A 144,179-nucleotide genomic window follows, 5' to 3' on the forward strand; every position below is an offset into this window, starting at 1 on the left:
GCACATTAGAAAAAAAAAAAAAAAAAAAAGATGCGTAATGATTGTATGCTGCTCTATCTGCTAAATGACAAAGCTATTTAGAAGGTATTTTTTCTGATTTCGGGAAAAAATATTTTGCTATATGTAAAAACAGCTGTCGTCAATACGTAAACATTCTGGAAATAGAGAAGTATATGTATTTTTAAATGTTCCTGTTTTTTTTGTGATTTGTTAAAATGTGTAGCACAAATTAAAATTCCTCATTGACCTAAGTATTAACATCGTCTTCTCTTATGTGACCAGGTGTCAGCCATGTTCGGTCTCCAGTCTCTGTCACCCTGTTGTTACATTTGGTGACATTGGGTTTCTAAGCAGACAGATGCAAGTATCCAACAATCTTTATTCTTAAGTACCATCATTTTTACAACAGTATAAATAATGAGCAGAGAAGAATAGACATGCATGAGGTCAATGTCATACAAACTTTAAAATGCACAAAAATAAAAATGTGTTACTGCAAAGAAATGAACAGAATCAAAAGTGGAGAGTAAAACAAAGCTGATGGAAAAAAAAAAAGAAACAACGTTCAGACTTAAATTTTAACCATTGTGTAAATCATAATAAAAAACCAGTAAACCAAACAGTGTAACAATTCAACGATCAACATTGACACATAACGTCATCTTTAAGATACGTCTTTATTTTGAAATTCTTAAGGAAGAGCCCAGTAAAACAAATTGTAATTGTCAAATCCTAATTTAGTTGCTTTTTGTGAGTTGATATGAATGTAACTGATTGTTACATATATATGAAATTGTCTCATATTGATCGCAGGCCCCTGAATTGAATCAAATTGAAATCATATCGTGGCAGACTTTGGGATATCAGCAAATATCGAATGGTTGTCCAAAGAATCGATATATCGTATTGTGATGAAACTTATGATTTACACCTCTAGTAACAATAACGTCAACATTAGTGCTGAAACGATTAGTCAATTAGTTTTGATCATTTATCAGGTAAAAATATTGGCTATTTTAACTTAATCAAATATAGTATATGGGTGTGATACCTTTTCTTTTTGGCTTTTTTCTGTAGAGACCCAATCTTTGAATTAAGGACTTTATAAAAAGGTGACCTGTTGTTCTAGCTGGGCCTTTTTTAAACGGTCAGTCCAGCCAAATTACATGAAAACATGTCCTGTCTGGTATCTCGCCGTGCTGATGGTTTGGATTTTGCTTGCCTCTGAGATTTCTGCCTCCACCCCAATACAACGGAGGTGAAATGAATCCTGTTTTGTGCGCACCGCATTGAAAAGCAACTTTAAAAGAAGAATAATCAGCAACTTCTTCTAGACGAAATGTTGCGGTTACTCTGGATAATCCACAGACCTCACAGTGAACAGTCTTCATTGGGACTACTTTACAACAAAGAAATATTTATTTTAAAAACCATAGTGAGGTCAATAGATTATCCAGAGCAACTGGGACACTAAGTCAGGAAAGACGACCGCTGTTGAATGTTTTAAATGTAATGATTAAACGACTTTGTTGAATACTCCAATTGGTCAATCACGCCGTTCTACGGTCTGTTATTTCTTTTTAACAGACTGTTGCTATGGGTGCAGTTCTGATGTCGGACTCTGGAGGACCGTTTTTGTGTCAAATGATTGAATTCTGGTAACTAGCCGTGTAATAAGGGGGATAATGTACAGCTAGCAGGACATTGTTGTGAAATAAACCCAGGGGTGTCGCATCGCCCTCTCGGGGTTTATTTCACAACAATGACCGGCTTGCTGTACATTATCCCTTACTTTGACAATACTGTGAACAACCAGGGGGGAGTTGGAGGCAGAAATTTCAGAGACAAGAATCTCAAAACGTAGCCTGAAACCTTAAATCTGCACGGCTAGATACCACTAGTGGTAAAATAAGCGTTGTCCGTAATTTAGGTGTATTTACCCTTTTAAGCAAAACTGCAGCGAACAACCTGTGTGAGCAGTAACATGCAGTTCTGCAGAGCACAAGTTGTATTCCTGTTCATAATACTTAAATTGATAACATTTTGAGTCCTTCCATAAATTACCGTTTCTTTTTTTCCATCAGAAGGTTTCAGGTTTTAGTGACCAATATATTTCAGAAAAAAAATGATTGAGTAGTTCCCAAAATGCAGTTTCTCTTTTGAATGTCCAAACAATATGTGACCAAGTGTTAAATATTTACAAACGACTATTTACACCTCATAACCAGATACATAGAGCATATATTCACAATAAAAGTGTGGTTTATACACGCCAGGATTGTGCATCAGAAACTCTGAAGGGAAGCATGTTGTCTTGATGATCCAGTATTTAATAAATCAATGTCACACAACAGCTGCACATCTCTTTTCCCAGTGGAGGTATAGAGTCCAGCAATGAGGTTAAATGTGAAATGGGAGAGCTGGGCTTGTATGTCTTGAGTTTGCTTCCTCTTCCACCCCACTCTCCAGTATAAAGTCAACATTCATACACAATCGTTTAGTCTGTTGAGCAGACAGTGATGGTGCTTTGGGAGTTGCTAACAAACAGGATTATAAAACATCAGGCGTTCACCTTGTTGTCTGCAAATGCTTTTAGAATCGTAAAGAACATTTTCAGTTTGTGTCCGACAGTTTCAGAGTCCCTTTGTCTGAGAGCTGGGTAGCTATTTTACCATGCTACTTAATGTCTGAATTACTAATACAAATTATTTTTAAAATACAGGTGGAAAAAAGTCCAATGTGCGCACATGCTTCGAGCACTGACTAAAGAGAAAGTAAAAGCCTACAATCTACTGTGCTTTAAACCACAACAGACTGCATACTGGCTGATTTAGACCTCACCCAGCCTCAAACGCTGATTAATTAGGCAACTTTTCATCACAGCATATTCCTTTGATGTCGCAGTGGGTTAGGGATTCGGTCCGTCACACAAACCCAGTAGGAGTCGCCGTGAGGGAAGCAGGTCTGGCAGCTGTGGAGTGGAGTCATGGAGCGTTATCTCCAGTTTGATTGCTTGGCTTTGTGTTGTGCTGACGCTAGGTTTCACATTCATATTTCATGCTGCGTATGTACGCATGGGGTGTGTGTTTCACGCCGGTCATCAGTGCACACATTTAACCCTCGTCGTCTCGCTGTCCTACCTCTAGTCCCGTGTTGTGCGCGTCTTAGTGGAGCAGCGGTTGCTCAGAGGTGGTCAGCAGGAGGAGGCACTGATCTTCTCTGAGACATCGGGGTCAGATTTGGCCACTAGGAAACGTAGGCGACCTCCTCCCAGACGAATCAGATCCACCGCGCTGCAAAGAGCGTACAGGAGGAAGTAGAGAGAGAAAGAGAGTCCAGTTACGTGAAGCTCAGCAGAGACAGAGAAACGATGACTGTCTGGGCTCGCACCAATCAATCGGCTTAAGAGGCTGACAGCCATGGGTATAGTTAACATTGTAGGATGACTGTTCACTAGGGATGTTAATAATTAACTGTTTAACTGGTTAAAAAAATGTAATAAAAAGCTGAGCAAAACTTAGAGGAGCGGCTTGTCACTTGTCACAGCCGGTGATGGATTTAACCCGTTTGTGCATCGACATCGTTGCAGCTGGGCGGCTTGTTAGGCACTAAAACCACGGCACCGCTGCATGAAACGCACTAATCTTGTCGGTTATTGGTTAGAAAAAAAATTGGCATTCCTACTGTTCACTCTGTCATCAAAGTCAATATCACCTAGTAGTATCATTAATCTACAGCAGCCCATTGTTAAGGTCACAAACAGCACCACTGGAACATCCCCTGTACCTCTGGTAGTCTGCTCCTATTAGACTGGTCCCGTTCACAGCCAGGATGCGATCTCCGATCCTCAGTCTGCCATCGGAGGCAGCAGGTCCGTCAGGGATCAGAGTCCGGATGTAAATGCCTGGAGCGTTGAGAGGAGTGTGCTGCAGGAGGGAGAGGTGTTGTACTGTATGAGTGGGTCCATTATTGAGGTGAGCATCTGGTAGAGCTGATTGATTAATCTATACTGCAACCAATGAAAATACTTGGCCACTAATTTTGCTCCTTAATATCTGGCAGGTGTGCTTTAAAACGTATACAGGACACTTGAAAAATTATTGAACTTTCACATGTGGGGATTTCTCCACAATTTATTGAGTCATTCATTTGTAATTAGTTATGTGTTAAACACTGAATCAAAATGACAACAGTTATTCTACTATAAAATACAGTAATTCCTTGTGCTTGCAAAATAAGTTAAAAAATAGAGATAAAACCTCTACTAATCCTAATTCTTTTAATTTTTTCGATATACTATACTATGACTTTTTAAAAGAAATTGACATACTATACTATGAATTTTTTTTAAACATACTATGCTGTGACTTTTTTTCCATTTTTCGACATACTATGACTTTTAAAAAGAAATTTCCGACATACTATGAAGTTTTTTCGACATAATAAACTGACTTTTTTAATTTTTTCAAGATATTATACTATGACTTTTTTTGACATGCTAAACTGACTTTTAATTTTTTCAACATAATATATTATGACTTTTTTCATGAAATTTTTCGACACACTATACTAGGACTTTTATTCACTTTTTTCAACATACTATGACCTTTTTTTCACTTCCTTATGTGACACAGACTGTTTTCAGGTCTAACTTCTAATTACAAAGTCAAATATACGAAGAGCACAGCCACAAGTGCGTGTGGCATTGGTTGCTAAGTTCCCGGTTCTGGCTGCGGCAGAGCGGGGTTTGATCCCCACCCTCACATCGATGCCCGGTGCCCGACAGTGGAGTGAGAGAGATACGACTGGGGGGGTTATGCAACAGAAAACCAGAAATTGTAACAAATATTACTGAAAATAAACCCTAACCCAGTTTTTGTTTTTCTGAAAATAAACCTGTATAATACATAACCCTAACCCTGAAATGTATAATATATAACCCTAACCCTAACCTGTATAATACATAACCCTAACCCTAACCTGTATAATATATAACCCTAACCCTGAAATGTATAATATATAACCCTAACCCTAACCTGTGTAATACATAACCCTAACCCTAACCTGTATAATATATAACCCTAACCCTGAAATGTATAATATATAACCCTAACCCTGAAATGTATAATATATAACCCTAACCCTGAAATGTATAATATATAACCCTAACCTGTATAATATATAACTCTTACCCTGAAATGTATAATATATAACCCTAACCTGTATAATACATAACCCTAACTTGTATATTATATAACCCTAACCCTTTATAATATATAAACCTAACCCTAATATATAACCCTAACCCTGTATAATATATAACCTGTATGATACATAACCCTAACCTGTATAATATATAAAACCTAACCCTAAGCTGTATAATACATAACCCTATCCTGTATAATATATAACCCTAACCCTAACCTGTATAGTGCATAACCCTAACCCTTTATTTATTTTCCCTTCATTATCTCTTTCAACATCTCAGCAGCCATAAAGCCTTGGACGTTACCGCTGGCGCCACGACCAGGTGTTCAAGGCAGTTGCGGAAGGAGTCACCACAGCCATTCAGTCAAGCAATCACCACCCCAGGAAGAAAACCATCCCGTTTCCCTCAGGGTTATATATTATATTTATTTTGTAACAATACAGTATAATTTGTATTGTTACAAAATACAATACAGTATAATTTGTATTATTACAAAATACAATACAGTATAATTTGCATAAATCGTATCTCTCCGAAACCCTGGGAGGAGATGCTCGTCTCACTCCACTGTCGGGCACCGGGCATCGATGTGAGGGTGGGGATCGAACACTGCTCTGCCGCAGCCAGGACCGGGAACTTAGCAACCAAGCCACCAATGCCACACGCACTTGGTTCTGTTCTCTTCGTATATTTGACTTTGTCATTAGAAGGTAGACCTGAAAACAGTCTGTCACATAAGGATCAAACCCACAACCTCCAGCATTCCAACCAGATATTCCATCCAGTTATCTACCACACTGAGCTATCTGACCAAATACACTGATGTAATGTTTCCTTTTCTATTTGATTTCTCCATTTGAAGTTAGCCCTCAAAACTCAGTGTGTGTCACATAAGGATCGAACTCACAACCTCCAGTATTCCAACCAGATATCTACCACCGTGATCTATTTCACAAGTCATAATATGGCATGTCAACAAAAGAGTACCAAAAAGGTCATAGTATGTCGAAAGAAGTGATAAAAAAGTCATAGTCAAGTCATAGTATGTTGAAAAAAAGTCATAGTACACTTGAAAACTGAATGAAACGTTTCAACACGCTATACTATGACTTTTTTCCATAACATTTTTTCATGAAAATTTCTTGTGAAAAATGTAATTTTGTTTTACATATTATGCTATGACGTTTTTTCATGAAATTATTCCATACTATGAAATTTGTCACCATACTATACTTTGACTTTTTTTCATAAAATTTTCGACATACTGTACTATGACTTTTTCAATTAAATTTTTCGATATACCATACAATGACTTTTTTTCATGACATTTTTCAAAATCTATACTATGACGTTTTTTCATGAAATTTTCAACATACTATACTCTGACTTTTTTTCGACATACTACACTGACTTTTTTTTCGATACAATAAACTATGACTTAATTTTTTCGATATTCTATACTATGACTTTTAAAAACTAAATTTCGACACTATACTATGAATTTTTAATACAAATTTCGAGATAATAAAGTATGACTTTTTTTTGACATACTATACTATTAGTTTTTTTCTTTTTCGACACACTATGACTTTTTCATTTCTTCCGAAATATACTATGAATTCTTTTATTTTTCGACATATACTATGACTTTTTTTGGACATACTTTCCTACGACTTTTTTTTTTTTTTAACATACTATCCAGTGACTTTTTTCATGAAATATTTCGACATACTATACTATGATTTTATTTAATTTTTTTGACATACTATATTATGAATTTTTTATTTTTTCGACATACTATACTATGAGTTTTAAAAAGAGATTTCAACATACTGTACTATGACTATTTAATTAAATGTTTCGACATACTATCCTATAACTTTTTTTGTGATTTTTTGACATACTATACTATGACATTATTTCATGAAATCTTTTGACATACTATACTATGACTGTTTTTCATTATACTATGCTATGACCTATTTCTAGAAATTTTTCGACATACTGTACTATGACTTTTTTCATAACATTTTCTAAAATACTATGACTTTTTTATGACATTTTCTCCATAAAATCTTTGGACATACTATTTTATGACCTTTTTCAAAAAAAAATTGACATACTTTAGATGACTTGTTTCATATAACTTTCTGACAAACTGACTTTTTCCATTTTTTTTTACTTACTATACTATGACTTTTTTCAACCTACTAAACTGACCTTTTTCAATAATTTTTTCGACATACTATACTATGACTTTTTTTCCATTCAATTTTTCGACATACTATACTATGAATTTTTCAAGAAAAGTTTTGACATACTATGACTTTTTTTCCATTCTTTTTTTTTGGCATACTATACTATGACTTTTTTTAATGACATTTTTCAACATCCTATACTATGACATTTTAGGATGAAATTTTTCGACATACTATACAATGACCTTTTAAAAAAAAATATCGACATACTATACTATGATTTTTTTCAAGAAATCTTTCGACATACTGCACTATGACATTTTTTCATGAAATGTTTCAACATGTTTTTCGACATACTATACAATTACTTTTTTTGACATACTATGATTTTTTCATGACATTTTGTGACACTACTATGACTTTTTCTACAAAACATTTTAGACATGCTATACAATTTTCATCTTTCATGACATTTTTTGACATGACTGTTTTTTTACATTTTAATTTCATAGTATATTGTTTTCATAGGAGAAATACATAATTCATTGCAGATAATGTTAATAACTTTTTCAAGATTTTTTTTGACATACTATACTATGACTTTTGACTTTCATGACATTTGTTGGCATACTTTACTATGACCTTTTTCAAGAAGTATTTCGTCATATGACTTTTTACATTTTAATGGCATATTATATTGTTTTCATAGGAGAAATACATGAGATCTTCATTTGAGATAATGTTAATAATTGTTGTAATTATTGATAATACTGTACATTTCTAAACACTTCAAATGTTCTTATGGCTACTTCTTTCTTATAGTGTATTATAAACAATTTCATTACATGTTTATTTATTGCTTACAAAATAATAAATAGTGGGTGTTAAAGTTAAGAGTTACAGAATATACTGCTTTGGAAGTATATTCCGCAAATTTCCAGTGGCTTCAACAAACTACTCTATACGCATTTTTACAGTTTATCAATACGTATTAATATGTTGTATTTAAGTACAGTCTTGTGCATCTACCCGAGATGCACATTCATTAAAAATTTAATGAAGATATAATTGCAAAAATAAATAAATCTTAAATGTTTGGTCCTCACATCCACATTACTAAGTATTTTTATTCCCAAAATATTGTTGCATTGTATCAGTATATATTAATATTAAAAGTATCTGGTATAATATTATCAGTACGCAGCTTTAGAATCTGGCCTCAATGATTAAAGACGTTTGTGTTTTTAATATATTCTACAAAGGTAGTAATAGCAAAAGTAGTAAACCGGCTACCGACAGGTAAGATAAAATGTCAAATCTGTTTTTAAATATCCGTCTACTCACCAGTCCGTCTATGAGTCCCATGCCCAGTCCGTAGGGTCCCTTGTCCAGTTCCACTACAAACACCACACACAAGTCATCAGGAAGGGGAGGGGCGCCAGGGGAGGATACAGGGAAAGGAAACTCACACCCACTAATACACCCTGCAGAGGACACCCAAATACACACAAAACACACACGCACACACACACATACACACACAGGGTCTCGCTATGGGGTTGGACAAACACAAGAGGTCTTGCTGTGCAGAAGACACACAAACAGAAACTGAGACGCATGCAAAATGCTACAGAGCTAATTTGACACACAAACATGTGCTTCTCACAAGAGCCTGCAGATGTCACACTCACTGCACTGTAGAAACTGCACAGGAGAGCGGTCATGTGAGGCACAGAGCTGACCAACAAGCTCAAGCATTTCAACTACAGAACTCCACAAAGGAGAAAAAGTGCGAATTTAAAGCTGCATCCACCATTTTTTGGCCACTGGGGGACAGAAGAACTCCAAAACAACCAGAAGGAGACAAAACTCTGCTACAGTATGATCACCTTATAAATTTTTTTGTGGTTAACATGTTAGAAAATAATTGCCTACTTACACATCCAGCGGACGGGACGCAACATTATCACCAATTGGAATTGTGTTCCAGTACAGGTTATGAATGTAAGTCTAATATTAGCTCTCATTTTGGCTCTGACTTCCAACTGTTACACATTCTTCAACAGCTAGTTGCTAAATTCGTTTTCCTGCCGTTTGGTGCTCGGCAGGTAACATACAGTGAGTTTATCAGAACGTTTATGCAGCCAAATGTATGAGCTAAAAGAGGCTAAAGATCTTTGTTGGTGCAGAGTTGGTGATACTTGTTTGTGGGATCATTGCTACACATTTAACATTTCTTGTAGACATTTAAACTTTTAATATAAACAAAATTGATGAATGCAGCTTTAAGTGAATTTGGAATGGCACTAATTTTGTGCAGGTGTTATCAATATATGTCCTGTTGTCTTTGAAAATTACTGAATGAAGAAGCACAAGCAAGAGAGGGAGACTGAGCCACATAACAGAAAATGTCTTCTAGTAGAGTGTAAACACTTCACATTGGTCAGCTCCAGCAGGATGTTTGTGATACTAGCAACTTCATCTTCACGATCATGTGCATGCAACACAGTTTTTTATGCAGTGTGTATATTGTGAACTGATAATGTATGGTATAGGGATGCACCGATCTGAAACACTAACGAAATTAATTAGTAAGTAAGTAGTAGCAAGGATCAGGTGTTGGCCATGACGTCACCGATCAACATTAAATACAGTTTTATTAATGTTTTCATCAAATACAGTGTTTCTGCTATGACTTACATTAATTCAGTCACGTCTGGCTCAGCTTTTAGTGCCACAGCAAACTCTGACCTTGTTTTACCTTAAATAAAAATGAGTTCCCTGCAGCGAGATATACAGTTTTAAATTTGGGAACACGATAGCACAGGTACCATAGTGGCACTGAGTAGCAACAGAAACCCTGAGGTTTCCAAATTGGAAAAATTTGGATCGGTGAATCCCTAATATTGTGTATAATGAACTGCAAGGTTTAAAATTTAAAGTGAACATTTGAGGTGGACAAAATAACAAAAAACACCATATGTGATTTAGTACAATAGGCCTATGAAAAATACTACTTGTGCAAAGCTTATAATGTTAAGTCTTTTTTTTAAGACTTTGGCAGAGGTGTTGATTACACAGTGGTCATTTTTAAGGCCATTAACTCTCTGAGACCCGCGATCCCGACTGTCTTTACTGTTTTTCAGAGGCTCTAGCAGGTTCAGTTTTAGAGCTAGAGTGAAGGTACATCATATGAAACTATAAAACCTAAGGAATCCATTGGTACCAGCCATGTCATTCTAGCTCCAAAGTTGGGCTAAATTTTGGCCACGAAAAACTGGCATGGCCATTTTCAAAGGGATTCCTTGACCACTGACCTCAAGATATGTGAATGAAAATGGGTTCTATGGGTACCCACGAGTCTCCCCTTTACAGCAGTTTTTGCATGCAGTATTAAAGAGTTATTTTCGCCAATTCTTAAATAGTGTATTTGAATATTTCTGCATACTGGGGTCCCTAAACTGTCTTGAATTACATGAAATGGGTATCACTGTAAAGCTGAGACTCTTGTGGATCCAATGAGCCCAATAGTAGCCATTTCATTGTAGTGAGACCATGGTTTAAAACTTGACCTCACTATAAAATGACCTGTGGTGACCTCTAGTATAATCACAGCCTCATGAAACTTTACAGACACAAACTAGAGACCTAGCGCATTCAGAGGATCGATGGCTCTCCTAGGTAGATGGACAATAAGGGGGTTTCTGAGCATTTTCCAGAATAGAAGTGCTCGCCATCTAATCACCGGAAAATGCAATTCTTGCAGAAAACTCAAAATGTCAAAAGTTTTTGAAACCAAATGTCACAGCATGGCTTTTTCTATGGTGTTCCTCAAGGTCTTGGTGTCTTTATGTGGTATTTTGAAGGGATTATTGATCATTTTTATCAATTCTCGAGTGGTAAAAAATGGTTAAATTTTGCACCAAACAATATATTTTAAATAATAAATTAATTAATAAAATCATGTTTATTTCTGATTTATGACTAGAACAACTTGCCACACAGTGCTGAGCTGTATCTCAAATTAATCTTCAGGTTCTCATCTTTCAGATGATGTACACCACTTCTATGTGACATCTACTGTTGACCTGCTATCCCCCCCTAAATCCCCCCTGTACCCCCCTAAAAACGACAAAAAACAGATCTATTGTGGGTCTCAGAGGGTTAATTGTGGTGTTTCTGGATTCCAATATACTGCTTATGGGTTCCTGTTATTTTTGTCCAGCTCCTGTATTTTATACAGCTTACCGTCCAGTCCGTTGGTGATGAGTCCGTTGGTCTTTTTACACTCTGCCACAGTTCTGCTGGTGCAGCCGTTAGTCTGGGTGTTGGGCCCTACGATATGACCTCCTCCTCCTCCTCCTCCTCCTCCTTCCGGGTACAGCGGGGTGTTGGGAGGCGTCAGGAGGCAGGACGGGTCTGGATTTGCTGTCCGAGTGTGGTGGATGGTGCCGTTCCTTCTGAGGCTGTGTGTGTGTGACTGGCCTGGGGGTCTGTCCCGTCCTCTCTCCTCTCCTGTCTCTGACTTCACCTCGTCCCCAGGACCCCCAGAGCGGGGACTGCTGTGGGCCGGAGGCAACAACTCCCTCTGTGTCGGGATTGGACAGACAGACTTTAGAGGACTGTATGAGGTCTAAAACGAGGGTGCAATGATTAGAAAATGGAAGGGAAATAAATATTCCTGTTATCTTTCTCTTATGAAAAAGTTTTCTTGTTGCGCTGCGCAAAAAGCTTTGTTCCTAGATAACAGTCTGATTAAAGCTGATTAAAGAGATGCACAATTATTTTACAGACAAATTCACATATTTGTGAATGTATATGTGTTTCTGTGTGTGTGTATATGTGTACATATGAGGGTGCAGTAACACTAGGGATTATGGTCTAGTCAGCCGTTCCCACTAATTAGACAGCCTAAAGACTAATCAGATTAACCATGATTTAACCATGTCTAGGTTTCTGTGAGTGAGTATGTGTATGTGTGTGCGGGTTGGCTGGAGTAGAGGGTTTTTGTCTTTCATCTATGGGATTATGAGGAACTCCTCGACAACCACAGCTGCCGAGGCACATGGCCTGGATTACTGCTAGGTGTGTGTATTTGACAGTATGCAGTGTGTGTTTTCTGACCTGAACGTCGGGCCAGTCGGCTGTGTTGGTGCCGTTGGAGTGTGTGTGCACACTGGGAGTGTTGGTGTGTGTTTGTGTCTTGGTGCGTAGCCCCCACAGGTAGTGGCGGATGTAGAGCAGCTGCCTGTAGATGCTGTCTTCCACACACTCGCTGTCCAGGTCCACTCTGAAGCCGGCGCTGGGCAGCACTATGGGAGGGTGGTTCTCAAAGCTCTCCAGGAGGTCCACTAAAGACACACAAACTGATGTTAACTCATCTATACACACATACATCATTAAAGGCCTGATCCATACAGCTCTCCCATCAGCCTGTTACTGTTTCTCTCTCTCATTTCTACTACTTCGTCGTCTACTTCACTGAAAAGTCCATTCTCACGCTCACAAATTCACACATGATGTACCTGTTCTGTATATATATGCTTCGTCCTCGCTGCTGGGTTGCCATGTTGGGACGGGGCCTATCTCTGCTGTGAGCTGGTACTGGGTGAGAATCCTGTGCAGCTGGACAGGTTTCAGAGCCGGGTGCTCACTGGACAAAGCTCGCCAACTCAACTGCACACAGAGAAGAAAAAAAAAAGAAAAAAAGGAAGGAGAGGAGAAATTAATCAGAGGTCCTGGGAGGTCTTTTTTTTAACACAGCCAAGCAATCACAGCAGGAGAGACGATGAGCCAGCAGTCACAAGTTGATCCTGGTTAAACCTTTTCAAAGACATCATCAATCAATAGCCGATCAGAGTGACTTGCTTCATGAACAACAGCTCGGGCTGATGTATTAAAGCAGTCGAGAAAATTGAGTACAGTCAATCAAAGCCTTCCTGTTCTCTGTTACCGTTTTTTGGAATACTTTGTTTCTGATGGCCTCCATTGAAATACATTTTAATATGGTTAGCCCTGTTTACCTTCCAGTATTTCAACCTAGTTAGTGCTAGTTAGCAATCTTGTATAAGATTGTGGTTGAATGTGTGTGTGTGTTTGTGTGTGGTACCTGGGTGAGCTGTTGTGGGGGTGTGGCCAGTATGGACACAGTGCTGTTGAGTTTGGTGAAGAATTTGTCGGCCAGATGTCCCAGACCGGACCTGCTTGCCCACTCCATGACCATCCGCAAACATGCCTGAATCTGCAACACCTTCGAGCGCTGGAACCAACCGCGAGATGGACCTGAACACACACACATGCAGTATTATGACTTTTTTTTACTGACATACTATACGATGATGTTTCTGGACATTTTATTGACATACTATACTATGATTTTTATTGAATTCAATTCTGTTCATATACTATAGACATGATATACAAGAATTGTAATTCCCGTTTAAGTTTTGACCAATGTGTTGCTGCATTAAAAAGGTTTACACTTTGATTGTAATTCCTGTACATTTTGAAGATTTATTACCTAGTAGCCGGTGTACAATTTATTATTTTAATAATAAATAACAATTCAGTAAATTTATATCTATGTATTTATTTGTTGCATTTTGTTCAGGGAAGCAATATTGAGTCAAGTCTGATGTTACCTTACACATAAAAGAATAATCCCAGTCACTTACATACAATAAGACAATTAATGAAACACTGGTATCGGATCAGTGCTCTGTATCGGCTGATACCCAAAGCCCAGGTATTATCGGGACTGAAAAAATTGGTGCATCCCTACTTTTTTTCATGACATTTTAATGGCATACTATACTATGACATTTTTATAACATACTATCATGCATTCACACACACACACCAAAGTGTGTGGACATACTTATAATTAATGTTTGTATTGTCGTACAACAAAAACACATGCAGAGAAACACACACAGTCTCTCTCTCTTTTCACACTGCAGTAGATTTCTATTCTTGGGTGTGGGCATGTCTGAGAGAAAGGCAGATTACAAGACAGACTGTGTGTGTTTCTCTGCATGTGTTAATGTTGTACGACAATACAGACATTAATTTTTAAGTAAGTTGATATTGAAGTCAATGAAACAATAGCAACAGCCACCAGCCACCTGCTCCTCGCAGAATACAAATCGACTGCTGCAGAGGAGCTCAGCTCACAACGAGCCAGCACACAGTCGGCATTCTTCACTCTGTGTAATCCTTTCTTTCTTTGTATCAAAGAACGGAAAGGAAGTTTTGTGTCAAGTTAAGCAGGCGACAAGTTGAAATCTGGTATTTTGTCAAGATGGCATCCCATAGTTTGTCAATCTGTCGTTCCATTACTTCACTACAGCTATAATTCCTATTTAAGCTTTCTGAACCCCCAATGTGAGCTCAGGCCTCTGCTGGGGTTTGGTACAAACAATAACAAACAACTGGACTAATGCCAATGACACCTGAGTGTGTACAGATGCCAAAGCTATATGCTTTTTTTTTTTTTTTATAATTGAGGACTATGTACAAAAGAATTAATCTCATACAAAGAGAAGAGATGTACCAGATTTAGCTACTAGCTACCTTCCATATGCACTCAGCAAGTAGACACAAGCACAATACAATTAACAAAAGTACACACTCCAAATACAAACTGCAATGTACAATGAGCCTCTATACCCACACAATAACTGTCATCTACTTCATATAGGGCTGCAACTAACAATTATTTCATTATCAATTAATCTGCCAATTATTTTCTCAATTAATTGATGAATCATTTGGTCCTTAAAATGGCAGAAAATAGTGAAACATATGCGTGCAATTTTGTAGAGCCCACGGTGACATCTTCAAATGGCTTGCTTTGTTTGACCAACAGTGGAAAAAAGCAGATATTCAAGTTTACTATCACATAAAACAAAGCAGCAAATCTTCTCTTTTTAGAAGCTAGAACAAGTGAATATTTAGTATTTCTGCTAAGAAAATGTCTTAAACTTACTTTACTCAAAAAACAGAAAAAAAGTCTTGACGATTTGAGAGCAACAGTCATATGTTCACTACCTCCCAAACACATGCATGTTTGCTAAAACCTTACTACTTTAAACCCTCACACAGACAAGTAGTTCACCTGCGCAAGTGTGAGACTGTTTATGCGGAAGTGTTTTAAATAGTAAGGTTTTAGCCAACATCCATATCTTTGGGAAGTAGTGAGTATACGACTGGATAAATGAGACTTGGATTATACTGCACCAGTTGTGTGAGTTTGTAAAATGATGTTTTGATTGACTTTTCTCAGTTTTTTCATTCTCCGTTCACCGTGGAGGTGTGCGAGACAAGGTTTTCTTCATGAATTCAAGATAACACAGGGTGAGTAATTGATAAACAAATGGTCATTTTGTGGGTGAAGTATTCCTTTAAATTCCATTACTTTGAGGAATCTAATTTTTATGATATAATCAACACCCTTTTTTCATTCAACAGAAGAAGCCACAGTTTTCAAATGTTAAATGTTGTCAAAATTAGGGCTGCCCCCTTGTTTTAGTCTTAGTGGATTAAGATTTCTTTAGTCGATTAATCGTTTTTTGTGATTATTTGTGGAGAAACTCGGTTTCACAGATCTGCCGATTACATCATCTAATTGATTAGTCGACAAATTCGTACGAGTGTTAATCGACTAAGAATTTTTTTGGTCGAGGACAGCCCTTGTCGAAATATAATCAGCGGTACAAGAATTTGCCTGAATAAAATAGTCTAAAACTGGCAAGATATTTAGAAGTCAAACAACTATGAGAGAGTTTGCACTGTTCAATTCAGGATTCTCAAAAGATAGTGTCAGGTGCATGTAGCCAAAATCAACAGTCCTATTATCAGGAGCTGTATGGTCACATGAATCTGATCAGACAATCAATGCCAGTTTATGTCACTTGACAATTTACAATACCACAGAGTTTCTCTCTCTTCAAGTTAGACACGACAGGTAACTTCAGGCAGACAATAAACTGGCAGCATTATGTGAGGCAACACACACACACACACACACACACACACACACACACACACACACACACACACACATTTGCACACACTCTCCTCTGTAATAGGCTTATGTCTAGGCATACAGTAATCTATGTGTGAGGCATCGCAAATGGACAAGACATCACTTAACCTCTTAGCAATTGTGTCATAATGCTAAATAGCAGCTAGTTTACAAACACACACTCAACACAGAAACAGTGTCACAACACAGGTACAAACATACAATCATACAAATACGGGACAAATCTGCACCAACTATCACATCCCTTCCTGAGTTGCCATGATACCGGTCTGATTGAGTGAGTGTTGCAGAGCTCCCAGTACAAACGTCAGCGTTACCTGCCACAAACTCACTTCACTGTTACCATGGACACCACCAGTGGAGAAATATCAATGAGCCACTAAAAGGAGAGCGAGGGAGGGAAAGAGAAAGCCAGACAGACGGAGAGAGGGAGGTGGAGATGAGGAGGGAGAGGGTAGCCTCTGCATGAATATAAAGGTATTTCTCCTCCTCCCTTTGCCAGACATGTGATCTCTGCTGTCTCCACCGGCTAATGAAGACATATGGCGTGTGTGTGAGTGTGTATACGTGTGGCTAAAGATACAGAGGGAGGTTGCGTGGAGAGGTTCGAAGTGATAGGTGGTCGGACATATGGATATAGCCTGCGGTAAATTACTATTTTCTGTATTTAGACAAGGTAATAGACTATTAGCAAGGTCATCACAACAAATGAGCGGCCCTTCCAGCCTTTTAACCTTCACTCTGACCTTTTCCCCTCTTCCCCCCTCCCCTCCTCTATCTCATCTCTCTCTCCTCCATCCAACCCCACCTCTACTCTTCTTTGTCTCACCCCCTGATGGCCAGATGGATGGAAGGAAGGCAAGGAGGAGGAGGAGGAGGAGGAGGAGGAAGAGGAGGAGGAGGAGGGAGAAACAGAGTGCAGATAGGAGAAGGTCATTGAGGACAAATCTGGGTTAGTCTCTGTCAAAATGCTGACAAGGACACAAGGACACACACGCTCTCTCTCTCTCTCTCTCTCTCTCTCTCTCTCTTTCTCTCTCTCTCACACACACAACTGTACAAATCCTGAGGGAGGTCTAATGGCGTGCAAGTGTGCATGCTTTTTACCCTACCTTTGTCCATTAGCTGGTTAAACAGCGACACATTGGAGAAGAAGAAGAGGTAAGCGAACATCTGAGCCTGAATCTCCGGGTGGACCTGGTACCCCTGCAAAAGCTCCTGGCCATTCTGAAACACCTGCACACAAACACATATGCAAACACACAGGTGAGCATAGAAATACTGTTGCTATGAAGAGACATGCAAATGTGTCTATTGTTGCTTGTGTCTGTCAAATATGAACAAAAAACGATATACATCATCATATATATTCTGTATCAGCAGTGTCCATCTCTTGATTGAAGCTGTAGGATGTTTACACAGAGTACAAAGACTTATGGCTGCACTTTTCCATCAAATGGAAATATTCTAGTGTCTTGTGCATCAAGGTCTTGCCTGATATATTCAGTATCTAGACTTAAAAAGAAATGCCCCCCTGGCAGGCCATGTAGGTTTAAAGTGTTAAGCAAATTTCAGAAAGGTCTCAACAAATACTTTTAGAACGAAAATATAAATAAATGTGGAAAAAGAAGCTTGAGAGTTTGGCTGTCTCGACCTTGACAATATTTTCCGTTGCATGAAGCAAATTAAAGGAAGGTGTCAACAGTCCACTCTGACCTGTGGACCAGTGTGTCTCATTCTTAGCAGAACATCTCCCCTTCAGATGCATCAGTGTGTTTGACAGTTAGGACATTTTATACACATGCTGCTGATAATTTGCTGATTAACTTCAGTATGTTATAACCCAATTTATTACACGGCTGTGTTGAATACTCGATTTTGATTGGTCATTCACTGCGTTCTGTAATTTCTCTATAATAGACCGTTGCTATGTATAACAGACCGTTGCTATGGGCGCAGTTCAGATGTCGGACTCTGACGGACCGTTTTTTTTCTCAAAATATTGGTTTCTTCAGTAAGTAGCCGTGTAATAAGCAGGACAATGTACAGCTAGCGGGTCATTGTTTTGAAATAGACCCCTGTTTGAGGGTTACGGAAGAAAAGGCAGGAATTCAAGCAAGGTGTTTCAGGCAGTTCAGGATCAGTGTTTCTGTGGGGGAGAATAACTCCCTTTGGAGTGGACTGTGGGCTTTGTAACTTTGCAGAACTTTTAAACGCACAAAAAAATATATAAGCCACTAAAGGAAAGGGAAAAAGCACAAAAGCATAATAGGTCCCCTTTAAAATTAAATGACTTTGTAATACCTCTTTCACATAAAGTCTTTGTCATTTTGCCATTTCTATGCATCTTTTCTGCAGAGAAAAGTTCACCAAAGCAAGGTCATGTCGAGTGTGCATATTCAACAAAACATTTATCTCTTCAACAGGGCCATGATAAAATATTAATTTCTGAGAATGATAAAAAAAAAAGTAATTTTCTTGTAGGAATTCATGGACAAAAATTCAGAGACCGTTAGAAAACTGAACGTTGTTTTTTTTCTCGCCTTTTTTCTTAATATTTCCAATTTATTTTAAAATAAATCCCCAATATTTTCAGGTCCCTAATCTTATTCTTTTATTTATTTGGTTTCTCCATTAAATAGTCATCTACTATATTGACAATTCTTTCATTACAGTAAATTCCCCCTCCACTCGTATGTGTTTTGATTATTGTTACTTCACTTAAATGTTTGACCTTCACTGAAGGTGCCGTAGGACAGGACGGCGTTATCAGCTGTAAGAAGTTCTGATAACACACAGAGGGAGAGTGACTTCATTCTCTGCTCAGGTAGACATACTCCTCTATATCTTTACATAGACCATAGTTGTTTGCTGCTATATTAATGCTCTGGATATCGCATAGAGAACCTTTAAACCTAATTTATTTAAGCTACAAAACAAGATATAATTGATCAAAAATGAATAATCAATACAATTTCCATGATCCCGAAATGCTTAACTGTACTACAACACAGTACAATACATGTGCTTACCTGCAGGACCCTGCGTACAGGTTCAGGAAACCCGACACCTCCTTTCCAGCAGGGCTCAGAGCTGTCGACTGGGAATGGATTACAGTCCAACAAACCTGGTAACACTACATAAAGAGCCTGGACACACACAAATAGATGGGGGTTATGATGGAGGTGATCTGAAATTACAAAATAACCTCTAACATTCATAATCTGACCTCATCTAGTAATTTATTGTGCGTGTGTGTATAACAACTCAATAAGGTCCAATGTGTGAATGAGGGTCTGTTATTATTCATTCAGCCCAGTTTTTAAAAAACAAGATAAAAAATGTATCTCGTAGCTCATTAAGAAGATGGCACCGTTGCCGCGGTGACAGATTACCTTGGTGATATAGTAGACACATTGCTGGAAAGTGTACATGATCACTTCTTCCAAGATGGTCATTGCCTCCTCGTTGGCTGATATGGTCGCCGACAGCAACGACTCCTTTGACCCTAGACACAGATCAGAGAGAGATAGAGGCATACTGAAGAGAGATATGCTGAGAGGGAGGGAGGGACGTAGCTGTATCAGAGTGTACTGTATGCCAGTGTGAGTAATGACTATTCAGCCAAGTTGTTTCCACACTCATCATTCAGACTCTCCGTGTGTGTGTGTGTGTGTGTGTGTGTGCGTGCGTGCGTACGTGTGTGTGTGTGTGCGTGCGTGTGTGTGCATGTGCATGTGTACCTTGCAGTGTCTCTATGCTGTGTGTGTACGCTGGTGCTCTTTGCTGTATAAAGTAGAGGATCTCGATGGAGTTGGACATCCAGAAGAAGATGGTCTGCAGGTCAGGGATCAGGTCTGAGATACTGAGCAGAGACAGGGAGGATGGGTCCTGGCTACTTGGACACAAACACACATACAAAGAGTGAAGGGTTAAACACAGTTAGGTAGGCATACTGACACACTGAACACACAGACATACATACTCAAGAACGGTACATGAGCACACATGCTCTCTTTCTGTTGGAAAGCGATACTCACTGCTGAGCTTGCTTCTGAGCCAGATCCTTTGTCCTCTCCTGCAAGACACACACACACACATAGCAATTAAGTGCTCATTAAACTTTTAGGATGTGCGTAGGAGAACCACACTTCATGACCATATCACTAACCTGCAGAAAGGAATGCCACTATCATATTTACAAAATGTAACACACAGGCGCATGTTGATAATTACGTTGTGCTTCACTGGACTGAATAGAAGCTTACTCTATTGATAAGATGACCTCAATTGTTTTTTACAACATCCATTTTACTATATACCATATTCGTTACCATATTCTGGGTTCTCACACTGTTTTATCACAGGAGGCATCACCTCATCTGAAACCACCTCTGCTAATATCAAAAATCTATACACTTTTATAAAAATACAACACAAAAAAGAGAAAAGATGCACACAGCAAATAAAGAAAAACATGACAAGCTACAGCCCAGTGACCTTTCTAATTCCACATTAACAACCAGTAGATTGAGCATTTTGGTTTCCAACGTTGAAGACATTTGTCAAAAGTTTGTAGGGCTCAGACATTAATACTGACCCAAATGTGTCGGCAGAACTGAACATCACAAACTGTGCTCTAAGTTGGCAGCGAACGATTTGTGAGACTTGATTATATATTAATTTTTTTTTTTTTTTTTTTAGATGAATCATTGCCATTAGCTATAAGCCAATGAAATGTTAAACAAAAACTTAAAAATGTCAAACACAACTTTTCAGACCTAAGGTGAAGTCTTCATATGTAATGTTTTGTCTGAGATATTCAATTAAAAAAATCATATACAACATGGAAAGGCAGCAAATCCTCACATTTGAGAATTTGGAGCCAACAAATATTTAGCATCTAAATTACTTGATTAATTGAGTATTATAATTGTTGCCACGTAACACTCTATAAGTTAACTAATGAGTCGGCTGTACATTTGATTTTCATTTAAATCCCTAAACTACGGTGGCAGAGGTTGCTATGGAGACAGACAGTTCATAGTATAGACAGAGCAGAATATTGTGTGTGCGTGTTTGTAATACAGTACAACACATGTGATCTGCCACCCTGTTTAACTATTCAGCTGACCTGACATGGCTGACCAGTTTCTCTCCACATGAGGTCATCTTAAGCAGAGACCAAAGTACCACAGAGACAGACAGACAGACAGACACAGAGAGACAGACATGTAGACACTGACCCATGCGACGGTCTGGATTCGTCGGACAATCTTGAGCAGCAGTTTTCCAAAACTCCCAGGTGGGAACGTTGAGGCAGAGTGTTGTATGCACAGACACAGCAGGTAGGCAGGAGTCAGCTTATGGTCATCTCCTGAGAAAGAGTTTAAAGGGTCAGTTCTCCAAAAGTTAGGAAGCACAATGTTTTCTCATTTACCTCTAGTGGTATCTATATTATCATGCAGCTCACAGAAGAAGAAAAAAAAGTCACTTGAACTACTTTCAGCCTCTGAATCAGTTCCTATAAAAACAGCTGACAGCGAGGTCTGTGGATTATTTGGAGTAACAAGGTCTCCGATTCTGGGAAGAGGTGTTGCTTTTCACGGACACTTCTTACTATAAATAAACTTCGACTACAGAAATACAAGAGTGAAGAAAACTGGATGAAATGGGAGTGTTTCTCTCAGGAAACAGTTTGACCCTGTGTCCTTATTTCCTTTTTTTCCCCCAATACTAAGGGCTGACTGCGCCCAAATCCCTGTGTACTGTACCTGTACATTTGTCTCGTGTTTAACAACCTCATTCTAGTCTTCCTGTTGTTGTTCTGCATCTAAATTTCCTTGATACAGGGTTCCTACACATTTTCCCTTTCAAATTTCCAGACTTTTCACTCGATTATTCAAACCATATTTGGCTTTGTGACTTGTTGCAGAGGATGCTGTGACATGACTACAGGCCTTTTGCTTTTGCATCTGGCTTACAATTGCTGCCTCCCCCATGATTTTACACAAAGTTTGCATCTATCTTTCTTTTCCCATTTTAAATCCTTTAGCCAACCAGGCTTTATAGGATTGTCCAGCCAGCCCCTTGGAAAACTTGCATTTACCCATTGTGGCCGTTCAGTCCACAGCCCTATGCAGATAGTTGGACACCTTCCACTTGAGGGGATATTTTGCAGGCTGGGACGTACAGGCAGCTCTGCGCAGGGGCGGACTATGACTGAAATTCAGACCGGGACTTGGAGTTGGAGAGGCCTTTCAATGTGAGTGCCCAGAGGGCGCAAGCCAAAGAGTTTTTGGCGGTAGTTTTAACATTAATTACAGTTTATGTAGTAGAAAAGCTTACGTTTGCATATAGACGGTAGGGACATGTCCCTACTAATATTTTGTTAGGACAGAATTCAATTCTGTTCTCCCAAAATATCTGTAGGGACAATTCTGAAAATTGAGAATTCAATTAAGATCTTTATAAAAAAAAATAATAGGCAATAGACACAAATATTTTCCATATTCGCTTATCTTCCTTCCATACTTATCCAGACCTGGAAATTACTAAAATCAAATTCCATTCCGCGTAGGAACCCTGTTAATAAATAAAAAATTTTACCAAATATAAAACTATAAAAATATAATTTTTCAATGCTTTGAGCAACACAAATTAATAACCCATTCTCCTCCACTGTATTGGAGTCATGGCAGAATATCGTCAGAGAAATATAAACCAAAACTATCTGCATGGTTAGATACCACTAGAGGTGATTTTTTTTAGTAATTCTGGTGAAATAACATATAATTGCATCACAATACATCCATTGAGATACAAACATTGCTTTGTCTAAGTAAAACTGACATTCTCTATAAATCAGAGCACAGACCTCCAGGTTCTATGAGCGACACAATCCTGTTCAACAGCTGGTCTTCATGAGTCTGGTCAAAATCCAGCTGTAGCCGTCTTTTCTGACCTCCTCTTCCTCCTCCTTCCCCTCCTGATACACTAAGGGGCCCTCCTGCTGCCGTCCCCCCGCTGCGGGGTTTTACCAGGTGAGGCTTGAAGCTGCGTCTGACTGCAGGAACACTTGACACCTGTGCTGCTCTGTCCTTCAGCACAGAACCGCACATCTTACAAGTCTGAGCGCCGCCCTCTCCCTCCTCTGCCCCGGCATCGTAAACCTGCCCCAGGGAGCGAAGGCGTGCCAAGGTCTGAGCAGGCAAAGGCTTAGCGCCCGTGGGGTCCTTGTACAGGAAGATGTAATGCGCTCCGAAGGAGAGGAGGTCACCGTGTCGCAGCGTGGTGGAGCGCTCGCAGCGGGAAAAGTTCACCAGAACTGTGGCGTGGAGCACCGGCTCGACGGCAACACAGGAGCGCTGACTCTCCCCCAGCTCCTCTCCCTTGTTGTTGTTGTTGGCATGGCGACGGGGTGCGGGGACTCGGCGCAGGCGGCAGTGGAGGGGCAGGATGTCGGGAGAGAAGAGGCAGATGTTGGGGCGAGCTGATGGAGTCTCCTGGCCGACTGTGTGCTGCTCTCTGTTCAGCAGGTACACCAAACAGTCCTGCACAACAACCATCACATAATCAGATATACTGGACGTCTCTAAACACAACACATGAACTTCCTCCCTATCCTCACCTGCCGGTTGTATCCCTGTAGCAGCAGGAGGTGCGGGGACTGGTAAAGAGAGTGCCTCACTCCTCCTCCTCCTCCCTGACTCGCCTCCTCTTTCCTCCGGCCGCTGGAGGCCGCCTCACGTTCTCGATTCCTTAAAGGCCCTGGCAGCGTGGAGTAATAACGCTTGGGCTCATCTCCCACTCCCAGCTGCAGACACACACACAGAAACACACATGCATTCAGGATTTCAGGCAGATTGGCAACAGTTTCATGAATAACTAGTGCTGTCAAAGTTAACTCAAATTCGTTTTAATGCCACTAATTTCTTTATTGCATTGACGCAACTTACGATTTTTTATTAACCTCCGCTATTCAATCTTTCGGAGGTTGTAGGGGGCTCAGTTTTAAAGCTAGAGTGAAGATACTGGTATCACATGAAACTAGAAAACCTAAGGAATCCATTGGTACGTAACGTGAAGGAGGCTAAATAACGATCCAAACAAACTGACATGGCCATTTTCAAAGGGGTCCCTTGACCTCTGACCTCAAGATATGTGAATGAAAATGGGTTCTACCCAACGAGTCTCCCCTTTACAGACATGCCCACTTTATCATAATAACATGCAGTTTGGGGCAAGTCATAGTCAAGTCAGCACACTGACACACTCACAGCTGTTGTTGCCTGTTGGGCTGCAGTTTGCCATGTTATCATTTGAGCATATTCTTTATGCTAAAGGCAGTTACTGCATTACTGCTTGATTTCTCTGTGTCAGTTTAGCTGACCTATCAGCCAGATGTCCTTGGACAGAAAGGGTGGAACAAGTAAAGTTTGTAAAGCTCTGGGAAGCCCTGCACTAAAATGATTAACTTCTCCTCCATATATTTGCCGTAAAAAACATAAAAAGAAGATATCAGCCGGCTGTGATTGGTTGTTCCTCATCACATGACATGCATTTTTATCTCTGGGCGCAGCATTGCTCTCGCTTTTGAGCGCGCCTTCCGTGCACCAACATTAACAACAATGGATTTGATTTAAGGTACATTTAGAACAGATAAAAAAAAAAATGTGCGATTAATCGCAATTAAATATTTGGTTCAACTGACAGCACTAATAATAATAATCAATTCTCCTGACTGGACTTCAGTGTGAGGTCCCACCTGGTTGAGGCTGGTCTCGCTGAGGCTGCGGCAGAAGGATGAGTTGCTGGACCGGGGCAGGGTCAGCGTCCCCTTCGCCCTGTTCCTTTGGAGCTTACGTGCCTGAGCGTTAATATCTACAGGGAGGCAGAGAGGAGGAGTAAGAGAGAGAGAGACACAAGAGGAGGGAGAACAGGTGGCGAATAATAAAAAGAAGCAAAAGGAAGAGGTAGAGAGAGAGTGAGGTTGAGGACACAGAAGGAAATAAGAAGAACGTGTTCTGAAACGTGCCATGTGCATTGTTAGCATGTATGTTTGACTTATGAGTGACGTCTGGGTCAAGTACAGTACATGACAGTCATGTGTGAGCTGAGTGGAATCTAGTAAAACAAACCAGTCAGATGAAGTACATGGTGCTGGATGGAGCAGCACATGTGGCTGACAACACTGAACCTGATGAAAGGTGAACCCCCTATGACTTTCATTTGAGGCCATGCGATGGCTCTGCACACACACACTCACACTGGTTGAATCACTGGCAATGAGGGTGGCGCTGGTGACAACGCAGGTAGAGGTGGTCTCCATGGCAATGACTGACAGCCACCCTACCTGAAGCCAGTCCCCACCTTTAGAGCCGGACTGTACCGCTCGACCAGACCGCAGGGGGGAGCTCCTGTGTCTGCCCAGCCCAGACCGACCCATTAGAGCCGCCAGGAATTGGGAGGTTTTGGGCCCTACAGCAGGGTGGGAGGGGTTAGGGAGGGAGGGGGGAGTCTGAAGAAAACACCCCCTCACCAAAACACCAAGCACAGAATAACCCCCATATACACAAACGCCATTCGCACACCACAAGACGCGCATGCACTGTGGAGCAAGAAAGAGTCTGTGGTGCTTCTAGTGAGTTAGTAAGGAGAGATACAGTTAAAGGTATGAGGTACAGGATTTTCCCCTCTAACATATCACTGTCAAATTAGTAAGACATATTCAAAGTCAGGCAATAATAGCATACAAACTATAGCACCTATAGTCTGCTAGTGCTTTCATTTAGTCCAATTTGGGTGTTTTTATCTTTGATTTTATGATAACTGAAACAAGCAGAATTGGGAATGTAGATTGTATCATTGGAGGTTGATAATACAATTAATTTGGCTGTGATGTGTTCACGTAATTAATGAAAATCCTACCGTACCTTTAAAGTGCTATCTCATATTAAAAAAGTGTGTGTAACAATACACACAATTCACACATGTGCATGCACGCTCACACTATACACCAGAGGAGAAAAAAATACAACAAGTGACAGACAGAAGTAAAGAGAAAGAGACTCCCGGGTGTGTGAGTTTTCCAAATACTTTAACACAAAAGAGAAAAGGTTAGTGTGAACAGTTTCATCCCAGAAGGTATTCTTTGCTGTGATTAAATTTTTTGTTGTGTAACTGTGACTGAAATGTCTCTGAGCACAGTGAGGAGTGCTTTTAAAGGAGAAGGCTAGTGATAATCTTTGTTTTTGTTATTATAAACAAATCCAATGAAAAGACCAAAACCAACAACAAATTGATCCTATAAACAAGTATGTGTTTTTAAAACCTGATATAGCTTATTCCTCTGTGCCATAGAGCTCCATTGATGTCCACATCGTATTTAAAGGGATAGTTTGGGTGTTTTGAAGTGGGGTTAACATGTAACATGTTCCTTTATGACAATGACCACTGCAGTTTATTTGAGTCAATCCACCATGCATAGTCCTGCCGTAAATACTTATCAGCGGTGTTGTAGTCAAGACCACCTAAACTGAGACCAAATCATGAAAGCGTGTAAGGAGACCGAGACCAAGACAAGACCTAGACTTTGAGGGGTTGAGACCCGGTCAAGACAAAGACCAGACCAATGAGAGTTCCACACTGCATGACACACTTATGATGAAATGTCTCACATGCAAACCATAGGTACTCCTCAAATTGATCTGAAAGATCCATATTCCCATAAAAACACCCACAGAAAAACAAATGAAGATTCCTCTTCATTCACCTCATTTATTGCCATCTTTTACTGCCAACCGATTAGTAAAATCCAAGCAGTTGTGGCCTTGACCGGTCTTGAAATAAAATCCCTTTCAAGACTAAGTAAAAATGCGTTTGATGCCGAGACAAGACCGAAACCTTCAAAAAGTGGTCTTGAGATCAAGACTGTTTTTTAGTACTACAACACTACTCACTAGCACACAAAATGTGTATTAATCCGGGGTCAAAAAACAGTCCTCACTAAATGTACTATTTACAAGTTTTAACTAGTTTTACTTGAGTAATGTTTGCTAAAAACTAAAGTGACCAGCTGTTGTAAGAAATTACCAAAACTTTTTTTTAAATCCATGGGAAACAGTGGAAAGAGGCTTCATAGTGATAATGCACACATGAAAAAAAAGGATGGACCTGTCGCATACAGAAAAGAACATTTAATGTGCTAAATATGTGCATAAATACATGCACTCAATGGCCTTTTAAAAACAAAACTATATTTTTTTATGATACAGACAGTTTAGGGAAGTCAGACAGCCTTGAGAGATGGTCTAAAGCCGTCTACACATGATCAGCGGTATAATTGCTCTGCGCTGGCTGCGCCTTTGTTTTCCTATGGGGAGAGTGGTGCTGCCCGACTAGGCGGAAGCTCTACCCTTGGCATGGCGCACCGCTCGAAATCGCCACCAAGCGATGCACTCAAAGTTCAAATTACTTTAACTTTGACCTCAGTTGTCGCTGACCTTTCAAAGCACAACCAATGAGATAACAGCAACAACTGCTGTTGTTGCCTAGAAACAGTGAATGGCATTCCTTGCGCTCTTTTTGGTGACATATCATACCTGTTGCCTCTGCAAGGCTTTGCGCTCTACATCACGATGAGTGAAGAGCAAATGTCTGATCCTGTGAAGGCAGCTTAACGCATCATGGGTTTTGGTCTTTTCATGGGAATTGTTAAAAAAAATATATAACACAAACCTTATGCTTTTTCATGGCTTTTACACGGTTGGTTAATATTGTCTTGTGTCCTGTCCAAAACGTGTACAACTGTACAACAGTAAAAAAAAAAAAAAGATTGTTGACTGACTCTCTGGCTGCCACACAAGTTGACATAGCAACCAGTAAACCCTGGCATGCTTCATGAGAAATGTTAGTGTGGCTGCAAAGTGCAATGTGTGACTGTGAGGCTGAAAATACTCTCTGAAGACTGTTGTCCAATAACTGGGTGTTTATAAATGTCTTCAACAGGATGCACAGGGGCAAGTGAGTGTGCATAGCAAACTTTTCATCCATCATCTGTAAACCAATCAACGTAAAGGTCACTTCACGGTTTCAATAGACTCACACATTCATATTACTGCATTGCAGATGTGAAGTCGTATCAGTAGTTTTAATGAGTTTGTTTTTGTTTACACATTGAAATCTATCTACAGAATAGAGGGAGCTGTAATATCACTTTCAGGTGTTGTGCAGTACAGCTGTGAGCAGGTATTTGATATTGTGTCTGTAGTAGGAAATGTGTCATTCATAAAAACACTGGAGTGCCCACACCCATCTACACCTCCGGTCGCAAAGGATTCAGCTTTCACTCAATCAATCGACCAGCTGTCCATGCATTTCCACTGCACTGTTTTGTGTGTGTGTGTTTTTCTTTAAGCGCTCATTTGCACATTCAAGTGTGTGTGTTTCTAATAAAAACCCAAATGAAACACTGCCTTCGTCACACTGGTTATCACCCAGGAACAATATCTTCTCTACAGGATAATAACTGTGACGAAAGCTCTTATTCTGCGTAGCACGCACGCACACACAGCAGAGGAGGTAACGAGCTGTGCTTTTCTGCTGAGTTTGACATGTCAAGAAAGGAAGGGAATTAGACCAGCTGCTGTGTGTGTGTGTGTGTATGTGTGTACTTGTCTGTCTATATGTGTGTGTTTGTGTGTGTGTGTGCGTCCTCACCAGCAGTGATGGTGTCCTTCTCCTTGGCATTGAATTCTTCCACCTCTGCTCTCCTGCGCAGCTCAAATCTGCGAGCATGTCCTTCTCTGGGTTTCCAAAGCTCTTGGAGCAACAACGGCTTTTCGTTGTCCCCCATCGCACGCAGGCATTCAGTTCGCCATCCCCCTCCTCCTATCCCGCCTCCCCCCTCCAACCGCCCGATCACGTCGCACAGTACGTAGGAGTGGGCAGCGTTCTTGTTGAGGGAGTAGCGCTCGAGCGCTTCTTTGACCAGCTCCTGCGCGCTGGAGCGCGGCGTGGCCAGGACGCTCTTGTAGTTGGCACCGGCACAAATTTCGTCTCCAAAAATCTTCAGCACCCCGGGGGCCGAGCTCTGCGTGGAGAGTTCAGCCGGGTCATCCGTCGGTCGCTCTGGGGGTTCAGTCGTCGAGCGTCGGTCCCCACGAGTGTTAGTTCCAGTTTCTACTGGGACACGGTCTCTGTAACTCAGCGTACGGTACAGGACCTGGTGAACAGACAAACAATACTGAATGCACTGCAGGACCACTTTATCACAGACAGTATACGGTATGTTCCCTGCATTGTATATGAAAGGTGCAGTGTGTAGAATTTTGCGGCATCTATTCGTGAGGTTGTACATTGCGACCAACTGAAACTCCTCCCGTGTGCCAAGCGTGTAGGAGAACTATAGTGGCCGACGCAAAAACGTGAAAAACGTGAATGACCCTATGAAGAGCCAGTGTTTGGTTTGTCCGTTCTGGGCTACTGTAGGAACATGGTGGCCGGCTCCGTGAAGAGGATTATATTCCATTTCTGCCAATAGATCTCCCTAAATGCTACACACTGTTCTTTCAAAGGGTTGGTTCACTAAAATCACAAACATATTTGCCACTAGTTATATCAAGCCATGCAGATTGTTTTGGTTTTATTTGCCAAGGTTTAGAGATATCCATCTTTGAGATTTCTGCCATAACTCCAGTATACTGGAGGTGAACTGAATTTTGTTTGTGGTGCTCAAAGCATTGGGAAATTACAATGAATCAAGACAAACAGTCTACAGCCACATTAGCAGCTACGTGAGGCTGTACTCAGTCACAGAGGAGCTTTGAGCTGAATGTGCTTCATTCTAACATCAGCATGCTCACAGTGACAATGTTAACTGACGTTTTGCAGGAATATTGGCTGCGATCGAATAGTCTTTTTTGCTTAGGAAGGTTCCTAACTGAGTGAGATGACCCAGAAGCATTTAAGTAGAAGCCATGATAAGAGCTGGCCGAATTCTGTAAATGCTAAGCAAAGGTGCTTCAATGCTTCCTTTATTATCTTCTTTAGCATAGGATACACTGTGTGTGTGTGTGTGTGCGCGTGTGTGTACCTGTGTGAAGGTCCTGCTCTGGCGTTTCAGGCGGCTCTTGGACGGTAGGGACATACTGGCCCCAGAGGAAGATCCGTAGAACATGATGCTGCTGTTGGGTTCACAAACTCCACAACTGGTGAGCGAGGAAATACATTTGTAATGTTTTATTTTGTCTCCATCGTAAAGGATTCACACACACACACACTCAAAATGCTCACACGCAAAAAGTCCATGCATAAAAGGTGATGATGGACTCACGGCTACATCTTACACTTACTTGTGAAACATTTGTAGATCTGGAAGGTAAAGAAAATCCCCCCCCCTAAATCTATTATGTAAAATGTATTCACCATAAACAGACCATGATAGATAACAAAAACTGTGTGTCTGTGTGTGTGTGCCTGTGTGTGTGTGTGTGTGTGTGTGTGTGTGTGTGTGTGTGTGTGTGTATCTGGCGAGTACCTTGATGCTGTTACGTATAGTCAATCCGATGTGCGGCAGCACCCGGTAAAGGTTTACAGTTGAGGGTCAGATGCTTTTCATTTAACTGTCACCTTTCACACTGAAGAAGCAAACAAAACACAATGTTAATGTCAGTTTACAGCAGAACTGAAGAGTTCGAGTTGAGTTCTGGATCATTGAGGTCAGCTTGTTTTCCAGATCCTCTGGGATTCAGATAATATCGCTTTGGCTTTTAGATCTTTAATGATTTCTTAACAGAACTGTTTTCACACACAAAACATCATATTATTGCCAAAGATATTTTTTGACTGCGTTCTGGGCGTAGACAGCTGAGATCACAACAAAACCTGCAGATAAAAAGTGGATTTTTGTATAAAAACAACTATTGAAAAATCCAGTTGTGTCTGTAGTAGATTACCGATACATTATAAGGCTGAACAATTTTGAAAAAAATATCTAATTGCAATTATTTTGACTGATATTGCAATTGCGATATGATTTGCGATATTAGAGGGAATGATCATTTTTCTCATTTTCATTGAAAAACACATTACAATGGTTATGGTGTGATTTTAGTGGGGATCTGTACCAAAAAAAAGATGTTTTCTTTAGTCTGTATAATATAATGTGTAGGCCAGGACATCGCTGGAGCACTACAATATTTAATTTAAAATTACATTTTGCCTTTAACAAATATTGCTATTTCCTCCTCATCCATATGCGATTTTGATCAAATTTGGATTATTTGTGTAGCCCTAATACATTAAATGACCTTTGACTTCAGACTTTAAGTTCACTGGAAGCATTTAATCACAGTGTCTCATTTAGTCTTTTAGGACTCACCTCTACATCTTTAAATCAAAACATTGGTTGATCATCAGCTATGGGAAATATTACATTCAAATCCAGTGTTTAATATACCACATTAACAGTATAGGTTCATTTTAAATTCTTTAAAAAAATGGAGAGCTACTTTGCACTTTTTAAAAGCATAACTTTTCTTTCTCCGACACACTAACAACTATTTTTCTTTACCGATTTGGTCTATCAAATGTCTGAAAATGTAAAAATGTCGATCAGTGTTTCCCAAAGCACAAGATGAAGTTCTCAAATGTACAATCAAATTTAAATTAAAAATAACAAAACCGAGAAAAGCAGCAAAATATCACATTTGAAAAGTTGGAACCAACAATATGCGGACCCTGGGCCCCATGTCACACGTTGAGTGACACCCCCTCATTTGCATAATGAGGGAGAAATACATAAAAACAATGTATAAAGAAAAGAATACAGAAATAAATAAGTTTGGGGAAATAAATAGGGTGTGCAATGCAAAATAAATTAATAAATGCAAAAATACATAAATAAATACATGCATTTAAAAATAAATATAAATAAATGTAAAAAAAAAAAAAAAAAGAAAATACATAAATAAGTAAAATGGAAAATAAAATAGAAGAGTAAATAAATAAGTGAATTAATAGAAAGATAAATAAATAAATAAGCAAAGTCATATTTTATCAATTCATTAATGGCTACATTTATTTTTAATATTATTTTTGCTATACATTTAATGATATTTATTTATCGATTTATTTTTTTATTTTGGCAGGTTCTGTCCTCCATACAACAAATGTTTGTCATTTTTGCCAATTTATCTTCTGTCTATCCACTCGTTTAAAATCTAATATATATATATATATTTTTCATTTTCCAGTTTCTGACTGTGTTGCATTGTTTCCCTTACATTTAATTGCACTGTCTTGTGAAAAAATATAATCTTGAACTTGATTCAACTGATTCAATACAGTGCATCCAGGTCAAGCATATATCTCAACAAACAGGTGTTGTTTCCAGTTCATGTCCCCACAGAAGGTGAGTCACGCTTCACTCTTGGCTTTTGCTTGAACTCTTTTGAACCGATGAACTCCTTAATTCATGTAGGTTAACATGCAGGAAGCAACTGGACATTTTTTTTACAGCCAGCAGATCTGTGAAAGCAGCAACGTCTGTTTTTGATTGTGCAGTTATCCACTTATATACTGTATATATTATCATTTCCTTTCAGCAAATATTTGGCAGGCAGCCTAAAAGGTGTTGTTGTAGCTGACTCTGCAGGCACTGGTGGGATAACGTGACTATTTTAAATGCCTGCTAATCCACAGTAATCTGGCTACTTGGCTGCAGTTAACTCAATCCTGGGACCAACAGACCCCTCCTGCAGTCCACACAAGACACCGAGAGAGACGGAGGCCTTAAAGGTCCCATATTATAAAAAAAGTGAGATTTTCATGTTTTTTAATTATAAAGCAGGTTTAAGTCCGATATAAATACTGTGAACGTATCGAAACACTCAATCCACAGGGAAATACACGCAGCCCGTATTCAGAAACAAGCTGCAGGATTTCTGCCCATTCATGATGTCACAAATATACAATATTTAGACCCTTGACACAATTTTAAACGTAAACGTTACTAAATGTGTCCCAGTTTATTCCTGGTTGCTCAGCTGACAGGAAATAAACATGGACACAAGCTGTTGTCTAGCAACGCAATTCTGTTGCAATTCCGTCAAAATGCACTAAAACGGAGCGTTTCAGACAGAGGGTAAATACAGGTATATTCAGGCTGACAGTATGAGGAAAATAAAGTTGTTTTTTTAACATTACAGCATGTAAACATGTTCTAGTAGTGACACAAAATACAAGTAAGAACCTGAAATGAGCATAATATGGGACCTTTAAGTGGTAGTTTTGTGACCCCAGGAGGTATAGTGTTACAATTAATCATCATGTCACAACAACTTCTCCACCTCGCTTGTCTGTCCTTGTCTAGACTGCCATGAAGGTCAGAAATAAAGACTGCGTTGAGGAAACCTATGATAAACACGCTATAAACATGATATTGTGCATAACTTGTGGCTGTTGTGCCCTTTAATGTGGTCTCCATCTGTCTGTTTGGGCTCAGTGGTCGTCAGTAGCAACCGCCATAGCAACAAAAGGCAGGAGAAAATCCTCAGAAATTAATCCGCTGATGGGTCGTCAGGTAGCGGCACTAAAAGCTCCAACACACCGCCCAGCAGGTCGGCCTCTCGCAGGTGTGTCTTAATCATCAAGCACACAATGAATTATCAATTAGCGTTGTTGTTTCGACACGTGAACAAACTATAATGACACTAAAATGTACCAACTAACGAGGGTGGTGGTATAAAACGCTGTAGTTTGTCTATAAATAAAATATATGCTGTAAAAGTTGTGTTTCTTCCAGCTCCAGGAGAGACTAGCCCAGTCCCCTGAGGGCTCTCCTCTCCTGGCTGTCTGTTGCGTTAGTACTCACGCTGCCTGCAATGCGTGGCTCCATGGTGCTGCTGGGGAATCCTCCTCTCTCATTCCTCTACAACATAGACCTGGAAAATGAGGAGGGAGAAACAAACACCCAGCCGGTCCCGGTGCTGTACCACCCGCATCCATCCAAAAAACACAGCCCGTTAACTTAGTGGACAGCCAACCGCGGCTGAGAGCTCCGGTTTCTGTACGCACATCTCCTCCGCTCCGTCTGAGTGTCCAGTAATGCCCGCTGCTGCCGCCCCGGCAACCGCATTCCTCACATCCACACAGCGGTGGCTCACTGTTCTCCGAGCTGCGACGGAAACACCCGAGCTCTCTCTCCAGTCTCCGAGCTGCCTCACCTCGGCGCACCTGCTCTGACTTGGCAGCCACCCGAGTGTTTACGGAGACACACCGCCGCCTGGTGGACACCGGCGGTACTACGAGCACAACATGGAGGCAGGCAGTGGCAGGATACAAATAGTTTAATATTAGGCTAAATAAATAATAATAAAACAAATATGAAATAAGTAATTATATTAATCATCTTTCAAATGCCGGACATATAAGGGAAGGTCTAATTTTTTATATATATATATATATATATAATATATATATATATAAAATATAATATACATAATATAAATGTAATATATATATATATATTATATTAGATATATAATATATATATATATTATATAATATATATATTGTATTACATATATAATATAATATATACAGTATATGTATATATATATTATATTACATATATAATATAATATATAATATTATATATATATTATATTACATATATATAATATATATATAACATAATATATATATATATATTATATTATATTACATATATATATATTATTATATATTTTTCTGTACGAGGACACATTTGCTTCTTTGTTATTGGGAGTAATTTGAAAAAAGATAAAGATATTGCTGGAAAAAGTAATGATATGAATTAATACACACACACAATTTGTAGTATAACTATGGAATTGTGAAATAATATTGAGGCAGCCCCCTCGCTCTGACATCTCTCCATTAATGCATATATATAGGTCCTGTTTGGCATGTGTGTGTGTGTGAATTTCAATAAAATGCCTTTCTTCTTCTTCTTCTTCTTCTTCTTCTTCTTCTTCTTCTTCTTCTTCTTCTTCTTCTTCTTATTCTAATCCTATGACGTCATTATTATAAAATATAAACTTTTTTATTTAAAAATGTAAATAATCATAAAAGTGACCTGAATTTTGAACACTTCTTGCGTTATTTCACAATTTCATGGTCATAGGCCTATAATTATATTCATATGATTACTTATTTCATAATGTATCATTTATACATTTAATTTTAGATACTTTGGGGTCTCCTATTAGATCATCATATCCAGTTGCTGAGAGGATGTCACTTCACTTACATGTTTGCTTATTATTTTAACTCTATTACACATTATTCTAACGGAAAGTGGTTTGTTTTTTACTTTTACTTAAAGGAGAAAAAAACAAAGGAGCCCTGGTTTGTCGGTGATAAATGTTTCAACAGTCATTTTTAAACAATGAATTGCAATTGAATTGACTTTCAAACTGTAATAGAATAAATAGATAAATATTTAAAATAAATAAACCGTCTCTGTTGTGTTGTATAAAGGAAATCAACATAAACATTTGTGATGGACCCATCACTGACGTGAAATGTGCTCTCAATATCGTATAATACAATATTTTTGAGCTAATGGTGTATTCCAAGTAAAGACTATAGTGGCGTTATACTATTTTGAAAGTTACATAGTCAGAGACAACAAGGATCATTAACACACATGTGGTCAGTAGTATACAGATTCACAGGTACACTGGAGCCAATTACTTTTCATCTTTAATTAGGACCTACTTTTATTTATTTTTTGTTCATTATTTATCCAGTACTACATGTACTATATGTATAAAACATATAAACAGTATATAAAATATATGGTAGTCAAATGTAACTCTCACTCATTAAATGTGAAATGGGTGAATGTACAAGAATGACTACCTTAAATTATAGATTTTATTCCCTCCACATGCTGATTGGTTTTATATTAATAAAAGTAATGTGTTTTTCACAACCACAAACGTCTTCTCAAATATGGGATATGTGATCCTAAATCGTATCTAATTGCCTGATTTACTTCAGTGTCGTTGACATTAAAGTTTGGTTAATTCAGAATAGGGAGTTAAAAACATGGATTCCAAATATCACACAATGATCCAAAGATTACACTGTCAACGATGCATGTAAAAATGCATGTGCAGCATCCAAATAGCTATACTTCATTTTTATATCTTTATATTTCATTGTATGATAACAACTAGTCAGCAATAAACTGCTGCAGTCTTACCTTCAGCTTATGTAGACAAAAAGTTGTTTCTCCAAAGAGCTCTGAAACATTATAAAATGTTGAGTCCAGGAATATACTGAATGAAAAAGCTTTTTTATTACAAGAGAAATAGAAAAGATAAAAGCATTGTTGGCATCATATAAGCTTATCACAGCACGAAAGCACCACAGACACACAACAACAACAACAACAACAACAACAACAACAACAAAACAATATGAAAACTAGAGAGAGAAAGAATATGAGATAATATAATCAGTCTGGTTCGACCAGAAAGAAAACACCAGCAGCACTGAGAACAGAGTCAGCAGCTCCACAATCACAGAGCGTCTATAAACAATGTACAGAGGGTCCATGAAGGCGTCATGGAGAGTTTATAAAACTCCATACAAAGTCAGGTGGGCACTGTATGTCTGAATGAGACAGATATTATAACCAAGACAAGACAGACACACGTCAAATACTTCATCTCGCCGTCACCAAACCTGCCTGTAGGGCAAGTCAAAATACTAGCTATGATAGGCTCTAATACCCCCGAGTACTCCGAAATAGTAAACGCTCCATCATTTGGTGTTTCTCAGAGGCTCAAGTTAACACCTAAAATATTAAAAGGTACTCTTAATTTTGGGAATATATCTGAAGAGTTTCATTTAATTCCCAGTCCACTGTGACAACAAATTTGTTCTGACATTAAATTACCATTCCCTAATCACTAAAAACTAAATGGTAAACAATGATAACATCAAAGATTTGTGTTACTTCCAGGTTAATTTCAACCCGGTGCGTTTGTTGGCCGGATGTCTCAGAAAGTAATGAATGCATTTGGATGAATTTTTGAGTTTTTTGTCACTAGTTGATTTGGTTTTTGGATCCGACAGTATAATGATGCATTCATACGCTGGTTGGTAAGTTCTAACTGCAATAGTTATATTGAGGAAGGAACATTATGAAGTTTTGCATCAAAGTATATTTGCGACGACCTGTTCAGGGGCAGTTAGGCAGCAAAGGAGACAGTTCCTGCACAGCTGCTGCTTTGTTAAAAATGTGCAGATTTGTTCGATAATACTTTGATAATATTATTTGTTACTTCAGCCAAAAAGATGTTGTCAGTCCCATTTCTTTGTTTGTTAGCAATATATCTTTTTTATAAAGTGTAAAGTTTGGCCATTTAAGGAACAAGTGATTTGTTTTTTTGGTGTGGATCCAGTACTTTTTAAAAAATTACCTCTTAATATTGTAAAATAAGGTAATTTCCTAATTTTCTCTAGAGCAGGGATGCCCAAAGTGGGGCCCGTGGGCCAAAGTTGGCCCAAAGTTTGATTTGCACAGCAGATGTTTCTAGTCCAAAAAAAAATAAAATAATAACTAACACTGTTTTATTTTTTGTAAGGTAAAAATGCTCTAATATGTAGGATCTAGGGCTGTCAAAGTTAACGCGATAATAGCGCAAATTTGTTTTAACGTAACTAATTTCTTTAATGCATTAACACAACTTATGATTTTTAGGTTGTAGTGGGCTCAGCTTTAAAGCCAGAGTGAAGATACTGCTATCATATAAAACTAGAAAAAACTAAAGAATCCATTGGTACCAATCATGTCATACTAGCTTGTCGAGAATGAGGCTAAATAACGTTCCAAACTTGTTCTAAATTTTGGCGAGGAAAAACGTCATTGCCATTTTCAAATGGGTCCCTTGACCTCTGACCTCAAGATATGTGAATGAAAATGGGTTCTCTGGGTACCCACAAGTCTCCCCTTTACAGACATGCCCACTTTATGATGATCACATGCAGTTTGGGGCAAATCATAGTCAAGTCAGCACAATGACACACTGACAGCTGTTGTTGCCTGTTGGGCTACAGTTTGCCATGTTATGCTTTGAGCATATATTTTATGCTAAATGCAGTACCTGTGAGGGTTTCTGGACAATATTTGTGGGTTTTTTTGTGTTGTAATTGATTTCCAATAATAAATATATAGATACATTTGCATAGAGCAGCATATGTGCCCACTCCCATGTTGATAAGAGTATTAAATACTTGACAAATCTCCCTTTAAGGTACATTTTGAACAGATAAAAAATGTGTGATTAATTTGCGATTAACTATGGACAATCATGCGATTAATTGCGATTAAATATTTTTAATTGATTGACAGCCCTAATAGGATCCCTTATTATTAATTATTTTTCATGATCTGAGCATGGCGGGCAGAGTGACATTTTGCGCAGGAAGTCAGTCTGGCGCGAGTGAGGTAAGGAAAAAATGGAGAGGCAGAGACAGTGGCATACGGGCAAAAGGCATTTCAATTAAGGAAACTTGGGATCCAGTCCCATTTTGCATCTTAACAATGCAATACAATAGGTGTTTGCTTTTTGCCTGTTTGGCCCTCCAAGGGAAGATGTTTGGGCACCACTGCTCTAGAGTTACTGCAATTACTTGTGTTTATCACAGTGCATTTTGCTGCAAATCAAAATGCAAATATTGTGGATCTTACAGCAAATTTAGAGGGTTGTGCAGCTTTGGTTAATGTATGCTCTCTTAGTTCTTTATTATAATCTAAAAACATTAATCTGCTGCAGTAATACATGAAGGCTAGTGGTTGTATATCAATTTCTATCTGCCTTAAAGCTTTGTTCTGTTTGGTTACTTTATAAATTTAAGCACCCAATTCGACTGTTATCAGGTCATTAAATAGTCGTTATCAGTCGCTATAAGCCTCATAGATGTGGGTCAGTAGGGGCCTACTACGTCTACTACGGTGTAAAGGTGAAAGTGAAACTTAAAAGCAACACGTTCTGACACGTTGTAAACTGAATGAAACGTCACATTTTGAACGCAAACAAAAAGGCTTCTTTAGGTTTAGGCAACACATCTACAACTTCTTTAGTTTAAAACAACACAACTACAACTTTTTTAGATTTAGGCAAAAAAACACTTTGTTAAGTTTAGGGAAAAACATTGTGTTTTGGGTTAAAATAACTACGAACACAAAGACAACTACACATTGTTTGTTTCACACAGGAGGAGAACTCCTGCCTCCAGGGTGAAAACCCTGTGTTTTGTGTCCCATCCATCCACTTCCACCCCTTAGGGAGTTTCACACTGTCTATACTACAGCGCCTGACTTCTGCTTCTGCTCCTGTCATAATTACTACGGTCGCTAGAGGTCGCTGTCGTCTTCTTTTATACCTTCTTTCGGTGATCTACCATGTGAATAGATTAAAAACCTACTAGTGGGTGTAGTAGGCCCCTGTTGACCCACATCTATGGGCCATATAGCGACTGAAAATGCCTATTTAATAGCCTGACAACAGTCTAATCGGCTGAATATTAGTCATATGTAAAGCTTGCAGAAAACCTTTGGGACTACTTGGGGAAGTGAGTAAGCAACTGAAGCTGTATGGAGCAGTGCCAGCATTAAAGAAAGCAGCTTCACAGCTATTTGATAATTTCCGTTGCTACAGACAGCCGCCGAACAACCGGAGCAGCTTTAGTGGTCCTTGAATGTGGCTTCCCAGGCTTTTAAGCCCAAATGATCCAAATCCTGAGAGACAGATGGCAGCAAAAAGATGTTGAACAGGAGCAAGAGGTTTTAAAAAACACCTATGAATATTACAGACGGTGTGACCTTTTGGTCCTCTAGCCACATTTATCACATGATACAAGCTCGTCCAATTCACCGTGTGCCACCACATACAGCTTAACACTAAGAGTACATACATATTTCAACTATACTTTTTATGTGTTCAAGGTACATGCGTTCACGTGTAAACATAGACTCGGCCGATTACAGGCTTTGGATTCATGGGAGTCAGATAGGATACATACAAACACGCACACACACACGTGCACACACACACACACACCTGAGATGCCTTAATATTGGGCCGGATTGTTCAACAATACTATAGCTTCAGTTTCCTTTCAAGTGTGAGACGTATATGGTAGTAGTGTGCTATCAGGTACGGCAGTAAGTCTTCTGGCAGTGCTGAATCAGACAGTGGTTTCCCCTTCTAAGGTTCAACCATTAACAGATTCTATCAAATGGTCCCATTCATTAAGATGCAGATGATAATCAGCTGATATTTTAAGTACATTAGAAGAAAATATAGATGAAGTCAACATATACTGCACGTCATTAATAAATATATACTGTATAAATCTTCACTTACTAAACCTATAATCAACAACAGTAAACTATTGATAATTGATAATCTACTGTGTAGAGCCTGGTACAGGTGGAAGCACACAATGAATATCTGTATGTTCAACATAAAATAAAAAGGTCTTTCTACAGTCATGCTTGATTTAGAAATCACAGTAAATCACTGACTGAAACAACCGCTGTTAAACCATATAGTGTACTACAGTGTAGATAGCACAACTAGTAACAATAACAGTAAAAATACTATCTAGCACTCTGAGTTGGAATAGTACATTACTGATGTTGCAACCTCCTAAATGCAATCAAAACAAAATATTCTGTTAAAGGGACAGTGTGTAGGATTTGGTGACATCTAGTGGTGTGGTTGCAGATTGCAACCAACTGAGTACCCCTCCGCTCACTCCTCCCTTTCCAAAACTTCGGGAACGTGAGCCACCGAGTGTAAATACTACTTTAGATAACACTACTTTAGGAGCAACGTAAGTCAGACGGCGGCTGGCGGTACCACGGTTTTGCACTTTGCGGCTCACGTTACCGCAGTTTCACAAGCATGTTAGAGAACTACGTTGGCCTTCAGGTAACGTGAAAACCTGAAAGGCACTCTCTAGAGCCAGTGTTTGGTTTGTCCGTTCTGGGCTACTGTAGAAACATGGCGGCGCAACATGGCGGACTACATGAAGAGGACCCGCTCCCTATGTAGATATGAAGGGCTCATTCTAGGCTAACAAAAACACTTCTTAGTTTCAGGTGATTATACACCAATGAAAACATAGTTATTGATATTATATTCCATTTCTGATAATAGATCCCCCGAAATGCTACACACTGGCCCTTTAATGATGATAATACTTTATATAATGTCCTGAAACTAATTGTGATAGTCAAGTCAGCTAATTGTAAACATTGTCCTCCTCTTGACAATAAGACAATGCCTTCAATTCAGCTTCTGAACACTGAATCTGGATGTGCACCACATGGAGAGAAGTCTCCGAGAATAGTAATTTAACCCCTGATCGTTGGAATGAAACCAACGTTCCTGCAAAAAATAACTTAAGATTTAACTAAACAGGATCGCTGAAAACAAAAACATAAGCTGTGTCCTGATTCACGGGTCACCGCCTTTTCACAACTCAATGCCTAAATGCAAAGTGTCCCCCAAACGCAGCCTTCTTTTCTTGACACATTTGGCGAAAAACAACTGGTGAATTATTTCCAGTATCCACCACAGTATCCTACAATCCACTGCATGCCGGGCAATTGCTTAATGGTGCGTTCAGATGTCCTCATCAACTCATAAATTATGTAAATAATGGCAGCTAGGCATAAATTAAGATAAACTGAGGTAATATGGAGACATTTACCATTACTCTAGTACACTGTTTGCAGTTGTCCATCATGTGCACCTTGAGATTTTGATGTATTTCAAAGTGTGCTATATAAATCAAATTCATTATTATTATCATGTGTTATGGTGAAACGTCACAACTGGTACTGTAAACTCAGTTATCATTAAACTTGCCTGAGTTTGACTACTGGTTCTTTATCCATGCTAGCAGCCTAGAGATGGCAATGTCGGTCGGTCAGACGGTCCAGACTGAAATATTTCAACAACTATTGGATGGATTGCCATGGACTTGCCCAGAGTATGAATCCTAATGACTTTGCTAATCCCTTGACTTTTCAAGGGATTTTTCACAAAATTCTGTACAGACATTCATGGATAACTTGTAACATGTATCTTAAAAGGGATAGTTTGGGTGTTTTGAAGTGGGGTTGTATGAGGTACTTATTCATATTCAGTCTAATGCCTACAGTAGATGATGGTCGGCACGCCCCCAGTTTGGAGAAACAGACAGGAGTTACCGCAAGGGAGCAAAGCAAAACGTATTTTAGCCACCTAAAGAAATCAATATCAGTTTAAGTGTTCGCTATATTTATACAATTTTCACCGCTTTACCTTGCCGTCAAATAGCCCTTTCCGACAAGGAACTGAAGCAGTTGTATCCATCTATGCTCTCACCAAAGCCACCAGACTCCATTGAAAAAAAACTGTAATTTACCTAGTAGAACACAGAGGTTAGTTTGTTTGTGTTATTGTGTGACTTTGGTTATTTCGGATTCACCAAAGTAACACAATAGCTTTAGCTTTAGCTTTAGTTTTGCTGCTGCCCCCGTCCACAGCAGTACATTGCTTTGCTCCTGTGCGGTAACTCCTGTCTGTTTCTCCAAACTGGGGGCGTGCCGACCGTCATCTACTGTAGGCATTAGACTGACTATGGAGAAGTACCTCATACAACCCCACTTCAAAACACCCAAACTATCCCTTTAATGACTTTGGTGATCCCCAATGCTCTAGCACCACCATGAGGTTACCATTTCTGGCTTTAAATGGTCTATTTGCATTGGATAGATTTCAATAAAGTGCAGTACGGACATTAACTTCCCCCTCACGATGAATTGTAACTTTGATGACTCCCTGCAAAACTAAAGACATACCCATCAGACTCCACAGTACTTTGTGTTAAGTGCTAATTAAGAAACATTATGCCTTTTAAACATTAACATGTTAGCATTGTTATTGTGAGCATGTAAGCATGCTGGTGTTAGCATTTAGCTCAAAGCACCGTTGTGCCTAAGTACAGCCTCACAGAGCAGTTAGAGTGGCTGTATGCTCTGTTCTGGTCGATTGAGTGCAACTTCCTGGTGATGAACCTGTTTTGTTTTTTTACTTTATGAGTTGAGAAGGATCACTTAAATGCATCTTTAGTTTTTTTTACTGTGATGCGTCACCGTCTTATTTGGGGAGGATGTTCGGCCCACTTGCTTTCAAAAGGAGGCAACCGTTGATTTGGGACACAGCTCGCATCATCCCCTTGAAAGTTGCTCAGATGAGCTACTTCCTTTGAGGTCAGCGCTGATGTCATCTGGAGGTCTGGACCTGATTGGGTGGCTGGGCATAGAGGTACTTCCAGATGGCGTAATAATGTATGGCTGCTCCCATCGCTACAAACAGGTGCCAGATGGCGTGAGCGAATGGGACAATGCCATCGCTTTTGAAAAAGACCATCCCCAGACAGTAGCAGGCTCCGCCCACCAGCAGCTCACACAACCCCGACTGCTCCGGCTGCAAAGAAGCACACAAGACGTTACAATGAGGAAATGACAAAACCTCAGAGACTACAGGTGAGACTGAGAGGGTCGTACTTTAAAGGACAGAGGGTGTCGTATCCTGTACAGATTGTAAAGCCCCCTCAGGCAAATTTGTGATTTGCGATTTTGAGCTATACAAATAAAATTTACTTGACTTGACTGGATGAGCGTGCTCACCATTGAGAGGATGACCAGGGCAGGAAATACTCCCATCACCGTATAGCAGATTAACTCTGTGATCTTATACCTGAAACAGAGAGGAATATTTCAGCATGGAAGATTAGTCTTAACCTTGGGACAAAATAATGTCAACTCAACGGTCCACTTACGAGCTTTTTCTGAGTTTTCAACTGTGATTGGGTAACGACCAAACGCCACCAAAAAACATTAAATATAGTTTACATTTGTGTTCATCCTTAACGTGTGTGAAGCTACCACTGATACTTCACCACTTCCTGCATGTGCTTCACATTTTTAGTAATGTTAGCAGACCGCGAAAGCCATTGTCAACAACTCTGCTTTCACATTAAAATGCATTTATTCACGCATTTATTTACTCCCTATATTGGAGTTTTCAAACAGTAGACTGACATTTCCTGCACTTTTTGTCCAGAGGTTTTTTTGAAACTTTGCATGAATGGAATGCATTTTATTACATGTTTAACAAAGCTTGATAAAGTTGAGTAGCTCAGGAAACAAGGACTGACGTTACAACTCATTAAAAACAAGAAAGACGGAGGTGAATGAAGTCTAGAAAGGATGTTGGTGTTTAAACGTGTCCACTTGTAGTTTAGAAATTATGCGTTATTGTGACAGCCTCAAGTTACATTACACACCTCTTAACCATTTCCACACAGAGAGATTTAAAGATTTTAAATTTGGGGAAATCACTGAAGAAGATCATGGGATGCAGTTGTGAGCTCAGAAAAAGCTGGTAAGTGGACCTTTGACTTGAGATTATTTTGTCAGAAGTCCAACACGGATAAAAGCAAATGAATGAATGTATGAACTGACCTCTCATGGAAGAAGAAGACATAGGTGGTTCCAAACGAAGCCATGACCCAAACCAGCCAGCGCATGTGACACCCCCAGGGACCCAGCTCCCGCAGGTTCAGCCTGGTAGAGCATAGAGCAGGAACACATAACTACAAATACTGTACATACACATACAAATAAACATATAGCAGGCTAGTTTGTTTACCAGGGGGCGTAGGAGGCAGCAATGAAGAAATAGATCACCATCCTGTCACACATGTGGAAACAGTGCTCCACAGACCTGCAGAGAGGGACCAAACAGCCTCATGACAACTGAGTGACACTGTTTATACATGTAGCATCAGTGTGTGGGGATATACATATTAAAGGAACTGTATGTAAGCTTTTACACGTATAAACGTTTTTGTGAACAGGTTGTAACTTAACCTTAAAAATCGACCTTCTGTGACTTTCTGGGTTTCCTCTATCAGCCTGTAGACTGCTTTTAATGTGAAGAATGTGGGTCCGTTTTTTCCGGGGAAATCTAACGGCTTTGACGTCATGCGCGCTCGCTAGTGCCTTTACTCTTTTCAGGGCTAACAGTGTGCAACCACAGACTGTTCGGTTAGAAATGGAGTCCGCTAACGCCAACAAACGACCAGACCCCACCACGACTCAGACTCCAACATAAACTCCACGGAAGAAAAAAAAAAAAAAAAGGTTATCAGCCGGGCCTTCGATTCATGGAGGGACCTTTGTTTGGTTCTGGGTATCAAAACGGACCCCAAGCTGGCAAAATTCCTACTGGACAGGTAAGCTAACATTACTGCCAAACATGTGAAATATATAGTGATATTGTGCTGTCAATCACATTCAGTCTTGTGTGTGTCGCCTCACTGTTTTGACTGATGCTCACTTGCGTCTACAAGGGGCCATGCAGGCTGCTTTTTTCAGTGTCCTCTTATATCTTTGAGCCATAAATATCATCAGCAATATTACAATCCAGTTCAAGTATTGTGTTGAAATGTGTGTTTTTGTATGTACCGTAGGTGGCTCTTCTTCCAGGCCACAGTGTGGAACAGGGTGGAGATGATGAAGAGCGAGCTGAGCCCCGCCCCGTACACCCAGGCCGACAGCCGCTCCCATTGGTCCTCCGACTGGAAGTGCAACAGTGAGCTGCCCAGCAGGCTGGGGATTATCCATAACTAGATGAATTCATAACATAAATGAGACATGAGATAGACAAACAAACAAAAACATGCAGGAAATCTAGTACATGATGTAGGTGTAGTTTTAAAAAGAAGCTGGCGTTGTCTCTCATTTCTCTGTTCTGTAACAGTGCTGGATTTTTCTCCTGTGTCTCATTTCATCTGTGAGGTTAATGATCACTTCTTGTGGCCTGTGTATGTACAGTATGTGTGTGTGTGTGTGTGTGTGTGTGTGTGTGTGTGTGTGTGTGTGTGTGTGTGTGTGTGTGTGTGCATTCACCGCATGCGTGGCACAGTTGGCAGCATGCTCATATTCTGTGGGCTGGTATCTCTTGTTAGGAGGAACACGGTTGTTCATAAACCTGGAAACATCAGAAAATTAACAGATTTAATTTGATATATTTCAATACAATGTTTAATATCTGAACTAAAATCTGCATTGAGATTAGTTTTGCTTAAATGCAACAAGGAGACATTCTCTACATCTACATCTAAATCGCAATATGACCTACTGCAATTTTCAAATCGCAGGAGGCGTAATATTTGTTAAAGGCGAAATGTGTTTTAAAATATCATTTTAAATTAAATATTGTGGTGCTACAGAGATGTCCTGCCTACACATCATATTCTACAGACTTACGAAAACATCTTTGTTTGGTGGATCCCTGAAAATATCACACCATAATATTTTTTTTAATATGTTTTTCAATGAAAATAATTATGTAAAAATGATCATCCCCTCTAATATATTAATTGCAATCTCAGTAAAACAAAATCACAATTTGATATTTTTTCAAAATCATGCAGCCCTACTCTACAAACTAGCAGAGCTGAAAATAATAATAATAAAAAACAACAATATTATTTATTTATGTCCTTACAAGAAGAATTTGTGGGAATCATGAGGGCTTCATGTGGGCTAAAATTGTTTTTTCTTCTTCCTTTTTTATAATATACCATGAAGGAACGAGGAAGTGTATTTTTATAAAGAAGTGGACATCGCTAGACCCGGAACATTAACACAACCAGCAGGGAAACAAGAACGAAAACACATAATAATGAGGAGATTCAACAGCACATTGATGTTGTACATCTACTCTTAGTATAACAAAACAAAATGAAAATTAATGAATAAAAAAACCCAACTGAAAAATCTTTAATGTTTGTATCTCAATAGTGCTCATAAAATTTCACCCCATCCTGTCCTTTTGCTTAGCAACGCTAGATTCAACTTGTTGCCATGACTGCTGTTGCCTGGCAACAGTGGGTAACCACGGACCGACTGAACCGACGGAGGGTTTGTCCTGATGATCTCTTTCATAAACAATTCACATGTACAGATGTGCCTGCATACACACTCAAACACACACACACACACACACACACACACACACACACACACACACATATATATATATAAACTCAAATCTGTCCTTTGAACAGAAACCCAAACAAACACAGAGAAGCTCAGGAGGTATAGCACCCCCATCAGTGATGTCACTGTCGTCATGGAAACCACCGAGCAGGGATTGTCTTTTTTTTTTTTTCTTCCCACACCAGAAAACTCCTCGTTTCTTTCATCTTTCTTTTGCTCATCTCTCCCATCTCCCTCTCCTGCTCCCCGACCAAGTCTCCTCTCTGCTTCCCGATGATTAAATTAACATGCAGGAAGGCAAATGGACAAAGACGTCCACGCGCACACACACACAAACCACACACACACACACACACACACACACACACACAAACCACAACCCCTCCCTATTTTTATGCTGCATCTTGCAGAGCCAGATTTCATAAGAGACCTAGATTTAGCGATGTCTCTGTCTCTTTCTAACACACACTCACACACGCACACACACATACAGACACACACACACACACACACACACACACACACACACACACACACACACACACACACAGTCTTCAGATTGGTGGGACTCAGAGTGAGAAACAGGCAGCCATCAAAGGGAATACCACTCCAATTAAAGATTCATATATATGTGAATTTTTGAGCATAGGACAATCTATTCATTCTTTCAAACCTTAAGATGTTTCAGCCAAAGGTAGAAGATCAACAGCATCATCCATACATTATATAAACATAAATATACATCCATTAAGAGATACAGGAAAAAAGGGAAAAAGATAAAACTCTGCCTACAGAATTGCACAAATGTTTCAGTCCAACCTTAGATCTTGCTAGAGCTGTCAACCAAAGAAATTCTTCTCTAACACTCATACGATTTTGTCGACTAAACCAGGGGTTCTCAAACTTTTTGGGGCCAGGGACCTCAGACCTGTTTGATAGTGATAAACAGAAACACATTTCAATCTGAATCATGTTAACACCACTTTGTTTTGCCCTGATATTCTGGATGCTTTGTAATCAGATGTCGCTTTAGCTTGGCCGGCTTTATGGCTTCGACCGCTGGCACCTGAAAATACATGACGCATTTTGGTCTCCCATCGCTGTCGCTTGATAAAACTGTCGTCATATTTTCTCAGTTTAGCTAGTTTGGTCTTATCGTCACTTGACGATGTGGATTGACTCAAATATTTCTCCATGCTCGCCAACTGGCCAATAAGCTAAGCTAAGCAGCAGCAGGAACGGTTTGTTGCACCCTGAGTGAAGTGACTGATTCATGACGTGATGCGTCACAATTATATCAGAGTTTCTATTGGCCCAAAGCTAACATGGGTGGGAGTAATGGACACAATATGCTTGTTTTATTGGCGCAAATGGCCCCATCTGAAGATATGCACTTTTTAATGATACAATTTTATAATTTATAGCAAATTATTTTCGCGGACCCCCTGACAGAGTGCCACGGACCCCTGGGGGTCCCCGGACCACGCTTTGGGAAACACTGGACTAATCAATTAGTTGACTGAATCGACAGATCTGGAAAACTGAGTTTCTCCAGAAAGAATCACACTAAAGCATCACTTTAAATCTGGTGTTTACCAGAGACGTGCTCATAAGTTTCTTAAAAATAAATCATTCAGCATGAAAAAAGTATAACAAACAAGTAATCGACTAAAGAAATCGTCGTCGGCTAAGACCAAAACCGATTAGTCGACTAATCGGTCGAATGGAAGAGGGGGCAACCCTAGATCTTATATTTCTGTGCTGGTGTGTGAAACGGTAGAACATGATGTTCTCCTCCCACACGTCAGCTGTTTCAAACCTTTTTAAATCATATAAACGACACTGCTGATCCTTCTGTAGACGACCAGGAGGTAAAACTGAAGGAGTGGAGGAAAAAAATTACCAATAATTAATTAATTGATTTTTTTCTTTCTCCTACACTGTTCCTTAAGCAGCTGATTTTAGAGTGACACTCATTCAGAGTTATTAATACTAACTGACCCAGCCCAGAAAATACACCGTCCTGTCCCAAATAAAAGGCTTCCTCTCCCTGCATCCACTGACAGACTGTCTTTAGTTAGTGAGAGTGTGTGTGTGTGTGTGTGTGTGTGTGTGTGTGTGTGTGTGTGTGTGTGTCAGTGCCAGGCCCAGCAGGCTTGGCCGGGTCATTAATGACTTCATCAAGCTGGCTGATAATTAGCAGGCCAGAGGCCAGACAGAGAGACACACTAAGTGGACGGAGAGGAGCAGAGCTGCGGAAACATCATGATCACTCTTCTCATATACGACAGCAGGCCGGACAGAAGGAACGCGCTTATTGTCTTATTGAACCGTGAAGACCAAAATAGTCCAGTTAACATGAATTAATCTTCCAGCCTGTTTCATGGTCAAGTCCTGCTCTTTGTGTATCAGTATATCAAGTATATCAAGTATATACATTAATAGAAAAGAAGGAAAACCTTTCCAGTAGAGCTGAAACAATTAGATAAATAACTGATTAGTCGACGGACAGAAAATTAGTCTGCAATAATTTTAATAATAAATGAATCGTTTAAGTCACAAGCAAAAATGTCATATACTGTCTGGTTCTAGTTTCTCAAATGCAACGATTTGCTGCTTTTGTTATAGCTGCTTATCACTATAAATTTAATATATACTGGGTTTTAGATAGTTGGTGTGACAAAACAAGCACTCTGAAGATGTCACCTTGTGCTGAATTCATACATTTTTTGTTTTTTAAATGATAGTGGAAATATCAAAACGATAAAAACAAAGTGTATTAAACAAAAAATTGTGGAAATATCCAAATATATAATATTTGTAGCTGTAGCTGACTTCATTGCATGTTTGAATGAAAGATGTCAAAACAATATTTTTTTATTATTGATTAATTTGTGAATTTTGCACATTTGTTTGATTAATTATTTAGTTTAAATATAATATCTATAAAATAAATAATGAGAAATACCCATCACACGTTTTCAAATACCGTGTTTGGTGCGGGCAAAATATTAAATTTTAAATGATATAAAACACAGAGAAGCCAGCAAATATCCACATTTGAATAATATATATCCACATCCACCTGCAACTAATTATCAATATAGTTGCTGATTCATTTTATATCCATTGACTAATCAATTGTTTAAAAGTATAAAGATGTGAATGACGAGGAAAAAGGGCAGACGCGCAAACAAAGCAAGAATTTTCATATTTTTCAGCAAAACAATAAACATAATCACGTATTATCTTGTATTATTAAAGTATTTAAAATATTGTAGCTGTGTACTCGTGCAGGCCAACTCATATTATATTCAATAATGATCATTTGCCTTCAGTCTATATAGCATGACGACACATTGAACCCAGACTTTACAAACATGACAGTTTTTTTATTTTAAGTAAAGGCTAAGGAGATTGTGCTCACAGTGAACAGAAAACATTTGGGTTTAAAAGGTCTTGTCAGTGATTCTGCTCTGGAGATGAAACAATGTTGATAATCCATTAATCGTTTCAGTCGTTTTTTCAATTAAAAATAGCACAAACATGCCGATAACAGCTTCTCAGATATGATGTTTTATATCGGTGTAAGCTGCATATATGTAAGTCTGCTCTGTTTGACCTTTTAAACCCATCCAGAACCAAACCCAGTAAAATAACAGCCTGCATGGACCCATTTGATTAATGTGTGGGTCCAAATATAAGAGAGGATGTGTGTGTTTGTGTGTGTGGCCTAATGATGTGTGTTTCCAGAAAGAGTGTGCACATAGAAAAGGAAATAAAATAGAAGAGACGGCAAGATGATGATGATGATGAGGAGGAGGATGAGGAGGATGAGGAGGAAGGACGTGGCAGGTGTGTATGTTAATAATGATAAGAGTATTATCACATCATCAGTTATAAGATGTTGTAAATGTAAATGTTGACTTTTTTTTAACAGCTTGTTCCCATCCTCCTCCTCCTCCTCTTCCTCCTCATCTTCATCATTAAAACCCATTATCAGGCAGCAAATATGATAAATATTTCTAATCATAGGCTACGTTATTTCATAGACTATGTTATTTCACCCGGAGATCTGGGAACTCGTGATGGACATTATGTACTATTTTCTGACATTTCACACACACCACACAATCAGTTAACGGAGAAAGCAATCAGCACATTAACTGCCAATGAAATAATTGAGCAGTTCCAGCCCCATGGTCTGCTCCTCTGTTTGACCTTTTAAACCCATCCAGAACCAAACCCAATAAAATAACAGCGTGGACCCATTTGATTAATGTGTGGGTCCAAATATTAAGAGGATGTGTGTGTTTTTGTGTGTGGCCTAATGATGTGTGTTTCCAGAAAGAGTGTGCACATATAAAAAGGGAATAAAACAGAAGAGATAGCAAGATGATGATGATGATGATGATGAGGAGGAGGAGGAGGAGGAGGAGGAGGATGATGATGATGATGATGATGAGGAGGAGGGACGTGGCAGGTGTGTGTATGTTAATAATGATAAGAGTATTATCATCAGTTATAAGATGTTGTAAATGTAAATGTTGACTTTTTTTTTAACAGCTTGTTCCCATCATCCTCTTCATCCTCCTCCTCCTCCTCATCTTCATCATTAAAACCCACTATCAGGCAGCAAAATATGAGGAAAAAGTACCAAGCAATAATAGATTTTAACAGGTCAAAGATAAGCATAGTATATTTGTGTAGGTATATATATATATATAGAGAGCCTATATTGAATACCCTTTACCTGCCTTTTAGTAAGAGATGTGAATGAGGAAATAGTGATTTAATATGACATTTGTGCCTTTCCCTATAAATATTTCTAATCATAGGAGGCTATGTTATTCCATCAGTCATGTATTTAAATAAGATGATTTCACCTACCTTATAAGATTCATTTACAGTGACAATCAGCAACAGTTGACAGCAGACAGACAGTATGTATATTATGGCTAAAGCCTGGATCCCCTCTCTCTCTGAGTGATGAGCGAATGACCACTTCAGGGATGTAACGTGGCAGCTCTAATGTAACGTAACGAGCATCATCGTCGTCTTATTATCCTCATGTCTCTCTGGCAGCAGCAGCAGCAGCAGCACCGGGAGCACCGGGAGACGGACGCAGCATCCCGACCCAGCAGCTGCACTCCAGAGGCTCCAGTCCGGAAGTGTGGGCGTCTGGGGGACTTGTCTCCAAAGGGGGACAGCCGCTGTCCCTGCACGGTGGTGGGCTTGATGCTCGGTGGTCTGTCTCTCTGTCTGTCTGTCTCTCTCTCTCTCTGTCTGTGTGTCTCTGCTGGGTTCACCTCATCACGACTCGGTGTGGACGGTTGTTGTTCATCACTGAAGGATGCCACATCATGTTGTGAGGGACTGATTCATGGCTGAGGAGGAAAATGCTATGCCCATTTGTTCCTGTCTGAGTGCACTTCAGGGTCCTGCCTCTGGGGGGCGCTGCAGGCACTGGATCTGATCTGAGGCTGGTTGATGATGATGATGATGATGAGAGGAGGATTGCTATATAATGTAATGATGATGATTGTTATGGGTTTTATTATTGTGTTCAGCTAAACACTACCCTGGTTAGTAAAACAGTTATTAATATATATTCTGTGGTTGTGGAGGAGCTTTGTCAAGTCTGACAAAAAGATAACCCCCTGATGATGTCACAGTGATGTCATCTGGGTTATCGATTGGAAATTGGGGAGACTATAAAATAAAAATAATAAATAAAAAAACAGATACATAATATATATATATTATTTATATATATAATATATATATTATTTGTATATATATATTATTTATATGTATATATATATTTTTTTTTTTAATAAAAAAATATTTATTAAATAATATATATTATATATTATTTATATATATATATATATATAAATAATATGTATATATATTTTATATATAAATAATATATATAATATAATATATAATATCATTTATATAATATATATATTTTTTTTCTTTTTTTTTCTGTATACATAAAGTCAGGAGGTGAGGAATGGAGCTTGAAAAACAGGGACTTTTACGAGGCAGTTAGGCTCTATTGAAAGATATGGTGCATTCAAATGGGGTTGTGTTTACCATATTCACCAGAAAAGTCGATATGAACGATAGCCTACTGGCAAGTTGCATTATGGGAAATGTAGAATCCACATTAGAGAGCAGCAGTAGAAATGGAGCAAATATGATTAGAAAAGTTATTTTTATAATATGGTCACTATATCCTGACAGTAGTGCATTAAACAGGTTATCATGGGAGGTTATATTAAAATGTTTTTCTCATCGAACTGTTCAGTTACATTTCTGTAAATGTTATCTTATAGGATGGACTAAATGCTAATTCAAAGCCTTCTCCACACTACCAGGATATAGAGCTCAACTTCCTCATGTTGTTAAAACCTCCACATTATTATAATAATGTATGTGACACAGCTGTAATGAACCAAGCATTGTTGAGCACTGCAACAGCAATCATTTATTAAATGCATATTATGACCAGCATAAGCTTTTAACACATACTGTAGCCTTTCATCATGATTAATATAAAATTCCAGCTTTAAGCATTCAGCTCAGACGAAGCTCTCTGTGATTATACTAATAGGTACCGTTTGCAGACCTGTGGTCAGTCCCTCTGTATACAGTGTTGAGTTTAACAAGCTCAGCAAAGAGATTCAGAGGGATTACAAACACTGTTTGACCCGAGTCTGATCGTTTAACTTGTATATAAAAAAAATACCTGATTAAAATAAGGCCAAGAAGCTTTGTGTAATAAGGCAGCAGTTTTTCTTCATATCTCCAGAAGCTAATATACTTTGGGCGGAGTGATGTGAACTTCGGTTCAGACTATCTTTAAGTCCTTCATTGCAGACTCCAGAGTCTGAAAGAAAGTGTGACACATATTCAAAAACAATGTTCATATATTATTATATTATCTGGGAAAACATCATGTCGACAGGATATGGCACAAATAAACATTTGACCACATCTGTGTATTTTTGTAATATGTGTATGTGTGTAATCCGTGCAATGTATGTATGTATGTATTTATGTATTTGTGTGTATGTGTGTGTGTTTGTGTGTGTGTGTGTGTTACCTTGACATCCCAGTGAACCATTCCTCCATCCATACCGGTGGTGCAGAACTTGGTGCACTTGTTTCGTCCTCCTTCCAGCAGTGAGATGTGGCTGAAATATAGTTTGAGACAAGTCAAACACAAGCATTTGATGTTGCAAAGAAATCATGTTTAACAGAGATTATGATAAAATAAATAAGAAATTATGCATTGTAAATAAGTAGCTATACTATTGAATTTAAATAAATTAATATTTCTAGGTGTAAAAACAAATAAGTGTTTTTTTTCCATTAAGGAAACTGCAAAGGTAGTCAAATCCCCAAATCCCAAATTAAGAAATATTATCACTCATTATCATTAATGAGAAAAACATTGTGCCATTATAAGCCGTGAAATAAAATGAAATGCCTTTTTTGGATATGCACTCATCAGACATGTTTTAATTTCAATTCCTACACAAGCTTACTTACTCTTGACTTAGAAATATACAACTAATTCGAAACCCAACCGTTTTGAAGACTTACCTGCAGTCCAGACTCTTAGCATGCACTTCATTTTCTCTCCTCACCTGATGCTGTTCTTGTGCAGGGTGTTCAGATCCATCTCGGTGCTCTTGGTCTCTGAGGCCCGACGGTCCAGGTTCTGGAAACGTTCCCTGGCACTGATGCCCTTCTGGGCCGCTTGCTTAGGAACGTCCAGCTTGCCACCAAATGTCAAGCTGGCTTTGGCACCGTCGTACACAAACAGCACCGGGTAGCAGTCGTGGCCCTGGAGGAACAGAAGCACATGAGGATGGAGCTGGAAGATATATGGATATAATATCACTATGGTAATATGAGACTAGGTATCGCTTGTGATATCCAGATATAGCTAGAAAGCTCAAAGCCATTATGTGTAGACTCTTTCAAATTATTTTGGCGGTTTGTTTCAGGATGTGTCCCCGTCTGTCATAATGGCTTTTTTTTAACACCACCACTGGGAGGCGCCAAAGTAAACAAATGTTAAAGCTATACACATCGTGGCTTTAAAGCAAGAGTATGTAACTTTTGAAAGAAGAAATATCACATTCTTGACAAGCAATAAAGTTGTAATACACTCAGGTGTGAATTCACAAAAGCTTTGCGTGGCTTTTGCGGCTGCTAAACCTGCACAATTAAGACAAAACTAAACTAACGTGTAATTCTCAAAGCCCCTTCAAAGGATGAGATGCATCACTAACTGTGCTGGCAAGCTAATAGCGTCTCGGTGCTCCTGTGCTATTTTCACATATGTAAATTAGGTAATATGCAGACATTTGGTGCAAACTTGGTACTTTTCTATGCAAACGAGATCAGCGCTGACAGCCACACACAGTTACAGTGAAATTATTAACTTCTTCAGAGAGTTGGTGGTAACTGAAGCACATTTATACTGACAGACTTCGATATTAAATCCATTTCTCTCTGTCATGTTTAAATTCCTTTAAAGGTTTGAAGAATGCATCTGCACCTCGTCTGTCAGGACCTGTAGCTTGCGGTCTGAAAAATGTATTTTTCTTTGTCACTCTGCCATATCATATTTTTCTATTATATCTTTTTATTATATTTTTCTATGATATTTTTCTGGCAATTTTGACATATCATAGATATAAAACAAAATAAAACTGTTTTACATCTATGGGCTCAGTGTTGAAATGTGTTGGTTGTATAAACTGCAGACTCTTCCAAAAAGTCTGTTTGTATTGCACTTATTTTTCACATTTGGTTCTCTGGTTGAATGGATTTATAACCATTGTCCAGCAGCTCCCCAATCAGTCAGTCAAACACACACATAAAATAAGTAAATGTGGATAAAACAAAATAAACGTATTAATCAATGACTGAATATGTATAGAATAAATGTTGGATATGTATTGAATACTTACAGCTGCTACTATGCTGTTCTCAGTGATGAAGGTGACACACAGCAGAGGAAGAGTCTCAGAGCTCAGACTGTTCACCCTGTGGAGTCGTAACAAAGGTCAGAGTGCACATCCAAAACACACAACACACAAAGGTAATCTGCCCCGCCCTCTCTTACGTGCCAGTCTTGCCTCCTTCTGCGACACACACAGTGGAGTCATGGGAAGTCCAGGCCAGGCGGTTGCCGGAGTGTGAGAAGCACACACTGTGAACCCAACCTCCACCTCCAGCTGAGGCCTCAGCTGGTGCTCCAGACCCGCCGGACTCAAACAGCATCTCCCCGAACGGCATCTTGCTGCCCCAAGCGGTGGGGCCGGGCTTCTCCTCCACCTCCTTAATGTAGGCGGAAAACACTCTGTGGGCGAGAGGGGTCAGGATGTGAACACGATTAAAGGAAGAAAGAAGGAGGCAAAAAGGACGAAAAGAATGTCCAGATAAATTTGATTTATAATGAATTCTGTGCTGTCTTTATGTTGTATTTGTGTGCTATGAAAGTCAGCTAAATACATATAAAGTGATGACATTTTTGTGGGATGATTAGGAATGTGGTTGGACCATAGAATAACATTTAAAAGCATACCCTGTTTTATGGTCTATTTGACTCTAAATGGGACCATAACTTACTAAATGAACATCATGCTGTATTGAAGAAGACTTGAAACTAGTGATTGAGACCATAAACTCATGTTTACAATGTTTACTGAGGTAATAAATCAAGTGAGAAGTAGGGTCATTTTCTCATAGACTTCTATACAATCTGACTTCTTTTTGCAACCAGAGGAGTCGCCCCCTGCTGGCTGTTAGAAAGAATGCAAGTTTAAGACACTGCTTAATTTTTCAGACCCCGGAGTCGCCCACTGGGTTGGACTTTTGATTTAGATTAGACTAGGAGTTAAGCCTTGTTTATATTTATGATAATCTCTATAAACAGATTCTGCATTTATATGTAGAATCTGTACTCAACAGGACAAGATTTTGGCATCAGAAGCGTTCTGGTTTCCGTTTGTAGTCTGAGTAGTATTGACCAATCACGTTGGAGCAAGATTTGGTTGAATGCAGCCAGTAAACAAACCGTGTGGCGAGCAAAAGAGGCGGAACCCATTGGCCGAGATGCAATCTGGGAACCCACCGGTTATCGTCTGAAGATGATTTAGCTTTTTATTGGTTTAAAATTAGCTTGTAAACTGGCTACTTGTGAAACAATCCGGTCGTACACGTCGTCTCTCAACTCCAGTCTCGCATCTTGAGTAGCTAACCGGACTGTAAACAATGATCAGCGCAAGGAAAAGGACGTCTTGGCCCGGATATCAGCTGGCTACACCGGAACCCCAGAAATATAGTCGCTTGACCCCCAAGGCTTATCTGTCGTCAGACCGATAATTGAGATTGTACTGAAATGAACCAAGATTGTATTTATGACTTTGATTAGAACTACAATAGGGGTCTGTGTCAATTTAAGTTTATTCATGAAGCAAAAAAAATCTCAGAGGGTTTTACAATCTGTACAGCACAGTAATATCCATCCTTGGAGCATTGATTCGAAGAAGGAAAATCTCCACACAAATAACTTTATCGGGAAAAAAATGGGAGGAACCTCAGGAAGATAAGGAGGGACAGAAAGGCAATATGTGCCAAATGTCCAGAGTAGACAGAAGTAGTAGTTGAAAGAATTAAATGTAGTCATTAAAATGTCATCACAAGTGTAGTAACACATCAGTGTGCCTCTTTTGATCCACAGATACCTGCATTTGAAATCACAGCATCCAGCAGCCAGCAGGACGTTGTTGGGATGCCAGTCCAGACTGAGGATGGTGGAGCGGATCGGCTTCTTGATGTGCTTACACACCCACCTAGAAATAACAGCACAGCATGCTAGAAGCGTATGGTTCATTAAACGCAGCCTTTCATGTAAATGAGGAGCAGGAAGCTGTCCTCTAAAGACCTCACCAGTCGTTTTCCTGTTCAAAGTAGCAGATGGAGATGAGGCGTGAGCCGCTGCCTACAGCAAACTTGTTCTCTCGTGGCGACCACGTCACGCAGCGAGCGGCGCGGTTGATCCTGAGGATGACCAGGGTGGGCTTCCATGTGCCCTCTTTGAGGGTCCACACGTAGGCGTTACGGTCCGCTCCACAAGTAACTATACGGTTACTCTCTGTAGCCCAGTCGATACCTGCAGGAGAACGAAACTCTTATTGTTATCTGCTCTCTGTGCATGCATCATGATATATATTTAAAGGAATAATTCTCTATTTTGGGAGATACGCTTATTTGCTTTCTTACCGCAAGTTACATGAGAAGGTTGATAATTATGTTACATTCATTCAAGAGCTAACAAATTGGAAATGCAATCCTCCCACATGAACAGCTAAAATTGTGTTAAAGAGACAGATCGCAATGCTTTTTCTTTTTTCTTTTTAAGAAGTGAGATGGAAGATGGAAGTGTGAAAGGTCCACTTTGATGTCTGTATGCTTATATGATTAGCTTGTATTAGCACAAAGACTAGAAACAGACTCCAAGAAGTCACTGCTCCCGGTCAGAAATAGTTCGGCCTCCACACCAACATAAAACCACAATGTGAAACTTTGGAAAGTGTAAAGGACGAATAAAGGAAAGCATGCTCCAGCCGGTGGGCAGTGCTTGGTTTTGGTTCGACTGTCAACATGGCGACTGGGTCACAAACTTTCTCATTTTACATCTGAACAGTACACTACAAGATGATTCTAAAAACATTTAATGCGAGAAATAGGCATTACAATAACAGAATATTGATTCATATTTGATCAGCAATTTCAGTTTGATTGGAGTACGCAAGCAGTGATTGACAGCATTAGAGTAGAGACTCCTCGGCTCTGATTGGTTGTTTTTCTTCGGCGCTGTGAAATCTCGCAAATGCCATCAGGAGCACCGGAAGACACAGAGACACATGATTTTTTTCAGATTATCTGTCTCGTGTACTACTATCAGGATATTGTGACCGTTTTATAAAAATATCCTTTTTTTTTAATCATATTTGTTCAAAGTTACCGACTTCAGCTTTAAAGCTAAATCCCTGTGTCTGTGATTGTGTGACTGTGTCTCACCTGTCACCTGCCCATTGTGCTCCTTCAGCTCATGGATCCTGGTCCATTTGGCCCCATCCTTCTTGTAGATGTGGACCTCGTGGTTGTTGGGGCACAGGGCGATCTCTGGAGCACAGAAACACATTCAAACACACTGTGTATCCACAGAGAAAGCGCTGCAAATCAGTGAGACACATTAACAGGATATTCATCAGTGTGAGGACAAAGTACAGAGAGACTGACGGGAGAAGTTTGTGGGTCTGATCAGTGGAGCGGAACACAGAACAGCTGACTTGGTTCATGAGAACAGAGAAAACTGGAGAAATGCAGTCTGTATCTGCCTGCAGGCAGCACACAGACACATGGTATCTTTAAATAGACGATGTGCGAGAACTGCAACCTTCCTTCCCATGATGTTGTAGCAAACCCTGCACATGTTTTAGTCAGCAGATGAGTCAGAAGCCGTGTTCGTCTGAGAGCAGCAGTGTGGGTGCTTTACTGTGCTTTTTTTGGTGAGCGTTCAGCCTGCAAGCTGAGCAAACTTCAGCTTACAAGTTGAGTGGAACTATATGACTGTATGACTCCACCACAGCAGCCTGTTACATCCGCTTTGCCCAGAAACCAAAGCTCTGATCAAAACAGCCAAATATGGCTTTAGTTTCCTGCAGCTAACAGAGCACAAGAGCCTCTCAGAAAGGCCCCCGGACGCCACCCTGACTGCTACAGGAAACAGGAAATACCTTCTCCCACCTGGGAGCCAATCACAGACCTCCGACTATTACACTATTTGTTCTTTGGCGCAGACTCTAGTAGTTGAAGCAAGATGTTCCATGATGTCTTGTGATTGAAATGGTTTGCAGTTTAGAGAGGAGACGACTCAGAGCCACGGAAACACAAGCCCCGAGTGACCAATCAGAGACGGCGAGCAAGACTTACGGGTACGATCTTTGTTCCAGGCATGGCAGCTAATTGGTTCCAGCAGGAAACTGTAGTACGACATGGCCAATCAGATGTTAGAAGCAGACCAGGAAGGGGTGTGAGGAACTAGCGGCTGGTGAGCTAGGAGATAACAGTCAAGTCTAGAAAAAGAGAAGTTAAAAGATTCTTGTTAAAAGCAGAAAGGGAAAGAAAACACACAAAGTGACGAACTATAATTCAATTTGCAGACTTATTTATTGAGATACATTTCTCAAGAGTTGCTCCAGACTATTTGAGGTACTTTGAGATGTAAAAAACACATCGTCAGCTGATTCTCTGAGCACAGAAAAACACTGAGCTTATCTCTCAGGTTGTGTTAATGAAATCCAGACTTTCAGAAGCACGAGAGGAATGATGCAGAGTATCACACATCCCCCAAATGAACTTTACACTAGAGCACACACACCCAGGAAATAAAGACAACCATCTCCATCACAGTTATTTTACAAGCTCTAATTCAGAAACTAAAGTCTACATAATAACATCCACATGTCTGTGCTCTGATTGTGGGTTTGAGTGCCTGTTGCACACTTTTAGCTTTTTCCTGAAAATGCATTACACTTACAAAGTGTGCGTGTGAGTGTATGCGTGTACGCGTTACTGACATGTCTAAACATACTCAGTCAACTGTTAAATATGTTCTAGGCTACTTACCCTGAGGGCTGGGCAGAGATGAATGGGTGAATAGCTGCAGAAAGGGAGAGAGAGAGAGAGGGAGGCAGAGGAAGGTGGCGGATCAAATAGAGATGAGGGTGTTCAGCTCGCGGACTCTGGCCAGTCAACGCGAACGCCAACGACAGAGTGAGCTCAGGAAGAGAGAAGTTGAGCTGAGGAGAGGTCAGAGGGGGGAAGTGGAGGAGGGTACAGTGACGCTCTGACATACAGGAAGTTTCAGCAGGCTCACGCTCGAGGCAGAAAATGGGTGTAACAGTTGGAAAATGTGAGAGAATGGGAGCAGACTTTTCATTTTTAACAGAAACAGAAGGGGAAAGAGGAGAAGAGAGGAGAGGGAGGAGCATGAACACAATACAATGCTCTACAAAAAGGAGGAAGTGGAAACTGACGGGGGAAGCGAAAAGAAGCATGAAAGACACGGGGAGGGGGAGGGACGTATGGGCACTTCTGCATAAAGAAAGAGGAACAAGGAGACGGGGAGGGAAGAAAAGTAAACTGCAAAAGGGGGGAGGAACGGGTGGCGTCAGGAGAAAAAAAAGCTATTGACTGTAGAATAAATTTGCTCAGTTTTTCGTGTATTTTGAGTTATATTTCCTGATTTTAAAGCAGTTCAGATATCCCAACACCAAAGTTTTTATGCTTCCCCTTTAGAGATTCCCTCACTTCCCTCTTGAAATTCAAAATCAGGCATTAATGTTTTCTACTTAAGACCCTTGGAGTTTTTTAATCTCACCTGCACAACTTCTTTTCTTTTGTTTCTTAAATCTCACACACTTTTCTTCTGTGCCAGTAAAGCTTCCTTATTTAAAACTAAATACTATAATGTTTGTCATAGTGGACAATGTGAAGAGCGGGTGTTTCTAAAGGGCCAACTCCCTCTATTCTCTCTCTCTCTTTTTATTTTTCACTAACTATAAGGACCTACAATGGACCCGAGAGGCCTTAATTCAACACGTTTTATTTCTATTTTGTTAACTTTTCTCATGGGTATCATAGAGTGTGACACTGGCAATTTTTTATTTATCAGAAAAAAGATAAAGAAAGAAAAATATTTCTAGAGTTTTGTTTGCATAAGAGGAGGCAGAGGCCTAAATAACGACATATGACAATTCTGGGAAGGTAACTCTCAATTTTAAGTAAATGCACCCTCATTAATATGAAGTTATGTAGTGTGCTGGTGAGATTGATAAAGTAACAGAGCAGACAATTTATTTTGTTGCTTTTGCCCTGCTCTTAGGAGGGATGGCAATATCTGTCATTTACTGCAATATCTCAACAACTATTTGGTGTATTTCCATGACATTTTGTTTGCATTTAAAGCACACACATATTCATCTACACGCACTACCATGAGGTTATATTTGACCAATTCTTTGGTTTTATGACCAAATACCTGCAAAACTAATGACATCCCATCAGCCTCAGATGTACTTTGTTTACTACCAATACCCATACTACCATACTATTCAGTATGCCAGAAAAAGATTATGTATGTCCCAATACATAGTATGTCAAATGCAGCATGCCAAAAATACCAGGATGTCCTACTACATCTGGTCGCATTTTGCAGTATGCAAGCCAGCATGCTTTTCTGGCTATTCTGACCCACAATCCTCTGCAGCGGATATATGAGCAAGAGGGTCAACGTTCAGAATGTTATGACAAGGTAGTATGTCCTAATAATTCGCATACTCCATGCAACAGTACGTACTTTGTAAGGTCAGCTGTAGTACTAAAAGTAAAAAGAAGAAGTATGAGATTTGGAACGCAGCGTAGAGCGTAAACATCAGCATGTTAACATTGTCATTGTTAGCATGCTAACAGAATAATGGGAAAAGCATGGTGTCTTGCATAATGCAAAATGCGAACGGATGTAGTAGGACATCCTGGTATTTTTGGTATTCTATTATTGGGACGTACTTAATCTTTTTCTGGCATACTAAATAGTATGGTAGTATGGGTAATGGTAGTAAACAAAGTACATCTGAGGCTGATGGGATGTAATTTGTTTTGCAGGTATTTGGTCATAAACCAAAGAATTGGACAAATATAACCTCATGGTAGTGCATGTAGATGGATGTGTGTGCTTTAAATGCAAACACAATTTCATGGAAATCCACCAAATAGCTGTTGTGATATTTCAGTTTGGTGGTCCACTGACAGACCGACATCACCATCCCTCCTAAAGCCATGATCTTAGCATGGCTTAAACAACAAAACAAATAGATAAAGTAACAAATCAGACTATGTCACCAGTACATGAGTTCATATGTACAGTAATGACAGTGCATTTACTTAATATTAACAGTTACTTTCCCAGATTATCTAGGCCTCTGCCTCCTCCTTATACAACACAACTTGGGAAATACTTTTCTTTTTGTCTTTCTTCTGATTAATAAAAAATGCCAGGGCCACACTATGGATGCCCAAAAGAAAAGTTAACAAAATACAAATAAAAAGTGTTGAATTAAGGCCTCTTGGGTCCATTGTAGGTCCTTTTAGTTAGCATTCAGAGCACAGCTGTACCTAAGTACAGCCTCACAGAGCCACCAGCACGGTTGTAAACACTTAAGACTTGTTCAAAATGCATTACAAATACAGTAAACAAAGAAAATCCATGGCTGCTTAGAAGAGTAATGATATGAACCTGAAGTACTACTGAAGATTCAAGGGTATCTTCTCCAGCTGCCTCCTTGTGTAATTCAAGCATTTTGTAATAAATGCACAATTAGGTCAATGAAGAAACATAGATTGTTGCTTTAGAGCATGGTACACAACATGGTAATTTTCATCTAACGTTTCAGGAAACAAACTTTTCTGGCAGAGACTCTGAATCTAGGAGTCATTTTCTACAACTGATACTCCAACTCCTCTTTGCCTGAGAAATCAGCACACAAGCACAGATATGACACGCACATTAAAAACAAAACAAACTAGTACTGCACATCCTCTAAAGGTATCTGGTCTGTCAGAGGCAAAGACAAAGGAAGAGAGCAGTCGAGTGAGTTTTGTACTGTAAATGTACTTCATCTTTATTTCATGTCTACCTCATGATCAGTTACATAGAAATCCTCCATCTTGTGTGGTTTTAGTGTTGTAGCTACAGAGCTTGGTGCTGGCCAGCCGTGACTCCGCACACAGTTTAGACAGCTGCTTTCCTTCTCCACCATCAGATCCTGTACAACCAACCAGCAACATGTCCTCGGAATATCAATAACCCGGGTCCTAATCTAAACAATGACTTCACCTGCTGGAGAATATTTACTAGACTCCAGGAAGTAAAGCATCACGTCCTCCGTTCTACTAAACATTGATATTCAGAGATCATGTTCAGGTTGATCTGAGGTGAAATACAGTCTGACTTTTGGATAAAACACACCTTTTAGTGTTCAACTTTTGGTACAGGAGGTTAGAGAACATAAAAACACACATTTCACGTCACGCTTTAATACGTGTCAGAGGACCTTCCCACTTTGACACCTGGTTAACCTTCATTTAAAAACAAACAGAAAAAAAATCAACAGTGATGTCACACGTCAGCTCAGTGTGTGTGTGCGTGTAGTGTATGCGTGTTTGTGTACTTTAGTGTTTGTGTGTGTGTGTGTGTGAGAGAGTGTTTGCACACACCCACAAGAGTGTGTTACGGTCTGATCAGTGCTTCAGCAGACACTCGGTTAGGTGGTCAGCTGTGTGTGTGTGTGTGTGTGTGTGTGTGTGTGTGTGTGTGTGTGTTACTGGCTGCGTCGCAAGAGCGGAGGGGGTGAGGGCTGGGAGGGGAGCGAGGGGGAGAAGTGAGGCCTGCTGCGTTTCTTCATTCATTCACAACATTTCTTCACATGATGCGGAGACCCTGGATAGACGCTTCTAGACTCTGAGGACGTAAACACAGAAATGCACAAGAGAGTTAGAGCCGGGAGAATCTGGGAACATTAATCCCTGACGAGGATTTGTGATTTGTGTGTGTGTTTGTACCTTGAAGTCCCAAATGGTCATTGCTCCGTCGATGCCTGTGGTGCAGAACTTGCGACAATCCCTTTTGTCTCCTTCATAGATAGACACTTGGCTAAGGACCAGATATGCAGATACATAAAGACAGTTTTAAAGGGGTGAAGAAGTTAGAATATAGAAAATCATAATGATGGACCATGACAAGAGTGTGATGGTTCTGATCCTATGGAAAAGTCAGACATTTTGGGTAATGCGCTTATTAGCGGAACAAAACATCACTGGGCTCAACCAACGCTCACAGCTGTACGGTTACCATCATGCTCGCCATCAGTCCGTCACACACACATGCTCCCTAGCTCTCTCTCTCTCTCTGTGTCTGTACCGCACACAGCCACTCGCCAACATTAAGCACACAACCTACGAGTTATTCCTTATAGGAGTTCGCTACTTGCATAACATATTTTAGTCTGAAAAACATCTTAAAAATACATAATTCCCCGATGCTTAGGCCTGGCGGGGAGTCAATTTAGGCCTGGTGGGCCGCCAAGCTTGCAATACACTGGCGGAAAACCTGTACATGTTCTGTTGTTTTTACATTTCGGTTTATGTAGGGATTTAGAAAAAAACAAACAGTTAACTAGAATTACTGCCTCGCGGTTGTATGCCTCCGCCAACCAGTCAAGTTGCAGTTTACATCCATGTCTGTCCAAAATGTCATCACTTCATTATTTTATCCTGTTAGACATTTGTGCAAAATTGTCATAATTATCCTATGAATTCTTGAGTTATGGCCAAAAGTGTGTTTTGTGAGGTCATAGCGACCTTGACTTTTGACAACAAAAATCGAATCAGTTCGTCCTTGAGTCCAAGTGGATGTTTGTGCCACATTTCAAGAAATTTGAACACTGTTTTAGAGAAGTGTTGATTCAACTTTATGGTTGGCACATTTTCACATTTAACTTGATGAATTAAGGGTTTATTTCGATTTTTGTGATTGTAAAATTGTCATTTTTAAGACAATACATAGTCGCATAAACTATTACATTTTCTATAATTGAATTACAATTTGAAATTTCGAAAATCATGAATCATCATCCCCACTGTCGTGCTGTTGACTTGTCTTGTGTTATACCGAGAGGTGTTTCAAATATGTAGTGTCCACTCACTGAGAACAAACAAACAAACAAACACCTCTCAGTGCAGCCACTAAACTGACCAAAGTTGACTCATTCCTTATTTTTTCTTTATTACTGAAAATTGTAAACATTCAAAATCCCTTCAGTTTACACCTACAGTATGTACACAATGTGTAAAGCACAAAGGCAACTCAAAATTGTAATCACACATTCAAACTAATTTGTGTAAACTTTGAAAACTAAAACTCCTCCATCTTTGGGTAACATTTACTGAATCTGCGAGTATCTAAACCTAAAATAAGAACTGTTGTGAAGGTGTCTGAAGATAGATTCCCTGTCCTGCCCTTCAATAATTCCAGTCAGTGCGACTCACGTGATACTGTTCTGGTGCAGTGTGTCCAGGGCAGTGTTGCGGTCCTCGGTGGTGGCTCTCTTGTCCATGTTCCTGAAGCGCTCCATGGCGGAGATGTTCCTCTGGATACTCTGCTTTGGGAGGTCGAGCTTTGACACAAATGTCAGCGCTCCACCATCGTCGCAACGGAACAGCATGGGGCAACAGTCGTGGCCCTGAAGACGCAGAGGATATTCATTTAAAATTGACATTACTGTATATTTGTGCATGGAAATATGTATTGTGTATGTTTTTTATTCTTACCGCAGCTACTAGACTGTTCTCTGAGATAAAAATGACACTGAGGAGAGGAAGGAACTCCGTCTTCAGCTGTGAAGGACTAAACACAAACAAATTGATTATCATCTTGAGAATCAACTGGTATTATTGTACTGTAAAAAGATTAAAACAGGCAGCATACTATAAACAATTTAAAAACTGTTGTTGCCACAGAAATGACTGAAACTGGGCTTTGAACGCTGCAGTGTTTGCAGGTTTCCAGGCTGAACGTGTTGAAATTTTTGCGCTGCCTCCTCAATTCATGTCACCTGCAATTTGTTGACAAGAGCATGTCATTATGTAAGTGGTTGTTTACCTTTCTCACCTTACTGGTACAGTGAGCAGCTGATCAGATTACAAATCATGGCTTATGTATAGTGGCCGATAATATAGAGAATACACCAAAAATGTATTCTATAAATATCACCACATTCATTTTGTAAATGTTTTTTTTTTGTGATGGATCGTCTTTTCAACATGATGAATGTGTGGGCGAAGAGTTTAATTTCATGAAAGGGGTTAGTCATTTTTTTGGAGATCATGAAATCGCTTTTCATCTCCCATTTACACACATCTGTTGCTTGAACAGAGAAATCCCATCTCCCTGTTTGGTTTAGAGGATGAACATTTTATCTCCTTTTTTTATTTTTAGTTGCTCTGAAAACAAGGTGCCAGCTCCAATTCTAAATCATCTTCTTCCTCTAGCTGAAACTTTACAGTCCTCATTCATGTCAATCCTTTTAGACTATACTGTCTGCATTTCCAGCATCATCTCCTTCACTGCAACTCTAGTCACTCGAGCCCTTTTTACGCAGAGATTCCGCAATACTGCCGTAAAGAAGATCCGCGTTCAGATCGGCTTTGCTTTTTCACACTGAACCAAACAATGGTGGCATAATGCTGCGGCATCACGGGAGCAAAACAGACGTGACGTTTAACATAACAGCGTCTAGTGTGTGTGTGTGTGTGTAGTCCTTTTCACACAGACATTAGCTCGGCTTTGTGACTACCTCCACCACCGGCTCTGCAACGGAACACCTCTGCCACCCCAAGTCTGACTCCATATCTTTCATACAGAACAGCAAAGCAGAATAACGGCGCAACAGTCCCGCCTTGAACAGGCAGTGTGAAAGGGCTAGTGAGTGTATTGGCACTTAATATTGACCCACTGAAATATTTAACAATGCATATGTGATGCCAACATCTTCATTTATTGTATAGTAATTATCATTTCTGACTTATCTTTCCATCTTAATTTCATGTGGCTGACAAAAAGCTTAACAAATTATTCCCAATATTTATTTTGTTAATTCAAGTTAATCTGAGGAGTTTTAGACCCTGTAGTAGCGCAGTCCTGACAATGGTTTTACACTATGAAACTGATCAACAAGTGGCTTTAACACGGCCCCAAAGAAAAATGCAGCAATGCACCATCAAAGTCAGTAAAGAAGAAGACAGCAAGCTAGTGAACATTAGGGCTGTAAAGATTGGCCAAAAATTAAGTTTGAATATTCATTCCAAAAAAACACATAGGTTCGACCAATTTGAATATCTATTTTTATGCATCGTTTCCATGACACTGTGTCCTAACTGGCCGCGAGTGACGCAGCACTGCACAGCGCGTCATCTTGAGCTGAACTTTTGTTGAACACCCTGTTTCTATTTACTTGTGTCGTTTCGCTTTGAAAGCTCCACAATGGATGAAGAACGGCTGATTCACGAAGTTGAAATGAGGAGTTATCTATATACCTCCTCATCTCACTACAAAAATATTGACTCCCGTCATGCGGTGCATTCGGTGTTGAATTTAGAATATTAGTTGACCTAGTAAACATTAAACAATACAGGATTTTAAATGCTTAATAATTTTTTTATGATGAAGGCAATGCACTGAACACATTTCTTAGGTCTCAAGGACACTTTTACACTAAATGTAAACAAAACCTTTGTTTACTATAAATATCCACAGGGAATGTTTAATCTGAAACCTGCTGGTTACAACCATAAACAAGATCCCTTCATGGGTAGAAATGAACATACCTGGCAGTCTTAGAGCTGTCCACCACAGTGACAGTGCTGTCATGGCTGACCCAGGCCAGGCGGTTACCAGAGGCTGAGAAAGAGACAGAGTGGACCCAACCCCCTCCACCTAACAAACACAAAGTGTACAGAAACAAAATGGTTTAGTTCAAAGGGTTACTGCAAAAAGGATTTTTTTATATCACATAAAAGACAAAGATACAGACCCGCTCCTCCGAATTCTGCTAGCACAGCCCCAAATGGCATCTTGCTGCCCCAGGGTGTGGGGCCTGGTTTCTCTTCCACCTCCTTAATGTAGGCTGAGAACACCCTGGAGGCCGGAGAAGGAGGGGTGGGGAGAGTGGTAGCAAAGAAAAAAAAAACAGAACACAAAGCAAAAGAGCGAGTGAGGACGATGGAAGGCTTTCAATCATTTACTCTTCATCTCTCGTCCCATTTCACTGTTGACGGCATTCACCTGCATTTGAAGTCACAGGATCCAGCAGCCAGCAGGATGTTGTTGGGATGCCAGTCCAGACTGAGTATGGTGGAGCGTACTGGCTTCTTGATGTGCTTGCTCACCCACCTGAAGCATTTGAAACAGCACAGACATTTTTAATATGAATGTAAAAAAAAAAACTCTGCATTATCTAATATTTATGTAGAAATTGAATGATCAATGAATCTTATATACTAATGTTATGTTTCATATGGGAGACAGCAACAATTATGAGTGTAGTTCAGCAAAACGGAACTGTTTGTTTTATTGTCTGCTGTCAATTTAACACAATATATCCATGTGCCCAAAACAAAAATGAAGATGAAGAATCAGGGAGCCCTGAGAGACTTATTACACCCGCAAAAACTGAATCAATGAGCAAAGTGAAACAGAGCAGATTGGCGCAGTTCTGGAAAGTAGAACTTTTCGGGCCTTGAACTGGATCTTTATCAGTCATTTGGAAATACAGTGACAACAAACAGTTATAGATACAGGGCCACATCTGTCTTATGTTGTGTTTACACCAAATCAGGCGTTGCGGTGAAAACGCCAGTCATGACAAGCATTTGAATGCGGGTAGTGTGTTTAGGCTGCGACAGTGTGGACCGCAGGGGTTGTCGGGAAAAAAAACAACAACGCAGTGGCCTGAGATGAAAGGTTGAAACAGAATCAACTTTTGGAGAAAGGCCAATCACATAACCAGCAATCAAGAGCTGTACATCCCTGCCATGAGGGAGTCGCTTGTCATTAAATGGGTCATTTAAGTGACACTCCCACAACGCCACACAACCCTGCGCTAATTAAGCAATGCCTGATTTGGTGTGAATGCAGCCTTAGGGTTGTTGCTGTGTCCCAAAGTCATAAATTAGTAGTTAATGTGGAGGATTTTTTTTACAGAAGAAGATAAATAACACAATCTAACTGCAATACTACACTTAAAAAAGTGACAACACACTACAATGTACAGTATGTTAAAGTGCAAGAATAACTTATTCGTACTCCCAATCAAAACGTTTAGCGAAATAATCAGAAATATCAATTTGGCCGTAACCTTGTGTCTATTGTTGTATTCGATGTCAACAGATGAACTAATTGTACAAATAGTCTCACCAGTCATTCTCAGACTCAAAGTAGCAGACAGAGATGAGTCGAGCACCGCTGCCAACTGCAAACTTGTTCTCAAGTGGAGACCACTTGACGAAGGTGGCGGCTCGGTTGATCCTGAGGATGACCAGTGTGGGCTTCCATACCCCCTCCTTTTGGGACCACACATAGGCATTACGGTCTGCTCCGCATGTCACTATACGGTCACTTTTGGGAGCCCAGTCAATACCTACAATACAACGAAGAGAGATTATATAATTACTGGCGGACTATTAACAACAATCGTGGAGTGAATTATACACAAGACCGGCACATACGGGTGCTTTGCAAAATGTGAAGGCCGCGCCCCTTTTTGGGAGATAGAAAACCGAAGATCCCATAGACTTCAATGCAATTTGACGTATGTTTGGATTGTAATTTTGACAAATTTGTATGCATTCATCTCGTTATACAAACGTTTGTTTTATACACGTCTAATAAGTTTAGTTGGAGACGACAGTCTGATGCTGCTATAACGTTAATGTATCACTGTGTTGTTGCAGCAGCCTCCCATTCAAGCTAATGTTAGCTAGCCATGCTAGTCACTGTCACCAGCATCACTTAGCAATTTATCACACTGACAGTGAATATTCATGTATCGGATGTGCCTCAAATCTCAGTGTGACAGCCTCGGTTAACCCGCCACACAACAGCTTTTCGTTATTTTCTCTCCTGTTACAGTGAGTTTCTTTCCCCCAAACTGGTCTATAGCTTTGAACCATAAAGCCCCTCTATTATATATTTTTTTAGGACATGGCGGGGGAACAAATCAGAGATCAGTGTTTCTGGATTTATTGTTGGTGCAACAAACTACACAGCAACTCTTTAGCATAGCGTTGTTACTACTTATTAGCGGTTTGTTTAAAGTAGAAGTTTGAAGACATGTTTCAACTTCTGTTTACTCTGTTAACGTCAACGAGGGACACGGGATTGTTTTCCCCCCAAAGGGGACGTGGTCATGCGAGCCTACTCTGGATGACGTGTTGCCGGTCTGATGTATGCTTCTATACAAATAGATAATTCCGATTCAGACATGTGTGTCAACTGGTGTTGATGACACACTTGTTTGTGGGTTAGTCATACGAAAACAGAAGTCTAACGCAATCTGATTAAATACCTGTTATGTGTCCATTGTGCTCCTTCAACTCATGGGTCTTAACCCACTGGTTGCCACTCTTCTTGTAGATATGGACTTCATGGTTATTTGGACTGATGGCAATTTCTGCAGGAAAAAAAAGTAAAGACCAGCACGTTAACAGGATGGAAGTACACATAACAAAACAAGCTAGACCAGTTTCTCTTATCAGCCAATTACCAAGCAGGACTACTCAGAGTAAAAGTTCACAAATCCTGAAAACAAACAGTGGAACAATATTGTTTTTGTGGGTGAAGTTGCACTGACATTTGTTTTCCAACGCAATACTTGTAACCAGTAATTTCTTAAAGGTCCCATATTATAAAAAAGTTATATTTTCATGTTTTTTTATTATAAAGCAGGCTTAAGTCCTATATAAATACTGTGAAAGTATCGAAACACTCAATCCACAGGGAAATACACACAGCCCGTATTCAGAAACTCTGCATTTGAAACAAGCTGTCAGGATTTCTGCCCATTCGTGATGTCACGAATATACAATATTTAGACCCTTGACACAATTTTAAACGTAAACATTCTAAATGTGTCCCAGTTTATTTCCTGGTTGCAGTGTATGTGAATGTCATCAGCTGACAGGAAGTACACATGGACCCAAGCTGTTGCCTAGCAACGCAATTCTGTTGCAATTCTGTTGCAATTCTGTTGCAATTCTGTTGTAATTCTGTCAAAATGCGCTAAAACTGAGCATTTCAGACAGGAGGGTAAATACAGACATATTCAGGCTGACAGTATGAGGAAAATAAAGTTTTTTTTAACATTACAGCATGTAAACATGTTCTAGTAGAAACACAAAATACAAGTATGAACCTGAAAATGAGCACAATATGGGCCTTTAACTGAGTGTGTAGTGTAGAAGTTGGTAGTGATACAGTATAACTCAAATAAAGGAGGAGATATTTGATCCTTACGTGTCCTGTCGTGGTTCCACGCGTGGCAGGTGATGGGTTCCAACAGGAACTGATGAAGGGACATCTTGTCTGGGTGTGGTCCTTCAGGGGAACTCTGCAAAGTCACACAGCAAAACTTAGGTTCAGGTTCAGGTGACTTTATTTGTACCCGTAGGTAGATTTGTTTTGCAGCAAAAATAGAGGATGACAATGACAATAAGGGTAGAGCACAGACAAGAGCACAGACATACCAAAAACATGACAAAGAGTACTCAAATGCTTACTGGGATCAGGACCCAGCAAAAAGAAAAGAAGGCTACAAGAACAATATACAAAAACACTGAAATGTCAGGTCAAAAAAAGACATCATAAATGAGAAAAGGGATAAACTTTCCATAAATATGTGCAAAAGCTGTTAGGAATTATTTAAGTGAACTTAGTTTAGCAACTAGCAACAAAACAAACCAACAGAGCAATAACAGCTGAACTAAACTTTAGCCTCTACTGGCTGTAAAGCTCCACAGATAGCAGACAACATTATATATAGATAATAAAAAAGTATGTTTGATTACTTCTCAACTGGAACAACTTTAATGCAATGTTTCCACTTGTTAGCTTTGGGTACATTAGCTAAACCCAAGGCTGCTTCAACTAGCCAATGTGAGCTAAAACAACATCACCAAGTTGTATTTGACCATGACATGTTGAAGTTAAACAAGTTGACTTGCTTATCTAGCTGCTATCTTGTTGCCATGACAGCGGCTTCACTCGGTAAATCGTTAACAGCAAAACACAACTAGCAAGTTAATAAAGCTGCTAGCTTGCTGTTGACCGGTGTTAGAGAGGCCTAGCAGCCAGATCACTCATTATAAGACACATTTATAGACGTGTAGGAGACTTTACGAGAATAAAATCATAATACTACGAGTAAAACATCTTAATATTACGAGAATAAAGTCATAATATTACGAGAATAAACTCGTTATATTACGAGAATAAAGTCATAATATTATGAGAATAAAGTCATAATATTACGAGAATAAAATCGTAATATTACGAGAATAAAATCGTAATATTACGAGAATAAAGTCATAATATTATGAGAATAAAGTCATAATATTACGAGAATAAAGTCGTAATATTATGAGAATAAAATCGTAATATTACGAGAATAAAGTCGCAATATTACGAGAAAAAAAGTTGTAATATTACGAGAATAAAGTCACAACTTTACCAGAAAAAAACGCAATAAAACGAGAATAAAGTCATAATTTTACGAGAATAAAATCGTAATATTATGAGAATAAAGTCATAACTTTACGAGAGAAAAGGCGTGTCAAACATGTTAAAGTTAAACAAGTTGACTTGCTTATCTAGCTGCTATCTTGTTGCCATGACAGCGTTTCACTCGGTAAATCGTTAACAGCAAAACACAACTAGCAAGTTAATAAAGCTGCTAGCTTGCTGTTGACCGGTGTTAGAGAGGCCTAGCAGCCACATTACTCATTATAAGACACATTTATAAAGACGTGTTGCTGTCCACACGTTCACCACTCGGCCTCTGGTCTCTGTGTCAGACCCCGGTGTTTCCTTAGAGAAGAGAAGCCTTTGCTCCCGGTGGAAGCAGCACTACATCCCGCTTGCCCGTCATGCTAACTCACCTCGTCAGTCCGGTTCTCTCTCGGTTAGCCGGTGAAGCTAAATCACGCTACTAGCTGCAAAGGGGAAAAGGTTGGATCAGGATTTGGACCCGAATTCGCGGACTCTGGTCAGTCGACACGAACTCGTCCAGGTGATGTTGAGGGGATGTGTCAAGACGGCCGGTAGGAGACAACCGGGAGCATCCGGTAACGTTATTAGAGCTAACCCGTGTGTGGATGCCTGTCTGACAGCTAGCTGAGCCTCATCACGGTGGCTGTGTTACATTCAACTCTGAGAGAAACCTCGTTCACATCCACGTCTCTCACACACAAACTAGGACTACTGAGAAACAGCTCCTCTAGTGGGTCAAATAGAAACATACACATTGGACTAACTGGCTACAAAACACCACCATCTAGTGCATTAGTGTGGACTAATCTCACACAACATTCAGCAGTCAGTGGCTATGGCTCACTGTGTCAGTTTAGTGTGGACTGAGATACATCCCCCGTTTCCCAGGGGCCCTGAAAGCACCATACTTGCAAATATGGGAATACCATGGAATATGCACTACTAAGAAAACTACTCTCTACCCCCTGACCCAATTCAATCTCCATCAGTTAAAGGTCCCATAATGTAAAAAGTGAGATTTTCATGTCTTTTATATTATAAAGCAGGTTTCAGTGCTTTATTAATACTGTGAAAGTATCAAAAAGCTCAATATACGGAGAAATACACACAGCCCGTGTTCAGAAATTGTGCGTTTTGATTTCTGTCCATTTGTGATGTCACAAATGTACAATATTTAGACCCTTTACACAGTTTTAAACGTAAACATTCTAAATGTATCCACGTTTATTCCTGTTGCAGTTAATGTCATAAACTGTCAGGAAGTACACATGGACCCAAACTGTTGCCTAGCAACATAATCCTGTTGCAATTCCGTCAAAATGCGCTAAACCAGAGCATTTAAGACAGATTATGTAATTTATTATTATATGAGCAAAATAAAGTTTTTTTTTTAACATTACAGCATGTAAACATGTTCTAGTAGAAACACAAAATACAAGTATGAACCTGAAAATGAGCACAATATGGGCCTTTAAAGTTTATTTTTCTTTTAAAAGGAGAATGAACACCACAATAAGGTCCTTGTTTCAGGACAACATGGTTTCTATTCTGGCAGCAATATTTTATTGGAGTAATTGTGTTAGTGATATTGATTGGAGGAAAGTTTGGTCCTTACCACAAAAGTTCCTTCTAACAAATAAGATAAGAGGTGTCATTTAAATTGATCCATCCAGTGAAACATTTCTTACAAAAGTTAAAGAGTGACACAGATGTAAATTGTTCTTATTGCAAATTACATCCTGAAACTTGCTTTCACTTATTATGAATATGAAATTTAGATAAAATCATTTTTTACATTTGTTATTGTAGAAACCAAACAGTAAATTATGCAAGTACAACAACAACAAAGAAATCAGAGTCAATATTAACAGTAACATAACAAGGCACATCCTTCCAAATTGTGTTGGTGTCTGGACCAGAACAGGTGCAGCATTGTTTCTGGAGACATTTCACAAAAGGAGCAGTCAACAAAAATGTGCAACTTTTTACCTCCAAATCACTTTTGCTTTCTTTTAAAGGCCACCCCATTGCCTTGTGGGTAATAGGTCCTTAAACCAATCAGAGGAGATCTCAATTAGTACCTCTCCATCACACCTGGTAGACCTCCAGATGAACTGCTGCTAGCTGCAAACATCAAAACACATTCACACTCTCTTCTCTGTGGTACATCAACCTTTTAAATGGAGTCATTTCTGCAGTTTCCTACACCTCCATCGTACTCATCAACAGGTAAAATAACCTCTCAATTTACCTGATGTACAAGGCCTGAAATGATCAGTTTTCACGGTTAAAAAAACAATTTGTGTATATTTGTTTTTCCAGATCGAGGTGAAGCAGGGCAAGATGGGAGGATCTACCACATCAACTCACCTTTCAGTCCTCCACCACCTCCATCCTTCTCCTTCTCTCCTGATCTGGGCTGCTCCACCCAAACTCACTCACCTGTGCCAGGTACATGCTCACCTAACATCTGCCTCCATTTTGAACATGGAGAGTAGGCCTGAATGTCACATTTTCTTTGTTCACAATTTAGTGATATTCTTCCCTTTAGACTGAATTAAGTTGAAAAGTGTTGTTGTCCGTCCATTAAATAGTGTTGTATTGTCCAAAACGATTGAAAGTGAGTAAATCATGAGTGTGAAGTGACTTAAACATACTGATTTAATTCTACTTGTAGTTTTGCTCTTTACATGGAATGCAACGACATGCAACAATTAAAAAAATTATATTATTCAGAAACATTTTGAGCACATGTTTTCTTTGCACAATTCAAGGCACAAGTAGAATTTACACATTTTTTGTTTTTGGATGATGATACCATGCTAATCCAACCTCTCAATCTCTCACACAGCACTGATTAGATAATGTTAAGGATTTATAGTGTGACCTAAAGTTAAAGTGGAAGTGAATCAGTCAACCAAGTTAAGCTAGTTTACTAAAATACTTCCACTCTAATAAACAATTATATAACAAACATGACAAATGTAAGCATTTTAAGAGAAAAAATAAGTTTTGTTTCATCTTTCGTGGCAAGAGCGCCGCCATGTTGCAGTACTCTAGCCTGTGACGGCACAAGTTTGATTGGCTCGGCTGAGTTACACAGATACAACGGTAGAGACCGTGAAAGACGGAGACTGAGGAGACACAGGACAGAAGAAAACAAGAGGGGACACTATTGTATTGTATCCTGGATGTAAAGATGAGTTTTACAATGTTAAAACCAAGGTCAAAACAGTCCGTTTATGATGTCTCTAGTGTTTGCTTTGGAGATAAGTTTCACTGTGTAATTGGAACTTTGGTATGTTAATGTTGAAGCTACGTAAGTAACGTAAACAAACGCTATAACGTGGGCTTGAGAATAAAGTAGTGCTTTCAGCGTTTATTTTCTTAGCGTCTTTGTCTTTGAACGGTCTGAATGAGACAGCAGGTGATCAGTGAGGGGAGAGGACGGGACATGGGGAGACAGTCAACTGCAGCTGGACTCAGTGCCTGTCGGTGGGCTCTTTCAGGGCCGCTAGCCAGCGCTGCAGTAATTTACAGATCTCCGTCTCAGCAGCAGTTTATGAAATGGACTGTTTTGTCCTTAGTTTTAACATTGTAAAACTCAAATGTACATACAGGAACAATACAATAGTGTCCCCTCTTTTGTTTTTTTCTGTCCTGTGTCTCCTCAGTGTCCGTCTTTCACGGTCTCTACCATTGTATCAGTGTAACTCAGCCGAGCCAACCAACCTCGTGAGGTCACAGGCTAGAGTACTGCAACATGGCGGCGCTCTGGCCATAAAAGATGAAACAAAGCTTCCTTTTTTCTTTTAAATGTTGACATTTGTCATGTTTGTTACTGTATATAATTGTTTATTAGAGTGGAAATCCATTTAGTAAACCAGCTTAACTTGGTTGACTGATTCATCTCCACTTTAAGTTGAGGGAAAATCTTGATTTTGTAACTTTACATTTTGAAGCATACATTTTCATCCCCCTGTGTCTTCTCTCTAGCGATTGCTGGCCCTGGCCCTCCTCCCAGGCTGAGGTTTGTGAGCTATGAACAGGAGCTGTTTCGCATTCCGGCTGTGACAACATGCCCTACCTGTCAGGATCAGGTCACCTCGCATGTCACCTACCATGTCGGGAGGCACGCCTGGCTGATGTGTCTTGTGTTTGTGTTATGCGGGTGAGGAGAGACTCATTCACATACCCAAATCTGGTTATCTAATTACCAAGGATCAATCGCATATTCAAAATGTGTAGACTGATGTATTATTTCTGTCTCACAGGTTGGTGCTTGGATGCTGCCTGATTCCATTTTTTGTGAACTACTTCAAGGATGCCTATCACATTTGTCCTCGCTGTGAACGGGTCCTCCACGTAGACTGGAGGACATGCTGCGAATGAACACCAACACAACTACAAACAAGTTAATGTGATGCTAATGTGTTTTTTCACAGCCAGGATAACTTAGGTTTAGATGTTTACTAGATAAGGTGAAGACATGTTGGTTCCTTTCATGTAGAATTTAGTGATCTTTTTTAACTATTTTTTTTTTAATATTAATTTTATTGACAAATTTTGATAACAACATATAAACCAAACAAATCAAAACTCGTAACCCATCCTAAAAATTCACACACCTGCACTCGCACACACACATTTTTTAAAAACAATTTTAATCATGTTTTGTAACAATCATATCAAATAAATGTTTTCTGTGGCAATTTTCCCCCCGTGTCTTCTGTCTTTATAAAAGAAAGCAAAAGAAGATTAATTATACAAACATCACGTATAGGTGTGAGGCCATCAGAACAGCGTCGGTAAAGAAAAAGGTAACACCTACACTACACACCACAATATTTTTATTACGTTTCGATCCCACTTGGACCTCCATCAGGTCAAAGTGTTTGAAAAGTGGAAACCACTCCCATATTTATACATAAAGCACACCAATAGGCAAACAAGCTCTGTGATGGCAGATATGGTTCATCCAAAACACCACTGTGATAAAACATCCACTAACAGTTAACAATTTGATAAAGTACATAAAAACAGAAATACAAACACCATAATAATAAATATATTTCTAAATATCAAACATGTTATTTATAAACATGTCATATTTATCATCAAATATATCAGGAAATACAATGTCTACATTTAAAAATATTACATTAAGAAGATTTTTTTTTAATATATGTACAGAAATTGTGTTTTAAACACCCTTCTCTGTGGATGTTTTATCACAGTGGTGTTTTGGATGAACCACAACTGCCATCACAGAGCTTGTTTGCCTATTGGTGTGCTCTTTGCATAAATATGGGCGTGGTTTCCACTTTTCAAACACTTTGACCTGATGAAGATCCACGTAGGATCGAAACGTAGACAATACAAATATTGTGGCAAGGAGTAGTGTGCAGGTGTTACCTTTTTCTTATAAAAGAAAGCCCACAACAGAAGGAAATGCTGAGATCGGACTCGAGTAGATGTGTATATTTTGCTCCAAACAAACAATACCTGCAAACTAAATTAACATTTGACAAAAAAGATTCACTTACTAGCTTTTTCCATCTGCTGATAGAGACCAGGAGATGCAGTTGAATGCTGTGGAAAAAGCTAGTAAGTGGATCTTGAGTTATTTATTTATTCATCAAACTACTGTATTTAAGGACAAGAAGTAACTTTCGTAGACTTAGTTAACAGATTTTACCTTCGCCACAGAGCTCAATGCACAGATCCAGGGGCTGCAATTGTTTTCATTGTTGTTTAATCTGTTGATTATTTTCTCAATTAATCGATTAGTTGTTTGCAGGGATGCACCGATACCGGATCAGATATCCGGTCGATACTGACTCAAATAGCTGGATTGGATATCTGTGACAATGCGTGGGGCCGATCTATTAAATTCAGTTCTATGTTTATATACTATCTACATTATATACTGGAATTTCACGTTTCAGTTTTGACCAATTTGTTGCTGCATTAAAAAGGTTTACACTTGAATTGTAATTTCTGTTAATTTTTAAGACTTTTTACCAAGTTGCTGGTTTACAATTTATTTTAATAAACAATTCAGATCAATTTTATCTATGAATTTATTTGTTACATTTTTGTTTTACAAAGCTAGGAAAGTAATCTTTAAGTCAGGCCTGACACATAAAAGAACGATTACTTCCACACAGTGAGGCATACAGCTTATTAAATTACTGTAAACACCGGTATCAGATCGGTATTCTGTATCGGCCGATACTCAAAGCCCAGGTATCGCTATCGCTATCGGAACTGAAAAAGTCGGATCGGTGTGTCCTTAGTTGTTTGGTCTAAAAAATTTCAGAAAATGGTGAGAAATGTCGATTTCGATGACGTCCTCAAATGTCTGGTTTTGTCCACAACTCAAAGATATTCAGTTTACTGTCATAGAGGAGTAAAGAACCCAGAAAATATTCACATTTAAGACGCTGGAATCAGAGAAATATTTTCTTAAAAATTACTCAAACCGATTATCAAAATAGTTGGCGATTAATTTAATAGTTAACAACTAATTGATTAATCGTTGCAGTTCTACACAGATCCCCAGCTTACTTTCACTCTAGCCATCAATACATCCTGTGTGGATTAAGCCTGCATGTGTACTGTGTGTAAACGTGCCCTCACTGACATCACACCAGAGGATTAGAAGAGTGCAGGTTTATTTTAGATCTTTGAGCCTCAGAGTAATGAGCATTTGAGATGCAGTAAAACCCTTCACTCCCCTCTCCTGAGGTCATGCACGTCTTCTGCAGTGTGCCATGCCAAGCCCTCCTGCTGCTCAGGTACAAGTCACATGTCAGGATGTCTGCTGTTCCCGGGTGGGTGAGCTCTGGTGGATCCCAGTAGCAGCACACTGACTGCTGACCCCTGCATGGCCGAGGATGCACCAGTGTGTCTTGCCTCCCTCGGTCAATCGGTTTCCTCCTTAGTGCCCTCTTCTTTTCTCTTCCAGCCCTTCAACTGCAAAACTGAATTCCTCTTCTATTTGATCTTGTGTGTTGCCAAAATGCCGTTCATCCCACCTGTGTCGATTGCACGCTCCGTGTCAGGACTGACTGCGAAGGAGAGGCCTATTAACAAATCTGCTTCTTCAACTACTCTGACGAAGGTCCAAAGAGAAGACAAAGGCAGCTCGGTGAAGGAGCGACTGGCTTCGAACCTCAAGCAGCTGGGAAAGAAGAGCCAACCTAGGAGTCATCTGCCGACCGCCAAAGGAGTGTCAGCGGCAGAGCTGCATGCAAAGAGAAGGGAGAGGTTGCTACCTTCATCACAAACAGACAGCCTCCCAGCCTCCAGCTCCGGCGATTCCCTGTCTAAGACACCGCAGCTCAAACATGTGAGCTCCGTAAAGATTGAACCAGAGGTGAAGGCGAGGGCCAGGGATCAGGAGGAAGTCCGCTTCACACTGACTCTCACACCTGAGGCCGTTCTGCTGCTGCAGCGGAGGAACAGCGAGAGACGCCAACATTCAGCGTCCAGAAACGCCGGAAGTGGAGGAGGCGTTTCTGGAGGCGCCTTGGATTCCAGACGCAGGAGGGAAAACGCCTCTAAAAGGCATCAACCGGCACCGCAGAGATACAGCACTCCAAACAGCAGACTCACCGCTAAAAACAGCGGTGAGGCTGAACTGAGAGACATAACTTCAATATTGAAAATCTCACTTCTGAACGAGCAACACAAGTATGACGATGTGGAGTATGAGGAGGAAGACCACGGAGTGGATGAGCGGGTGGTGCTGAAATGTACAGAGTGGCTCCGTGGGTTGGAAAACACACCGGTGACGGTGGGACACAGCCTGAATAACAGTGCAAGCCGTGTGAAAAGTTTCTAAAAAGTGTTGGTGGTGTCGTCTGCCAACCTGAGAATGAACTTTCTGTTTCTGTGTTGGCTAGTTGTTATGTGAAGATGTGCTGGTGCTCTGTTTCTCATTTACTGGGCTCAGTCCTGCTAAGATATTCATCCACTGTGACAGTGTTGAAGTTTTTATGAAACTACAAGAATTTTGGCAAGTTCATGATGATCTGGTCCTGCTGTTTTTTTTTTGGTTGATCCACCTCCTTCTCAAAGTCAGAGGGGAAGTAAGTAGGGCGGCTGTAGCTCAGTAGGTAGAGTGGTCGTCTTTTAACTGCAAGGTTGGTGGTGCGATTATCGGTTATTACTGTCTGCATGTCAGAGTGTCCTTGAGCAAGACACTGAAACCAAAGGTGCTTCCCGGGCGCTTTACAGCAGCCCACTGCTCCTACGGATGGGTTAAATGCAGAGGTTTGGACTCTGCAAATTCCTGTCAGAAGACCATAGTAATGAACTCTTAATTTAATTTTTATATTGCCTCATTACATATTGACAATCTTAGCTCAAGGTCAGCTCACTTACTAGCTTAAGCTTTCAACTGTCTTCATCAGCATATGGACTTTTCTCATTTTGTCATGAGACTGTAGATATTACAATTTTGGTGATTCTGAGTGTTTTTGACTACTTGTCCATTTCGGCTTTAACGTTTTTTTAAGTAAAACTTAAGACATTCAAAGTTGCTCTGCACATTTGAACACCTGATAAACATATTTTGCCAACAGATCTTATTTTTTAAACTTATTTTAAACTTGAGCATCATAATTTATTGGGTTATTTACAGAACATTTGAGTCAACCCATTAAAAATATTTGTTCTGTATTTCCAACAAAGTGGAATAAATTAACGTAGGTTTCTAACACACTGACTGACACATGAAACCATGTGTTGATAAAGATTATTTTTTGGTGATCCTTACAGCCAAACTTATCTCCACAGTGCTGTGTTCTCACCAAAGAAAGGTCTGGCTCCACACATTATAATTTTCATATAGGGGGAAAAGATGCTCCGGCTTGTTTGTATTTCTTTAAACCAATCACAATCGTCTTGGATGGTTCTAAGTACAGGATGCAGCAGTTCGGTACCTTGCAAAAATAGATAGAGGAAAGGGAGGAGAATGCTGCGTGAGATGTGCGGTGGCTTATACCCACAGTCAGACTGATTATTTTATGAGTGTCCAATGTGTACATGGGGGATTCTTACATGTGGTACTCTGGAAAGACAACTCTTCACTGACTGTGCTGTGAAAAAGGAGGTGAGAGTGCAGCTGGCAGCTCTACACTGTAGTGTTCAGGGTCTCTCAGAGGGATGAAACCTGGACTGTCTTTCTAAACCACAGCAGGTTTCAAACTCATATTGTGCAGCTAACATGATTCAAACCTGAAACAGAACTTTATTTAAAGTTCTAGGAGGGATTCTTAAGATTTCAAATACACTGAATTTTCGGGGAAAGCAAAATGTAAAATTATGCACCAGACATCTAGAATATTTCCATTTATTGCCATAAAAATCATGGAGTCTTGGGTATGACTTAGTGTAAACATCATATAGCTGGTGCAACATGATCCCGAATATATATGTGATGCTGTCAGAAAGAGTGGAATAATGATGATTTTCCAACCTTGAAGCTATTGAGGGTTCATTTTTGTCATATGTGAATCTTTTTCTATGCCCTGTAATCAAGTTTTACAGAATGAATCTGATGGGTTGATGAGTTATCAGTATATTTTTGTAAAACTTGCATAACGTTTGTAACAAAAAAGGTATATTACACTAATAATAAAGTGACAATCACAATCACATATTTGGTATCTATGAGCTCATAACAAATTGAATATGAAATATATTCATACATATGCAGTGTAAAACATGCCCCATGGGAAATATTTGATAAAAACAATGTTGTCATTTTTCCTAATTTTTCAAAAATCCTTACTTTGATTATTGATAATAGTGTAATTTTCATGTGATCTAAATATTTGTAAAAAAAAAAAAAAAAAAGAAGTTGTACTGTTGGCTACCTGCACAAAGTATGTCTGTACCAGATTTCAAGACTTTTGACCAATCAGAACTAGGGCTGTCAAAGTTTACGCAATTATAACGTGATAACGCAAATTTGTTTTAATGCCACTAATTTCTTTAAAGCATTAACATGACTTTTCAGGTTGTAGCGGGCTCAGTTTTAAAGCTAGAGTGAAGATATTGGCATCATATTAACCTAGAAAACCTTAAAAATCCATTGGTATCAACCATGTCATACTAGCTTGTCGTGAACAAGGGTAAATAACGCTCCAAACTTACACAAATTTTGGTGAGGAAAAACTGGAATGGCCATTTTCAAAGGGGTCCCTTGACCTCTGACCTCAAGATATGTGAATGAAAATGGGATCGATTGACAGCCCTAATCAGAACAAATATTGTGGCATTTCTCCGTATCATACCAAATATAGTCTTTGGGCACAAATGGGTTAGAAAAAGGGTAAAGTTTTATGCATTGACTACTATTTTTTACCTGGAGAACCGAGAAATGTGATTTTTTTTTTTAAACTAAAAGATTCCCCATAATATATAGATTCTGTACATCTTTTCTTTACTGTGGCTAATGTTGTGTCACTCACTGTAAGAAGCTTTGTGAGGACTTAGACGACGGCTTGGCGGTTGCTGTACATTCCCTCGTGCACAGAACAAGTGTGCTTAAGGGCAGCTTATCCACCTGGGAGTCAAATGGTACAACACGTGTGTTTGTTTATGTGAGAGAATGAGAGAGAGAGAGAGAGAGAGAGAGAGAGAGAGAGAGAGAGAGGGAGAGAGAAAGACAGTGTAATGTTCAATGAATATTGTGATTTTTAATATTTAAATAATCACGTTAGAAAGCTTATTTCACATCTGAAACAATAACTTCTCAGTGTTAAGTTCTTTATACCCTTTTTTTTCATTTGAGGCCTGTTAAATAAATAAGATAAAGACAGTGCATGGTTGATGGATACGTAAACAGATGGGCATCATTTCCAGCGGTTGATTCGTCGCAGCTGTACGTAGGACAGGAACATGCAGACCAATATGATTCCCAGCAGAGCCACCTGGTTCTGCCAGAAGCCCCACACAGAGTAGTCGATGCCCTGGGCTTCCAGAAACAGCTCCCCTGGTATCCTGCAGCACAAATAACAGAGGCTCAGTGTGTCTCTGTGTGTGTGTGTGTGTGTGTGTGTGTGTGTAGGGGGGGTATTGTGTTTTAAGGAGTGGCTATGTTATCGCTCAGCACTCACAAGGTTTTGTTGTTGATGAAAAACTGTCCTGACATCTCGTTGATGAATGTAGCCTGAGAGAGAGACAAAGAGATTGGGCTGAACAACTTCCTCGCTACAGATAAAGACCAGATTAAATACAACCCCATGATATCAGTCTCACAACCACACCCTTCTGCTCTCACTCTGCCTCCATATCTTACATCCAGTCCATATTTGAAGATACTGATCCATTTCAGCCAGGAGAGCCAGCTCAGCATGGCGTTGAGGTTGACGAGAAAACCACCAAACACCTAAACATGGGAGGAAAGAGGGAAGATAAGATAAGATAAGATATTTATTTATTAGTCCCACAGTTGGGAAATTTGCAAAGAAATTTGCAAAGAATACACTTGTGAAAAATAATTCTACTATATATCTTCAAGAGTGCACATCATGTGTATTTTGTGTAAGTCGACCATAGACTGTATATATAACAACGCGTCTCCACTTCCTCCCACTGTACGAAAGTGAAGCCAAAATATCCCGGATACGGGAGCTGCCGTCTCGAGATTTTGACGTCATTTGGAGCCAAAGTCTGTGGCGCAGTAGTGATCGGGCGATGGAGCCGTCGAGGTCCCGCCCACACACCCACTCGAGCCAATTACGAGCCGAGCTCGGCTGCAGCTTGCTAGCGTTAGCCACATAGCTGCTATGTTAGCACCATGGTAGCTGTTTGGCTAGAAAGACACAACAACTAACCATAATATCACTATAACTACATTTATGATCAAATTGTCATGTGTTCTATTACACAAACCGGTGACGGTTGTTGAAAGTTTAAGTTACATCTCCTCTCTCGTACAATTCCAGAGTAATTGTGAACGTGTGAACATTGTGAACGAGAAAGTATAAAGAGCGGCGAACGCCACGTAGGAAGGTGGATGGGTGGGTCAAAAAACACAGGACTTTCACCAAGGAGACCTGCGTTTGTGTCAAGTGTGAAACCGGAAGTCGGTGTTGATTTGTCACGTAACTTCCGTACTTAATTTACGCCACTTCCGGTGTTATTTTAACCCAAACCACGATCTTTTCCTAAACCTAACAAAGTAGTTTTTGTCACGTAACTTCCGTACTTAAGTTACGCCACTTCTGGTGTGGCATAACTTAACGATGAGATTTCCTAAACCTAACAAAGTAGTTTTCTTGCCTTAACCAAGTGAAGTTGTTTCCTGTGAAGACGGAAGTTTATCTTGAGTGGAAATTGATGCTGGACATTCGTAGGAAAACGCATGAAAAAAGAGAAATAACGTTTCGTAAGATATCATACAAACCGTTGTATGAGAATACGTTGACATCAGCATGATAAGAACTACCTAAAATGACAGAAACCCTCTTTGGAAAAATGTAATTGACGTGTACTTTGACTTTTTAGTTTGGCCCATGTCCCATCTTAACATGGAGGGTGCGGGCTTTATGACCTATACTGCAGCCAGCCACCAGGGGCCGGTCCAGATGTTTTGGCTTCACTTTTGGGGAGCTGTCATGTCGTCCATCTTTATATACAGTCTATGGTCTCGACATCTCACCATCATGAAGACGAAGGGCAGAGCAATGAGGATGTTAGCCATGGCAAATGAAGATACACTCGCTGAGACGAGGAAGGCCAGACCGACTCCTGCCAGACTGACCAGAGACATGGTCAGAGCGAAACAGAAGAAGGCCTCAACGGCAGGCTTCAATCCTGAAAGAGTGGTGGATACATGAAAACAGGGAGACAGTAATCAGTATGAATTCAATAAAATAGTCTTGCTCTTAGCAGGTTCCCCCTGGTGGGTTCAGACATGGCAGAAAGGTCAAATGAAAGGTTCCAGACAAAAAGAGATCAACAGTGGGAGCATAAATTAGGAAGACGTAAAAAACTGGAACAGGCAGCTCCCTGTCATCTAGATTTTATTTCTCAAAACTTGAACCCCCTGAAGCCAAGCCTGTGCAGAAAGAGTTATGGACTTATTCACTTCATAATTTGTTCACAATCTCAAGTCAACTGGTGAAAATGACAAAGGCACTCTTCTCTGCAGTCCTAAAGTCAGCAGACAAGGTACAACAGTCGTCTCAAGGACATGAATAAAACAGCACCTGTTCTTCTCTGCACTTGCTGACTGGCTCCTCATCCACATGACACAATATGGTGAGTATTCTTGGTGTGTATCTGTGAGAATTACCCATCATATAGTAGGCGATGGCTGAAAACACAAAGATGGGGATGATGCGGTTGGGGATGAGATCAGCAAAGATCTTGGACAGGAAGTAGACGGAAGTACGATAATAGCCGCTGGAGTTCTCGTGACTGCAACAAATATCAACAAAGTCAAACAAAGACTCTCAAGAAACACATAAATACAAACATTGTGACAGAGTTAAAAGCATGGGATTGTAACGGATTTACAGTATTCACTCACAATCCTTGAAAAACAGATACAATTCATGTCACACTGTTGAGCTACCACTGTACATTATAAGGCTTGTGATATTCAATATTTTCAATTTTGTCAACAAATCCCATGAAAGAAGTGTTGTTTGTGTAGCCGAGGTCTCATGTAGCTAATTCATCTGTACCGTAGAGCTCTATTGTTTTCCATAAACTGTTAAAAACACATAAATCAGGCACACTGTTGCACTGGGTGACATGTTCCTTCATTACCATGAACACACCGCACGCAGTTTATTTTGACTCAATCCCACATACATCGTCCAGTAAATACTCACTATAGCACCAAATGTGTATTAATCCGCAGCTGAAAATAGTCCCCAACAAATTCACTATTTACTGAAAAAGTGCCACAAACAGAAAAGGGAAGCCGGAAAGTACTTAAAGGTACAGTGTTTGGGATTTGGTGACATCTAGTGGTGTGTTTGCAGATTGCAACCAACTAAGAACCCCAGTCTTTCCAAGACTTACCATAATAACACTACTTTAGGAGCAACCGAAGTCAGACGACGGCTGGAGGTACCACGGTTTTGCACTCTGCGGCTCACGTTACCGCAGTTTCCCAAGCGTGTCGGAGAACTACGGTGGCTTTCAGGTAACGTAAAAGCATGAAAGGCTCTCTCTAGAGCCAGTGTTTGGTTTGTCCGTTCTGGGCTACTGTAGAAACATGGCGGACTCCATGAAGAGGACCCGCTCCCTATGTAGATATGAAGGGCTCATTCTAAGCTAACGAAAACACAAAGATTCTTAGGTTCAGGTGATACACCAATGAAAACATAATTAGGAACATCATATTCCATGTCTGCCAATAGATCCCCCGAAATGTTAAACGCTGTTCCTTTAAGGCGTTATTGAGACAGTCTAACGTATTATTGGATTTGGTCTTTTCACAGGATTTGTTTACAATAAGAAAAACCTAGAATAACACCAGCCTTATCTTTTAAAAAGCAATAAAAAGAGAAATGTGATCCATATAAATCTATCTGGGCTCGTCATAGTCATGCAACTTCTGCATACGTCTGCACTTCAGCACGCACACAAGCAAGCTTTATCTTTCACTTACATGAAGATCGCCCTTTCATTGATAAAGAGTTCAACAGCAGAGAGATTCCCAAACACCATGTTGATGATAAGGAAGAAGAATGCTCCACTCCTGTCGTCCAGAGAGAGAGAAAGAGAGAGAGAGAGAAAGAGAGAGAGAGAGATAGAGAGAGAGAGAGAAAGAGAGAGAGAGAGAAAGAGATCTGTTATCTGATTACCAGTTATGATGGATAGTTATGCAACAGTCACTTGACCTGGGTTTTATCTCCATAAACCTGCGAGTATTACAACATTATAAAATTTGTTTCCTCATCTTGTCATCATGGTGACCTATCTCACTCATTTACTGTATTTCAAATTTAATTCAGCCATCAAACCCGACTGCTTACATTCTCTTTTTGTGACATTTTGGTCATTCTTGGCTTGACAGCACAAGCCATTATTCTCACAGCCTCTTATGAAATGGAGATATTCACATTTGCCCTGTCACCACATATTACTGCCTACAACATGCTATAATGTACTATGAAAACCTTCAATTTCAATTTCAATTTGCATTATTGGCATGTCAATACATCTGTGTTGCCAAAGCATATAGGGGGAAAAAATCAACAAGGGAATAAGAAAAAATAAATACATCTGATTATAATAATAATGATGGTAAACATAGTATATTTATGATCATTGAAGGTGATAAATAGATAATGTACAGGTGTCTCATTATAGTAATACGTGAATACATTGAACATATATTATGCTTGTATAAATATATTATTAATAGTGCGGAGGGGTGGACCCCAACGGCTCGCTGTACATTATCCCTTACGTATCTCAGAGCCAGCTTGTCCAGTGGGTGAACATCTCTGGATTGATGATATTGCTGATTCTTTCAATAAAGAAAAACCTTTGATATGATCTTCTATATTCATTAAGTAGTTCTGTTGTAATTTGGCCTTGATGGGTTGAGGAAAGGGGACATTTACAGTAGGAAGAGAGTGCAGAGGTGAATTTAGAGCAGATACACTGATTTAAAACTAGGCTGGCTGTGATGCTGCAGGTTGTGCGTACTGTACCTGTTCTGTAAAGCCTCGGGCAGTGTTAAGGGCATTTGGTAATAAATGAGTCCCACGAGAATTGCAAAGAAGATGTTGAGAGCCAACTGGGCGTAAGAGGTCTGAGGGTTCCTCAGAGAGTTCAGCACTGTCCTGCCACACACCACGCGCATCTGTCACACACACACACACACACGCACAGACAGAAATTGTATTTTATAGGCATGATGACAGTTATAAACAGGGTTCGTTCGGCGGGCAGCCAAGCACACTGACTGAGCAGCTGGCTGGCACAGTCATTAAACTCATAACATCATAAACTCACTTCAGTTTTGGCTCAGAGATTTTAATTTCCTCAAATTGGTAATTATTTGAAATAGTTTTTTAATGTAAGAAAGATGTTTTATCCAATGTTTTAATGTGTTTTCTGAATTGTTGGCTGACCTGATAGAGGAAAGAGGTAGCGTAGTCGGCTGCCTTGTCTTGACCTTTGGCCCCTTCAGCAACGCTCTGGTTCACATGGTTCAACTCTTCCAGCACATTCTGGCACAGTTGGGACTGGCGGTATTTGGCTGCCAGTGGGTTTTTACACTCTACTGTGGAAACAGAGAGGCCATTATACATCATGTTGTAAATAAGGATAGCATAGTAAACTGTTTTATAGCAGTCATTGACTCTTCTCAAAGCAGTTTGACATTTTGAGAAAAGATAAATTCTATTTCTTGGAGCACATCGTCACAGTGATTTCCTTTCAGTATAGTCATTAGAGGTTGCAAAACTAATCGCCTCCTGATTCTAACTTCATACTTGTTGCACAGACATGAGATCTTATCACCATCATCAGACAGAAAACAAGTGGTTTTTTTTAATCATCTAGTATTTCATTGTCTATATTTTTAAACTTTAATATTACAACCAATTTTAGCCTAATTTGACTTATACACATAGTTGTATTCTTACTGGGGGTGGCACGATATACCTGTATTGATGACAACCGTGATACTTAAAAATGAAATATTGATATCATGTTAACAAGGCAAAAGTGAGCATGGCTCACATACCCTCGCTCACTGCTTGACCCCCACTAAAGTAGGGCCAAATGTTTTGCCCTTTTGGAACTAATGGAATTAATTAGCGCTATATACCCCCGACTACATTGTCGAAGGGGTATAATAATACACATGTGATCATTTTGTGTAAATAATCCAGCACCTCTTAAATCATTTTATATATACAGTTCTGGTTACAGACTCTCTCTCCACCTCCCTACACTTGTATTTTGAGTGTAATTTATTTGCCAAAAAAGAGACAAAGTTAGATAAATTTGACTGATGAATCTGATAGCATTATTATTTTTTTTCTCTCTAATTTTCTCTCCCTCTATATATAGTATAGCGATAATATCGTTATTGTGAATTCCACGATAATCGTGTAATGAAAATATGTTATTGTGACAGCCACAAATCACCACAAACCATGCCTAGAGCCTCTGTTGGTGCTAATATGTAAACTGTGTGTGTGTGTTGTGTAGTTGTACCTGCAGTAAGTGATTCTAATGTTGATTTTGCATCTCCATTTGTGATGTCCATGAAGAAATCAGCCGGGTTGTCGAAGGACTCAATTTGGTAGCCTGTATAAACACACACACACACACACATGCAAATACATAATATCCACAACACTGTAATAAGTGCCTCTATACAAGCAAACAATATCCTGACAGGGTATTAGAGAATTTGAATAGAACAGCAGCTCACCATCTAGACAACCAGTTTATTTTTTATTTCACATTAAAGGGACAGTTCGGGTGGTTTGAAGTGGGGTTGTATGAGGTACTTATCTACGCTCTCTTCAAAGCCAGCAGACTCTGTTAACAAAAACAGTTTAGATAAGTTTCAATTTCATTTCAGTTCCCATTTGGAAAATATTCTAAATATAGCGTACACTTAAACCGATATTGATTCTTTAGGTGGGCCTTTTGAGGTGTCTAAAATGTGTTTAGCTGCCAGCCCCGTCCACAGCAGTGCATTGCTTTGCTCCCGTACGGTAACTCCTGTATGTTTTTTCAAACTGGGGGCGTGCCAACCATCATCTACAGTAGGTAATACACTGACTATAGATAAGTACCTCATACAATCCCACTTCAAAACACCCAAACTATTCCTTTAAGGTAGAATATTGTGAAAACAGCAGCTAAATTGAGGTAACCGACTGTCAAGCATCAGGAATTCATATGGCAATACAATATCTTTCCCTTTTCTATATAAGGATTCATCCCATTGTATTACAACACATTCATAGTGAAGGTCCTGCACCCTTTCATAGTTAACACACACATACCAAGGTTTGTGAAGTAGTCCAGTGAATGGTCTGCTGCTCCTGCGTACACCACCTCCCCTTTATGCATCAGAGTCAGATGGTCAAACTGTCTGAAGATGGAGTAGCGTGGCTGGTGGATGGAGAAGATCACCGTCTTCCCTCTTCTGGACAGCCTGGACACACATAAGGGAATTTGTTTGCATCCATGTTGTTACAGAAAACACAAAGACAGCAGTAGATGTAAAGATGCTGCTGATTTATGGGGCACCAGTAATAAAGTTGCCCACCGTTTAACCTTGACTTCTTGAGCAGCATTGTGTGCTTCATTTGTCATTAGTATCTTATGTATGTGTGCAGTATGTGTTGCCTAATGTGGGATTATCTAGTTATTGTGTTGTACCTGCACAGCAGATTGATGATGCAGTTTGCAGTGTTAGAATCCAGTCCGGTGGTCGGTTCATCCAGAAACAGCAGAGAGGGAGAGGTGATGAGCTCCATCCCGATGCTGCACCTCTTCCTTTCACCTCCAGATACGCCACGCAGAAACTCTGTCCCTATCTGCAAACACACACAAAACATACACACAAAAAACAGTTTGGCGCTAAGCTGAATGGCGAGGATAAAAAAATGCTCTTGTTAATGTAACTGAGGAACTTGTTTTTTAATATGTACTTTTTGGGCTATTTTAATGCCAGTATTTAAAGGGTAACTCGGTATTTTTCAACCTGGACTCTATTGTCCCATGTTTTTTTGTCTTATTGACTAATAGGGACAATCATTTCTGAAACTGGTCCAGTATTGAGGGAGAGCGTGGTAGACGGCAGCTGCTCCCAGGCTGCAATGTAATCCTATTGGGGCAAGCTGGCACCATCATTTATGTCCACTAAAAGTGCTATGACAGGATTGTTATTGTAAGTGTCTGACAACATTATGGAAAGAGTCTCGCTCAAGGAGTAGTCTCGTTGTGAGATCTGGCGAGGTGACGTGTTGCCGGAAGACAACGGTGGAATAGTGGAATACATCCATGGTAGAAATGCGAGTGCCAGCCGGGCAGAGTTTGTTGTGTTGGAGTACAGAAAGTGTAGTTTAGTGTTATCTAAAATATAACAATAACAAACAGACCAGATCAAGATAAAGGTAAGAAAAATGTTTTATTTCTCTGTAGGGTCCTTTCCATATTGTTGTCAGACACTTCTAATAACAATCTGAGCATGACAGTGGCAAAAACAAGCACTTTTAGTGAACGTAACGTTACATAGATGCTGCTCGCTTGCCCTCGCAGCTCATTTAGCAGCTGCAGGTTACAGCGTTCTCCCTCAATACTGTGAATACTGACTCTTTCCAACACTGCTGTGCAGTAAGTGATGTGCAGCTATTAGCTTGTGTGTGTGGCACTGTACCTTAGTACCTGCACAGTCTGTTAGGCCCAGGTCTTGTATGATGGCATCTACTCTGCTGTTTTTATCTGCAGAGGTGTGATGCCAAGGGTTGAGACGCAGGTTGGCACTAAACAGCAGGTTCTCCCTCACAGACAGAGTGCCCATCAGGATATCATCCTGGAAGCACATGGATGATGTAGGCACAAAGCACTCGGAGGAATCCAAAGTATAACAATGTCAAAGAATGTGTGTTTGTATTTGTGTACCTGGACCACGTAGGCAGAGCTGAGCCTGAGGTCAGTCGTGACGGCTTTGCCATCCACCAACACTTTTCCTTCCTTCAGTCCAGCTGGGTCTTTTCTTCCTGCGATTACATCCAGGAGTCTGTCAAAAAGAGAAAGAAACTAATATGGTTGGGGTTGTTCATGCGTGTGTTTGGATCATAGACTGTATATAAAGATGGACGACATGACAGCTCCCCAAAAGTGAAGTCAAAACATTTCAATTGCCCACTGAGAGCTGGCTGCAGTATAGGTCATAAATCCCACCCCCTCCATGTTAGTGAATGGGACATGAGCCAAACTAAAAAGTCAAAGTTCACATCAAATACGTTTTTTCCCAGAGATGGTTTCTATCTCTTTAGGTAGTTTTTATCACACTGATGTATGTTCAAGTGTTCACTTTCTCAGATAGATTTGGTTTTAATTAGTTATTTGATGCAATAAAAAAGCTGAGACATCATGATTGACAGCTGCTCTGAGTGAAGTAGTCGCAGCTGGAGCCTCAGGAATTGTACGAGAGGAGATGTAACTTCAACTTTCTATAACCATCACGAGTCTGTGTAATAGAACATGTGACAATTTGATCATAAATATAGCTCCCGTATCCGGGATATTTTGGCTTCACTTTGGTACAGTGGGAGGAAGTGGAGATGCGTCGTTCATCTATATATACAGTCTATGGTTTGAATGTACATGAACATGTTTCTTACGATGTTTTACCACTTCCGGTGGCGCCCAGGATGGCATTCATCCCAGGTCTCATGATGCCACTGCAACAACCCATCAGAAAATCTAGTCAATTTATTTACAGAGAACACTTTAAAATAATAAAACAATATAAAATAAATGATGTCTAACTACCATGATACACTGTAGCATTAAGAGCCAAAGATAAACCTTTAATTTACAACAATCTCATGTTTAAGCTTTAAAGATTTACATTCACAAGTAAAACAAGCACAGGTTACATTTAAAAATTATTATATACAACTACAGACACCCGATAGCGTATTGCTCATGAAACCATGGTGGAATTACTGTTTTCATATTTCTTTATTATTTCCACTATTAACCATATGGTAATCCAGAAACGGATTATATTTCTCACTAATTATTAGATCCAGGTAGGGCTGCAACTAACGATGATTTTCATTGTTGATTAATCTGTTGATTATTTTCTCGATTAATCGATTAGTTGTTTGGTTTATAAAATGTCAGAAAATGGTGAAAAAAATGTCGATCAGTGTTTCCCAAAGCCCAAGATGACATCCTCAAATGTCTTGTTTTGTCCACAACTCAAATATATTCTGTTTACTGTCATAGAGGAGTAAAGAAACCAGAAAATATTCACATTTAAGAAGCTGGAATCAGAGAACTTTGACTGTTCTTTTCTTAAAACAATTGCTCAAACTGATTAATTGATTATCAAACAAGGCAAAAGTGAGCATGACTCACAAACCCCCGCTCACTGCTTGACCCCTACTAAAGTAGGGACAAAGGTTTCGCCCTTTTGTAAAAATTTCAAACTTTTTGGGCACCCTGGACTTGTAACCCCCAAAAGGCACAACGAGACCACATTGTCAACCATCATACCAAATTTGAAGTTCCGAAGTTAAATAGTTTTTGAGTTCTGCTCCGGAAACGAAAGTGTGACACATGAACGGACAGGAGAGCTATATACCCCCGACTATATTGTCGCAGGGGAATAAATAATTGGCGATTAATTTAAGAGTTGACATCTACTCAATTAATTGTTGCAGCTCTAGATCCAAAAATACCTTCATTGTTCTATTTTGACAATAACTACACAACAGGAAGTACAGTAGCATCGGAAGAGTAGCACTGAAACTGAAATAAACTATATATATATATATATATATATATATAATATATATATATATATATATATATAGCAACCTTAGTGTAATTTAGAAGAACCTGGAGTGTTACGTCATTAGCCCTGGCATGCTATCATACAGTCACTACCGACAGATAATGCAGTCAATTACATATTGTTATACTGTGTGTATCTGTGTGTGTAAACGTACACACTCACAGGTATGTATTATGTCCTACCTTACATCGTTGAGGATGTATTTTTCAGGGCCTTTCTTGCAGCAGAACTGTGTCTCTTTGACACAGTAGTGCAGGTTGCTAAATGTGACGGTTGGTCCTCGTTCCTGGAAATACTCGTCAACGCCGCAAACAATGTGCTCCTCTTTAGACATCTTCAAAAACAGCAGCGTTACCAGCAGAGAAGAAAACGAGTCAGGAAGTCGGGTTTTGAATGGAGAGAGAAGTACAATCTGCAGTCGGACAGAGAGAGAGACAGAGAGACGGATGAGAGCACATGTAATCAGTAAGATTCTGTTATAAACACATCTGATCTTTGGACTACCTCAATCCTTAGCCCATACACTTGTGGCTGTTCTCAAAAAGATAATGTGACATGATGTGAACTTTCCCCCCAAAATGTCAACCACAGCCGTAACTGGACCCAAGAAGCATCACAAGCTATGAGATAATCATTGATGATAACAGAAGACAATGTTCATACGGTGTATAGTGCTGCATACGCAGTCCAAGTGTTATCCATCTGTCCAGTGTCAATACATGTTTATCTGTATTCAGGGTCATGGAGGATGGGGTTGAAGTCAAGGCTTTCTGCAGGCCAGTAACAATAAACTGGGAAAAACATTTTATTTATGGGTCTGATTTTGTCACGTTGAAACTGTTGAACAAAAGTTGAAAGCATATGTCCTGTATTATTGAGATTATCCTTAGAGCAACACTGTGTAACTTATAAAAGAAGAAATAACACATTGTTAATATCACTCTTACAAAAGAAAAGTTGAATTAATAAGCAATGTATTGTACTCTATGCTCAGGGATTTGGCTCCTTCTGTATAGCCTCAATTAGTCTGGTAACTTATGGTGGCTAATTTTAGGTAACTTTTGGTAAATATTGCAGCATTACAGACATTACTGAATCAGTTTACTAACTTAATGATTCTCTCGATTAGGGGTGTAAGAAAATATTGAAAATATCGAGTATCACGATATTATGTTTTGTGATACCGTATCGATTCTCAAAAACACTGTATTGATTTTGAATTAATAGCTTACATGCAAAGACGAACTCAGTCAATACTTTATTTCATTTGCAAAGAGGTGAGCCCTCTCAGTGTATATGTACCCTCTCAATGTAGTAGGAATCGGAATCAGGTTTATTTCACCAAGTGTATACATATGTGGAATTTTACTCTGTTTTTATGCAGCTCTCTAAATGTATTTACGTAGACTATTATAACAATAATAATAATAATAATAATAATAATAATAATAATAATAATAATAATAATAATAATAACAATAACAGAATACAATAATAAAAATTAAAATTAAATGAAAAGTCTATTTACAAGTCAAGTGTTCGGAATTTGTAAACAATACAAATAGTTCAAAGAAATAAATACCGGATGGATGTACAAGGACTGGATGATTATGTACAATATATATATGTGGAGATGTCTATATACTGTCTGTACAGTGAGTAGGATTTATATTTATAGTGACAGGTATGTACATATTACAAAAAATGTGCATTAAAGACTAAATTATAATCTAAAAATGTGCAAAAATGTGCATTAAAGACCTAAATGCACATTTTTTATGATGTAGTCTTTGAAGTTGAAGTAGGCGAGATTGGAGCAAATATGATTAAAAAAAGTTATTTTTATAAAAAGGTCGCTATATCGTGACAGTAGTACATGAAATAAGTAACCTGAAAAAAATCATGTGCCTCTGTGTCCTCCGGTGTCCTCCGGTGTCCTCCGGTGTCCTCCGGTGTCCTCCTGCAAGATTTCACAGACCAGAGGAAAACAAGCAGTAAGAGCTGATCTGAGGTCTGCTGTCAAGCTGCTATCTATGAGAGCCGGCTGTCAATCACTCGCGAACTCCAACCAAACGGTCAAACTAGGCAGCACTGATCAAATATGAATCAAGATTATGTTACGTTAATGCCTATTTCTTGCCTCAAATGTTTTCAGAATCATCTTTTAGTGTACTGTTTAGTGGTAAAATTAGAAAGTTTGTGACCAAGCCGCCACGTCGAGATCAGGTTGAGATAGCTTGAAGGAACGCCAAGGCATATGGGAAGGAGGCTGGGTCACGGGTGGACATGGGTCTAGGGGTATGGGGTATAACACATGTGCAGTGTAACTGAAGCGACTATTAAAAAGTGCAGAAGAGACTGTTAAAAATGAGTATAGTGCAGGGTAACTCTAGTAGCTTAGTCTATGAAGGTGCACTGTATGCATTATTATCTGTCCTGCAGATGTATGCATGCAAGTGTAGACAAGGGTGTCCTTATACTTTTGACAACATGTTGTCATGGCCCAAATTTCCAATGGCCACAGGCTGTCCCCTGCTGTACAGAATGCTATATGACAGGCCTAAAAGAATAACAATTAAGTAAGATACATTTAGTAAAATGAGTAAATAAGATAAGTAAAATAAAAAAGGTAAAGTAAGCTGAAAAAAAATGGAAAAGAAGTAATATTGCACATGTTGGACATTAATATTGCACACAATGAACAGTTATATTGCACATGAGAATGTAAAAAGATCAAAAGCACACAAAAAGTATAAGATAAGATAAGATAAGATAACATAAGATATTCCTTTATTAGTCCCGAAGTGGGGAAATTTGCAATGTACAGCAGCAAAGGGGATAGTGCAAAAAACAAGATGCATCAGCTAACACAGTAAACAAAAAGAGCTAAACAAAGTGTAACAAAATGTGAACCATTTAAATAGAAGGAAATATAAAAATAGGAGCAGTATATACAGTATTGACAATAAACAGACTATTAACAAAATTGCACAAGTGGAAAATGATATTGCACAGTGAGAATGAAAGGAAATTCAACCTGAAAATATCAGGTTATTGACAGTTTTTGGTATGCATGCTAGTGTAGACAGGGGTGTCCTTATACTTTTGACAACATGTTGTCATGGCTCCACATTTCCAATGGCCACAGGCTGTCCCCTGCTGTACAGAATGCTGTATGACAGGCCTAAAAGAATAACAATCAAGTAAGATGCATTTAGTAAAATGAGTAAATAAAATAAGTAAAATAAAAAAGGTAAAGTAAGCTAAAAAAAAAGGAAAAGAAGTAATATCGCACATGTTGGACATTAATATTGCACACAATGAACAGTGATATTGCACATGAGAATGTAAAAAGATCAAAAGCACACAAAAATCCTCAACTATAACCTTCTCATTCTCACATACAAATCCCTCCATGCCCTTGCCCCTCAGTACCTAACCGACCTTCTCCAACCCTACACTCCATCCCCGAAACTACGATCATCAGACACTGGTCTGCTCTCCACCCCCCACACCCGGCTGAGAACATTGGCGACAGAGCTTTCAGCATCGAGGCCCCCGCCCTCTGGAACTCTCTCCCTCCTGAAAGAAGAAATGCTTCATCCCTGGACATTTTCAAAAACACCTCAAACACCACCTGTTCATCAAGGCCTATGATGTCAGCTGACTCTTCCTACACATCACCCTTTTAATTACTTAGCTATAGTTTCTCCTCCTTGTTATTTATTAGTATGATTTTGTGTGCCCCCTTTGTAAAGCGTCCTTGGGTTTCTGAAAGGCGCTATACAAGTCCAATTTATTATTATTACAAAGTATGTTTGCTAGTGTAAACAGGGTTGTTGTTTTTTAATGAGCTAGAAGCTTTATTTTATTTTCATTTCAGCATTAAATCATTTCTGGTACATTTCTAAAAAGGAGAGGACAACACACTAAATATATATATATATAAATAGGTATAAAATTATGCCATGTGTTTCAGATACCTCTACAAAAATAATTTAATGCATAAATAAAATAAATCCTAACATAATTTCTAATCAAATAAATAACAAAATAATAAAACAAATATAATATATTTGGTGCAAAAATAAAGAAATACTCAAAAAAGACACAGATAATAGATCACTACTGGGGACAAACAAAAAGTAATAAATACCAGATAAACATTCAAAGTTGTGTGACGTGTTTGAACAGTTAAACATAACCTAGAAAGATGTGATTCACTTTGGTTGTGCAGCAACAGAAACAGCAACACATTATTATTATTATTGTATTATTATATATATATATATATATTGGTAGAAGATACAGGACCCCCAGGACTCACACCAGCAGACTGAGGAACAGTTTTTCCCCCCAGGCCATCAGACTTTTAAATCTATAATTAATTCGACAAATTCTTACACAAAAATATTTCTTATACTGTATATACTGTATATATTCTTAATACATATGTTCTTAATATGCCCTTGTATAAAGTATTTCCTTTTATAATTGTAATGTAAATTTAAATGTAAATGTAATATAATTTATTATTTTAATGGAGCTTCCCAGCAAAAAGTATTTCACACGTTTGTACCTGTACAACCGGCGTGACAATAAACATCTTGAATCTTGAATCTTGAATTATATTATATATTATTGTATAGTATTATTGACAGTTTTTGGTATGCACCCTAGTGTAGACAGGGGTGTCCTTATACTTTTGACAACATGTTGTCATGGCCCACATTTCCAATGGCCACAGGCTGTCCCCTGCTGTACAGAATGCTGTATGACAAGGCTATAGAGAAAAAAAAAAACGTCCTGGGGAGGGATCAACTTTGTTTTTCTCTGACCTTTTCTCTCTTTTTAGCTGCTGTCCAATCAGGCTTCGAGTTCAGCACCAGGACCCGCCTCCAAAAAAAACCTTAGCCAATCACCGCTCAGCACAAGCGAGAGAATGGGCGTGGCTTAACACCCAGAGATTTCTTTAGGTGTTGTCATCGTGTTAGTCTGTATAGTGTGGTGTGTTTTACACTGGGGCGGACGGTAAAACAATTATCACAATGCGACTTTAACAGCAAGCTTTTTCTTTCTTTTCTATACACTGTTATGCTTGTGTAGTTCTTTTTATAGAATACAGACAGCTACGTATCTCTAAGGAAACCAAAACAACCCTATATCCTATAACACGGAGGCTAGCTGCTAAGCTAACTAGCTATGGAGGAGAAGAAGGAGGAGGCTGAAGCGGAGATCCAGGAGCACGGCCCGGAGCACTGGTTCTCCAAATGGGAACGACAGTGCTTAGCAGAGGCTGAAAGGTCCGATCATCCAAACGAGGAGGAGACGGAGCAGAGCCAGCAGAAACTGTGGCACCTGTTTCAAAACTCGGCCACGGCGGTAGCACAGCTCTACAAAGGTCTGTACCACAGAGAAGTTCACAAGCTAATGCTAAAGCTGGCTGTCAGAGCTAATGCTGCTAATGCTGCTAATGCTGCTAGCTGAGGAGGACACAAAGGGCCACTGGAGAGGCTAAGTGGTAGCTATACTCACAGCTGTTTTCACCACACAACATAACAACTAAGAGGTGTTTTCATTTAAACTTGTTTTCATTCATGGTGGCTGAATATGAGGGAAAAAGTACCAAGCAATAATAGGTTTTTTAACAGGTCAAAGATGAGCACAGTGTGTAGGTAGGCTATATAGAGCCTACATTGAATACCCCTTTTCCCTTTCCTGCCTTTTAGTAAGAGATGTTGTGAATGAGGAAAAAAGTACCAAGCAATAATAGATTTTTAACAGGGCAAAGATTAAGCATAGTATATTTGTGTAGGTATATAGAGCCTATATTGAATACCCCTTTTCCTGCTTTTTTAGTAAGAGAGGTTGTGAATGAGGAGAATAGAGAGTGATGTAATATGACAATTGTCAATTTGATTTACTAAAATATGAATTCCTACAGTAAAAAAAACACCCATATGACTAATCATGAATCTCCTCATCCTCCATTGCTTCTCATCTTCCCTTTTAGACTTTTTAATAATCATTTCTAAACTTGAAGAACATGTCTTTCTTCTTGATCCACTTTCATGAAAGGAAGTGCCAGAGAGGGTTAATTGAATTTAGGGCAGTGTATTTGCCATATGCAGCCATGATTGTGCTTCTTTTATAAAGTCTCTGCTGTAATAATAATAATAATTTTATTTGTAGAGCACTTTTCAAGAATACACTGAAACATAAATAGTTAAATAATAAACAATAGAATAACTACACAGCAGCAACCACCTACTGTACCCTCAGTTAACATCTCTCTCTCCGGCACTCTCCAGCAGAGAGGTCGGTCGGTATGATGACTCTGGTCCGTTACTTGCTGATGGAAGCTAACAGCTAGCTGTGAGCTAACTAGCCACTAACAGCTGCTAACAGCTAACAGCAGCTAACAGCTAACAGCAGCTAACAGCAGCTAACAGCTAACAGCAGCTAACAGCAGCTAACAGCCGGTCAGTGTGTCAGAGATGTGGTGGTACAACCGGGGCTGAATCTGAGCTGTCAAGAGGTCCTCCAGAGCTAAAACTCCTCCATAAACACTGTTGTTAAGTGGCTCACCAGCTGACTCAGGTATGTGCTGTTTGAAGCACATGTAATGTCTCACACTGAACATGTTTCTGTCCAGTCCGGTAACACTTTACCTAGCTAGCTTCGTCAAAATGGCGAATACACAGGGAGGAGTTAGCCTGACTGACTGAACACAAACTCGTTTAGTTGATGGTCTATAATGATAATAACAGTGATAGGTAATGCCGCAGTGTGGTGTGTGCGTGTGGTAGATGTTTGATACGTTATGGTACACTAGGAGATGTGATTAAGACATCAGATCCTCGTGGAGTTTGTTGCTGATGACTGTGTTGTTGATAATATCAGAACAAAATGGCGATAGCATTTAAAGTAAACATCTTCTTGTTTTAAGTCTTGCCATGCCCTGCTTGAGTGCTTTGAACACTGACAACCTTTGAAATCACCTGTCAGCTTCTGCTATTAACACACACTGACATGTGAAATAATACTATACTGTGTTTGAAATGGTGACATCATGGTTGTTTAGGTTTGAGCAGGGAATGATATGAGCACCTGCCACCTGCCAAATGACAGGGTGAATGTTGGCTGTGGCAGGTCAAGATGTCAGGTCACCTGCCACCATGGCAGACAGGTTCTCCTTATGTTAAGAAATATTATTTTTAAAAAGCAACTCTATGTGTGGTGGCTTTTGATAAGTAACGGCACACAAAGACATTTTGATTCAAACATACATGGACATACATGGAGTTTTTGTTGATGACTGTGTTGTTGATAATATCCAGAACAAAGTGGTGATAGGATTTAGGGTAAACATTTTCTTGTTTTAAGTCTTGTCATGCCCTGCTTGAGTGCTTTGAACGCTGACAACCTTTGAAATCACCTGTCAGCTTCTGCTATTAACACACACTGACATGGGAAATAATACTATACTGTATTTAAAATGGTGACATCATGGTTGTTTAGGTTTGACTAGTAAGTTATTTGCTGTGAGTGAAATGAATGTTCAAGATAGCTTTGTTCACCTATTGCCAGACATGACTACCTGTCATGTGCTGTCATTATACCCCAACCCCCTCTTATTAGTCTAGAGATCCTGCTTGGCAAAATGCTTCTGCTTCCAGGCATAGTATGATCAGACTGTAATACAGTCTGTATCTTCATAAAATGTAATACCAATGAGTCATTTGGTGTGTGGTAGATATTGATAAGTAACGGCACACAAGACATTTTATGAAAACATAAGATCCTCATGGAGTTTTTTGCTGATGACTGTGTTGTTGTTAATATCCAGAACAAAGTGGCGATAGGATTTAAAGTAAACATTTTCTTGTTTTAAGTCTTGTCATGCCCTGCTTGAGTGCTTTGAACACTGACAATCTTGGAAATCACCTGTCAGCTTCTGCTATTAACACATAACTGAAATGGGAAATCATTGTGGGCGAGCCTCTATTTAAAATGGTGACATCATGGTTGTTTAGGTTTAACCAGTAAGTTATTTGCTGTAGAGCAGGGAATGACATTAAGATAAGATGAACCTTTATTAATCCCCGGAGGGAAATTCAGGTGTCAAAGCAGCAACATCAGCAAACAGAGTGAAACACAGGAGAGGTACAGGTATACAAAAATTATAAAAACAATAATAGAGATATAAAAGATACAGAGTGAATGGGTGAACACAGTGTAGCACCTGCCACCTGCCAAATACAGGGGACATGTTGGCTGTGGCAGGTAAAGATTTCAGGTCACCTGCCACCATGGCAGACAGGTTCTCCTTAAGTAACGGCACACAAAGAGATTTTGATTAAAACATACGAGCTCATGGAGTTTTTTGCTGATGACTGCGTTGTTGATAATATCCAGAACAAAGTGGCGATAAGATTTAAAGTAAACATTTTCTTGTTTTAAGTCTTGTCATGCCCTGCTTGAGTGCTTTGAACACTGACAACTTTGGAAATCACCTGTCAGCTTCTGCTATTAACACATAACTGAAATGGGAAATAATTGTGGGCCTCTATTTAAAATGGTGACATCATGGTTGTTTAGGTTTGACCAGTAAATTATTTGCTGTGAGTAAAATGAATGTTCAAGATGGCTTTGTTCACCTATTGCCAGACATGACTACCTGTCATGTGCTGTCATTATACCCCAACCCCCTCTTATTAGTCTAGAGATCCTGCTTGGCAAAATGCTTCTGCTTCCAGGCAACCCCCCACATGTATGATCAGACTGTAATACAGTCTGTATCTTCATAAAATGTAATACCAATGAGTCATTTGTAGAGGAAACCCCATGGACAGCTCCTGCAGATTAGATGCAAAGTTTTGCAGGATTACTGGTAGTGGAAAACTGCATAGGCCCTGAGCTTTTGTACTTGTATTTTTTATGGTAAACCCAATCCTTAGCTGGAGTTAGCAATTTCTTTTTCTTAACCTGTGTTTGAGGTACAGGTAGGTATAATGAGACATTGGATGTTTTTAAAGGCAGCCATTAGATTAAGTTTGAAAACACCATCCCCAGTTAGTTTCCTCTTTGGGTATACACAAGTATGTATTTTAGCGGCCCATTTCTGAGTGTTTAGTGACCCAAATGCTTCGAAGCGTTGACCATTGACATGGTATTCAACCTACAAATCAGTGTTTGAATGCTTCGTTGTTGTTTTAATTTATATTTAAGTATGTAATAATAATATTGATAAATCCCCAAACAGCCCATGAAATAAGGAATAATCCCCTAGCATTATTCTTTTAATTAAATTCAACATTCATTGTTATTGGTTATTATCAGACGGATATTGCTGTTTGTTGTGTGTAGAGGTGCGTGTGTGTCCTGCAGTGCAGTAGCGTCACTGTCCCGGACACCGAAATGGAGACAGACAGAAGAGCATGTCAGCCATTCACGCTGTGCCGTGCCGCGCCACACCACACCACGCAGCAAAGCTTCCAATACTTTCGAATATTACTCACCGAAGCATCAAAGCCCATAAAATGGTATTTGGGCCAGTCCTACTATTTAGAATTCTCTAAAAGAGAAATTTGAGCTTGAGAAAGGGGAATGTGACAACAACCACGTCATTGGAAAGTTGATCTGACTAACTTTTTGAATCTAATTTACAGATCGAGTATGCCAGCAGCAAGGCCTCTCTCTCTGGGTGCCCTTCCAGAATGCAGCCACAGCTGTCACTAACCTGTATAAAGGCAAGTAACTTGGACTATTACCCATCTTGTGGTTCACTGTCTGTTTTAGTTGAATTAAGTATTGCGTCCAAGAAGTACTGTATGTAAATGAGATGTGTAGATGATGGTGGTGTCCAGATTTACTTAAGACATTTGTCCTTATGTGTCACAGAGAGTATGGAGGCCCGCCAACGGAGCTATGACCTGGGCATCCACTTAGGCCACCAGCGCAGGAATAAGGACGTGATTGCATGGGTTAAGAAACGCAGAAGGACCATCAGGCGCGAGGACCTCATCAGCTTCCTGTGTGGCAAAGTTCCACCTCCACGGACAGCTCGCGCCCCGCCGAGAGTTGCCATGGTGTCTGCAAGCCGACCATCACCTCCAGAGACGGGCAGCTCCGTGGAGACCGACCTGCAGCCTTTCAGAGAGGCCATAGCACTGCATGGTAGGTCAAGACGCCATGTTCAGGAAGGAAGCTGTTGGATTATTTGAATGAGACGCTAAAGTTCATACTGTTTGCCGTGGCTCATTATTTTCTTTTTCATTCCAGGCCTTAGCGGTGCCATGGCAGGCATTTCTGTGCGTTCTGGTCCTCCTGGTTCCCCGACTCACCCTGCCCAGTCCATCGGTCGTCGTAGGAATGGCCTTCATGACGTGGACCTCAACACCTTCATTGCTGAGGAGATGGCGCTCCATTTGGATTCCACAGCCAACCGTAAACGAGGCCCCGCCCCCTGTAGTGACGTCATCACAGACTCACCTACTCATAAACGTAACAGGATGCTCTGAACTTTTCCTACACCACTAATCCCTCCTCTGTCCTCTCCTTGGTGGCCGACTGGACAGCTGACGAGGACTGATGCCTTGGCCAACCATTGAAATCTTCCTCCTTTTCATCTTCGTTGCAATGCTACAAATAAAGAAACTTAACTATTATCAATCCACACATTTATTCCCGTCTTTATTTTTCTTTCTTCACCCCCTCTGTTGTCTCACACATCCTCTCCATCATAGTGTTGTTTTTTTCCAGAACATTTTCTCTCCTGTTTGTTTGGTTGCCCCCAGTAGATCTGATAGAGAAGCGAGCACACATCACACTTGAAATCCTTAAATTGCAGAATGTTGCGTTTGGACATTGTTTATTTGGCCGGGCTCATTTGTTCTTCACATCCGACATGAACCGGGCTGGTGCCTACTGTTTGCAGTTATCTTCCCCTTGTTCCTCAAGCATACTTCCTCCTCCTCCTTCTCCTCTGTGGAGTGCTGGCCAAACCAGACTGGACTGAAACCCGGGCTCCTCGGGAGGCTGAACCACCTCCTCGCTGTGCGGCTGAACTCAAAATGCTTGTCAGCGTGTATCTCATTCTGCTGCTGCTCTGTGTGTTTGCGTATCTGACAGCAGAACTGCCACTTACTGTGTTGTACTTGTCTTTGCCTTTGAGAAAGCTGCTGCAGTATCTCTGGTTGTTGTGCAACAGTGAGTGTGGGTGTGTGTGTGAGTGTTTGTATGTGTGCTTGTGGATGCGGGGTTCTGGCAAATCCAGCGCCCACTTGACCGAATTATTTTCTGTTTTACTTAAATTCATCCTTTTTTTTTAGTTGCTCTTTGCGGCCCAAACCAGGGTTTTATCACAAAGCAGGTCAGTCCAATTTACACAGATAATGGTGACTATAATTACTGTCAGAGTTAGCTGACACTTTGAGTAGTGGGGTGACGAGAGATAAGCGAGATGTATTTTCAACAAAGATGTGCTCAAGTACCCATGTCCTGCGTTCTTATTTGTAAGTTTCCAATCACACTGTTGCTATTGTCCCGTTTACAAATAATCCAAATGTACACAGTTTCCCTGTACGCATCAAAATACATTTGACAGAGTAATGGTTCTTGCATTAAGAGCAGTTTCAAAGCTTGTATTTTACCTACTTTATGTTTACATTTGGCCCTTTGATCAGAACATAAACTGGTGCGTTGTCATCATTTTGTCTCTTGTATTTAGGAGTTACACTTTCACACATGTGATTTCAGCTTTAAAACTATAAAATTACAGGGGGCAGTTGCCTGTTAATTAGCCGGGGCCGATGGCTGTGGTATTTTATTTTGCTTAGCCAACTCCTGAACTATTGGGTGTGACGGTTCAGCAAGGCTTGGGACACTTGTTTTGCTAATTTCACACACACACACACTGCTTTGTGATACAATCTTGTGTAATGTGTGTAAATAACATGTAGGTGCTGTTATATGTGGTACATATTGTAAAAAGAAGTGCAAATCCATTGGGATGTCCATGTACAATAACGATTCTGACATTAAAGAAAATACAAGCGTTTGTCTAAGTTGTCTTTGAGTTTCCTACCAGTTGGATTTGGTATTTAACTGACTCTTTGGGCCATCTGCTTGGGAAGGTCTTGAAGGATAATCTGTACTCTCAAAAGTGATATTTCCATGAATTACCCCGAGCCAGTCTAAAGGATGAAAAGGTGCAATGAAGTGGAAAAACCTTTCAGCTATTATCTATTGCAGTGCCTGCTCAGTTAACAAATGTCTTGTTCATTCTCAGATCCCTTAATCATCCCTTTGTTTCCTTGAAAGAACTTGATATTCAGTTATTCTGTCATCAGTTGCCGAGGGCAGAAGAATAAAGGATCTACTGGAAGGAGAGCGTAGTGGTTGTATATCTCAGTTTGTTATTCTAACAGCTGTACAGCAGAGTTCTGTGAAAGCACGTTGTCAACAAACTTCAAACAAATTTTGAGACCATTGTGCAGTTTAACGTTGTGAACACACGGGGGCGACGCAGACTACTTTGTTCTGCTTTCTCTCTTCCCTCCTCAAAAGAAGCTTGTGCTGCTAAACACTGACAGGGACCTGAAATGCCACATTAATAGACAGATAATAAAATATTGAACATGCACTCAGTTTGATCATTACTATTCTATTAGCGGTAAACTATTATTGCAAATTAAGAAACAAGGATATAAATTATCAGAGGGAGAGAATACAACCACTTACTAAGACACACAAACACCATAATGACAAAATTATTAAAATAACAGAATTACCGATGTCATGTAACTCAGTGCATTAGTGTGCAGTTGTAGTCACACTGATGAGTAATCAGAGGTAGTTATGTACTTCCAAGGCTGTGGCATATTTTAGCACTAAAATAATGAATGTGATTAGGAAAGACTGGAGCGACATGGATATCAGACAGTTTAGAAAGCTTATGACTGATTCTCTGCCAAGAAGGTTGTGCTTTCAGTCCTGTTTGAGTGTCTGTTAGTGAGAAGGATATGTCAAAAAGTATTTAAAGGGCGATTCCACTATTTATTTATTTTATTTTATTTGTTTTTTATATCATTCTGTAGCTTCCCAGTGGTGTTCCTTATGTATTAAAATCTGAACATTCAAAGTTTGGTCGAAGTATGTATGTTGAGTGTCAAAAAGCTATTTTTCAAAGTCCTTCTAAAAACTTTTTTCCCACGTAACCTGGCGTAGGTTTCTGCACGATGACGATGCTACCGTTACATACAGTAACTTAGATGGCTTTCAGATCCGAAAGTCACACAATAACACAAATAAACTAACCGATCGACGCAGCGGTAGACAAACAACGCCCCGTGTTCTGTGACGTAAAAATTACTGTTTATGTGAATGTAGTCTGGTGGCTTTGAAGACAGCAATATAACTTCAGTTCCCCGTCAGAATTTTCTGTCTGATGGCAAGGTAAAGCGCTGAAAATGGTCTAAATACAGCGTACACTAAAACATTTTTAGGTGGCTAAAGTACATTTCTCTGGAACTGAAGACGTTATATCACTCTCTTCAAAGCTACCAGACTTCATTCACAAAAGCAGTAATTTTTACCTCATAGGACGCAGGAGTATACAAACAACCACACTTAAAAAAAAAAATCTGAATCAACCCTTTTAGTTATTTCAAAACTTAGCGCAGCTAATGTTGACTCAGCTAGTGCTACATACAGTATATATACACTCCTACAAATTTCATCCAATCTTTACCAGATTTGGATCATAAAACCTACAGGATAACTCTGTATAAAGTTATTAATTTGTTTTTTGATATCCCATGCCAATTTCTGTAACTGTGTTGCCAAATTTTTGTTTGCCAGTCCTATTTCTCCAAATTTAGACAATGCATGCATATCTCAACTCATAGTGGCAACATGTCCGTTTTCACTGGCCATAACTTATCAGTCTTACTCACTTCAAATTTTGCAAATTCATCCTTTGATTTAGGAATGGTCCAAAATCAACTTATTTGTCTGTCATTACATGTATTTTATTGCAGATCTGGATCCCAATGCAGATTACAAAATATTTTTTTGCATTAAAATAAATGTAAAGCATTGTACAATCTTGGTAGATGTATAAGCTGTCTTTATGTGGGACTGTACGGAACCTTGTTTCTTTTGGGCCCTCAAAAGGCCTTCTTCAGCATCTAAAAATAATATAACTCTTTACTTGTTTAACCATAATTTACTAAAAGAGGCAACGCATAAAGAATTTAAAACGTTCCAACTTTAAACCTCAATATCGTAATGGAACAAAAATTCAACCACTGATATGTGCAGAAGAAGTGAGATTGGAAATTTGGCACATGAACGGAGCACAGGGCATATAAATAAAATATATATCCAGAGTGAGGAAAAAATAATAAGAACCTATCCTGCTCTCCACTAAAAATTGAGATTATCCCCCTTCAGCGAAAAGAAAAATTATAATACCCTCCCACTTTCTGACCCCTCCTTGCCCTCAATTAACTTTGGTACAGTTCCTAAAATCCAAAAATGGTGTTTCCTCTTTTATAGCAGACGTCTTTGCAGGTATTTGGTTCCATGTCTATCACTGATCTGACAGCTGGTTTGACCTCAGTGCCAGCACTTGCACACAACAGCTCTCAGAAACCAAGCACTGCTTCACTAAATCACTGCCAAAGAACCACCACGCTAAAGTCATTAACAAAGGAGGTGACACAGCCTTTGATTTAGAGGAAAGACACCAGGTCAACAGCACTTTTGGATCAACTTTTTTGGGCTCACCCAAAGTAAACGCCACTATCTGATCTCCTGACTCCTCCAGTCAAGAGGAGGATACAGATCTGCACCGTCTATCCAGTGAGAATATCTGTTCTCCCTTTCTTCTGCTAACACCGCACGGCTGTTTTTGTTTCATCATGTATCTGAAGGCTCTAAAGGCTGCTATTTGATGGAACCATGGAAGAGGAGCAGAGCTGACCGCAAGCTGTTTCACACTTCAAAAGAAGCACTGTGCCTGTGTGTGTGTGTGCCTGTGTGTGTGTGTGTGTGAGGGAAAGAGAGAGAGAGAGACATGACGAGAAGCAACAAGTGTCTGAATGTTCCAGAAAACCCCTCGAAGATGGCCATCTGGGCTGCGCTGGTATCAGCTCGCACACGCACTCATAAACACACACATATAGGTGTCTCCGAGGATGCCGTCTGGTCTGAAAGAGAGAGTTGGTGGTGGTGTGTCTTGTGAACCATTACTGACACACACATACAAACGTCCGCTCCGTCATAGCAACTGTGTGTTTTTTTGTGTGGGCTTGACCATTAGGGAGTCTTCAATGGCAGACAGCTGGCGATCAATGATGCACTAGTTATCCCTCGTGTGCACGTGCGGGATGTGCGACGACGTACACGGGCGTTAACACAATGGGCGATGTTAATTGCCGCGCCAGCTTGCGCTAATTGATGGAGGACAGCATGCTTATGCACTCACATACACACAAACACATTAGCACATGCACATAAACAGAAGCCAATCAGGCAGACTGAGAATGTGTCCCCAGAGAGATGGAGCAGCCGGAGAGCAGGGGTGGTGGTGGTGGTGGGAGATGGAGAGGTGGTGGAGGAGACGGGGGAAGGAAGAGGAAGAGAGGTTAAACGCTCCCTGGAGACGGCTGCTAGTGAGGGGTTTTAGTTTTGTGCACACAGGCTACGGTAGGTGAGCGGTGCGTGGCGTGCATGAAAACACAAGGTCTGAGAGATTGTCTCCTATTTTTGGGTCTGCTGTGTTTTTGTGAATGTTCCTCCCCTTCAAAAGTAGACCCCCCACCACCACCCTTCTCCTCTCCTCTCCTCCCATCCCATCCCATCCCTCCATCCTTTTCTCTCAAACATAAACATGCTTACACACACACACACACACACACACACACACACACACACACACCAGATCTTCAGAGCTCCCTCCGCACCAGCATGTCTCTGTCTTCCACAAATGGCATGAAAAAAAAAAAGAAACCCACAAGCTGATCACCATAGCAACACGTTATATATCTTCCAGCAATATTTATCCAACCCGAAGAGGAGGGGTTGTGGTGGCGATGGTGGTGGTGGGGGTGGATGGAGAGGGGAGGTAGAGGTGGTGGTGGTGGTGGTGATGGAGTGTGTGTGTGTGTGTGTGTGTGTGTGTGTGTGTGAGGGAGGGTCGTGATGCAACTCCTCTAAAAAATCAAACGGTCATTATAAAAGAGGGGTTGCGGTTCAGGCGCGCGGCCACAGGGCGGCAGCAGCGTCCAGCGCAGCAGCATCACCACACATCAAGACCAGTGTGCTTTCATTCATGTGTCACAGCAGAGTTTACAGGTTTCAGGTTTTCATCCTGACCAAATACTACACCAGCTTATTCCACTTCTTTTTTTTTTCTATTATAAGGTGTGCCGATGAGTGAAATTGGCTTTTGTGGTTTTGAACGTTAGCCCGCGTGCATCTTCGTACTCACATGAGTGACAACCACTGGACTAAACAAAAAAGGTCTAAAGCAGTTCCAGTGTGTGTCCTCAAACGCAACACCTACCAGTGGGATGCTGGGCACGCATTAAAGGATGGAGAAAAATGATTGAAGAAAAGAAAATGAGTGGTGGGGCAGAGAGAGAGAGAGCAGGAATGATTGCGAGGTCCCCCTCCTCCCCAAGCATAAGGATTAGATGTTGTGCTGCTGGCTGCAGATGGGTTTGGGCTTGATTCTGTATGCGTGTGCACAGTGTGTAATGTGTCAGTGTGTGTTTGCTTGTGTGTGTGGGTTTATTTTTTGGGCTCAGGAAGCAGGTTAAGCAAGGAGGAGAGGGGTGTGGGAGGGGGAGAAGAGAGAGAAGAAAAGGAGGGAGAGGGGAGTGAGGAGGAGGCGGAGGATGAGAGGAGGGAACAGGATGAAAGGATGTAGGTGAGTCTAGGAGGAGAGGAGGCCTAAATCCTCACTGAGCTCCAGGGAAAGAGCAAGAAGAGACATGGGGAGACTAATGATGTGAGAAAAGGGGAAATGTAGAAAGACAGAGGAAAACAGGAAGAGACTGTCAGAGTGTGTGTGTGTGTGTGAGCGAGAGACATATAGACAGGAGGGGGGGTTAAAAAAAGTGTAAGTGCAGCACAAGTCTCTTTGCTCACAGGTTTATATAGAAAAACCCAACAGGACCTGACAAGAGTCTGATAGGATCAGCTCCTCTATGTGTTCACTCACTCATACACACCTACACACTTGCCCTCACACACACACTCACAGTCCCACTTGCCCTCTCTTCAGCACAGCTCCATTTTTCCAATATTCTGTGCTTGAAGTGATATTTTGTTTTGGTACATTTCAAATTTTTCAGCAGGCTTTACCTGGTGTGACTCGGTGAGCCATTAGCCTTCGACACTGCCCCGACCTGTGCTGTATACCTCTGTGGCTCCATCGCTCACATTCAGGTCCTCACTGGACTCACCATTAACTTGGAAAAGGGAGCCTGCAAAACAGAAAAATGTTGTTTTCAGCCCAGTGGTTTTAAACGTCACCCTGTGGTGCTCTTCTTTTGGAGGTCAAGGACACGGAGATGTGTAGATGAGGCCAGTCGTTGGTGATTACTTCTCATAATGAAACTATTACTTTTAGTCAATAGCTCAAAGAAAATGGACAAGATTTTGATAATGGATTAATTGTTGAAGTAATTTAACTATCATTGAGTCTTGTTTTTATTCTTCAGTTTGTGATGTTGTAAGTTTGTAATTAGGGCTGAACAATTTTGAAGAAATATCTAATTGCGATTATTTTGACTGATATTGCAATTGCAATTTTTGCAGGAATCTGTACCAAAGAAAGATGTTTTCTCAAAGGACCAGTGTGTAATATTTAGGGGGGCTCTATTGGCAGAAATGGAATATATTATTAATAAGTGTGTTTTCTTTAGTGTATAAATTACCTGATAATGACAATCGTTGAGTTTTTGTTGCCTTAGAATGAGCCGTTTATAGCTATACATGGAGCGGGTCCTCTTCACAGAGTCCACCATGTTGCACCGCCATGTTTCAACAGTAACCCAGAACGGACAAACCAAACTCTGTTAACATTTCCTGCTTTGGCCACAGTCGATGACGTTACTTGTTCCGCCGCTCTCTCTCTCTTGCTTCACCATTCACTTCCCTCGTACACACACACACACACACACTACGCACTGGCTCTGCTCCAAATGAGCTACGCTACTCTTACAACAACTGGCTCTAGAGAGGGTCATTTGCGTTTTTGCGTCGGCCAGCGTAGCTTTCCTACACGCTTGGCACACAGGAGAGGCTTCAGTTGGTAGCAATCAGCAACCTCACCCCCAGATACCACCAGATCCTACACACTGCACCTTTAAGTCTGTAGAATATGATGTGTAGGTCAGGACATCTCTGCAGCACCACAATATTTAATGGTAATTTGGCACACATTTCACCTTTAACAAATACTGTGCCTCCTGCGATTTCATTAAAATGTTGATTAATTGTCTTTTGTGTTTTATGTTGTAAAATGAGATTAAACTCAACATTTGCCATTTTTAGCTTTGTCAAATGAAATCTACTTCCCACAGTTTTATATCATTGTTTTCTTTTAATTATTTAGGCAGAGGGACATTTTTGCCTATATTGGATAACCAACTGTAGAGAGATGACAGGAACTGTAGGCGTTGGGGCCCCTAGACCGCCGGGACGTGTCGTTGTAAATCAGTGCAATTTGATCATCTTTGGGGTTTTTGACTGTTGGTCAAACAGGACATGTCATTTAAGGACATCACCTTGGGCTCTGAGAACTACTGATGGGCATTTTCCTGTTTTCCATTTTATATATAAAATGATTAAATAAATTAATTTAAAAAACAATTAATTGATAATGTAAGTAATCCTTAAAGCTGCTATGTGAAACGTTGGGGTCGCTCGCAGCAGCGAAACTACAAAGACTCTGCAGTTCCCCTAAGCTCTACAGAGCCTTTTAGACTCTGGTTTTACAGCTCACAACTTTACTGTTTTTATTCAGTCTCACTGCTCTCATCAAGCTCATTTACAGCAGCAGCAACATGCAGCTATTTCCAACAAAAAAGCTCTTAAAACCCACTTTACTCTACCTGCTCAGCACCAAACGACAGACAGACAAAATCAGCGACTAGCTGGTGAACACAGTGGAGCATTTAGCAGCTAAAGAGCAGAATATTTCCCTCAGGAGTTGGTGGAGACCAAAACAGAGCTAGATGAAAATATTGGACTTATCATTAATCAGGTGACCAGAAACATGACTCCAAGATAAAGGTGTCAGTATGCAGGAAACACACTAGTTTGTACAATATAACGTTCGACCACATCTGAAGGCAAAAGTGTTTATGACTTCTTCTGAACAGCTGCAGTTGAAGGTGAAAATCCTGAGAAGCGTGAGACGCAACAATCGTTTAAATCAGGGCTGTCCCCTCTTAGTCGATTAGTCGACTAATCGGTCATTTTGGTCTCAGTCGACTAAGATTTCTTTAGTTGATTTGTCAATTTTGAATGGTTTATTTCCAAGAAACTTACTGTATGAGCACATCTCTGGTAAAGAAAAGAATATATATACGCCCACATCCAATCCAAGACAGGGTAGGTGCTGAGTTTAAAGTGAGCAGACCATGGGGAAAAAAGCAGATCATGAAAACAAACAAATGAATAGCTCAGCAGGGTTCCAATGTTCATTAATTTATTGCATACATGCAATAAATTAATGAACAATGGAGCCCTATAGTGTGCAAGCTATTCATTTGGTTTTTCCACATCTCTGGTAGACACGAGGTTTAAAGTGGTGCTTTTCTGTGATTCTTTGTGGAGAAACTCAGTTTCACAGATCTGTCGATTAAATCAACTAAACAATTAGTCAACAATGAATTTAGGTGACTCTTTGGTCGAAAATAGCCCTAGTTTAAATACAGGGATAAGGCAACAATTGATCACTCACTACAACTTTATAAGGTGTAATTATGTCAGTGGTGTGTTTTTGGCTTGTTCCGCTGTCCCCAAGTGACCAAAAAAGTCTACAAATTACTGCAGCAAACCAAGAACCTGCTGGTGGACATGAATGCTGAGTGAGGCTGTCCATTTGAGAAAGGAGGTCTTTTAAGCCTGTTGAAATGAAGAGAATTGAACAGAAAGGTGTGAGCTGAACAGGTCCAGTGCAGGACGAGCTTATAAATGTGTGTCAGGAAGTGACTCAGGATGAGGAGACAGATCATTGACCTGCCTGTGCTCAGCAGGTGCAGGGACACACTGATCTTCTTGACTAAGATTACTGCCTGAAGGTGGGAGGATAACTCCTAAACCTGCTAGACATATAATTTGGGAGGGACAGTGCTCGAAGATTCAAAAGAGTCCATTTCCTCAGTGGAGGTCAGTTAGAAAGCTTGTTAGTGGAAAGGGCATAATTTTCATTTCAGCTCTGGGGGAGTCGTCTACTGGGAACTGCTCAAGCCACTACAATTATATTCTTCAATGATGAGAGCGCTATGCTCTTAATGGCATACTATTCATGTGCATAATGTACTGCTTATACTATATGTCTGGCCCTTAATATGACATACTGATCCGAACTGGAGGAAATAGCAGTGAGGAAAGAGGAAACTTTCTGCTATTTCTATGCTGGATTCACTTAAACAGAGTTGCCCACTGCGGGTGATCAGCATTCAGGTATTTTACACCTTAAGAAATATAAACATTGCTCATTTAAAGAAATGCGCTATGCTCTTAATGGCATACTATTCATGTGCATAATGTACTGCTTATACTATATGTCTGGCCCTTAATATGACATACTGATCCGAACTGGAGGAAATAGCAGTGAGGAAAGAGGAAACTTTCTGCTATTTCTATGCTGGATTCACTTAAACAGAGTTGCCCACTGCGGGTGATCAGCATTCAGGTATTTTACACCTTAAGAAATATAAACATTGCTCATTTAAAGAAATGCAAACGTCACTGCTTAACTCAAAATATGCATGTTACACTGTGCAATGTGGTACAAAACTGCAGAGAAATAAGCAGTGGTGGAATGTAACTAGGTACATTTACTGAAGTACTTTATGTAAGTACAATTTTGAGGCACTTGTGCTTGTATTTCCATTTAATGCTACTTAATACTTCTATTCCACTACATTTTGGAAGCCAATATTGTACTTTTTACTACTACTATCTATTTGAAAATAATAAAAAAAAATTAAGAAGAAATACATAAACCTAAAATAATATAGGCTACAAGTAAAAATAGAACATTTGCTAACTTGTTAGAAAATGTCAGCTTGTATATCAACTGTGATAAGTATCCACTGTTGTCTATCTAGGCTACTACTCAATTGATGACTGAATGTCAAAGTGAAACTTTCCCCCTAATGCACTTACTGCTCTGCTGTGTGAGTGACCATGATGTATGAACCAGCGGCTGCAGAGTCTCTGTCTGTCTGTTTCTCTTTCCCTCATACGTTTGAGGAGAGATGAGATTGCCATGGACACTCTATAGAGTTAATTGAGGGGGATAAATGATTTATATGAAATATTAGCGATGACAAGTCTCCTCGTCTCCTCATGAAATTACACCTGTGGTAAGTGGAAGATGCGGGGGAGGATGCGATTCATCTTGACATCCTGTTGTGCTTAAAGGATGAGTTTTCAAGCCTATCTTAATACAATACTCATATGCCTTTATGTATATTGAAAGAGGTATTGTCGCTGTAATCATTCCTCTTCTCCATGCAGGCTGTGAGGAGATGATAAATGTGAGAGAAGAGATCCACATATAAAAATATATTATGACATTTAGCCAAAGCTAAAATGAGGCTTCATCAGTTTGAGTTAGCCAAATCAAGTGGGTATTTTCTAAAGTTACAGTCTTTGCATTTCCTCACATGTTGTGTCCTTGCTGAAGTTTACAATGCATTTTTTAAAAAGACTGTAGATTTTTCACCCATCTCTTGTATTGGAGTCACACTTGGTTGCAATCATATTTTCCATGAGTATGGAACATAGACTGTATAAAGGAATAGATGTAGTAACAGTGACGTCACCCATTGGTTCGTGGACTACAGTTTTGAAGTCTTGAGTTCGAAATTTTGACCGTCACCATCTTGTTTTTTTGCAACCAGAAGTCACACGAGAGTGTGGAGCTAAGTACAACTGAGACCATAATGTTACAATTAACTTTCTTTAACTGAAAACACACTGTGAAAGGGTGAAAGTTGTAAGACAAAAACACGGACAACTCCCAGACCGGACAACGCCGTGGTAGCGACCTGTCAATCACAAGGTAGCCACGCCCTAAAGCATACCCTGCTTTATGGTCTATTTGACTCTAAATGGGACCATCATTTACTAAATGAACATCATGCTGTATTGAAGAAGACTTGAAACTAGCAATTGAAGTGAGAAGTGGGTCATTTTCTCATCGACTTCTATACAATCTGACTTCTTTTTACAACCAGAGGAGTCGCCCCCTGCTGGCTATTAGAGAGAATGCAAGTTTAAAGCACTTCGGTATTGGCTTCACTTTTCAGAACCGGAGGTTGCTGCCTGGGATGGACGGGAGGGATGATTACAGTGACAAATAACTCTTTCAACATACATATGGCCATGTGGTTATTGTATTAAGAAAGACATGATAGAAATCTATGTTTTTTTAAATTTGAGTGGATTTTGGTATCATTTCCTTTGTCTGACAGACATGGAAGATGGTCCCCATTTTCAAAAAGGGGACTGGAGTCCAACTATTGAGGTTTCACACTGCTAAAGGCCGATACAGTATATCGTCAAAACAAGTCATCCACCCCATGGGAAAAGCTAAGTCGTATAGAACTTTTTTTTAGATCGGCAATCTTCCTTCATAAATCTTTCCAACATGAGAACCCCCAGCTGACTGAAAAGGCAGTTATTCAGTTCCTGCACAGTACAGATCTATATCAAATAGTGTGAACTGAATGTGAATGAATGTGTAGGGAAAAATCTGTCCATCTGTAAAACTGAGCAGATTCAGTTACACATCATCCTTTTTCTGGAATTATGCCACCTCTCCATCACTACAGACACAAGTCATTTTTGGAGGAAAGTGGTCCTGTGAACATGGACAGTGGAGGAAGTGTGAGTGTGTGTTCTCTGCTTATTCTTTACACCTGGATAAACGCAGAAAGCAGCCGTGACTGTCACATTGTGGTGTTAGTTTCAATAACTGGGGGATGCAGATCCTCCATCATCTCAAAGGCGCTTTATTCCTCTTTCCGACTGCCCGAACACTCTTTTGCAGTACGTCAAATGCACTCGACCTCTTACAGTTTGCGTACCAGGAACACACTGGAGTGGACGATGCTGTCCTCTACATGCTCCACCGGGCCTACTCTCACTTGGATAAGCCAGGTGGTTATGTGCGGATTATGTTTTTTGATTTTTCGAGCGCATTTAGGGGATGGGGGTGGATCCCTTGCTTTCTGGATCACAGTAACCTGACAGGACGACCACAGTTCGTCAGGTTGGGTAACTGTGTCTCTAGGACGGCGCTGAGCAGCACTGGGACTCCACAGGGGACTGTTTTTCCTATTCAAATTGTACACAGCAGACTTAAAGTACAACTCTGAGTCCTGCCACATCCCGAAATACTCTGGAGTTCTTCGTCAGGCCCCTGTATTGCCTTTCCTACCCATTTCCTGTCAGCAACTGGAACGATAAGAACAGCCTCCTGTTGAACACCTCCAAGACCAAGGAGTTGGTACTGGATTTTCGCAGGTCTAGCTCGTAAGCAACGTTCGAGGGGTGGACATTGAGGTGGTGCAGACTTACATATACTTAGGTGTGCATCTGAAGACAAGCTGGACTGGTCCTTGAACACAGATACCCTCTACCCAAAGGGGCAGAGCTGGCTCTTTTTCCCACGGAGGCTTCGGCCCTTTTGGCATCTGCAGTGAAATGTTGCACATTTTATCAGTCGGCGGTGGCAAGTATCCTTTTTTATGCTGCGGTCTGCCGGGTAGGCGGCATGACTTACAAGGACACTAGGTGGCTGGACAGGCTGGTGAAAAGGGCCACAGGGAGTAACTTTCTGGCCATCCTGGACAATGTCAGTTATCCTTACAACGCTTCAGCCAGTGGCAGGGGCTCATGATCTGGGCTGTTGGTTGCCCCTCTCTCTCCCTCCCTCTCCCCCCACGACCCTTACCCACTGTACTCTGTGCACAACCCAATATCACGCCAAAGCGTGTAATAGACCCGCCTGTCCAACAGTGTCATGTTGAACTTGCTGAGGCGTGAATATTACACAAGTGTATTAAGGTGCAGTAACAGCAGGGGACAACAAAGCCACTCACGTATAGTAGGTTGACGTAGTCACTAACATGACTTACACATTAAAACACTGGTCTCTTCGATCCATCCATGTCCCCGCCTGCCTGCCCGCCCCCCAACATAAGTGGTCTTTCGCCCCTGTTATTCCACATCATTACATTGCAGTCAGTACAGACTACATGGAGTGAAAATGGCACGCCTAAGCAAGAACAGAGTTCTTACTACACGCTATTGCCTTGCGCTTTATGTCATTCACACACCTTTTCATGTGACTGGGCTGCTGTGCAATGATCCTTCAAGGACTATGTGGTGCTTTTTTATTTTATTGGCAACTTTCATCTATTTATTTATTTATATGACTTTTAAACGCAAGATTGGGAGCCTCCGCACGGCTCTCAACATGGCGACAGCTGAGCCGGCGGCTCGTAGATAAAGGTGCTAACAGAGATAACAGTGTCAACCTGGGGGGGAACCAGAGGGTGGGCACTACGCTTCCCGTCGGTCGGGATGGCGTTATCAGCTGTAACCATCGTATGAGAGCAGTGCATAGCGGCCATCGTGAGCTAGCCAGTGGGGCACGTTCACATGCATGAAAAGGCATGTACGGCCAACCCGGCGATGTCAACCAAGTAACTTGGATTACAACACACACAGAGGGAGAGCGACTTCATTCTCTGCTCAGGTAGACATTACTCCTCTATGTCTTTACATAGCAAATAGTTGTTTGCTGCTATATTAATGCTCTGGATATCGAATAAAGAACTTTTACGTCATTTATATTTATATTTATATGCTTATACAGATTGTGTGAGCTACTGAACACTAGGCTTTCCGTGGTAGTCGGTGGTAACGGTGTTACACGGTGGTCGGGCATACACCGATTACATTACTTGCCCACCATCCCCACCGTCATTTGGCTTTTTTTTTTATAGAAATAAAATGCATTTAGTTCATTTTCGAGTATCAGTGCCGTGTTATCAATACATAGTTGGACGGCCGATGCTACAATCTGAAAGTGGAAGTGTCTGCTCTGTACAGAGTAGCAGGAGTAACATTTCACACATGGGACGAAAGAGAGTTGACAGATAAGACGACGGCGCAGGATTTGGTGTCAAAGCGAAAAGCAAAAGCGACTATTTGGCAATATGTCGGATTTAAACCCAATGCTTTAAGGGAACCATAACGTTAATGAGGCAATCGCCGTGCAGAGGACGGAGTGTTCGCAGCTGGTGTGCGCGGTGCACTCTACAGATATTGAGCATAATCTTTTCTTGTAAAATGTCCTGTTTAAATCAGTAACACCGTTGTTGTCACAAGTTTATTAACCGGTGGTAAAATTTCCTCACTGTGACATCCTTACTAGACATCTTAATTTCCCCAAGGGGATGAATAAAGTATCTTCTATCTATCTATCTGTTCTGACCTTCAGCCTCCCTGGGGAAGCCTGTAAAGAAGACTATACTCAACTGTTGATCTCCAGACCCAGGAGGAACTACCTTGAATCTGTTCTGCCCACAGAGCTGTGGACCAACAGTTTTTCCTCACACTGTTAATGGAGAAGTCCGGGGAATTTGATAATCCTGTGTAAATGTGTTTTGTGGATTTTTTAGAAACAGCTTATCCCTGTTTTCCCTGAGGTTTCCTGTCAGAGAGTGTGAGGGTCACTGCTATGAGCCTTCAGCCCTTTTACTCTCAGAGAGAGAAAGCTGTGTTCACACTCCTGACATCAAGTAAACCCTAAACTCAGGAATCCCACAGGGGCTTCTGGAAGAAGTTGAAGGAAGTTTCCAGGGGAAGTTGCAGGGAGGAAGTCACATAGTATGCTCTGACCCGGATAAAGTCAGATACATTTTACAGCCACATAGTGAGGCTCTCTCAATTAACTAACCCTCAGCTATCTACTCAGCTAAGTCAGACTTCTTTGATTCATAGTCTTTCAAAATACAATGCTATTCCATCTAACTGTTTACAAATATTAATACTTGCATGGAAACAGTAATTTCCTGGCTGAAAGGCTTTTAGATCAGCTCTAAAACAATGTCTGAGCTCATGCTCCGTGTGTTGTTGGTGGGAGTCCACCTTCATTCACTCAGCGGGGTTCGCCTTTAATGGTTAAACAAAGGCTTTTGTGCTCTGCTGCTGCTTGAATTATGAATTCAGAATACATAAGTGAGTCTCACAATGTGGTATTAGAGTGATGATCTCTTTAAATATAGCTGACTTCAAAACGCGTCCACCTTTCAAAGTCAGACCTCACTGAAAAAGGACAGCTGCTCCTTAACCTTCATGCTCTGTTGAAAGCCAGCCATAAAGTAATATAACACTTTAATGTATGTGCACATGGCTTATCTGTAATTCATGCATTAATAGGTGCAAGACTCAGCATGAATTAATGTGTGAATAAATGCATGACATATGAACTCATGAGGGTCCATGCTAATTAAGATGTGTAATGAGTTGACTTCATACTTAATACACACATAAAATCTAACTTTAGATCATTAACAAACATAATGTAACTGGTACATTAATAAGCCAGTTGGGTCAAATGAGCTCTAAGAATTACTTCATGATGGCTCGAGTCCAAGACAGGATATAAGTCTCTTATTTTGTAGAGCTTGACGCAAGTCTTATTTAAGTCTGACTTAACCCTCTGAGACCCACAATAGACCCATTTTTGTCTTTTTTAGGTGGGTTTAGGGGTTTTTAGGGGGAGATAGCAGGTCAACAGTAGATGTCACATAGAAGTGGTGTACATCATCTGAAAGCTGGGAACCTGAATATTAATTTGAGATGCAGCTCAGCACTGTGTGTCAAGTTGTTCTAGTCATAAATTGGAAAATAAACATGAATTAATTAATTAATTAATTGATAAAAATTGAGAATTGATAAAAATGATCAATAATCCCTCCAAAATACCACATTAAGACACCAAGACCTTGGGGAACACCATAGAAAAAGCCATGCTCTGATTTGGTATCAAAAACTTTTGACATTTGGAGATTTCTGCAAGAATTGCATTTTTCGGCGATTAGATGGCGAGCACTTCTATTCTGGAAACTGCTCAGAAACCCTCTCATTGTCAATCTATCTACAAAATCCATCCATCCTCTGAATGCTCTAGGTCTCTAGTTTGTGGTTGTAAAGTTCCATGAGGCTGTGATTATCCTAGAGGTCACCACAGGTCATTTTATACAGTGAGGTCAAGTTTAAAGAAAATGGTCTCACTACAATGAAATGGCTACTATGGGGACTAACATCATCACACATGAATACAGTTGGGCTCACTGGCTCATTGGATCCACAAGAGTCTCAGCTTTACTGTGATACCCAATTTATGCAATTCCAAGACTGTTTAGGGACCCCAGTATGCAGAAATATTCAAACACGTCATTTTTAGAATACCCAAAAATAACACATGTATACCGTATGCAAAACAACTGCATGGTTTTTACCCAAAACTGCATGTGATTATCATAAAGTGGGCATGTCTGTAAAGAGGAGACTCGTGGGTACCCTAGAACCCATTTTCATTCACATATCTTGAGGTCAGAGGACAAGGGACACCTTTGAAAATGGCCATGCCAGTTTTTCCTTGCCAAAATTTAGCCCAACTTTGGAGCATTATTTAGCCTCCTTCCCCTCCTTTTTTAGTTTCATGTGATATCTGGACATTCACTCAAGCTCTAAAACTGAGCCAGCTACAACCTCTGAAAGACAGGTTCAGAGGGTTAACTATATATGTACTGATTGATACGGATACGTGCATCAATTACAGCAGCCAGAATCTCCTCTGAGACTGCAGCTCTTCCTCTCGAAGATTTCCCACGACACACACATTACTCCTCGTCAGTCTTCGTCTGAAAAACACCTCTCTATCTCTGGATCCACGGTTATGTAAAGATAACTCTCCTGGTGGATTTCCGAAGGGAGCAGCCCAGTACCCCAACCCTGGAGGTGAACGGCCAGACAATAGAGCGCATTGAGGAGTTTAAGCACCTTGACACTACCGTCGATCACAAGCTCACCTTTAAGACCAATGGTGAGCTGATACTCTCCAAGTGCCAACAGGATTGTTGGGATCAGCATCAAGATCATTGGGCAGAAACCGGAGCAATTCAGCATCATCTATAAGAAACAGGCAGAAAAGAAGGCCTCACAAATAGCTGAAAACACAACACACATCCTCAATACCTACTACAACGTCACGCTGTCCGGATGTCTATGTTGGGTCCTTGCCCCAAAGAACCAGAAGGGCCACTAGTTTTGTCCCTACCTCCTTCTGTATACTCCTGTTTTATGATGATGTGCTCAAAAGTCTTCAGATTGCTTGCTGTATCCGACCTCATTAAACAATTATGAAGGTTTGAAGAAAGTGTGTAAAAAAACTGCAGCTACATTTGGTGAGTTTTGTTGGTGAGAAGAGGGTTCATGAATTTTAAAAGATTTTTTGACAGCGAACACTTTTTGTGTCAAAGTAAAAATGATTCACCGTTTTTAGACCACTTAGACTGCTTTGGTGCTAAAGTGTGAAGAGAAAAAAGCAAAACAGAGAGTCATGCATTTATTAATGCATTAATTACTGTTAAGTTATCTACTCTTATAATAAGTGTTTCCAAAAATGACAGTTTGAGTTACACTTGTGCTGCACGTTATTTCATTTTCTAGTTTCCTCTCCTTCATCGAGTTCCTTCTTGACAAAAATCTGCTTTCATGACAAAAGGCTTAAAGAAAAAAAGTGTGTGTTTTCACAGTGATATCACCTAATGTCACTTTCTGAGTGTCACAAGAGTGTTTTATGACTGTCAGCTTAAGTTAAAGCCTGAACTTCAGGCCAGTCTGCGTATGGATGTGTGTGTGTGTCGGTGTGTGGAGGCGCTAGGATGCTGAGTCCACTGGGGTACAAACTCTATTAGGCTTTTTTTTAAGAGCTGTCATATGCACGCACACAACACACAGACGCACACAGTGTGAGTACACTTTCAGCAGGTACAGAACACTCTTAAACAGCGACTCCCTCTTTGTGAGATGGCGGCCATCACTGTCACTGACGTCAGCAGAGTGCCGTTGGGGTGATGACAGCGTTTCTGCTGCTGTAACAGGTATGTGACGGACTTCTATGTGATGAAATGAAACCTGACAGCTGGAGAGGCGATGGGGCACTAATGTCTTGTAGAAGTCAAATCTCTGTCCGTGCCGTCACACCTCTTATAATTCTAATTTGACGCCTGCCACCATTCGCTATCCTTCTTATTCTACCTTCTTTTTCTCTCTCTGTTCAGCAGCCTCTCTATCTCTTTCTTCTGCTCTCTATATCTCTTTCTTTCTCTCTCCTCCTCCTACGCGCGCCCCCTCACCTCTTCTCTCTCGCCGTTTGATCAGCGGAGCAGCATCTCAGCAGGAGTATTTAAGGAAAGACAAGGCGCCCCTGCTTTCTTCTCTCTGTCTTACCCCTCTGTCTGTCTGTTACATCTCACTGTGCTCTCCTATTTTACTCTCACTTTAATATTCCTTCTTCACCTCTCTTTCACACACTTTCTTATCTTTTTCTTCACATTGTGGGATTTAATACAGTAACTGCGATGCAAGTGTGTGTATGTATGTGTGTGTGTGTTTGTGTGTGTGTGCGTGTGTCTTTAAGTGCGTGAACAGAGGGGGTACAGTGGTAGTATTCAATTACACAACAGGAGAGTTGCCTCTGAGTCACTCAAACTAATCTGGCCTGAAGGTGCAGCTCCAGAGACCTGTGATGATTGTGTGTGTGTGTGTGTGTGTATGTGTGTCCATGTACAGGGTGAGCTAAAAGTAAATATGTCACTATTATTAGTTATTATTATTATTATTATCAATATCTCATAATTTCACATTATATTCAATGAATCAAATAAAACAGGAAATGTTACTCACACAATTACAGTAGCTTTGTATTTAAAGGTTACAGCTGGCTTATTCTTTATTCTTCTCATTGTCAACAAATCCCATTAAAAGACCAAAACGAATAAAGACTTGATTCTTTAATGCAAGTCTGTGTACAGAGTATTCCTCTGTGCCAATAGCTGTCTAAAAACGACATCAAAACAACCAAAATGAGCCAACATGTTGCACTGGATGATGTGTTATGTAGTTTATTTTGAGTCAGTTCCACATATACCATCCTGTTGCAGTAAATGCTGACTAGAGGAGCACCAAATGTGTATTCATCACACCAGTGACAATGTACTATTTTCTCCTGTCTGAGTAATGGTACATGTCCACAGCCTCCGTCCTTTCCACGCTTCCCTTTCTTTGTCTATGTAAGCAGCCGTACAATGCATTCTGGTAGCGTGGCGGCGCGATTCGAGAGATGGAGCATCGCGTTGGCCGGTCCTGATTTGCATAAAGTTGAGGTTTAGGCTACTTTATGCAAATCAGGGACGTCCGGCCCGACTCGCCATCTCTGGAAACTTCCGAGAAACGTTAAAACTAACCGTTGTCACATTCAGGAACTGCATGGCTTTTTTCTTGTATTAAATGTTTTCAGAAACACATTGAACTATTTTCGTGATATAAGAGAAGAAAGTTTTCAAATGAGTCGACATGATGGTTCCGGGTTGAAAGCTGGGAGCAGCAGCCCACGAGGGAATGCGTTCATCCAATCAGGTGCCAAGTACGTTGTGTCTCGTGGCAGCCGACCAATGCTGGGCGATCCCTCGCGATAAAAAAACGCCCCTGTGGACATGTACCATAACGTTTGCTAAAAACTACAATACCTAACTGTTTTAGAAAATGAAACTAGATATTTGTAAATACTTTTGTAAGACTTTTTTTTTTTCAGTAGGAATGAATGGGCTAAGAGCTGTGTAACACTGACAGGCTAAGGAAGCTGGAGTAGTCAGGTAAGTAGGGTAGTAGGGTAAGTACCGAGAGACTAAAGATGTCAGTATATTCTGTCGGTATGCTGGTCGGATGATTGAATAGCTTCAGCTCCGGGAGTGTGGTGACGTAGTTTAAAGAGTGAAAAAACACTTAAAGGGCGGGCGGGATCTTCTCACTCTTCTCCCGGGGAGGGGAGGTGGATGGGTCCAACAAACACAAGGCTTTCATCCAGGAGACTGCTGTTTGTGTCCCATATGCTAAGTTTCACTTTACAATCAGCTGTTCATTTGTGTGCCGTGTTCACAAAGTTAAGTTTCATTTTCACTTTACAAATGTAGTAATTTTAAGTCCAACCATGTCGTTTTTTCCGAAACCTAACTAAGTGGTTTTGTTGCCTAAGGAAGTGTTTTTGCTTGAATTCACAACATTAACCATGTTTTAGCGACTGTAAAGTGATGCCAAGGGGTCTGACAAAGCCTCAGTATGTGACGATGAGAATATGTTGAAGAGAACTATGGCGGCAGACGCGAAAACGTGAAAACGCAAATGGCCCTATCTAGAGCCAGTGTTTGGTTTATAGATATACATAAACGACTCTTTCTAAGGTAACGAAAGCACAATGATTATTATTTCAGGTGATTATACACTAATGAAAACATACTTATTAATATCATATTCCATTTCTGCCAATAGATCCCCTGAAGTGCTACACACTGTTTCTTTTAATACTGACTAAACCCTTAATATCAAACGTGTTCGAAAGTGTTATCTCTATTTGAAGGCCTTGATCTCCTGCAGTGCAGCCAAACATTGTTCAAACACACGCAATTTTATTTTAAAAACTATGGAAATCACAAAGTTTCGAAAAATAAGAAATATATCCAACTTAATGTTGTTGGAAAATGTATACATAATGTGCAGCAGCTTCAGTGGAGAGCAGGAACAAGTTGATAGAGAGAATCCTGTATGATACCGTCAGCCAGAGTGGAATAAGTTATTTTAAAGAAGAAGCAAAATGGAAAAACTGAGTGTCAGGCATTTGTACGTTATGTGTTCATATTTTAAACAGTAGGGAACATTTTGTAATCATCTGAAAGTTGTTTGCCGCACTCTCTGGTGAGCTGTAATGGCTGTGTACGTACAGTATAGTATATAAGCAGGTTGTTGGGAATTTGTTTCTCAGGGCTGAATCCCCACATTGAGGCTCAGGAGACGTTACACAAGACAAAATTGTTCATTGGATGTGACAACTATTCTCACTGAGCTGCAGAACGACGCCTGACAGCCTCACACACCTCATCAAGTATTTAATGCAAACTATGTTTCATGCATGGCTGTCTGTGTGCTGTATGTCTGTGTGTGTGTGTGAGAGAGAGAGAGAGAGAGAGAGAGAGAGAGAGAGAGAGAGAGAGAGAGAGAGAGTGTGTGTGTGTGCAGTTGAACAACTCTCGGTGAAAGCAATACACCGGCAGAGGATAGCAGTGCATCCTCTCACTGCCGCTGACACACACACACAGATGAGGCCTCCAGAGTTCAGCTGGCTCTGCCTCTTGCCGTGGGCAGGGAGCCTTTGTGGGGCGGTGCATTATGCTGTTTTCCGGTATTGTGAGGCACCAAGGCCGTAAAGTGCGTGGAGGATTGAGTGAGAAGATAAGAAGCAAGAATTGCGTGAGAGGGACTGACATGTAAAGACACAGAGGAAATGTGCTAACTGTAGACCAAATGAAGATTAGAGTGGCATTCATAGAAACAGAAGTAGGAGCAGAACGGACAGTCAACGTAGCAGGATGGTCAGAGCGGCGGACATTTTTATGTGTACCGTCGCCATTGCGACCGTTGTAGAGGGCTAACTTCCGTATAAACTAAACCAACTTACGGCAAGTCGCAGCCTCTGTGAGGTGAAGATTGCAGTAACGACTAAAACGAGCAGTGGAGTAGTAACGTTACGAAGTTGGAAAGCTAGTATAAATCGAAAGTAGCATCGCCTCAGGAGCTCCGTCTAAACCCACCCCCTACCCTCGGGGCTCCTTCCAAGGCAACGTCCCCCACACACACATGCACGAGCACCGCCGCATCGTAACTACTTCACAGACACAGAGTGGAGAGAGGACCTCAACTCAACAACGCTACCTCAAGTCACCGCGGCAGTGCTACTGCAGGGCTGAGTTTTCTCTTCCATTCTCCAGTAAACATGCGGCGGTGACGCGCTTTGAGTTCAGGCTGGTGCATGCCAAAGGGTAGAGTACGAGCAGGGAGGCATCTGATTGGTTATTTCCAAGCGCACCGCGAGGCAGTGATTGGTAGACGTTTTTACAGGATTACAGCAGCCACAGATGACGGCTCTTTTCCGGTCCTTTTTCAGAGCTCATAAGTAATGGATCGCTGTCGTGGGTGTAAAGACCATTTCAACCAATATAACAAATAGTGTATACTGGATAACATCGTCAACACTGCCTTTAATGCATGGTGGAATAAGCAAGTTAGCTAACTAGTCAGCTGTCTGCTAGTTAGCTAAGTACAGTATGTTACAGTAGGTTATTGTATGTTTTATTAAGGGAAGAGATAACTGTGCTTTAAACAATTTCCTACCATCACCACAGAAAACACTTGGCTGTGACGTGTCTGTTAGGCACGTCACTGACTAGCTGCTCACATTACACAGCAAATTTGTGCCCTGATTTATGCCTGACTGACAGTTTTGCTTGTACGAGCGCTCACATTGAAGGACTGGGGGGTGTAAGAGCAGGAAGGCGACAAATGACCTGCTGATCAGTGAATCCTGAAACATCCAGTGAGTGTGGTTCTTTAAAATCATGTGTCACAACAGTTCAAACTGAATAAACAGTTTGTTTGTTTGGTTTTTTGTTAACAATTGTTATAGATGACCTTGACTTGGCCTTATATACACCTTATTACTAAACACAGAAATCGTTCAAGTGAAGGACAAGAGGGAATGGTAATGTGGGAAACTGGATTAAGCACACAAGAAGAGTTAAAGTAGTAGCTAACAAGTTAAAGGTGCAGTGTGTAGGATCTGGCGGTGAGGTTGTAGGTTGCACCCAACTGAAGCTTCTACCGTGTGCCAAGCGTGTGGGAGAACTACGGTGGCCAATGCGAAACTGTGATCCGAGGCTCTAGTGAGCTACAATATGGGCTAAGCATTTCAGAGATGGAGAGGAAATGTTGCTAATAGGTTTGCTAATAGTTTAGCCTTCTGGTCACGGCTATGGTTAGCAGAAGATTAAACTATTAGCAACTTTTTCTCTCCATCTCTGAAACGCTTCGACAATATTGTCAGACTCTCTTTTTGATGAGTCCGTCTTCATTTTTTGGGTTGCTTTGCAGTGCAGGCAGTTGTTGCCAATGCTAGAATAGCAACTTTTCCTGCAGGATATTCTGCTGTTGAATCAGGCTTTCACCGTCTGAAGGGACGTGCACGCGCATGACCTGTGATTGGCCAAAGTCTCCCGTCACAAGCTCGGTTTTCTAAAGCCTGAAAACAGCCAAGAGGAGGTGCAAAAGTCTAGCTATCTCTCAGACCACTTGAATTACAATATACTCAAAGGTTATTATGGAATTCGATTTTTGTTTTCACAAAAGCATTGTTTTCCAGTCGTCTCTTGAACATGATATTGACCCTGTTAATGTGCTCCTCCGTGGCTGCAGACACTGGAAGTGAATACCAACCATTAGAATGAAAATATAGGATGTCAATAACACAATCACATGCAGTGAAGTGCCATTTCACAGCCTCTGCTGCCTGCTGAGAGGTCCCTGATTTGCATTGGCCTTTCTACTGGCCTGGGTTCCTCATTTCTCTCACAGCTACAGGTGAGGTCTGAGCCAGGTGTCAACCCAAATGGAAACATAATCAGCTCCTCTAGGTGGTCTTATAATTCACATGTCACCAGCATCTTTATGCTTTTAGCTGACCCCTAGAAACATGTATTCAACAAGACTTCAGATTGCTACATAGTCTCTACTGCCAGGATGCAGAACTCTGTTATTTAAATGACTACAGTTCCTTTTTGTTGGCATACAGCATAAAATCATGCACCATTCTTGCATCCAGTCGTTGGATTTGTGTTCTTCGACGGCTGCGGCTCACACCACAGCTGACCACACAGAGATAGCAAACAAAACATTGCATGTCTTGGGAAGGATTTGGATGGCTGGGCCCTGACTGCTGGTTCACATTGTACTTGTACCAAGCAAGTCAGACAGACATTTGCACTCTTTTTGTATCCCGTGGGGATTAGGAGAGTGGCCTCTAGCTCTTGAGCCAACTGGCTTACGAGTGGCTGCAGCTGAAAGGAAAAGGAGTAAGAGACTGGATGGAGCTATGGTGGTGGCCTGCTGTTCAAACTGGGACTGAATCTAGTGAGCAGCTCTGACATCCTTTCCTCCAACATTTTTTATCAAAGGTGACTTACATGGGTGGTAACATTGGTCAGTCAGACGATGTATCCTACTAGCTCTTAAGGTGCCATGATGAAGTTGTTGCCATGAGACAGCTATACAGTCTATGTTTTCAATGAAAATATTCCAAATATAGCGTCCACTTAAGCTGATATTTATTTTTTTGGGTGGGCCTTTCTTTTAGGTGGCTAAAATACATTTTGCTGACATCCCCGTCCACAGCAGTACATTGCTTTGCTTCTGTGCGAAATACACTGACATACAACCCTACTTCAAAACACCCAAACTATCCCTTTAAATCCTCACAGAGCCACATGTTGTTTCCTACACCCATACATTGAGAAAAATCTGAATTTCAGTGTCAGTTTCTTTGAGATGTGGACAGGAGGATCACCGATCCTCTGACTCATCAGCCAACCTGCTTCAGCACCTGATGAACAGCCTCGCTGGCAACGACCGAAGGACAGAGAGATGATTGATAATGGTCAGAAAGTTTTACAAACTTTTATATCTATTGCCAAGCAAATAATAAACTAGACCAGGCAGGGAACCACTAAAACAGTGGCACAAAACAACAGAGTGACAGGAAATTATACCACAACTATACTTTTGCTGAAAGTAAGATGTCAGGGAAACATGTTCTAAGTCTCAGCAAGGAACGAAGCTCCCATAGTTTCTATATCCCAGCAGACAGGCGCAAGTAATGTCTCAGTGATTAAGTAAGAAAGATCTGACACAGGCTGAGTGCCTCCCCACCAGCAGTAGACATTACAGTCAGCATGAAACTCTTCAAACACCTTGGACAGCTCCTGCACTGCTGACAGACCCACAATCAGCACCTCGGACAGAGACACAGCCAGGCAACCCCTGTGACACTCTGCAGAGTGAAGTAAAGTCAAACATCTGTTGACTTTATGTCTCTTCAGCAACATTAATCTGAACAAACAGAGTTTTTTTTCATGTGTTTACAGCAGAAATGTCTCAGGAAATAGTGGGTGAAAAAGTATAATGATATATATTGTAGCGTAAACTGATATTTAGTGTATGGAGCCAGTGGGGAACATGCATCAGGCCCAGTGGTACGTTTCCTTTTAAGAAAGAATAAATACGCTGTGCTCCGTGCCTCCTGCTGAGTCTCCAGTTTGGCTTTTACTCCCAGTGTGAACATAATTCAATACAAGCTCGTACAAGCATTCTTCTTGTGTTTTGTGGACTTACGGGCTTTTCTCCTGTCCATGTGATGAAGTAAGTGAATGGTGTATAAAAGCAGCAGGGTTCACCTCAACTGCACAGATGACTTCATTTGTAAACATCTATGCGGTTCAGAGTACATCATTTATGGGCTCAGTCAACAGCGCTGAAAGGTCGGTTTACTTAACTGAAAGACATGTTTGACACTGACAAGTACTTTAAGAAATTGCTTAACTCAATTTTATTTTCTAACTTTAAGAAAACACACACAGCGAGGGGCAGTGTGAGTTTCACCACAAGTCCATCAAAATTAAGTAAGAATTCAATATGCTTAATTTCCCAAAGGTTTCTGGTTACTGTATGTTGCCTTCAACAGGGTGGTATCTGGGGTTGTTCACATAAAGATTGTTATTAGTCATGTGACCTATAAATCACCAAATATAAGTTATCCGAGACAACATTACAATCGTTGACGAAACAATCTTGCTGCAATGTCTTTTAGTAGCTGTTTCTGGAGCTTTTGTTCATATCCGATATCACACCAAAGTGTGTAATAGACCCTATATCTCTCCACCAGAGGATAGTGTGTCAGTGTCACGTTTTGCCTCACCGAGGCATTAAAGTTTCACGCTTGTATGAAGGTGCGGTACCAGCAGGGGGCGACAATACCACTAACTTATGTTTAGGCAACAAAACCACTTAGGTTAAGGGAAAACATCATGGATGGCTTAAAAATAGATACGTAAACTGAGTACAATACGTATGGAAACAACGTAACATAAGTACAGAAAACATGTCACAAACATCACAAATGTAAGTTACAAAACAAAACACTGATGTCAAACACTGGTCTCCTGGTTGAAAGTCCTGAGATTGTTGGAATAGCTGCTAGTGGACCTTGTGTTGAGATTGATTTGTCAGCTGCTGTTTCTCAAGGTCAAGAATCCACTCTCAACATTACAATCTTATCAAAAAGTAGTTCTTAGGGAATACAATATTTCCTCTTAATAGATATATAACCACTACAATTTTCGAAGGTCAAATTACATATTGATGTATAAGCCTATCATCCAAGTTATAATGTGCATTTGTCTGTATTATTGTTGTTTTTTATGTTTGCCTGGAATCATTTTTATTAATGATGATATATTTAAGTACAAGTTTAAGTATTTATCGTGTTGGCTTGTTTATAGTATGACATCATCCAGTCATCTGGACTCCTGCATCTTATATTTACATCATGAACCACACAAACAAAACGTCTCCTACTTTATTGTGTCATCCTTGACACTTGTCTTTGATTTAATGTCAAATAAACTGAACTAAACTGAAACTTTTGTCCTCACCCTCTCTCAACTCACAAACGTAAATTGAAAGAAAGATTTACCTTCTCTGAGCTGCAAATTATTCCTGCGACTTTTTTTTTGTTTTACTCTGCCAGCAGATGACAAGAACACTAAACATTGTTGTTGATGGTCACGCTCACTCACAAGGTCAGTAATGTTGTAAACAGGACTCTTTGAAGAGATGAAACTGCTGGTAATTTATAGGCACGGCTCTGACAAATGACTGTTTCCAGGAAGTAATGAGTACAGCAACAAAATTAATGCCACCTTTTACAGTGAGCAATGACTCATAAATTACCTATTTATGGGTGCCAAACTCAATGCTTTCAACAATAATACAATGACTGTGCATAGTGGAACAGGGTTTCATATGTGATCGTTCATTTTAGTCACACACATGCACAGGCTGTCCTTGTTCATCTGTCATGGGGCGTTGTGGTTGGGGGGATGTGGGTGATGCGGAGGGGACGATGCCCAGCGGCGAGCACTCTCCCCCCGGGGAGGGCTGAGTGCCTCTCTCTCTCTCTCCCGCCTGGAGCTTCATCATTTATAGACGAGACAAAATAAAACAAACACAACAAAACGGCGTGAAGTCTGAGAGCTGCGGCTCCCACATTTACGAGCTCTCACACATAGAGAGGGTTGCTGGAGATGCACACGGAGCAGAGTTTGTCCAACTCCTTGTTCCTGCCTCCCAGCATCCCTCAGCAAGCGGCAGTCAGGTGGAAACCCTCTATTAGAATAACAACAATGCTACGCACTGTGCATGTGTGCGTCAGGCTGGATGTAACATTAATGGTGTGATTAGCCAGGTTATTAAAGCTAAATTTACTCTAAATGTTCTGCGTCTATTTCTGCACCTGGAAGTACCCTGATTAGCATACAGCTATTAGGATAAGCATAGCCTGGAAGGGCTATTTATGTGTGAGAGAGAAAGAGAGAGAGAGAGGAGGTGAGGCAGGGACTTGTTGTCATCAGTCACGCATGACATCTCTCCACTGTGTGCTTATTTCAGATTTATAGCTTTCTACCAGGGAAGCCATGTTGCTTTTGTTGCTCAAACTGAGCTGACTGACAGAGACTGTGGTGTCAATCAAACATCATCTGTCAGCAGGCAGAACGTCCACCATCAGAGCTGTGAAAGCAGCCGTTTAGCCTGGATATTAAAGAGGTACTCCAGTGATTTAGTACAGCACTTCCATAAAGTTTGAAGACCCGCAAGGCACAGATTAAAGACAGGATGGTTAAAATTGAAAGCAGCCGAGACTTAGATATTCTCACTTTTAGTGCTTAACAAGAGTCATGGTCAAAGACACGTTTCTGTAATGCGACTCAAATGGACCCTCTCTGCTTGATAAATGTCTTTCAAATTCTGCACCCCGCTGTCTTAATACAGGCTTTGTGTCTCAGGCTACATCCACACTTTAAAACTCATAACTTTTGCATCGTTTATGCCTAGCGTCCACACTACTCCGGCGTTTTCGAGCCCCTAAAACAGAGACGTTTTAAATCTCCAGGGTTGCATTTTAGTTAGGGATGCACCAATACCGATACTGGATCGGATATCGGGCCGATATTGACTCAAATAGCTGGACCGGGTATCGATGACAATGGGACTGATCTATTAAATTAAATTGTTTATATATATACTATTATATACTGGAATTTTAATTCCTGTTTAAGTTTTGACCAATTTCTTGCTCCATTAAAACGGTTTACACGTGAATTGTAACCCTTTTTCTGCCAAGTTGTTATACAATATACAATTTATTATTTTAAAGGGACTATTTGTAACTTTCAGAAATGCTTCTTAACAGCGACACCTGTGGCCGTGAAATCAACGAAAGTCAGCGTCAGGCTCGCGCTTGCTCGCTCTAAATATACCTGAACGAGCATCGTTTAAAACAGTGAGGCGACACACGTCAGCTAAAACCACAATATCACTCTATATTTCAGCTGCTTGGCAGTAATGTTAGCTGACCAGACGAAGGTCTCTCCATGAACATGATTTAGATCTGGTCCTAGTGTTGGCTTTTCCTGCCAAGTACAGGCTGATGCAGCGGGGCTCTGCAGCATGTCTCCTCTGCTCCGCCCGCAGCCGGAGAGAGCAGAGGAGACACCGGCACCCGGTCGGTAACGAGAGGGTAACGTAACTCTCTGAAGAGCTCCGTCACTTCACAAGACACGGGAAAGCTCTGTTGGTCTGGAGGAACTGCAGAATTTATTTCTGCACAAACGTCCCCTGTGCATTCACTAGATATTCTCAGAGCTAAACTCTTTTGCAGTGTGGAGTGAGCGCGCGGCGGGGACGAGGCTCCAGCCACACGCGAGCGAGCATATGCGAACGCGCATGTGTGACGACCCGCTACATTTATGCGCGTACAAAGTTACAAATAGTCCCTTTAATAATAAATAACAATTCACTAAATATATGTTATGTGATCTATGTATTTATTTGTTACATTTTGTTTTACAAAGTTAGGAAAGCGATGTTTAAGTCAAGCCTAATGTTGCTTTAAAACATAAAAGAATGATCCCAGGGGTGGGAGGGGTGTGTCGCCTCACTGTTTTGAGCGATGCTCGTTTATGTCTATGTAGAGCGAGCACAAGCGCGAGCCCGACGCTGACTTTTGTTGACTTAGCGGCCACAGGTGTCGCTGTTAACAAGCATTTCTGATTCTTACAAACGGTCCCTTTAAATATATCTTTATCCTATTCCAACATAACTTTGTTTCTAAATCCAGCTTAATTCTAATGGACAGTTCAACCTCTTAATAGTATCTAGACTGAAATAAGATAACACAGCTGATCGACTTGTTTGAATGCAGTTTTTAATGCTCAAATTGTTTAGCTAGAAGGAAGTACAACGAACACCAGTAAGGACATGTTAAAGACATGTTAGCAAGATATTCAACCTGCATAGCCACACCAAGGGATGAAGCTCGGCTACAAGACCATGATAACCATGTTTTACCAAAACGAAACACAACTCCAACACTCCAACTGCATAATGATGCGAGCTGCTTCATGCTACTTCATGCTGCTTCATGCTACTTCATGGTACTTCATGCTGCTTCATGGTACTTCATGCTACTTCATGCTACTTCATGCTGCTTCATGCTATTTCATGCTGCTTCATGCAGGAAAGGCGACGTGAGGCAACGCAAGCAGTCGGCCTTCATCGCCGTTAGTTCTTTGATGTCGGCTCTGTGTGTCTGGGCCTTTACAGCAAGTCAGCGTTTGTTGGAGCTGAAGACAAGTTTGAAAATGAAAAAAATCTGTCAGGAAGAAGGGGGTTTACCTTACCTGACCTCTGTAGCCCGTTCCTCATCTCTGCTCGAGGCTACGTTAGAGACGCTACTGGCATAACTAACTTGAATCTTAGATCGGACTGTCGGCTTTGGGGTTGTATTGTGTGTAATAAAAAAGGTAGATAGATAGATAGATAGATAGATGGATAGATAGATGGGCAACAAGTGGCTTCAAAAACCCTTAACTTGATACATCGGTATCAGGATGTGCTGTCAGTCAAATATCATCTGTCAACATTTACTAAAGCCTGCAGAAAGTCCACCATCAGAGCAGTGAAAGGAGCCACTTTGTCCCGATTTCAGACGCCCAGAACAAAATGTCTTCTTAGACTATATATCAGCACTGAAGGCAGAATCAAAATCAAAACCCTCCCACCCTCCTCCCCCTGCTGGATGGATGACTTTGACGGTAAAATGCTGTCAATCGCCATCAAATCAGTATGAACTTCTGCAGCACACAGAGGCTTGAATGTCAACATGTTGAGAAAAATTGAAACTGTTTTTCCTCAAGCTGAAGATATCCAGGGAAAACATTTTCACAGCGAAACACACACACACACACACACACACACACACACACACACACATTCACACACTCTCTTGCACAAAGTGAGTGCTGACCGCTGGAGGCTGAGAATAGATGTTCCAAGTTGGATGCAGTTGATGTAACTATTATTTCTCCTCTCTTTCTGCTCTACTCTCCCCTGGTTCATGTTACACCTATCTCGTCTTCTTCTCCCTCCTCCTCCTCTGCTGCTGCTCTCTCATTTCTCTCTATTCATCTCCTCTCTCTCTCTCTCGCTCTTCTTCCTCCCCTTTCCTCTCCTCTGACTAGGCTCAACTCACTCCAGTATTTTTAGTATTTGTGAGTAGGCGTCGCCAGGTCCTTATGAATTTTCATGGGTTTGTTTAGTGTGTAGGCTGACACGCTGCTCTCTCCCTCTCTCCTCTTTCCATCTATCTAGCTCGCTCACACATTCAATCACAACAGTTTAAGAACACAAGTGTACATGCAAACACACACACACACACACACACACACACACACACACACACACACACACACACACACACACACACACACACACACACACACGTGTTAAGTGTGTAGGCTGACTGCTGGTTAATGAGGATGTTTGAAGTCTTGGGAAGAGCCAACAGCCTACAGCGGGCCTGTCAGAGTCAGCGCTATCACCCTCATCGTCCTCCATCATCCTCTGCTCTGTCTCATCTTCTCTCTGACTTATGCCTCTTGTTTTTTCCTCCTCTCCAGCCGCGGGGTTGCTCACTCAGATGCAGACGTTCTTTCAGGAAATTAATTATCTTCATTTATCGGCTTAATCCTACACCCCTACAGTGTGGCTGAGCGTTGGGATTACGTCTATGCACATGTATGTGTGAGTGTTACCTCAGGGGTACAAGGAACATACATTCTGCTGCTGTGTGTTACAGTGATTATACATTACCAGCTTGACATGCGGGGCGGCTCATTTCTATTAATTAAATAAGAGGCAGAGGCTTGTGTCTCAGTGTGTGTTGTCACTCTGTCCATTAGATACGAGCATATGGATCACGTCAGGAAGAATTAGGACGCTGTGGTCCTCATACTCTGTCTCAGAGGAAGCGACACACACACACACACACACACACATGATCACACTCCTATACGCACAAAGAGACGTATAGGTCTGTGTGGACACTGTAGTGCAGAGTGATGTTTTCCAAGTCATTTCAAAGAAGGTCTGGACGGCTGCAGCGGGACTCCTCGCCTCTTTGTTCTCCTCTCTCTCTCTCTCTCCTCCTTCCTCTTTCTCCTCTGGCTGCAGCTGGTCTATGGCTTGTGACAGATTCTCCAGCCTCGGTGTGTGCTGATTTGCACCATGCATAAGTGTGTGTGTGTGTGTGTGTGTGTGTGTTGTCTATGTGCTCCTCTCTGCTCCCCTCTCCTGTCCCACTTCAGCCCAGATTAGAGCGTCCGTCTCCTGAGGGAGACAAAAATATAAAAATAAAGCTTTTTACCAGAACACTGATCTAAACACACACACACGTATACACGTATTGCACACATACGTGCACGCACTCACACACTCATGCTAAGGGTGCCTTATGAAAGGCTTCGGAGAGTGGGGCAGAGAGAGCTTTTGCAGCAGGATCCTAAAAAGCTCTTTGAGTCAGCAGACTGCAGAGATAGATAGAGATATAGATAGATAGATAGATAGATAGATAGATACTAAGTTCTACTAAGTACAATGTTCACTATCTTAGTTTAGTGTGTTAGCATAGACTGTTTATAAGAAGTGGACATAGTCACCCTGACTTCACCCATTGGTTTGTGGACTGCCGTTTTGAAGCTTTGAGTTCGTCATTTTGGCCGTCGCCATGTCAGAAGTGACATGAGAAGGTGGAGCTAAGTACAACCAAGATATTTTAGGCGACCAAAATAGGTTAGAATTAACTTTCATGAACTGAAAACACATTGTGAAAGGGTTAAAGTTCTAAGACGAAAACATGGACAACGCCGTGGTAGCGACCTGTCAATCACAAGGTAGCCACGCAATAAAGCATACCCTGCTTTATGGTCTATTTAACTCTAAATGGGACCATAATTTACTAAATGAACATCATGCTGTATTGAAGACTTGGAACTAGCGATTGAGACCATAATCTCATGTTTACAATGTTTACTGAGGTAATAAATCAAGTGAGAAGTAGGCTCATTTTCTCATAGACTTCTATACAATCAGACTTCTATTTGCAACCAGAGGAGTCGCCCCCTGCTGGCTGTTAGAAAGAATGCAAGTTTAAAGCACTTCCGCATTGACTTCACTTCTCAGACCCGGAGATGCCCATCGGTTAGAATGCTAACATTTGCTAATTTGCACTAAACACAAAGTACAGCTGAGGCTGATGGGAATGTCATCAGTTATGCAGGTATTTGGTCATAAACCAAAGTATTGGACACATCAAAATGTTATGATACTGATGGCACTAGAGGAAAAGTTAAAGGTGCTAAATGCGAGATTGGGAGCATTTATATTGCCTTCGCATGGCTCTTAACATGGCGACAGTTGAACCTGTGGCTCGTAGCTAATGGTGCTAACAGCGCTAACAATGGAATTAACGTGAACACTGCTGACATGGATAACAGTTTTAACCTGAGGGGGAACTGGAGGGTGGGTGCTACGCTTCCGCAACGGCGCCATCGGTTTGGATAGTGTTATCAGCTGTAACCGCCGTATGAGAGCAGTGTAGAGCGGCGGCCGTGAGCTAGCTAGTGAGGCACGCTCACATGCCCCGAACATGCACTAAAAGCCCGCGTCCGGCGATGTGACAAAGCACGGAGAAACTGGGTAACAACACACACAGAGGGAGAGTGACTTCATTCTCTGCTCAGGTAGACATTACTCCACTATATCTTTACATAGACCATAGTTGTTTGCTTTCTATATTAATGCTGTATAAAGCAGTGTTTCCCAACCTTTTTCCTTAAATGTTCCTTAATTGAGTAAACTCAATTACGACCCCTGACTAAGTGATACATTTTATGGATATTTCATATTTTGTTGTCATCCAAACTTTAAAAATAACAATTTAATTAAATTTTCTTTTTCATCTATGAAATGCTGAGATAAAGGTTAATTGTATATATATATTTTTTTAAAAGTCGCCTTACACCTCTTAAAATCAAGAAGGCCTTGTGACCCCCCCCGTGAAGCTTTGGCGACCCCTAGTGAGGGCCGGGACCCCCAGGTTGGGAACCACTGGTATAGAGAACCTTTAAGGAATTACCAAAGTTATTACAATTCATCCTCTAGGGATCATAAATGTCTGTATAAAAAGTGATGGTAATCCATCAAACAGTTGTTGAGACATTTCAGCATGGACCAAAGCAGTGGATCGGCCAACAGACCCACATCACCATCCCTGGAGCCGTGCTGCTACTGTAGCAGAGCATCCAGACCAAAATTCATTCATTAACAATTTATCAACTCAACTGATTAACTGCAGACATGATGGCTTATTAGAAAGTGAGAAACCTCTGACTTACAGACTTTCTAATGAGCCATTAAGTTTACAGTTATGTTATCATTAATTAAGGCAACGCAAAAGTTGAAAGTTAATTTCCTTGAACCTTAGAAATAGTCGTCTGACCAAATAATCTTGAGTCACGGTCTGGTGTGTATCCTCCTACGTAACTTGCTTGATCTTTTCTTTTTAATATAAATGAATCATCTTTAATTACAGTTTTGACAGGTTAACCACTTTTTAAAAGGAGCTGCAGAGCGTCCTTGACATCTTATCAGAAAGTGAGAAACCCACAGTGTACCCACTTTCTAATGAGCCTTCAGGTCTGCACTTACAAATGTTAATAAGTCATTAAAGGAATAGTTCAACATTTGGATAAATACTTGCCTTGCAGGGTTAGATGAGAAGATTGATATCACTCTGTGTGTTAAATATGAAGCTACCAGTAACAGATGGTTAGCTTAGAATAAAGACTGGGAATCAGCTGGCTCTGTTCAAAGGTAACGAAATGAACCAACACCTCTAAAGCTCCTGAATTATCACGTTATGTGTGTTTCTTTAAAGGAACATTTTAGGGGATCTATTAGCAGAAATATAATATAATATTCATAGCTATGTTTTCATTAGTGTACAATCACCTGAAATTAAGAATCGTTATGTTTTCGGTAGAATGAGCCCTTTATGTCTACATAGGGAGCGGGTCAAGCCCCCTACTTCTGTACCCGTCACGTGATGACATTGGGCCCAAAAATGCTTTTTCCTCATAGACTTACTTTGGGAAAGAAACGTCTGTAACTCAGTGGATAGTTTTTTTTTTAGGTAAATCAATTTCCCAGTGTGAACACTTGAATAGCCCTTATTTAAATCATTAGGTCCTAAAAGTTGTAGATACACTAATAGCTGAATCCAGAGTTATTTCTCTTCCTCTGTTCATGTGAGACCCAGACTGAGGCTGGAGCGAAGGCTGGGAGGCGGAGTTAAAGGAAACTCTACTGCGCCTGCTCTATGGGCCCAATGGATGCGGAAGATCGCCGGATGATCCGGGTACTTTATCACTCGGCAGTCAAGCCATTTTGGCTTCATGCGCCGCTGAGCAACTCTCATAGGAATGAACGGGAGCCCGCCTGCAACGCTATATCCAGTTCTCTTTATACATCCATGGCGGGTCCTCTTCACGAAGTCCGCCATATTTCCACAGTAGCCCAGAACAGACAACGGTGGCTCTAAAGAGAGCCTTTCATGTTTTAATGTTAACTGAAGGCCGCCGTAGTTCTCCGACACGCTTGTGAAACTGTGGTAATGTGAGCTGCAGAGTGCAAAACTGTGGTACCGCCAGCCGCCGTCTGACTTCCGTTGCTCCTAAAGTAGTGTTATTACGGTAAGGACGGCCTCCGAGTGAGGCGAACGGCGTCACCACTGTTTTGCACTCGACAGCTCACGTTAGTAAAGGAGGAGTGAGCGGAGGGGTACCCAGTTGGTTGCAATCTGCAACCACACCACTAGATGCCGCCAAATCCTACACACTGTACCTTTAATTTGTAAAGTAGACATACAGACAGACAGACAGACAGACAGATAGATAGACATATAGATAGATAGATAGATAGATAGATAGATAGATAGATAGATAGATAGATAGATAAAAAGATTAATCAACAAGACCCAGACAAGTACAAAAATGTAACCTTTACTTATTTACAGATTGTACAGAGGTACTGAGTGACAAGGTAGTATTTACAACACAACTAGTAGCTTAGAAACCCCTGAACTTATACACAAGTGAGATACACGGCAGGGAGACCCGGAGGACTACACACCAACGCACTCCTTCCACCCAGTACTCTATATAATACCTGGACACCTGGACCAAATCTGAGAACTGTGCTGAGCCTGGGAACGTTTTGCCACACGTTCCTCGACGGCGGCTGGCGTTGTGCAGGAGCCAGCTGGGCGCCATATTGGTGACATCACAGGCCAGGAGTCGGGAGTGTTTAAGCGTACGGGGCTCCAGTCAGATGCGGTGCACGGACTAACCACGGGTGGAGGGGAACGTTGGTGCCCGTAGCCTCGGTGGGTCAACTCAGGGAGAACTCAGGTGTTGCAGCAAAATAGGTACCACCAGAAACACAAGCACGTCATGCAATTTAAAAAAACTCAAAGAAATCAAACAAAAGGTTGGTGTAAAAATCGGTGTGATGGTGGACTTACAAAACTCAGTCTACATGCTCTCTTAACCACGACAGTACAGACGCAACATGTGTGTGTGTGTGTGTGTGTGTGTGTTCGTGTAGCTGTATTTGTGTTATATGAGTAAGAGCCGGGTCAAATGTTATGTGTGGGACGAACCGAAGAGAGTACAGAAAAGTATACACACACGCACACCACAAACAACCTCTTGATACACACATCAGCCTCTGTCTTATATAAATGCCTGCACGGTGTAAAACACACACTTGCTCACACACACACACTCAGAGGTGAAACAGCAGACTCGTAGTGGAAGAGAACTATGTGGGTGGGAGGGGGTTCGTTTTAACCACACAGGCTGGACTATCATTATTCATTGAGTGTGATTCAGATGAAGAGACCCAGCTACGTGCCGCTAGTTAACTGTTGAGCTGACGGGGCTGGTTAACTAGTCTAGTTAACCCAGCAGTGAGGACTGTACAGTGAGGTCCCAACCAACAACACACCAGAGGAAAAATAAATCACACAAGAATCTAAAAACATGCCAGTCTTTTTTTGTTTTTTCCTTAAAGAAGCAGAATAAAAAGCCACGTTGTCATTGAAATGAACTCAACACTTAATACCATTCAAATCAAACAAATGAAATCAGTTTTCTAACATTTAAAACAAAGATTTCTCTGTACAGAAGTATAATATTGCAACCTGATATTGTGCATATAACTCACACACCAAACCTGTTAAGTTGACCAAAAGAGGGGCAGCGTTCACCGATCAAAAATGTGTTTTGTCAAACTGTCTTGCAATTTTTGCAGCCAATATATATAGAGAGATATGTGTGTGAGAGAGAGAGAATAGAAAGAGTATAGAGACAGACGCTCAGCTAATGGGATATCAAGTCTT

The 144,179-nt window shown here is 40.4% G+C and overlaps 9 protein-coding genes and 1 long non-coding RNA gene across 19 annotated transcripts in view; 3 read left to right on the forward strand and 7 right to left on the reverse strand.

Annotated features, from left to right (window-relative positions):
* foxk1 (forkhead box K1) overlaps window positions 1-6,397 on the forward strand; it is a 26,849-nt gene extending 20,452 nt beyond the window's left edge. Inside the window, exon 10 of the mRNA XM_074629670.1 lies at window positions 5,489-6,397. The gene's annotated coding sequence lies outside the window, so the exon portion shown is untranslated. The remainder of the gene's footprint in view (window positions 1-5,488) is intronic.
* Window positions 362-34,770, reverse strand: radil (Ras association and DIL domains). Of its 8 annotated transcripts, XR_012593264.1 has the most exons (23): window positions 34,329-34,770; window positions 30,992-31,092; window positions 30,808-30,849; window positions 30,549-30,663; window positions 29,174-29,678; window positions 25,826-25,933; window positions 25,221-25,336; window positions 24,084-24,269; window positions 23,331-24,006; window positions 21,700-21,830; window positions 20,494-20,531; window positions 20,197-20,351; window positions 19,849-19,961; window positions 19,486-19,602; window positions 17,566-17,689; window positions 13,517-13,689; window positions 12,933-13,083; window positions 12,532-12,758; window positions 11,656-11,995; window positions 8,752-8,891; window positions 3,787-3,926; window positions 3,141-3,293; window positions 362-2,971 (listed from the first exon to the last, which is right to left on the reverse strand). XR_012593264.1 is itself a non-coding variant. In XM_074629664.1 (22 exons), exons 3-22 carry the CDS (start codon window positions 30,816-30,818, stop codon window positions 3,194-3,196), a joined length of 3,666 nt encoding a protein of 1,221 aa, XP_074485765.1. In that variant the 5' UTR covers window positions 30,819-30,826; window positions 30,993-31,092; window positions 34,329-34,770; the 3' UTR covers window positions 362-3,193. The 8 variants fall into 8 exon arrangements, 7 of the variants coding, with proteins under 7 accessions (XP_074485765.1, XP_074485768.1, XP_074485764.1 ...); XM_074629664.1 differs by having other exon boundaries at window positions 362-3,293; window positions 30,808-30,826; window positions 30,993-31,092; XM_074629667.1 differs by having other exon boundaries at window positions 362-3,293; window positions 8,752-8,804.
* Window positions 34,771-36,783: 2,013 nt separating this feature from the next.
* Window positions 36,784-53,303, reverse strand: LOC141764427 (monocyte to macrophage differentiation factor 2-like). Of its 2 annotated transcripts, XM_074629675.1 has the most exons (7): window positions 52,473-53,301; window positions 46,488-46,569; window positions 46,044-46,204; window positions 45,226-45,300; window positions 45,039-45,140; window positions 44,202-44,271; window positions 36,784-43,998 (listed from the first exon to the last, which is right to left on the reverse strand). In XM_074629675.1, the coding sequence occupies exons 1-7, from the start codon at window positions 52,484-52,486 to the stop codon at window positions 43,795-43,797; spliced, it is 708 nt and encodes a 235-aa protein (XP_074485776.1). In that variant the 5' UTR covers window positions 52,487-53,301; the 3' UTR covers window positions 36,784-43,794. The 2 variants fall into 2 exon arrangements, with proteins under 2 accessions (XP_074485776.1, XP_074485777.1); XM_074629676.1 differs by lacking the exon at window positions 45,226-45,300 and having other exon boundaries at window positions 52,473-53,303.
* A 752-nt stretch (window positions 53,304-54,055) lies between these two features.
* Window positions 54,056-61,745, reverse strand: arpc1b (actin related protein 2/3 complex, subunit 1B). The gene is made up of 10 exons (XM_074629672.1): window positions 61,308-61,745; window positions 60,612-60,754; window positions 59,697-59,801; window positions 58,563-58,785; window positions 58,358-58,465; window positions 56,734-56,970; window positions 56,579-56,654; window positions 55,244-55,443; window positions 54,697-54,787; window positions 54,056-54,480 (listed from the first exon to the last, which is right to left on the reverse strand). The coding sequence occupies exons 2-10, from the start codon at window positions 60,673-60,675 to the stop codon at window positions 54,442-54,444; spliced, it is 1,143 nt and encodes a 380-aa protein (XP_074485773.1). The 5' UTR covers window positions 60,676-60,754; window positions 61,308-61,745; the 3' UTR covers window positions 54,056-54,441.
* Window positions 57,164-58,351, reverse strand: LOC141764428 (uncharacterized). Its single transcript, XR_012593265.1, has 2 exons — window positions 57,935-58,351; window positions 57,164-57,769 (listed from the first exon to the last, which is right to left on the reverse strand). It is a non-coding gene; the product is annotated as an uncharacterized LOC141764428 (long non-coding RNA).
* Window positions 61,746-64,330: 2,585 nt separating the features above from the next.
* Window positions 64,331-74,788, reverse strand: arpc1a (actin related protein 2/3 complex, subunit 1A). Its single transcript, XM_074629674.1, has 11 exons — window positions 74,448-74,788; window positions 72,808-72,901; window positions 71,861-71,965; window positions 70,711-70,933; window positions 69,580-69,687; window positions 69,329-69,432; window positions 69,123-69,231; window positions 67,068-67,143; window positions 66,786-66,979; window positions 65,301-65,391; window positions 64,331-65,199 (listed from the first exon to the last, which is right to left on the reverse strand). The coding sequence occupies exons 2-11, from the start codon at window positions 72,869-72,871 to the stop codon at window positions 65,161-65,163; spliced, it is 1,113 nt and encodes a 370-aa protein (XP_074485775.1). The 5' UTR covers window positions 72,872-72,901; window positions 74,448-74,788; the 3' UTR covers window positions 64,331-65,160.
* A 5,903-nt stretch (window positions 74,789-80,691) lies between these two features.
* LOC141765295 (uncharacterized) lies at window positions 80,692-82,597 on the forward strand. Its single transcript, XM_074631355.1, has one exon. It carries the CDS (start codon window positions 80,948-80,950, stop codon window positions 81,905-81,907), a length of 960 nt encoding a protein of 319 aa, XP_074487456.1. The 5' UTR covers window positions 80,692-80,947; the 3' UTR covers window positions 81,908-82,597.
* Window positions 82,598-84,746: 2,149 nt separating this feature from the next.
* On the reverse strand, window positions 84,747-96,052 carry abcg2b (ATP-binding cassette, sub-family G (WHITE), member 2b). 2 transcript variants are annotated; one of them, XM_074629656.1, is made up of 15 exons: window positions 95,788-96,052; window positions 94,422-94,481; window positions 93,697-93,814; window positions 93,452-93,607; window positions 92,452-92,609; window positions 92,073-92,224; window positions 91,270-91,362; window positions 90,177-90,325; window positions 89,754-89,905; window positions 88,703-88,792; window positions 87,374-87,498; window positions 86,738-86,892; window positions 85,373-85,462; window positions 85,191-85,243; window positions 84,747-85,074 (listed from the first exon to the last, which is right to left on the reverse strand). In XM_074629656.1, the coding sequence occupies exons 1-15, from the start codon at window positions 95,937-95,939 to the stop codon at window positions 84,927-84,929; spliced, it is 1,851 nt and encodes a 616-aa protein (XP_074485757.1). In that variant the 5' UTR covers window positions 95,940-96,052; the 3' UTR covers window positions 84,747-84,926. The 2 variants fall into 2 exon arrangements, with proteins under 2 accessions (XP_074485757.1, XP_074485756.1); XM_074629655.1 differs by having other exon boundaries at window positions 90,177-90,328.
* Window positions 96,053-100,553: 4,501 nt separating this feature from the next.
* hapstr1b (HUWE1 associated protein modifying stress responses b) lies at window positions 100,554-107,666 on the forward strand. Its single transcript, XM_074629657.1, has 4 exons — window positions 100,554-101,006; window positions 105,277-105,361; window positions 105,513-105,784; window positions 105,890-107,666. Exons 1-4 carry the CDS (start codon window positions 100,808-100,810, stop codon window positions 106,126-106,128), a joined length of 795 nt encoding a protein of 264 aa, XP_074485758.1. The 5' UTR covers window positions 100,554-100,807; the 3' UTR covers window positions 106,129-107,666.
* Window positions 107,667-142,758: 35,092 nt separating this feature from the next.
* Window positions 142,759-144,179, reverse strand: part of grin2ab (glutamate receptor, ionotropic, N-methyl D-aspartate 2A, b) — a 128,775-nt gene continuing 127,354 nt past the window's right edge. The window contains exon 20 of the mRNA XM_074629662.1: window positions 142,759-144,179. This exon is cut by the window's right edge and continues 3,030 nt beyond it. The gene's annotated coding sequence lies outside the window, so the exon portion shown is untranslated.

Source organism: Sebastes fasciatus, chromosome 3 (genome assembly GCF_043250625.1).
Source record: "Sebastes fasciatus isolate fSebFas1 chromosome 3, fSebFas1.pri, whole genome shotgun sequence".
In the NCBI taxonomy this organism is placed as follows: Eukaryota; Metazoa; Chordata; class Actinopteri; order Perciformes; family Sebastidae; genus Sebastes; species Sebastes fasciatus.

Excerpts from the sequence above, each read along its gene's own strand:
- LOC141764427 (XM_074629675.1), bottom strand. Across the intron at positions 46,205-46,487 it reads CCAACTGTGCCACGCATGCG|TTATGGATAATCCCCAGCCT; the intron begins GTGAATGCACAC and ends GAATTCATCTAG. Across the intron at positions 45,141-45,225 it reads GCTGCCTCCTACGCCCCCTG|GCTGAACCTGCGGGAGCTGG; the intron begins GTAAACAAACTA and ends ATGCTCTACCAG.
- radil (XM_074629664.1), bottom strand. Across the intron at positions 29,679-30,548 it reads AGAGCAGGACCTTCACACAG|GTCCTGTACCGTACGCTGAG; the intron begins GTACACACACGC and ends TCTGTTCACCAG. Across the intron at positions 19,603-19,848 it reads GTGTCTACTATATCACCAAG|GCTCTTTATGTAGTGTTACC; the intron begins GTAATCTGTCAC and ends GTGTGTGTCCAG.
- abcg2b (XM_074629655.1), bottom strand. The coding sequence starts at position 95,939 with ATGTCTAAAGAGGAGCACATTGTTTGCGGCGTTGACGAGTATTTCCAG. Across the intron at positions 91,363-92,072 it reads GGACTACTTCACAAACCTTG|GCTACCAAATTGAGTCCTTC; the intron begins GTATGTGTGTGT and ends GTGTTTATACAG. Across the intron at positions 87,499-88,702 it reads AATGAAAGGGCGATCTTCAT|TCACGAGAACTCCAGCGGCT; the intron begins GTAAGTGAAAGA and ends TATTTGTTGCAG.
- arpc1b (XM_074629672.1), bottom strand. The coding sequence starts at position 60,675 with ATGTCGTACTACAGTTTCCTGCTGGAACCAATTAGCTGCCATGCCTGG. Across the intron at positions 58,786-59,696 it reads GCACAATGGGCAGGTGACAG|GTATCGACTGGGCTACAGAG; the intron begins GTGAGACACAGT and ends GTTCTCCTGCAG. Across the intron at positions 56,971-58,357 it reads TGCTGTGATTTCAAATGCAG|AGTGTTTTCCGCCTACATTA; the intron begins GTATCTGTGGAT and ends TCTCGCCCACAG.
- LOC141765295 (XM_074631355.1), top strand. The coding sequence starts at position 80,948 with ATGGCCGAGGATGCACCAGTGTGTCTTGCCTCCCTCGGTCAATCGGTT.
- hapstr1b (XM_074629657.1), top strand. The coding sequence starts at position 100,808 with ATGGAGGAGAAGAAGGAGGAGGCTGAAGCGGAGATCCAGGAGCACGGC. Across the intron at positions 101,007-105,276 it reads GGTAGCACAGCTCTACAAAG|ATCGAGTATGCCAGCAGCAA; the intron begins GTCTGTACCACA and ends TCTAATTTACAG. Across the intron at positions 105,785-105,889 it reads AGAGGCCATAGCACTGCATG|GCCTTAGCGGTGCCATGGCA; the intron begins GTAGGTCAAGAC and ends TTTTCATTCCAG.
- arpc1a (XM_074629674.1), bottom strand. The coding sequence starts at position 72,871 with ATGTCCCTTCATCAGTTCCTGTTGGAACCCATCACCTGCCACGCGTGG. Across the intron at positions 70,934-71,860 it reads GCACAATGGACACATAACAG|GTATTGACTGGGCTCCCAAA; the intron begins GTATTTAATCAG and ends GTTGTATTGTAG. Across the intron at positions 69,232-69,328 it reads AGCAGAATTCGGAGGAGCGG|GTGGAGGGGGTTGGGTCCAC; the intron begins GTCTGTATCTTT and ends TGTGTTTGTTAG.